Consider the following 144,179-nt stretch of genomic DNA (forward strand, 5'->3'; position numbering starts at 1 on the left):
AATGTTAAAGTGTCTGCACATGCTTCAAGTTTAGGTATCATTTTAAAATCTTGGTTCTTACTTTTATGGCCTTACAAGGTGAGGCACCCATTTATCACTTACTCCACTCCTGCTCTCCAAGCCTGATCCTTAGTTCCACAGATAGAGGCCTTCTTGTGATTCCACGTACCCGTCTAAAAACTAAGAGGGATTGTCCATTCCAGACCTTAGCTCCAAATCTGTGAAAGTGTTTGCTGCTCTCTCTTTGCATCATGTAAAAAACAGCTTACAGCACATCTATTCAGACGGGCATTTGGGTAATGTTCTTTGCTTTGTTGTTTTACTTGTCATGTGCGTAATAAGTGAAGTACATTCATAATATGATGTGATACAGTATGGGGCAGCAACAAAGGCATCCTCTTTTACCCCTGCAGCCCCTCCCTTTCAATACCTCCTCCTGCAGAAAACACATTTGTTCTTCTGCTAGTTTATAGTTTAGCTGTTATTGACATAGCTGCTAATGTTTCTTAAAGTCTTGTGTATTTGTCAAAGTGAGGAAGGTGTAGTCACCTACAGTGAGTGGAAACGTGTCCTTGGTCTCTTGTTGTGTTGCTTGGTATGACTTGTGGTAACAAAATGTTATCAGTTGCTAACAGTGGCTACACGTGAACTACTTTTAAGAGTCCTGACTTTAAAGGATATTTTTTTTTGTTTTTCTTTTATTCCAATTATTAATTGGTGAGTCTTCCACAGTGTGTGTTGTGCCCTGTCTCCTTCCTATCACACCCAGCAGATGGCTGCCTTTGCTTGAGCCCGGTTTTATGGACGTTTCTTCCTATTAAAAGGGAGTTTTTCCTTCCCACTGTCACCAAAGCGCTAGCTCATAAGGGGTCATTTGATTGTTGGGGTTTCCTCTTTATTATTGGGGGGTCTTTACCATACACTATACAGCACTGTGAGGTGAGTGTTGTTGTGATTTGTCACTATATGATGAAAATTATAATGAGTATGATGAAATTGAATTGAAAGTGAAATGAACCGAATTGAACTCAGTTCATTTCAGCAGAAAAGCATTTGTCTGCATGACTCTGCCTCCAACACAGAAAAGAACACAGAACTAACAAAGTGCAGGTAAATGGGGACATCTGAAACGAAGCTGCATACTCCAGCAAACATTGACATGCATGTCACATTTGTTTTTGCTCGCTTGCTTTCAAATTACTTTTGCTCATTCTGATGGTCTTTCCATTTTCTTGCCCATATCTGCTTCTTCTTCTTCATTGTCAGAGATCCCTCCAAATCGACTTATCAAAAGTGGGCATGACAAAAGGGGTGTGGCAAATGAGAGGAAGTGGGAACGAAAGGGTTTTGTTAAATGCATTATGGATCTAGGACACAGACAGATGGATAAATGGGAGGAAATAGAGAGTGGAACAGATGGGAACCAGACAGCATAAACTGACAACATAGGAAGAGCTGTATGGTCACAGAGGGCCATCTGGAATCTGTCTGTTTTTGTCTATGTATTGTGTTTTCTGTTGTTTGCTTATTAATGACTTTTTCTGTGTTTCACGTGGGAGAAAGGAAATATCTAACACATTAATAACAAACCTCTGATTAATGTTTGCAAAGTAAACTGATGAATGCAGAATGCAGCCGTCATACTGGCTCTTTGGGATAGCACATCCATCATATGTGCAACACTCCAGTGACTCATCAGATGGAAATACAGGGTCACACTTCACGGTAATGGTCATACACCCTGACTCAGAGTCTGTCTGCGAACTGTGGTCCACCAGCCACGTAGGCATCCGGCGTGATTCATGAGCCATATCTGGTATTTATTACCAAATTGGATAGTTGGATTCTTTGTAGACTAGAAAAAGTTTTTGTTTCAATAGGACAAAATATTAGTTTGATACAGTCCATCAAAATGAAGGTGAAGCAAAACTACTACAAAACTGGTTCTCTTCAGTATTACTTTAAAACACACCAGTCATTTGCATTCCTTGCATTAAATCTTTCCAGTTTGTCTGAGGCTCAGAGGAAGTACAGACTCAGTTAAGAGCAGCCAAGGAAGGCAGCTGTGCCTAAAATTTGGCTGGGGATTTGGTAGGCTCGAATCCCAGTGATATCAGAGTGTGCCAAAGCTTTATAACTCACTAGTTGTGCTTTGCTACAGCCACATATGCAACCTGCAGTGATGAGCAAATTTATAATGCATTGTATGTGCTAAGACTTCAGTTACTGAATAAAATATAAGCACATTTTTGCTTATATTAAAGTCACGTAAGATTTTAAATTCAATTATTCATAAGCAAACAAAGCACTGAGAAGCCAATGTTCAGCTTTTTATTTTATTTATGTTTAATTTATTTATGTTTTCCACATTACGGTTAATTCAGTCTGCCTGAAAAGCAGAACTATGACAGATGGTAAATGGACTGGTTCATATCTAAAAGCACTCAAAGTGCTTTACACAACTTGTCTCATTCACCCATTCACACAAGTACTTCCTATTTACCATTCACACACATTAATACTTCAGTTGATGCATCAGGGCGCAACTTGGGGTTAGTATCTCGCCCAAGGACGCAGGATGCATGCAGAGAGACGCAGGCAACCATTAACATTTATGGTTAACTTAGGATAGCAAATTAACCTTTGAACTGTGGGACGAAGTTGAAGAACAGGGAAAACACACAAACTGAGATAGCTATACAGAGAAAACTTGTTTTCTTTAAACATGTTTATTTCTGCTCTAAATTTGGGAATTTTAACCTGTTTTTTGTGCACAGTCTCAAGTGGCCACTTGAAGAACTGCAGTTGAATAGAAAGCTGTAACTGCCCTGGCATGTAAAATTAATAAGTTAACAAACATATTTCTATGAGAATGACTAGGGTTTGTGTGTGTGTGTGTGTGTGTGTGAGTGAGTGAGTGAGTGAGAGAGAAAACTCTAGTCTGAAGGCAAATGGCCAATTCTTTGCACCACTTAAATTGCAGCCACCCAAAATTTACTGTCCAGTGGACACCGATTCATCAAAAAAAAGAAACATGATTCAGCTTCTCACAGAGCTCAATGAGAGAACATTCAAACCCAGATTAGAAAAAAGTAGACGTCCCACAACGATTACATAACTGACTTTAGTCTGTTGTCATAATACTTTGTGTTATGGGTTTAGTCAGATTTGAAATGTTAACTCTTTTTCCATTCAACATTGTTTCTTAGTAACTAAACAAGCCAAAACGTCACGTCTCATTCTTCCTTAATATGTGAGTCTCTAGAAAACCGTCTGCTGCTTAGCTTTCGACAGCAGTAAATTTACTCATCTGTCAGCACCAACACACCCACATATTGTTCCGATTTCCAAGCAGGCAGTGCCTCTGTTCTGTATGTGTGAAATATCTGCCTTCTTACCAGAGAGTGACCCATAATTCCCACGGTGGTGATAAGACTCCATCTTCATGGATAGGCCATTCAAAGTAATTTTAGTCATACAGTCCTGTGAAAAACTAAAGCCAAGTTCAGTAGCTCGTAGAACCAGCTTTAGCAGTAACCGTTTTCTGTGTGACTTTATCAGTCACTCACATCATTGTGGAGAAATTTTGGGACACTTTTCTATATAACTGTGATGGCTGCAGTTACAGCTCCACAGTGGTAATATCCACCAAATATTAGTGTAGAGGCTTATACATAACACTACACTAACATTTTTCTTTCTTTAAATATAGGGTTTAATTTACGGGATAATAACTGGTTTTGGTTTAGAATTAATTCACATATCCACATAACACTGCATTCTAAAATAAGTGCGCACATTTTAGTTTACACTGTTATGTATGATTTAATCTCTTTGTTTTCTGAGTTAACTGAGTTGCAGCTGCTTCAGTCCCTTGATTGATGAGCCAAGAGGTAGAAAAGGGGCGGAGCCAGCCTATATGGAGGACAGCAAATTGGCTCATACCATAACTCTTGATCATGGGGTGGGATGGGAGGGGGGGAATTGGGATTTGTTATGTTAGTTTCAGTTAGGTTTTGTGTGTTCTACCCCTTTTTGTGTTTTTGTGGGCTGATCAGCCACTATTTAAGTTTCCCCTTTGTCTCGTTTAGAGAGGTCAGTTTGTTTGAGTTATTGTATTATTTGTTAACTATGAGTAGTGTTCTGTTATTTTGACCTCTCTTATGGGCCCAAGATTTTGATTTTTTTTGTATGATTTAACCAACTATGTTTTTGGGTTCAATAAAAAAAAACATTTTTGGATTTTAACCTGTGCCTGACTTTCTTTCGCTGCTCAGTTCATCACAATGACACTGGTTCAGTTCATTATAGTTTTGTAGTCTCTTAAGGTCCTACTACAGCACAGGTGCCTCGAGGGCCGGTGTCCTGCATGTTTTAGATGTGTCCTTGATCCAACATAGCTGATTTAAATGGCTAAATTATCACCTCAACATGTCTTGAAGTTCTCCAGAAGCCTGTTAATGAACTAATAATTTGATTCAGGTGTGTTGAAACAGGGTGATATCTAAAACCTGCGGGACACCGGCCCTCGAGGCCTGGAATTCGACACCCCTGTACTACAGCATTTCAATTAGGCTGGGGTCTGCGAATTTGAGTGGGCCATTGCAACACCTTCATTCTTCTGTTAGCTGTGATTGGGACCTTTGTCGTATTACATGACCCAATTTTGGCCAAGCTTGAGAGATTCAACATTAGAATACTTTGATAAACAGAGGAGCTTTTGGTCAACTCATTGACTGCAAAGCCAAATTTTTCCTACTCCAATATGGTGATCAACAGTTGCTATTTATCCTGATATGTTGGCTTGTTTTTCACCGATAGCGACTTTGTGCTTTTTGGCCAAACATCTCCGCTTTCATCTCATCCGCCCTAAGGACATTGTTCCAGAAGCTATGTAGGGGTTTGTTCTTGGGCGTTTTTTAGCTTTTGAGTTTTTTGCGTTTTCTCTCTTTAGACATCCAGCTGGGACATCCAGTCATGAGAAAAATAAAAACTATCTTGAATGTTCTCCATCTGTGAAAAATCTTTCTCACTGTTGACTGCAGTCAAAGGACACTGTCATTCAGGTCATAGATGAGTCAGTGTAATAGTGGTGATGATCATAATGAATGTGCAATTTAGGGGACATGATAAGGTCAGAGAGACGCAATCATAATTACCCAAATGACAGCTAAACCTAGTTGTTCATCTTCATTTGAGGAAGTCTGAACTTGCTCATGATTTTGAAAGCTTGTCATTGGAGGGGAGGTCTTTAGTGCATGCCTCTGTCATATGAAGTTCATCACATTGTTTTCAAAACATCACCAAATTTGGGGAACATCTCTTAATGACTGATATCCCTTTAATATCTCGAACATGTCATATCTAAAAAAAAAAAGTAAATTGGGACATTTACAGTAATTTTTGGGAGGATCTTTTAACCACTTCACATGACTGAAAAAAATTCTAACCAAGGGAGATTGTATTACTTGTATTATAGGCTAGGACTTATCCAGACATGTGGGAAATTAAATCTCATTCACTTGACTTTCCTTAGTTTCGATGGAAAGCAGAATACAAAAAAGAATCTGTGACCAACACTCAGAAAAAGCTGACTCAAACCTTTCTTTTATGAGGCAACAGTGCAAACAGGATGGGTAGATTAAAGATAGAGACATCTGAACATATCAGTTAATGTTTCCCTCTTCTTGCAGTGTTAGCAGTGACATCTGGACACCAGTAATGTGAAGACTCGGTAGAAAGCTGAATCTGATATTTGGATTCGTGTATTTCTGTCTCTTTGTGATGTGGATGCACATCTGTGGGTCTCTGCCCAGCCTATTCATAGACCAACCACTTGAGCAGGCTCGAGGGGCCTCCCATGGGAATCCGTGTGAATGTATAGATGTCATATGGAAGGATTTAGTTTGTTTGATATGATGCTGCCCATCTTGCTCCCATTGTCTATGCACCTCTTTATTCATCTTAATTTTCTGTTTTGGAAGCCTCTTAATCCTTTCACCTTGCTACGTTGCCTTATCTTGTTCTAGCCCCTTTTCCACAGCTGTGTTCTCCTTGCTCCTGACTCCCTGACTTTCCCACACTTCCAGGCCTGTGAACATGACTGCTGTCCACACTGCCAAGGCCAACATTTCTACAGGATTGACCCATGTGGCCAAAAAGATGCTCGCTGCTGCCAAGGAGGGGAGGTTGTTTTATGTGTTATGTCAACAAGGACTGCCAGATCAGTGCCAGCTGTCTTCCAAACACCATCCAGTGGCAGTGGCACTGTACCCACAGCTTCCCTGTGGCAACTTCCCAGTGCCAACTGTACTGAAAAAACAACATGGACGGGTGTCGCAGTGCCAGCTTCCTGCCATCACATTAATACAGACTGGCGTGGACTGACAGTAGTCTGGCCACATCCGCACACTTATTTGAAGGTGGGGGTGGGAGTGTGGGCATAGGCGTATCTCTTTACATTTAGCTACAGCCTGCGTGTGTGCGCATGGACTTCTGTGCTGAACTTTTAGCTACTTAAGATGTTTAGATTCTTATCCGTGATAACATACCATGAGTGAAAGATGGTCCTAGTCAGACTGATAAGTGGATTTGATAACCAAGACTGATAACCCAGAGTTCAGAAGAACTCTGTTGTCTTACACTAAATGCTGACTTTCTGAGAATTTTTCTCTTTACTTCACTTTGTATTAGAAAAATAAATGAAATCTTTTAATGACTTTACTTTGAAAAGTCTTTTTAATTTAGACTTTGTAGCTGTGCAACATGTTCCAGATGGGTCATTAGAGGTAAAGTTAAGCCTCATATTGTTGTGTAATCCTGTTCTCAAGTCACAGAAAGGATCTTGATGTTGCAGTAATGCAAGCAGGATTTCCTTGGCTCAGGAGGTAACAATTTATAACAGAAACCTTGTATCAAAAACTCGCTAGCAATAAAGACTAGTTAGATTATAGGAAATGTGAGATCAGAATAGAAAAAAATAATATCATCTCAATGGCAAAGACAGAGAGGGGGAGAGGCTGGACTCGAGGAATCCTGAATAGACATCTTTTGGTGAATTCTGTTATCCTCCCCGTCCCCTTAAAGAGCCAATAACTGTGTAGTAGCAGCCATATTATAGAAAGAAAATGAAGTGCTTTAGTCTTGGTTTCCTATATTCATACCATGAATTAGCACAGCATTTGTTCAGTGCTCTGGTGGTCTGTTGATTATGGCGCTCTGAACTGACCCATAAATACAGCCATAATGTGTAACCTAATCATATAATCTTGTGTATAACTTGATGGGAAAATCTTTTTAAACATTTTCTTGGGCAAAGAATTTTTATGCCCGTTTGACCACTGAAGTCATTTAGTTGGGGACTCCAATTTTAAACAAAAAACCTGCCCAATTAACTGCCCAGAGGTGGAACCGAGATGCCTAGTAAGTGTAAAGACTTGCTTCTGTGTACACCTGCTGCACTATCAGTAAGGAGGCATATCTACTCGTAGTTATTGACCTTTGACCTCTACTGGTCAGCAGACATCAGATTCCTTTAGTCACAGCTGCCACTGAGCCTGAAAGGGGTCACGCCCTCCCATCTCCTTCCACCTCTGGAAATAGACACAGTGTTGCTTAAGAAGTTATATAAGTCCAGCTTTGCCGAGTGGTTGATTCATGCGCACAGAAGTCAAGAGACTTGTAACACATCTTTCACTGTGCCTGCAGTTTTGCATGTAGGTATTACATTCTTAGAAGGAAGTGAAGGCTCTTCCTGCCCTTCTTTATGTAGTCTATGTTTGTGATTCACTTTGATGGATCACATTAAGAGAACTATGTCGATGTTCCAAGAAACATTTGACACTCAGTGTAGATCTTGTTTGTTTTGCCTACAATGGCTTTAATTTCAGAGATAAACAGTGAGTGATCAGGTCACTGAAACACACAGGGCCATTTGTGCATGTAGTGTTGGTGGTCTTCCATTGACAGATCGACACTGCTTTACCAGTAGAGTTTGCAAGACAGCAGGTACACCTAGTGTGGTTGCCTACCTCTGGAAACACCTCCCTGCAGGGGAGTTTCCAGGATTTTTAAAATCCAAAAGCAGATTAATTTCAGATGTGAACTGAAGCTCAGAATAAAAAAAAAAGAAAGACAAGACACGTGCTAATAAAAGAACAATTTTTAATCGTTTTATGTTATCGCAGGCAGGTAGTAGCTGTATAACTACACACATTATTTTCCATTTTTTTTCAGAGTGGCTTACGGCTTTAGTTCACATTTGATCAACTTTATTCCAGTCAACTTGTCAAATCTTAATCTGACTGTCCTGTCAAAACCAAGGTAAATAGAATTTGAAGCAGTTATTATTTACATATGATACAAAAATAGATTTCACAATAAAAGAGAGATATATTTACAATAAGAAGCTCTATAAAATACAAATATCTTTCTGTTATAAAAAGCCATTTTTAAAATAACTCTTCCAGCTCAAGTTTTGCACGAGGGAGTGTAATCTGGTCTGTGGCAGGATGAATTGTAATTCAAACAACGAATGCACCTTTAATGGGAATCCATTACTTCATGGCTGCGCAGTATTCTTGTCCTACAAAGCTAATCTTAACCCTGACTGCAGTCTTTACAGCCATGTGGTCTGAAGTTAGTGCTGGGTTAACTTTGGGAGCGCTGAGCGGCTGGAACTGATGCTGTGGTCAAGCTACTTGGCAGCTGCTCCGCCATCCAGCTGCATCCTGTTGGATGGTTTTCTGTGAGGGGGGGGGCAGGTGCATGTTAACTGTTCACGGGGGGTCCTCCAGACTTACACTCCCTCCTTCCCTCATGGCCAGGCTCCAAGCTGACTGTGGCCCTCTGTGTCACATGCCTAGACCAGACAGAGACGGACATGGTTAGAGCAGGACTCCCTGGCTCCTGGTTCTATTCTCAGAATGGTGGACGCTCAACTTTACAGGCTGCTCATCGTAAACACTGGTGGCCCCAATAAACACACCACACTCCGTTGCTAACAGAGGAGCTGGCTGACTGCCTGAATGGCAAATTGAATGTCCAACTTTACAGACAGACGGGATGTCTGTGAAAGACGGATGTGCAGTAGCTAAAACAGAGTAGGGAGCCCAAGGAACAGACATGGAAATAAGAAAAGTTCCTCACTCCCACCCCTGTCTCTTTCCAATACTGACATTTAAAGTTGAAATTTCCGACAGGGTTTACCCGGCACACATTCCTTATTCTCTGATGCAAGTTCCAACTCTGACAAGGCCTGAGCAAAGATGAGGCGCAGCACAAACCAGCTGTCTATTAGCCTGACATTGTGTAAGCTACCAAATTGCCTTCTCAGGTTACAGATTTGTGCATTCCAAGTCAACTCAGGTCAAATATTATTATTATAGCCCAGTAGGCTAGAGATGACAAATTTGCATACACCACGAAACATTCCCTACCTCTGGGTTGCCAAATATACAGCAGAGGTTCCAGATTCAGCCCACTGAATGGCTTTGCAGAGTGCAAAGACTGCAACAAGGAGGGCATAAATTTTGGAATTTTCACTGCATTTTACATTTGGAAGAACTGCGCTGCTAGTTGATAAGAATGAATGGTGTGATGACAGCTGTTATTTAGGTCACTGCTGGGTTTGCAGAGTTTATCCTGACATCACTCATGGCTACACGAGAGTAAGGTGGGGGTTTCTTTGCTTCACTACCACCACATATTGTTCAAACTGACTTGTTTTTCTAAAGACATCTCATCATTATCATTACAAATAGATGTTTTATTACCTGTAGATATTTTCACATTGGCGTTACACTTTACATGAAAAGAAAAGAAAGTAATAGGAATGATTTGGAGGGTTGAACTGGGCTGTATGTGACCCACAAACTAAAATAAGTTTGACACCCTTGCTCTACACTAAGAGGATCAATTTGGATAAAGAACAAAAGCCCAGAGGAAAATGCCTCCATACAGGGTATATGTACCATACACTGTATACACGGAAAGAGATAGGGGAAGAATAGACCAGGATGAAATTTATAAAGCAGCGTTCCACTGTGTATGATCTGCACTTCAAAGCTGAGTGACAAGGTGAAAAGGGATACGCAGCCTTTCTCTCCAGTGTGGCCCTGGAGGCCTGGAGGTCCATATAGCAAGCCTCAGCCACTTCATAATCCTGACACATCATTGTTTCATAGAAACCTGTGGGGTGGCTCTCATGGCATTTTATGAGCAGTTGTTAACACAGCCGACACAGGGAACAAACGCTCCGGTTAATCCCGAGTAGCGGGCGGCGCCAGCATGCAGGCTAATTTATCATGGGGCTCTGACAGCCAGATTGCATTAGTGCTTACTCTCTAGTGTCTTGTCCAGGTCAGCGATGAAGTCCTCCAGCTCTTTAGTGTCGCCCAGTTTGGCTGCAATGGAGACACGCAGAAAGAATCACGATTTTGAAGCAGTTTAAATATAAGCTTCTTCAATCACTCATTACTACATATACAGTACAATACATAGCTTGTTTATGTCCATGAGTTTTCAAGGGCTTTTACTCACGTTTTGGTGACATTAGGGGAGGTGAGGTGGTGGTGGTGGGGGAGAGCATGGTGGGCGAGTTCAGTCTCTCGTCGCTGAAGCTGAAGCTGTTTCTGTTGAGAGACTCTGCACCTGTCAGAAAGAGACAGAAGAGAAAATGCAGGCACATAAGATCAAGCGAGTACTCACTTTTCTCTACATCTGTGTCAGTGGAACAAGCTTCAGTGTGTAATCATCGCATTCTCCTCTAATGACACCCTTTCTCTCTGGGCTGTCGCGTGCATGCCTCACAAACACGTGCGGGTACAGCACAAAAACAAAAGTGTTAAAATGAATCTCTACGGAAGTCTTTGTTTTTCTAGCAGCAAAAATTTCTGGATGACTTTCAAAGCTAAAAAGAAAAAGTCTTGATAATCATAAATCATGGATTAAAGCACCACTGAGGCTGTTAGTGACAGTAATATCAAAAGTTTTTCTGGGCAAAGAGGTCTCTAAAGGCAGCCAACTCTTCTCCTGCTCTTTAGTAAGATTTATCTTTGACATGTTCAAAACAGCAGAGCACGCTCTTATTTGGGATACTGTTTGTGTTTCTTATGCACCACCCAAATCTCTACACAGAGTCTTACATAAATGATCTAATAGTCACCTTTATTTTGCCGCACAGTACTTCAAACCACCACTCTTGCTTCACAGCAAGGAAGGTTCTGGGTTTGAATCCACCATCTGTGTGGCTGCTCCGGCTTCCTCGCACAGCCCAAAGACTTGCAGTTAGTGGGGTTAGATTAACTAGTGATTCTAAATTGCCCGTAGGTGTGAATGTGAGTGAGAATCTTTGCTTGCAGCAGACAAGTGACCTGTCGGGGTGTAGCTTGGATAGGGATAAATGTTTATCTGACAGCATGAGAGACTTTTTAAATCATTCTTTGTAGAAGTGCAAACCACACTGATAATAATGAATGTGTAGCTCTGAAGTGTGTGTGCTCAAACTAAGATTAGGCTACACTTAAAGATGCCGATGTGTATCTTGCATCATGTCTGAGATGTCAAGCACCCACTTGTTCCCGCCTCTCTGACAAATGCCTCTCCCACAACTCTGGATTGTGGGAAATTGCACATGGGATAGAAGACAACACGCGGGAAGGGCAAGTGGAACACATGCAAACACACACACACTGATGAGCCCTTAATGTCTGCACTTGACTTGAACCTGAACCCCTCTCATTTCTCAGCTTCCTCTGCTGCTCTATATTCATGTCTGTCTGTCCTTCTTATTCACTCCTACATTCTTCATACCACTTTCTGTGGCTCTCTGTCGCCTCTCTCACTCACACTGACACTCCAGGGTGCAGCTCCAAGACTTTTTTGTCATCTATCTACGCCTTCAACAGTCAATACATCCATCAGACTTTGAGACAATAGATGACCCCTGTGGGAGACAGCTCGTTCGTCATTACTTCACTACCATGGAGAGGACAGGGTTCAAGCAGGAATCCGATCCACTGATCAAATCAGCAAGCTCATTAGTGCCATAGACATGTGTTCAAACACCTTCCCTGTGTTTGTATCACTGATGTTGCTCCCTGCGAGAACATTAGTGATAATGGCCCCTGTTATTGTGCAATTATCTAGTTTTAAACATCTGATTCTCTTTCTAGTATATATCATACATTCGACTGTGTGGCCATCAAACCTGTACACCCTCTTTCCTCCCTTAGACGGCCCAACCCACTGGCATGTGTTTGGAAAAGTATATTTGCACATGGGGACATGAAGCATATTTTTCTCTGTGTGTCAGCATATCCCACTTGCCCGCCTGAAGTCGGCTCTACAGCTGGGGGAAGCTAGACTTTTAAGACAATGTATGGTAGAGTGATATGGTAACATATGACAGTAAACCCTTAGAGACGCAGCCACAAAATAGGGGCAGGTGTGCCAAAATATGCAGCTCAATGTGACGCCAACATCTCTGAAGCATGAGAAAGGGATTTTCTCTCACTGCTACTCTCCCTGCGTGCGAGCATACATGAAGGCGTATGCAACAGTTTGACGCTCGACTCGGGTGCCCTCTGGATGCAGCACTGTAAATGCAAACAATACCCTAATCAATTCAAAATAGTCTGTATGCTTATCTGTACCTCATACACCTGTGAGAATGTTAATGTTTAACTTTCAGTAAGTTTAGCAGTGTGGTGATCCCGATTCCAGTTATGTCGTGTTTGCACTTCTTGTGGATGTGGAATGTGGTCTCTAGCATTTCCTCCTGTTGAGAATAATGATTCCTGCTCAGTTTTCTTGTTTAGTTGATGGTCAAATGTTTGCTAGCGTTTATGTAACTGTGTGGTATTTGGGCCACTGTGACATTAATCAGAAATTGAATTTAGACACTTGTTTAATTGCAATACTAAATTAAAATTAAATAACACTCTCTTATGTTTATGTGTACTATATTACATTGATGTGACATATCCTCCTCAAGCCAAGTACACTCAAAATAAACAAGCTTGTGAACCTGGTTTCCTTACTTAGAGAGTTTGCATGTTTTTTACATAAAGCCAACTTTACAGTGTACCTGATAAGACACTACACACCCAAGGCATACAGTGCGCTATAGGAGGAGTGGTACTGTAGAGATAACAAACCCTGTGTCTTCAGTCTGCAGAGAAGTACAACGTGTCATCATTTTGTGACACTTTGTAACTCTTGTCTGACTGTCTGGGGTCCAATTTAATTGCTCCATGATAAGGATGACAACAAAGTCGCGCCACTGAACCTTTCCACTGGTTAGATAATCATGGTAAAACTGAGGAGCAGGTGAGCCGAGAGTAAATAACAATCCTTGCCCACTTACTTTCTGTGTCGCTGATGCCGCTGTCGCTGACGCTGGCGCTGCTCCTCCTCTTTACGGTCTTCAGGTGTTCGTCGTACCTGAAGTGTCGCTTCTCCACCGGCGATGTGAAGTCTTCGATCACCGCGTCGAACTCGCACAGCACATCGTTCAGATCCTCCTCATTGACGAACTTGGCTGCAAAGGGGGGGAAATAATTCACAAAATTGAAATAAAATGTTACGCAAACTGTTGATGTTATGATTCAGGTCTGAAAATCATTCACGTAGCACATTATTCTATTCTTATATAAAACACAACTGCAATTCAGTTATCGTACTCATATATAAGATAATATTTATATACATATATATTTAAAACAAACGACATTACCTTGAGGCTTCAGCTTTGGGGACTTCATGATTCCACTAGTTCGCTTAGAAATGATCCAGAAACGTCGTGAAAACTTCTAAATAAATAAATGTGCCCCTGAGCGTAAAGTCCCACCTCGTCGTAGGGTGCTTCAGGTCTTTATCTAACCTCCAGGTCCAGGGCTGGCGCTTTTTAACGAGCCCTGAGGAGTGGGGGCGGAGACGCAGGGAAGGGAGGGGAAGCATATGTGTGTGCGCAATCTTTTACGCGCTCGCCATTACCAATAAAGCTTCCCCCGGTTAAAGTTACGGTCCCCTGACGTCTCCTTCTTAAAAGTATGTTTGTAAACAACTTCTGTGTCACTTGCCAGGCAGAAGTGTAATGCAGGGATATTTATAATCACGAGTCAGTGCTTTTCATATTTTATCACCGGGCAGATCATCACAGTAGGGTGAGTAAGTATACTTACTCACCCTACTGTGATGATCTATAGCCTCATCTTTGATGAATGACCAAGTTTCTATAATCAAACTGCGTTTCCTCTCTTTGCATTTAGAAGAAATGAAATGAGAGTATGATCAGTGTGGGGCATCTTTAGATCAATGATTAACTCGGTACATCTCAGCCTTACTGTGAGTGATTGATTTTCATTCACACAGTGGGAAACTGCGTGTTTGCTGCTAGAGTTATTCACAAAGAGACAAAACACTGACAGATCCCATAAAAAATCAAGTTATTGAATAATTTCTCTAAAAAAAGGGAATTTATTCTGGTTTTATAGATAGAACACTATTCAGGTTACATAATCCTGCACTGTACTCAGATAGGAGTAGTGATGTGTCAATCGCGAACGAAACGGCTCTTAGAGCCGGGTCTTTGACGTGAACGACGCGAGCCGGCTCCTTATCGCGAGCCGTGGGTTTTTTTCCTCTTTCTCTCACCATCTCACTCCGCATGCGAGCCTTGTGCTTTGCACTGGGAAGAGGGGGAAGGGGCGGTAGTTACACTTGCAGTAGCACAGGAACAGAGCGGGAGGGAGAGACAGAGAAAGAGAGCCAGGGACAACAACTTCACATTAGAAAGGTATAGTAATCATCCACAACTATTTTCAGTTGAGGATGATAAAGGATTCAGAAAGTTTATTCATGCAGGCCCATATGACAGAGAATATGCATCTTCTTTTTGTTTTCATATTTTAATTTATATTTAATTGTGTTGTGGTTTGCAGTGTTTTGTGTTGTTTCACTTTAAATTTGTTTAAAAGGAAAAAGCTGAAAATGTAAATAGTTAAAAGCTGAAATGTGAATAGTTGGTTTTTGTATTATATGATTTATTTATTACATTTTATGTGGAGTGAATAAATAAAAGTATATTTACGGTGGCCCCTAGAGACAAAGCACGTACAAACTTCAAAACACGTACAAACCCTGAAGCACGTACAAACTCCAAAACACGTAAAAAGTCCATAGCACGTACAAACGCCAAAGCACGTAAAAACTCAGAAGAACGTAAAAACTCCAAAACACGTACAAAAGACAAAAGAAGTGCTCCAGAATGCTACACGCAGTGTTGAGCTTTTGTTACTTAGTGGCTACACAAGCCAGCAAGTACCAACAACCGGATTTGGTGTGTGGTAGTAACAGGTAAATGAACAATTTTTTTTAAATTATTTGAATATATATGTGTGCTTGTGTTTTTCTGGGCAAAGAGGTCTCTAAAGGCAGCCAACTCTTCCCCTGCTCTTTAGTAAGATTGTTGTTCAAAACTTGTGTCCTTTTGTGCATAATTTTATATTATTGTTAATAATAAATTAATTAAAGCAACGAAACAACCTGAAGAGCCGGTTCGGAGCCGAAAGAGCTGGAAATCCCATCACCAGTGTGTGGTAGTAACAGGTAAATGAACATTTCTTTTTAAATTATTTGAATATATATGTGTGCTTGTGTATAAATACACAAGCAATACACATATGCTTTCAATTGTGTAATTTAAGTGATCTAGGTAGCTCTGTTTTGGAAGTTCAGTTAACGCTAGAAATGTGTTTTGGAGTTTGTACGTGCTTTGTCTCTAGGGGCCACCGCACATATTTATATATAAACATATATAAATAAAACCACTTTTTTTTTTACATTAGTAATTCCTTTTGTGCATAATTTTATATTATTGTTAATAATAAATTAATTAAAGCAACAAAACAGCCTGAAGAGCCGGTTCGGAGCCGAAAGAGCCGGTTCTTTTTAGTGAGCCGAGCCGAAAGAGCCGGTTCTCTAAAAAGAGACGGAAATCCCATCACCAGATAGGACCTCCATAATCCAACGAGACAGCTCGTTTTGCACTGTATGATCACCAGGATCTCAGGGGCTCTTATTTTGTCTAGGTCTGATTTTCAGCCATCGTGAAACTGCAGTGACATCTGGTGGTGGGATCTCACAGTTGCGGCTGATCTTTGCTCAGCAATACAACAGTCCCAAAACAATATCGCACCTCAGTTCCCTGTATTTTGAACTGAACTGTAATCTACATCAGCAAGTACAATTTAAGGAGGGCGCTCTCAATATATCGCCTTTGCTTTCATTTCCAGAGTACCCAGAGGGAACCCACGCAAAGACGGGGAGAACATACAAACTCCACACAGAAAGACCCCGGCTGGGTGGTGGAATTGAACTCAGGACCTTATTGCTGCATCATCATCATCAGTAGTAGTATTAGTAGGTTCAAGGTTCTTTATTTGTCACATGCATAGTTATACAAGTATAACACACAGTGTAACCTGACACGCTCCTCGCCTTGTGCAAAAAGGGGGGGTGGGGGGGGGAATAGAGGAAGAACATTATATATATAATATATACATTAGTTGAATGTGCGGTAGTAGCATGCATGCAGTATTATTATTTCCAAATCACACAGTTAAGCAGCTGCTCCCAGGCAGACTGCAGGTGTCCAATAAGGCTATCTGTGAGTTGATTTGCCTCCATAGATCAGTAGCAAAGTAATCCAAACATGCTGAGACGTTCACACCTCTGGTGCCCCGTTTAACATGATCAGCAAATGGATAAACATAACATGTGTGTGCAGCTGCACGTGTCTGTTGACTCTTGTGCTGCTAACAAAGGCTTGGCCCCAGCAGAGGTGTTAAAAGTGACACCTTCAGGACACCATGAGAAGATATCAGTGTTCCCACACTCATGCTTGGGATACCAAGGCTCACCATTTGTACAGCGTATTCAGTCATGCAAACCGTCCATCCATCACTGAACATGACACCGAATAAAAACAATGCATATTGTATTTATTAGAAATAAATTACATGTTCGTTCTCTGCTTACATATTTACATGAATCAGTATTTATTCCTGATAAAATACTGCATATAAACTTGAAAATACAACTAGTATTTCAAAAACACACAAATCCTACTTACTCATTACATTTTTACTACTTTTTACTACTTTGATTGCAACTTCCAAAAAATAAAAAATCATAGTGACAAGTGACAATTCACTGAGTTACTCAAGCTACAAGACAAATTTGGCAAATAGTCTGAAACAAACATGTGTGAGTTTTTTCATGTTAGCTGTGATTTGTTATGTTACCTTTTTAGCTTCATGTCCATTTATTTGCATATTCATGAGCATGCTTGAGCTGACCTGTATGATCTATTATCTATTATCACTCAAAGTCACATCCAAGCAGTTCAATTCTCATGGTGATGGAGGTCGTCCAGCTTTTGGGGATGACTCGGATAAAGCGGGAGAAAATGGGAGGGTAGATGTAGTTCCTGGCGTGGCCGTTGTTATTTGTATTTCCCACAAAAACCTGGATTTGATGTGAGCAGAGAGACAGGAATTGTTTACAATCACTTCTTTACTTCACTCAGTGAAAACACAAGTTTACTTGCTCAACATGTTGGACGGCTCACCCTGGCAGGCTCATCCTCACTATCCGTGTACTCTTTCCACTCTATCCCATTGTCACTGTACTGCAAAATGTAGGACATGACATACATCTCCTTCCCCAGAGACTTGGCTCCCTGGGTTATGACACCTGTGATCTTTTTAATCTGAGGCAGTTCTACCTGAAGCCACTGGTCCATGTTGTTATACTGAGAAGGAGAAGAAACAAGAGAGGCAATCAGGAAAAACCTGTATGCTAATGAACTGGCAAATTCTCAAGGGTTTTTAAGTGTTGTAAGTGTACTGGTTTTTACGCGATGCTCACATTAATACTGAATGCACTTCTGTTTTATCTATCATGGCAATATTAGGACATTTACCATAGCCCGCCATGCGTTGACGGCACCTTGTCTGTTGAGGCGTGCGAGTGATGGTTTCCAGGGTCCATGGTACCAGCTAGTGGCTGTAGAGCTGGCTGTGATGTAAATGTCCCCTATAGCTTCACTTTCCATCCCAAGAGGCACTGAGCAGCCTGAGGCAGGAGATCAGAAATGTTCAGGACCTTTCACTTGATCATAACATACACTTTTAAAATTTTCACAGCATCCCTTACAGCCAGTTTAAAGTCTTATGCATTTAGTCTGGGGTTTACAATGCACAGTGTCCAAACCTTTTTTTTTTTTTTTTACTAAAATGGTTGTTACTGTACCGTCTTACCATCAAGCTCACAGCCAAAGTACTCCATGCGGACTGTTGCCATGTTGTACCATTCAATGGGGTGAAGCCTAATGAATCGTCCAATCACGGGAGGGAAGAAAATATTTGTCTTTGTCTCATAGGCTTCCTGGTTACCAGTGAATACCTGGTAAGAGAGGAAAAGACACAAAGTGAGAGAATTAGATAGCTGCTCCCAAGCTTGTCCAGCTTGTAGGTCTTTGCATTAAAGAAAGGAAGTGATCAAACTTCCCCCCACCTTTCTAAAGCCTTTGCTGTCGCCTTTATAAAAGATCCACTTCCGGCGGTCGTTGCTGTAGGAGATCAAATATTTGACCACATACTGGGAGTAGAACATTTGCTTGGCTCCCTGAGTTGCCACCTGGCTGATCACAACTGGCCGCTGGAAGTCTACCTGTGTAGGGGAAAGTAGGTATTAAGGCACAGTGTCAAACATAAGGCCTGCTAAAGCCTCCAGTCCGTCCCACTGGATGTCTTCAGAAAAGAAATTTTGGACTTTTAATTGTATTTTCAGAAGTTTCACAGCTTTTCCTGCTGATAAAGATGTCCCCCATGGTCATCCCTACTTAAACAAAGTTATTCAGTTATAGATTTCTGTAATTTTACACATTTACTAAAATTTAAGACTTGTGATGACAGATTTCTTTCTGTTAAAATAGTTTGTATATGAGATATATAAGGAATTAAATGTGCAGTTAAACTTCTGTTCAATGGCAGAAAGGGCAGTTTTGCTGGTCTGTCCCACATAAGATCAAAGTGGATCAAAAATGAGTTTTGATCCATGTATTAAGGCCTTTGACACTTCTACACACTGGACAGGTAAAATTTGTGCAAATATTTTGTGCGGTAAAAATATTTTTAAGACCCAAATTTTCTTAATGCAGTTGTTCACACCAACTGAGTCATTTCGCTTGATGAAACTTGCAGCATTTATTTTTCAGATAAAGGTAGATTTTTCAATTTTTTTCTATATGAACAATAAATGTGACAAATCAAACCGCTGCATTTGGTGACAGGTGCGCTCATAGCTCATAGCGCACCGATATCGAATATACAATGATAATAGTTAAATAATAGCAGAGATGCCAAAAGTACAGACTTTACTTAAGTAGAAGTATGGATACCTGGGTTAAAAAAATACTCCAGTAGAAGTACTGAAGCAACTTCTTTACTCAAGTAAAAGTGAAAATACACAGGCTGTGAAATGCACTCAAAGTAAGAAAACAAACTGTAGGTCTTTGATTCTACTAACCATTTTTGTCCAAAGGTAACTGAGGCTTGTGCTATATTAATATAATAATAAAATAATGTTAGTACATGAGAATTTAATTTTAAATGCTAATTCTGATGAATATACTCAGCTTGAGCATGTTATGTAGGACACATGAAGTGAAAGAGAATTAAAAAAACCAAACACACTATTTTCTGTTGCCTACATTGTCGAGGGTGCCTCCACAGATAAACAATAAAAAGAGCGCAGTCAAGGGTTACAGTCGGATTCAGTGGGATACATCAAGGAAACTCTAAGATCTGTGCAGTGTCTAAGCGTTGGGAAAAGAATCACAACTTACATTAATTTCTAATGTGAGCTCCAGTAGGTTTTCTTTGTGTACATCCTGTAATCAGCTGACCAGCTGCTCTTTGTGGATTCACACAACTGAACATGATGTAAGCAGTTTCACAAGCTATCTTGGCTGATGTCTATCCCCTACACTGACACTACACTTTTTATACTGTGTTTATAATAGACAGTATAAAGCTGGAATTCAGTTAATTAATATAAGCATCATTGACTTAAATGCAAATTCATCTCTGCTGCACTTGTAACCTAACACTGACCATGAGCAGCACAGCCACTATGCACCAGACGCACACAGTGTTTTAATAAAGAATTCGCCACAGTACTAAAACTAACCTGTTTACCCAGTATTTACATGCAACATTTGAAGAACATAAAGTTTGTGTAGGTTTGTTTGTTTTGCAGGACATTTCACAATATGATAATACATAATTTATCAAAACACACCATATACAAATCAAATATGTGATTAGAATTATGACATTGAATACAAGCTTTAAAGTTGCAGTTTATCAAGCGTCACTGAGCAGCCTTTATCTTTAAATCTAACCTCTCTTTTTCTTACCCACTCCTGTTTGTGTTCCTACATCTTTCTCCATCTCTGAGTGAACTTATGTCACACAATTTTCTCTCCCTGTAAAATACAGCAGCTGGACCTTTAGCTAGCAGGAGCACTGTTGTGCCAAGGTAGTTATACTTGGCGTTGGGAGTGCACAACACCATTCCACTTTAACCCCAGATGATAAACGCTACAGATGACACAGCTGAACCTAATGTAACCTATCCCAAACCTAAGCTGTTTTGAAAATGGAAGTACAGCTAGTCATTTAAAGATCTAGGGAGTAAAAGTAAGAAGTTGTCAGAAAAAGAAATTCTCAAGTACAGATACATGAAAATTCTACTTAAGTGCAGTAACAAAGTATTTGTACTTCATTACTTCCAACCTCTGACTATTTTACCTAAGACATAATTTCTCTGCCTCTTCAGGTGTGGTCCCAACTTTGCCAACAAGAGCTCAAACCGCCTCACTCACATCCTGAAACATGTACAAGCAGTCGTAAAACAGCTTCAATTCCTGGATTTCAAACCATGAAGTTCTCCCTGCTGCTGCCTTCTTGTGAGAAGTGGATGAACCCAGAATCTCTCTGTCTTCCCTTTCTGGTTTAGAAACATCAGGACCAGCTACTTTTTTCAGTCCAGTGTTGGAGGAAAATTATTTTTTTTGAGAACAAACGCTTTCAGTGTGTATATATGTTAAACAACAAGTTTGCATCTGAAAAATGTGGAATTTCGTGTCTTTTTTTTGCATCGCATCTGGTATGTAACAACTGCATTTGCATGGTAAGCATGGGAGTGTAGGTTATCACATCTACACCACATTACCTGAATAAAGCTGTTGTTCTTGTCTGTGCTCCATGCATTGTATTTACCCTGATTGTTCAATCTGGCAAGATGGGGCTCCCAGTATCCTTAAAAGACAGAAAAAATTACAGACCTTTACCATGCAATAATTTCCCAGGTCCTCTGACAAGATACCGAACTCCCGATTGCCTCCGATGTATCCATCAGAGTGTGATTGGTCAAAGTGCAGAAAATAACGCGGGACAGGGGTGAATGCACCTTGTGGTATAAGAAGTGCATTGAGTCCACAGTAAAAGTCCTTTTTATGAGAATTATAGAAAAGTTGTCAGATATGGTGGCGGATTTGGAGACACAACTGGTGAAAAGAAGGATTTCTGTGATAGTTGGTGCTAGAGCATCTGTTCAAGACTGTTCCACCTGTACATATAATGTAGAAGTTGGACTTCTAGCTTGGCTTTAGTTTTTATTATTATTTTTAAATGCCCTGGGCTTGTTTTATTGTAAATAAATCATGTTATTTGCTACTCTTGAGTTTTGTACTCCTTGGCTATCACTGCCCTTTTAGTTTTTTAGTTGATCTCCACCCAATGGAAAAGGTCCTCCCTCTTCCTTCTCCTTTTCCCTCATTACATAAAGGCAATGACCTTGATTACCCTTCTAGTTTTAGTCCAGGTAACAACAACATCAGTAGATCAGTAGTGATTCGTGATGTACTGTGAGTTAAGTAGTACCGAAGTGTATTTGTTGCTAAAATAAATTATTGCAGACAAGAGGTAGTATAGCTACCTCTAGTTTTGATTGCTGTGATCTCTCCATCCTTCACACTGCCCGATTCTAGACCCAGTGGACGATAGCAGTCTTGGGGACACACAAGAAATATTTCAGTATTAAAATGTAAGACATATAAAACATGTCAAAATAGGTAGAAAATCATGTTGTAAATGCAGCAGAGTGATAGTTTTATATTTGCACCATTATCCAGAACCAAAAAGAGTGTCTGCATGCCCTTCTGTTGGCTAAGGCCAACTTCTGTCTCCAGCTGCCAGAGACCAGGTTTGGATGGATACATCTCCAGGGTAGCAAAACCCCCTGCGAACACAGTTCATCACACTGATTCACTTGAAACTTTTCTCTCTGCTGCTACAGCTGACAATCCAAATCCTGTAGACTGTGAATTCTAATGTTTAAAATGTGGTGAAGAAGTTGTTACTCTAAGTTTACATATCATTCTCACCAGGCAGCAGTGGGTAGACAGCCTGTCTGTAGCTGGTGCTCTTCTTGTGTATAAATGTCTGCCCATGAAAGTGGACACTATGAAAATCATTGGGAGAACCCATGTTGATGAGATGCCAGGTCACAAGCTGGTTGGTGTACATCCTCAGGCCCTTCAGGCTGTGTATAATTCCATTGATTGCTAAAAAAACCAAGACATTTTTATATAATTCTGTTTTTGTCTCTAATAGGTGCATGGTATAGAAGGCACTAAAAGTAATGCATTACAATGGAACTTTAGGTTCTCCTTCAAGGTGTGATCCATGATTCTCCTTCGCCTTTTTCTTTGTATTATCTCAGAGTTCTTCTCATAGTACCAGCTCCGTGACTCATCAAAAGTCATGAAGAGTAGTGTGAATTCTCTCCTATCTGTTAATTTCGTGTCCAAGGTTCCCTCTCGACACACCAGCAAAGGCCCAATCAAGCCTGAGTGGATATCCCTTTCCTAAGAGACAGTGCACATGTGAGGTTCAATATTATTTTAAATAAATCATTACTTTGTTTTTGTTTTATTGAAGATATAACTTAAACCACAGAAAATTCTCTGCATCTCTCTTTTTTATAACAAGTATTAATTATTATACTCACAGGATTTACGCCTGAATAGTAGGCCCAGGTTCGGCAGTCAGACTCTTCTGGTTTTGGCCCAACTGTATGCCCGACTTTCCACAAATAAGTAAAGGTGCTATTGGGTTTAACCTCATTGTCATATCTGAACCAGTAATGGGATTCATCCTCATAGGAGAGGCCTTCTGTCCGCTTGGTATAGGACACCCCATTGGGGTGTATTGAATATGGACGGTTGGCATTGTTCCTGAACACCACCTACGAGACAGTGACACACATTCTGCATTTTGGAAAGATGGAGTGTTAGGGTTGGGGTTATAAACTTTTTTGGAAAACGCTCTTTTTGATTATCTTGCTGAGAGTTAGATTAGGAGCTCTGACCTTTAAACCAGGATAAAGGATACATAGTGAGTCTATTAGCTTAGTGAAGGTAATTGGTTAGATGGATCTTGGTTGCTTTAGACAGAATATATAAATATTGAGAAAGTAAAGGCAGCTGGCTTATGTCGGGTTAGTCTTACCATGATGCTTTGTCCAACCTCCGCTTTGATGACCGGCCCCAGGATGCCGAGATGCTCGTCTATCTCCCCACGGATGTCGGGTGTGGTGAAGCTACTATCCAAGTAACCTCGAAAGACTACCTTGGTGAACTTAGTTTCTTGGCCGAGTAGTTCATGCTTTTCTTGCCTCCTGTTTAAATAACAGGATGATGCTTTAGCTGACATGTTCTTGATTTCCTGTAAATCAGCATTCAGGTGTTATATTAGTCTTTTAAATTTTCACAACTCTGAGCTTACCTGTGTCCATACCCTGCATAATCCCATTCGACCTCCTCTGCAGCAATGAAATAAGTCTTGACATTGGGGCCTGACATTTTTAAGTAATATTTTGTGGTCTCGTCAAGGTCAAGGTTCTTGATATCATCAGCGACGCTGTAAGGGTCTTTGTACATCACGTACTCGTATTCATCAGCTTTGAAATCCTGTTCTTCTAGCGCTAGGTGATCTGGTTCTCCCCCAGGAATATAAAGCTCATAGTCACTGAAATCAGGCCGAGGCACACCAATAACAACGGGCATGTCAATGACGTGGTCCTCAGTCAAGACGGGCTTTGGTGAGTGAGGCCGTGACCCACGAGGAGTCATTCCTGGATTAAATCCACGAGGAGAGAATGGTGAACCACTCCGGGCCTGAGGCTTGTATTCCTTTCTTTTCCTTGTTTTCATGCCATGTCCCTTCTCTGGTCTCTGTCGACGGTTCACAACCCTGACTTTCTTTTTTGGAGGCAGTGTTGTTTGAGGGGTTTCCTTCTCAAAGTGTTTCTTCAACTGGTCTGGAAGTTCCTCAGGTATCATTTGGTAAGTTCCTTCGTAGGTCCAGTTGTGACCTTGTATTTTGACCAAACTGGTTTTAATAGCCTCTGTATTGTTTTCCTTAAGGAAGATGATCACTTCTTCACTGCTCTCTGAGAAACCTAGCTCTTCAGAACTGAGGGACTGGTTACCTGAAACTGTAGTCTGATTAGAAAGACTTTCCAAAGATGTGTTGGTCAACTTGTCAAAGAGACTTGAGATATTCTCCTCACGCCCCATACTGCTCATCACTGATAGAGCTGATCTGGATGCATCCCCTGTGACATTTTGCTCATTCTCAAGCAAAATCTGGGTTACATTTTTATAGCTGGAATTAGTTGGAGTAGTCACAACTTCAAGATTAATTTGAAGTCCATACTCTAGCTCTCCTGAGCTCAAAAAAGTGTCATTGTCACTGGTTTTATTTTCTGTGCTTTTAGTCAACTCCAAGATGGTTAAGTTGTTCCTTTTAATGTTGCTGCTGACTTCTTCAACATCTACCTCTAGAACTGACAATGAATGGTTTGTTCTCTCTGCTGACGTGTTGCCATACTTTACTGGAGTGTTAGTCTCGTCTTCCCGTTTTGTATTTTCCAGCAGAGTGTCAGCTGATAAATTGCTGTTTAGGCTACTGTTGAAATTGTTAATGCTTGGCTTTGACAGAGGCACAGAGTAAGAGAACACATCCCCTCTAGTGTATTTCTTCTCAGAGTCCTGTACAACCTCTTCAATAGAAGTGTGGTTATCAGTGGTCAGTGTTACATTTATTCTTTCCCTTTCTAAACTGTTACTTGAATTTCCTGATGGTGCTGCAGTGAGATTGGTTGGCTCTTGCAATGCTACGTTAGGTCTGGTAGTCTCTGATGACAAACTGCCATTTCTAGTTGTACTGGAATCCTTTTGTGACACATTGGGGCTATTCAAACCAGTTAGGTTCTCTGTTTGATACAGAGTGGAACTGTCTAAAACTGACTGTGTCAATGGTGTACTGCTGTTCAGTATATGTGTTGTATTCTCACTTGTGCTTTGTTTCTGCAAATTACCTATTGTAATATTCAGGACTTTCAAAATAAGAAACCACATTTCAGTTAATGCATCTGGGTTTATAGTGGAGGTCTCGGGTTTACTCTTTATCTCTGTGAAATTAAGGGTGCTGTTCATATCTTTTTCAAGGACATCAACAACATCGTAATCCAGGAAAGAGAGGTCCAAGTTCTCCATATCTGAGTCAGCAGACTGGTTCTTGAGAGACCTGAGATTCAATTCTTCTGCGAACATTTGTGTGTAGATATCTGGCTCCAGTGATGGGTTTTTAACTGGATCTACCTTCTCTTTCTCTTCTCTTTCTTTGATTTCCTCCAAGCTTGGGGGCTTCCACACAGTAAACTCACTTTTTTGCAATGAATCTTCGTACTCATACTGGTAGTCACGGAAGCACTCAACATCCCGAAACTTAACACGCATTCCGTTAGTTGTCTCATGGGAATTCAGGGAAGCAAGAAGCCAGACACCTGGTTTAAAAGAGAGACAAAAAACATCAGTGATAAAACTATGGAGTCACTTCTCATGTGCATCTGTTTCAGATGGTGGCAGTGACTGGTTAATTACATGGACTATATAGGATGGATATGGGAAATGTTACGTTACACTTATGAAGTTTCGTGAAGTCATGAAACATTTTTGTTCTCACCATCAACCCACCAGCCTGGGGTGCCTCTAAACATGAAACCAAAGGACACTATCTTTGATAAATCGTGAGCATATCCTGACCTTTACAACTTTGTACAAAATGAACTTCTTGTATATTAACTATGATCTGTAATGTAACAATTAGGGCCATAAACTTATCAGAAAAGCATTTCTTTAGGGCACAAAAAAGAGAGCTGAGGGTTCTGTTTCCATAGACTTCTGTGCAACTGCACTGGCTTTAATGTTCACACCAGAGAGCTATTGCATCTATGAATCTACACTTAATATCATGCAGTTCAATAAAGTGTTACTTTCAATGTCTTTCTGAAGGTAAAAAAATATCCTGGCAAATAATTATCTGGATGTTAAGAATCTGACATAATATGAGCACTGTCAGTCCTTACTGACCAGTGTTGAGCATGTTCATAGTGATGGTCTCGCCAGTCATGGGGTAGAGGCTTAGGAAGTCCTCTGTTCTGTCATTCAGCTCAAATGTGTGGCCGTAGAAAGTAGCTGTCTGGATGTAGTCCTGTGCGCCAATGCTGGACACGTGCCATGTTGCAACCTCACCACTGCAGAAGCCTAAGGGTGGGTCGTACTTAAAGATGTAACCGTTGACAGCTGTAAGGTAATTCATGACAGTTAGTTGACTGCAGCCAGGTAAATGCAAGGCCGATATGTTATATGAACCTTAATTAGCTCAAGGAAAAACTCACTGTGCTTGATATTGGACTTATAAAATTCTGGGTCTTCCCTGTTGACTTTAGATTGATTACAATATTGGCGAATGTTATCCTCTAGATACCAACTCTTGTTCTCATCAAAGACAGCAAACATTGCATGCTGCTCTTTGTCTGCTTTCAGCTGTAGACAAAAAGAAAGACATGTACTCCTCTTCACACCATCAGTTTCTATATCAACAGCAAATACATCTCAGTCTTCTAGTTTTTGGGCTTGCAGGTATTTTGGTCATCATCAAATTATTCGACAAATTAAAACAACATTCATTAAAATCTTTTTCAATAGTTGTTAACTAAACATAAACTAAAAAATGATAACTAACTGAACAAGATTGTGTGCTCACAAACTAAGTTTAGTTTTACTCTTTGCCTGGTTCTGGTGGAGGTTTCTTCTTCCTCTGCACTGGCGCCAAAGTGCTTGCTCGGAGGACATCTGATTGTTGGGCCTTTCTCTGTAGGTTCTTACCTTACAATATAACTCGCCTTGAGACAACTGTTGTTGTGATTTGGTACTATATGAATAAAACTGGACTGAATTCAACTTAAATAAGTGAACTTGGAAAACTATATGAAACCAAACTTAATTCAAAATACCACTTAAATATGAAGACTGAGGCCTTTCTGTGTGGAGTCTGGACACAAACGAAATAACACTGAAAGCAGCATTTATTATTTATTTTTTATTTTTGCTGCCCAGTGTCTAGCAGCTGTTTTTCTTACCTGCACATTCCTGACATTGAGGGACTGACTCTTGCAGATGAGCATTGGTCCGATCAGTCCAGAGGCGATGTCCCGTGGTGTGTTCACCGCACTGTGATAAAGTCGTGTCAGACATCTGGAATCTCCCTCCAAAGGCTCATCCTCTTCGACCACTTTCCACACATAGGTGTGTGTCTCACCTGGCTGGACACCATGAGAATGGTTTCCTGGAAACCATAATACAAAAACTCCATCAAATATATGTCGACTTTTAATATAAGCAAACTAAAGTGGGCTGTTCAGCCTTAAAACGTTTGCTTTAAATGGGATGAGAAATGAGTACCTCCTTTTGGGTAGTTGACTCCTTCTTGGGACTTCTCTATTGTCAGTCCATGCGGGTAGATACTGTAGGGTCTGGAGGCCATGTTCTTAAAAACAATCTGTAACAGCAGTAAGGGTACATGAGGACAAACAGTCTGTAATCACTGTGAAATAATTACACAATCCCTGCAGTCCACTTTAGTGAGACACACACAAGATACTTGTCTTAGCTCTGTGTTTATTGATTTGAAATACCACTGACTGTCTGGATAAAGTGCTGACTTTCAACTCAAAAGTACATCTATTTCCTGTCTTTGAGAGATAGGTTTTGAATTTTTGAACGTAGTTAAATAATATTCTGTTTTAAATCATTTAGTGAAGACTGTTGATGCCTAAATAATTTTCATTTTATTGCCTGTCAGTGCACGTTGGTGACCCTCCAAACCAGGTTCCCTCAGCCAGAACTAAGAGTGAGACTGCTTTGAAAGTAAAGCATTTGCAGCATGGTGCTTTTAAGCTGTTTTTTCTAAATATGTTTTGAGTTATGTGGCTCGTGTGATCATGTGGAGTGATATGAATAATAATTTAACTCATAATATGCTAAGTGACTATAATTTGGCTTCAATACATGTTCTCTCACCGTGATAATGTCTCTGATTTGCGCTCTGATCACTGGGCCCAAAATACCCAGCTCATTTTTCCTCTGCTTGTTCTCTGATTTTTCAGTGAACGTCTCATCTTTGTACTGAGTGTACACTGCCTTCTTGTACTTCCCACCTATGCGTGTTGGTGACTGACTCAGGTACTGGCGCTTGAAGTCCCTACACAAAAAAATGAGAAATTTTCTATATCAGTTCATGTCGGCACATTTGCAGTTTTAATCTTTCATAAACCAAAAAAAATACCTAAAATGTTTTAAAATATAGTCTGCTTACTCATCAATACGGTCTTGCTTGGTAGGCGCATAGTCCCAGAAAATTTCCTCAGCAGCGATGTAGTATTTCCACTCCCTGCTTTGTCGTTGTTGTGCATAGCTCACCCTCCGCAGTGGTTTTTCAAATCCTTTACAATTTATCACATCCACAAAAGCGTGCATGCTAGCTGCAATGATAGGAATGCATTTTTACTGTCAGTTTAACTACACAGGTGAATACTTTTCTACTCTGGTTAATGTAGAAAAACACTTACCTTCTATGTGCTTGACGGTGTGTGAGGAGAGCAGCCAGCGTCCTGTGTGGACAGCCACCATGCTGGCAGTGATGGAGGAACCAGTGATGAGCCCGACTGATGACACTTTATGCCCAGCATGTTCCAGTACTTGCCCGTTCATATGCACTGAGAATACCTCTGGCTCTGAGCTCATACCCATCAGATGTACACTCACAGGGGCATAGGTGCACATGCTGACATCTGGAAGGAAAAGAGGAAACTCTGAGTCTCTTTATGGTTTTTACATTTATTCTTACAGTCAATATTTTTCCTTTACACCGACATACACACCCTAGCATTTACCACTCAATTCCATCAGCAATGTCACTGTTCCTGAAAATACAGTTGTGGCCAAAAGTTCTGGCAATGGCACAAAGGTCTTTTGGTACACTTTGCAACTCGCAGCTTTTGAATGATTAAATCTTTGTGATTGTTCTTCAGTTTATCATAGAAACCTGTCAATAATAATTTCATTAAAAACAAAAGCAGCATGAAGTGAATGAAAAACTTTGTGCCAATGTCAAAACTTTTTGTACAACTCACTGTATAAACCCCAGCTGTCAGAGAAATGGAGTGAACTGTAGCTAAAGATTAACGAATCTCATGGAAATGTGAATCAGAGATGCCAGTGTAAATAATTGTTTAGTATACATCAGAGGAGAACAGAAAAAAACAACTGTGAAATTCTGGGCTGCTTCTGGGGTCTGTATTTAACGTAACAATTTAGTCCATAGCTTTTGTTAATACTAATATATATATATATATATATATATATATATATATATATATATATATATATATATATATATATATATATATATATATATATATATATATATATATATATATATATATATATGTGTGTGTGTGTGTGTGTGTGTGTGTGTGTGTGTGTGTGTAAAATAGTCAGATGTTTCAGACAAATGTAAAAAAACTGTTTTAAAGTGTTTTCATTGTTTTGCTATTGAATACTTCATTATTGTATTGTGTTATTGTAGAATCCATATATTAAAAAGGCTAGCTTTTAGATCCCTTAGTGACAAATAACTGAGTGTTATACAGACTTACCTGGCAGAGATCCGTTTGTATATCCATTGATAGTATATTTCACATGGTTGTCTGAGGTATAGCCGCTAGGCTCGTATTTGCTCTTGCTCTCATCAAAAACCCCGAAAAGAAATACATACTCGTGGTGGATGCCAGCCTGCTGCCCTGATTCATCTAGACTGCCTGCCCAGAGAGAAAGAAAAATAGAGAGCGATCAAAATTCTAAAAGCAGTGTAAAAAACACAAAAAGCACCAACACATTTTCATAGTTACCTTGCTTGCAGATGAGCAAAGTGCCAATGAGGCCAGAGTTGTAGTCTTTGACCACATTTTGATGGGAGATGTAGGTGTAGGTAAGACAGGTGGGGTCATTTTTCTGAGGAGCAACATCTGACGTCACCTCCCAGTAGTAAACGTGCTCACTGTTTGGAAGTACTTTGTCGTCCTCTTTCTCTTTTTGTGATGTGTTGTCAAAGTAGTAGGCTCCTGTGAAGAAAGGAGATAACTACCCCGAATTACAGATAAATAATATCATGATGGCAAAATTAACAAAATGCCACTGGTGTGCAGCAACTACAACTAAAAAATAAACTAAAACTAGATGTGAAAAAAAACAAACATTTTAGTTAACTAAAATAAAATAAAAACCAGCCTTTTGAAAAAGAAATTCAAAATAATTTAAATGATCTTGTAAACTTGGAAAACTAACTAAAATGAAATTAAAATATATAGAGAAAATCTCCTTAGTTGCACTGATGTCATGTTCACAAGACTTTCAAAAGTTTCTGTTTTGTTATTGTCATGGTCCTGGGTCAGTGAACCAGTGTTTTATATTTTGTGTTATTATCATGATTTACCACAGTTAGCGTTTTGGTTTCTGTTTTGTATTTCTAGCTCCTTAAGTTTTCGAGTATTTCTTGATTTCTAGTTCTTGGGTTTTGTTCCTGTGCCCCTCATGTTTAGTGTAGATTTTGTTCTGTCTTCATGTTTATTTTCTTGTTCCCCAGTCAGTCGTGTCTCATGTCGCTCCTGTCCCTGTGCTCCGTGTTCCCTCTGTTCAGTATCAAATCCATGCCTCTGTGCATCTCGTGTGTTTCCTGTTTTATTTTGATAGTCCCTGTCTTGTGTTCAGTGTTTTGAGTTTTTACATCTGATGAGTTCCAGCTGTGCTTCCACCTTTGTCCCCATCCTCTCGTTTCCTACTTGTGTATTTTAGTTCTCAGTCTTCCCCTGCTTGTTATTGCGTTGTACTCTCACAATACTGTGTGTTTTCCTCCGTTCCCGAGTTTACTCTTCCTGGTTCGTTTTCTTGTGTTCTAGTTGAAGTTTGTAGTTTCCAGTTTCTAGTTTAGTTTTGTGTTTAATGTTAGTTTTTACACCCTAAATAAAGCTGCCTCCTTTAGTTCGCTCTTTCGTTATCTGTGGTATGTGGAAGTCTGAGAAGATTTTGAGCTTTTTTTATAACCAGCTTTGAACAGTTTACAAAGATAATAGAGACTCTCCTGCATGGTTTTCTTAAATTTTTGTGTTTCCTGTGTACTCTGACTTTTGTATTAAGAGCAAATTAAGGAACACTTTGCCTCAATTTCCTAAGTTCACTTTAATTCCCGTAAGTCTCAGAGAGTGATTTCCTAAGGCTTAGCAGTTCTTCCTGTTGGACTTCAGAACTGTCTGCTTTGATAATCTGCCTGCCTGGTTAATATTTTAGAAGAAGACAAACAGGTTTGTTTGTTGTATTGGCTAATGTTGTGTAATTATTACAATAAGGGACATCACAAGCACTCGCAGTAACATTATGAGGCAGACTATGTTATGAAGTAGTGGTACTGTTGTTTTAAGGATAGCAGCATCTTTTGCATTCATCTGTTAGCAGCTGGGTTAATACGCACTCACCCTCAGACTGTTTCCCATAAGCCACACCGTGTGGGCTGATGCTATACGGGCTGGTGGCCATGTTTCTGAAAGTTACAACAATCGTCTCCCCTTCTTCTGCCCTCAGTGTGGGACCAAGGAGACCTGCAGAGAAGTTTATTTATGTGGAATCATGTCATTTCAAAGGCTTTAGTTCATCGCAGGGACACACTCGGATAAACACAGACTGACTCATCACTCTTTCTCTTTAACTGTTGACTTGCACAGCAACTTGACCGTAAACATTTGCAATAAAATGAAAGTAACCTTCTTTTTTGTAAATACAGCTTTATATTTTTTTCTTGCTTTCTGGGAAAGGAATTATTCTGTGACTGTTATTTCACTATCCTGCAAATGAATATATGCTTTGGCACCACATAAGAGGTGGAAGGGAGAAAGTCCAACCTTTTAATTCAGTTCCTTCAGAGAAAAATTAGCAAAAGTGGTAGCTGCTTATCCATTAATATGCACTCGGAGTGATACATTAAATGAATAATAATAACCTAATGTGTCCTGAAGATAAAAGAGTGCATTTGATAGCGACTGTCTGTGTTTTTTTCCCACTGTGAGACACCAGGGCACCTTAAAAGCTCCTCAACACTGGTTCATTAAGTCTCTAATATACATGCATGTACATGGTGACTACTTTCTGGGAACGTTATTGGTAAATACACCCCTCTATCTCACAGGTTAGTTAATGTGCAGACAGCGCAAGTGTTACTTAAAAATTTAAACCAGACATACGGTGTGTTCATGTAAACCGCATGAAGCATTTACCTAACCACGATGGATGAGTCTTAGCCTGTCTGAAGCCTTTCTCATATTCCCGAAAGACCACTTTCTTATAGGTGGGACCAGACCTAAGGAAGGGTGGAAAAACACAAAACATTACTCATTGTGCACACATAAGAAAATCCCCACATTACATACACAATGGTGCATAGAGTCTAAGATGTGAAATTTACTGATTTAACAAGGTGTGACTACTGATTTCATAATAAAAAACAGATTTTTAAAAATACAATAATAAAGTTACCAGATGCAAAAAAAACAAAAAACAAAAAAGCATTCCAGTTACTCTTTATCAAAGTTTGAAGTGCTGTCCTACCCGTCTGTGTCGTTGCCAGAGTATTTCCAATCTATCTCCACAGCAGCAATGTAGTAATGTCTCTCCTTAGGCTGAGGCTGGTTTGCTTTGACCTGGTGGGCAGTCAGAAGAACCAGGACAGGTAGGAGCCAGCGAGCTCCAGTCCGGACACGGAGCCTCATACTTATGATCAGAGAGTGTGCTCTCTTCTACAACTCAAGAACTTGGGAGCTGACAGACAGTCTGCTGTGTGCTTTATCTGCCACTGACACACGTACACATACCCACACTTGCTAGTTCAAACATTATGTCCCAGGGCAATGAACTGCGCCTCTGCATATTTTTTTTTCCCTTTGCAACCGGAAACATATGTGCGTTGCTGTGAGTCATGCCCGAAGGGTGTTGATGGTGGGAATGAGTGTTGAAATTCTGATCATAAATTTCTCTGGCCTAAGAATGTTCCAGAAAATCACTCTTAAAAACATGCCATAATTTCAGGGAAGCATTACTGTATGTGTAATAGGTGTGGGCACACGTCATTTTGGTTTACCCCAATTTCACGCAGTTGAAATACTGTTAAATGTAGCCTAAACCTATATCTGGACATTCACTTAGTGTTTACCAGTTTATTATTATTTTTAAGTAAGGTGTGACTTAAAGTATCACATTTACATAAAACAAAGACAAAAAAATCTATTCTCAGGCTACGTCCACACGTACACGGGTATTTTTGAAAACGGAGATTTTCCGTTTTCGTTTTAAAAAATAATCCCGTCCACACGTAAACACAGAAATGAAGGAAAACGCTGCTAAGCATGCCATAGCAACAGGTGGCGATATATTCCTAACCGTGCAGAAATGTTGGCCAATCAGAAGTCTAGAAGCCTCGGTGGGAAAAAGTAAACAAAGCTGGGGCATAGAAGCAGAACCGAGTCGTATGTGTGGAGGGACAGTAACTGTGTGTGTATATGTAAGCATTTAAACACTGCAGAGAGTACAATTAACAGTAATAGTATTGTAGAAATTCATTTCACCGAAACAATAACGTGGCGCACAGTGTGACGTCAAAAAATGCGCACACCTTTGACGCTGCATTTTCTCCGTTTTTCTCGTCCACACGTAAATGCAAAAACGGAGTTTTCGAAAATATCCACCCTGACAGGCGTTTTTAAAAATCTCGAAAATGCCGTTTGCGTGTGGACGAAAGGTGCAAACGCATAGAAAAATCTGCGTTTTCAAAAATACCCGGGTACGTAGCCTCATACTCAGCTTTTATTCGTGTATCATTTTTCTCTTGTCTCTTATTTCCCCTTGTCTCGATTGTACTTGAACATAGAGTTTCCGCTTCACTACCTTATTTCATACGGGTCCAAATTACCGATGCACGCTATTTTTTCCAAGTACGGCCGTCTCTTGGCGTCTGGGCGCAATCGGTCGCGATACAGCCCTTTGTCTTTTGCGCTGATTTTAACCTCCTAAGACCCGAACTCTTCCACGACATGCATTTTTAATTTCTCTTTGATATTTGGGCATATTGGGGCCCGATGAATGTAAAAACAAAGAATTACCAGTTTTTTGTTTTTTTTTTACCTTATTTTTGTTTTTAAGAAAAATGAGAGCCACAAATGAGGATATTCATTTAAAATTTTGATAGAACAGTAGCAGTATAATGTCCTCGTAAGTGGATATCAGGCCCGTGTAGAGCAAAATTGAGTATTTTTGTCTAAATAACCCAAAATGTGATGTCCACATATGTGGACGGCAGGTCCTAGGAGGTTAAGCATGGTTCTGATAGTCCTGCTTCCAACACAGTAGTGTGTTTGTTTTGATTTGTGGCCTTCTGTCATGGCGCCGCGATCCCACAATGCAATGCGGCGTGACGTCAACTCCAAAGCCCAAAACGGAATGACGTCGTAACCTGTGTTTTAACGCCTGCGCAGATCAACCAGGAAGCGGTAGTGTTGGCGAAACGCAATCCCTCGGTTATGTTTTGTACTAAAGAAGACTAGCAGGCAGGTATTTATAACACTGCCCTGTTTTCTCATGTTATGGACAGTGGCCTCAAAAAATAATTTCCGAATATTTAAAAGAACAAGCGTATTTTATCGGCGTTTATTGGCACAAAGGTGACGATTTAAAGGCTAGTGATGCAAGGCCACCTCTGTGCTTATAGAGCTGTGTGTTGAATTTTGTGTGTTTGAACAGTCTAACTTACCGTCCTGCTAATTTTCGGGTGATTTTTATAAGTTTTATGAGTATTATTGGACATGGCAATGGAGTTTAAATTATCTCAAAAGCTGGAAGTTGATTTAAAAACTGTCGACTAATTTGCCGTTAGTTTGTTTTGTTAGTTCTTAAGTCAGTAAGTCTATGTAAAAGTGAAATACAACTACGCATTTTAGCAAAGTGTCGGTGTTTAAATTCTGTGTATTTAGGTCTGTGTAGGTTCTCAGACGCCAAGATCATGGTAATGTAAGTCGCGTTTTTCCCCAAACGCCTTAGATTGCAAGAGTACAAAACACGTATTTTCTCTTGTGAGTAGGTAAAGGAGAGGAAGCACTGTATCAAATAAGCTTAAATTAAAGCAAGAGTACTTTTAAAACATCATTCAGTAGTTATTATAGCTATCTAGTGTAATCCTTATTATTATTATTATTATTATTTTTTTTTGTTAAATTAGTGAACAGAAAACCCCCCAGCACCAATACTTATTGCACTTAGCAGGGAGTGTTTTTTTTTTTGTCTTGGTGAAATTGTGGATATACAGTACTGTGCTAAAATATTGAGGCTTCCCTCATTTGTGGCTATTGGTGGCTTTTTTAAAGAAAAAAAACAAAAACAACAAATTTTCAGTCCAGTCATTGTACCTGATTATTTTCAGAGGAACTTTTATTTATTTTTGTTTGTTTGATAAGCCACTTAACACTGACCTGTGAATTATCCAAGAATAGGAGAGCACAACTCAGTGTTGTGTCTGCACATAACAGAGCAAAGAGCCAATTTTAAAATATATTTCTAGCCACTTTATTACTTGCTGCCTCTCACAAAAACACAGAATTTGTGCCTATTTACTTATTTGAATATACAACAAATGCCCAGGATAATGCTGTTTGACAGGGACAAAATTTTATTTTTTGCACCAAAGAAGTGTTAGCTGAAAACTTGGCATATCTCAGCGTGGTGTGCAGCGTGTCTTTAAAAGCAAAAGGAAGGTAGACAAGTGGAGGACAAAAGAAGAAGTGGCAGGCTTAAAAACCTGCCCACAGCTGATTAACAGTATCTCAAAGTCACGTTCTTTAGAATCAGGGTGAAAAAATGCAGCAAAGACCTGACACAGGACCTGAGAGATGCATCTGGGCTTGCAGTTGATCCATATACTGCTTACTGAAGCTGCATCAGAAATGGTGTCAGTGTGAGGGTGGCTGTCAAAAAATTACTCTTAAGGAAGGGAAATTGGAAGAAAATGTTATGGTATGCCAAATGACACAATAACCAGACTGAAAATCCCTGTGAGCCCTGTTGCAACAGTGCTTATTGAGTCATAGTTTGACAGAGAATAAAGAAAAACAGCCAACATCCACATAAAACTCTTGGATTACTTAAAGAATTTACCTGAAAGCTTGTCTGATACATAGATTTCTTGGAATATAAAGGTCATCTTACTGAATATTGAAGTTTAAAAAAATTCTTTGGCAGTATAATAATCATAATGTAAAGGGAAGTCTGATAAACATGTGTGCGTGCATGGTTGTATGTATTCCAGCAGGTTTGGCTGGATCCATTTCCAGTCGCAGCCATGGCATGCTGCCCCTTGTGCCCCAGGCTGTGCTCCCGCTCATCAGCCTACACTCTTGCTCTCGGGCTAGGCTTTGTAACACTGGGGACCAGCCGCATCCTACTTCTGAAAATGTCTGCCAATGCCGGTGATTACCTGACAGTAAACACATGCACACAACTTTTTTTTTTTCACAGCTGGATAAAAAGATTTAAAAAACAGTGTTAATTTTTCTTGCGTGCATTACAGTGATGTGTTGGCAGCTTGCTCAGCACGTGTCTTCACATTTTGTTCTGTTTGCAGAAAACAAGTATGACTTCCTCCCTGCATCTGTAAATCTGCTTGCCGAGGCTCTTAAACTGCTCTTCTGTCTGGTCATGTCAGTCAGGGTCATAGTCCGAGGTAAACTTTGATGCCTGCGTGTGTGTCCTAGTTGGGATCAGCTTATGATCTGGTTTCATATCACATCTCGAAGTGTTTTCACACCTGCAGTGTTTTGTCTGTTTAAATCAAACTCTAGTTCGTTTTCCCCCCTTGGTGTAGTTCGTTCGTGCAGGTGTGACTGCACTCAGGAGCGGATGAAAAGAACAGCACCGAGACCCTTTGGAGGAAGTGGTCTCAGTACAGTTCCAAATTGACTCCAGAGCGGTTCGTTTATGGTGTGAAGGTGTAGTTTGAGCTATAAAAACCCCCATCCCATAGCAATGTATGCTTTGTAATCTCAGCATCGAAAGGTACTATAGATGTGCAAAGGTCTGTACGAGCTAGCAGCTAACCATGAAATAAATGTAAATTCTCTGTGTTCTCAAATACCCCAGAACACAGCACCTTCTTCCTGCGTTTACTTTTGATGCTCCCAGCCCGACACATCTGGCTGCTGAGCAAACTGAACATTGTCATATTGTTTGTAGTGACGCAGTTTGGTTTGTGTGGAGTTCACTTGAATTCTTCTCTGTGTGGAAACAAACCCAATCACAGGGAAAAGCTAAAAGTTTACAAACTCATCAAGTGGTTAGGACCAGAGTAAATGAACTATAGATGTGAAAACACCCTCAGTTTCAGATATCTGGGCAAACTGCTTGAATGTGGAAGAAGTTACAAAGAAACTAAGATAATGTTGGAAGTGTGATTACAAATTCTACAAGTTTGCCTATGAAAATAAAGAAAACATAGCAGTTAAATATGACTGATCTGTTTTTAAGGTTAAAAGCCCCATTTTTGTTGTTTCATTTGTGTAAATTTTCATCTCAAACTTACAAAGAGAGAATCTTTCTGTCAGACTGGCCCAATTTCCTGTAGAGGACCATTATTAATGAATTATTACTTATGTATTATTTATTATAAAGTCCTGTGTCTCCAAAATTTTGGGATTGTACCTATTAGTTTATCATACATAGGTGTGACTGCCTGTTGAAATTATTTTTAGATTTCAATACACCTGCTAGCTTAGATCGTAGAAGACACTAAAAATCTAAACTAATGAAGTCTATAGGAGACAGGTTAGTGAATGATGGCCAGTCAAAATAAGGTCAACCCTCCAATTAAAGGTCAGTGGCAACAGGAATGTTGAATTAACCATTACAAAATAGAAGGGATCAATAACCTGGGTATTAGTATTTATCATGTCTCGAATATGACAAAAACCACGACAAGTCTTACAACTAATATTTGTGTTCATAAGTTCATCTGACCTCATTCTGTGTTCCATGAGTGAAGGATGTTCGTTGACTCTTTCTTTCTGTTACTACAGAGGGCCGATCATGCAGAGATTTGGGTTGTGCCTCCAGCTCTTCCTTCCTCAGCTCCCTGAAGTGGGCCGTCCCTGCTTTCCTTTACTTTCTTGACAACCTCATCATCTTCTATGTTATGAGCTACCTGCAGCCCGTCAGTACAGATAAGATATTTAAGATGTTTGCTAAATGATAGCTGCTAGAGGGAAATGTGGTTGCCTGGACTGCAATTTTTTTTAACCCTTTGTTAACATCCAAATCTCATTTTCCAGTTTGTAGATTTGAGCTTTTCATATCAGACTGGCATTAACAAAATGTCCTGCATGAGTATTTGATGCTTTAAATGTGCTGAGCTGCTGCTGTTCTTTTTGTTCCCAGGCTATGGCGGTGTTGTTCTCCAACTTTGTCATCCTGACCACAGCTGTGCTCTTTAGAATTGTTTTGAAGTAAGTTTCACTTTTAACTCAACTGTTCTTCAGAAACATGTTGTGTGTGTTTGATTGTGGAATGAGAGGTGATATTTTAAGATTTTTTTTGGTTGGTCTCTTGAGGAAAAAATACTTTTTTTTTTCATGTTTTCCAATTGTAAGCGGACCAAAGTGTGCATGTGAGTGAGAATGGTCTCCTATACTATGGAACACTGTTACTGAATGTGTTTTGCTTGTCCCAGTGCACTAAAGCACTCACAGGTAATTTGATCTTCAGGCTGTTATTTTTATTACTGTATATCATAAGCTAATAGATTAAGCGTCATTTGTTTTTTGTTTTTTACTTGGCCTTTTCCTACAGGAGGCGCCTGTCTTGGGTTCAGTGGGCAGCGTTGGTTATTCTCTTCCTGTCCATCGTTTCCTTGACAACAGGATCAGGAGGCAAGCAAAACTCAATAGCTGTTCCCAGTCTTCACTCAAACCCACTTTCTAGCCCCTCCAACTCTTGCCTACTCTACACCCAGCTTCTGGAGGAGATGAAGAACAGCAGGTAAAAGTGAAGCATGCAGGATTATTTAACCTTTACTTAACTAGGAAGTATATCTTCGGAGATTTAAAATGTTTTTGCAGCAGAACAATTTTCCAGAACAAGATGAGCAGCAGCACAAAATAGAACAATACACACCCAGTGAGCATATTTATACACATGAGATAAAGAATAAAGTGTAGAAACTTAAGTAAAATATTTCAAAACTATGAAAACATCATGACAGGTCAAATGTAGTGAGGCTGCAAAACATTTATCACTGTATTCGAATAATTTCTAATCACCTTGAATTCATTTAGTGAGATCAGTCCCCTCAAATATAGTTGATTTTGCAGCTCATGCTGGGAAGCTGAATATTAAACTGCCCACAGCTGTAGGGAGAGATGGAAAGATTATATGTATCAGTTCCAACTATTTTAGCAGGTCTTTTATGCAAAGGGAGAAGAAAAGGTTTGGTAATCTAATAAATGACACATATCTGTCATATTTGTAATATTAGATTTAAATGATGGTGTTTTTGACTGCTGCATCGAGAAAGTATTCTGTAAGTAAAATGGCGCAGAGAGCTTTGGGAAATTCTGAGCACTTCTTTTGCAACTTGATAACATTTTTGTATTATTTATTAATCTACAGTGAAATACTGTAATGTACACGTTACATTAAATACGCTTTTTCACATCTTTGTTCCTTTACACTGCCAGTATATCATGGGCATCAGCCCTGCCCGGCCAGGCCTGGAGGGACAAAGTAGTATCGAAGCTTCAATCTCTGGGTGTGGGTCACATCCTGCTCATCCTCCAGTGCTTCATCTCTGCCATGGCCAACATTTACAATGAGAAGATTCTCAAAGAAGGAGAGCAGCTTACTGAAAGCATCTTCATACAGAACAGTAAACTGTGAGAAGCTGCTTGTGAAGAAAATGGGAAAGCAGAGCACACGTGGACGACTTTGGTGCTAACATCAGTCGTTTTTACTGCGTCTTTTTTAGGTATGCCTTTGGTGTGGTGTTTAATGGTCTGACTCTTGGGCTCAACAGCGAGGCACGAGGTCTCACCATGCACTGTGGCCTCCTACATGGACATAACATTTATTCCCTGGGCTTGGTGCTGGTCACTGGTGAGTAATGGTGGATTAATGACTCTCACTGTCATCACAAATTTGTATTTTTTTTTCCCCATTAGTCAGATTTGTCAGTTTCTTCCAAAATGTCAGTGTTAAACAAAAGTGGACCAAAACAGCTTCAACATTTATTCTACTTTTGGACATCATGCATCATACAGTTGAGGTACTCGGGGCATCTAACCAGGATTCCTCCTGGATTCCTAGGTAGGTGAGGTGTTTTTGGCCATGTCCTACTGGGAGGAGGTCTCAGCGGGCTTGGGGAATACTGTGTCCTCCAGGATGAGCTGGAAGGGATGGCTGGGTTGAAGGAAGTCTGTCAAATTGATAAGCAGAGGAAGTGGTGCAGCACCTGGTTCTGTTTGTAGAAGCTCAGATGTAGGGGCAGCCAATCAGATGAAAGCTGGCGTAAATAGAGGAGGGGTCGGGGTGGGGGCTCCAAAAGACTGTAGCATGCAAAACCACTACTTTGTACAATTTCTGTCATCTACAGACAAAATCATCTTAACTTGTGATCTTGTAAGCTGCTGGTACTTGAGTTGTTTTATGCCTCTGAACAGAACCTGGTGGGTATTTGGTCCTGCTTCTGGCATCAGTGCTAAGCTACAGTAATCCAGCTGCTGGATGTAATTTGTTATTAACTGGACTAGTTCATTTATCTATCTCTAGTATGCATTTTAAGAAGTCATAATCTTCTGTGTTCTCCCTAGCTGCCCTGGGCTTATCCGTGGCCTTCATCTTAAAATTCAGAGACAACATGTTCCATGTGCTGACTGGCCAGATCACTACTGTTCTGGTCACAGGCCTCTCCCTCTTCCTCTTTGACTTCCACCCTTCGCTGGACTTCTTCTTCCAGGCACCCACGGTCCTGCTGACCATCTTTATCTACAATGCCAGCTGGCCCAAGGACCTGGAATATAGCCTGCAGCGAGAGAAACTACGGGTCATCAACGGGGAGGTGTTTGAGAGGTCAAGAGGGGTAGGAGACAAACCACAAATCCTCAGTAGTCACGCACACAAGCCCACACACTCCTTTTCCTCACACAACTTCGCTCACCTAACCCCGATGTATATCCACTTCCTCTACTCCCGCCCACATACCAAGTGCTCTGCAGGAAACTTGGCTCTTGTTTCTCTGTAATGTCATTTCTTGAGTGCAGGAGGAAACCTGATTCCCAGCTATGAAAATAGCATTCAGGCTCATGCTGGAGCCTTACTTCATATAATTCCTTTAGTAGTCAAGTGTTTTTTGATGGAAGAAGCTATTTAACAATACAGTAGTCTGTGGGGATACTACCCTGGAATTCTTTTCATCCCCAGCGTCCTGTTCTGTATTGAAGAAACCCTGTAATTCATGTGAAATGCCAGGTTTCAGGTGTTTGTTTCTTTGCTAGAGCACTAACAAAAATACCCTCTCCATTGGCAGCCGTGGCTTTAAAATGCACGGTACTTCCCCGGTGTTTTTCGGGGAGCAAATACTGCCCTCCACTTTCTGAAGACAGAAAAAAGATGTGCACAGTACCTCAATGTCTGCGGATTTGTCCACTGGATTTGACCACTTGTGCATTCATTCTGATGCCTTGTCTCTTTTTTGTGTTGCAGGACGGTGAGGAGCTCGAGCTCCTGACAAAGGCAAATGCAGACAGTGAATCTGATGAAGAGTCCTTGTAGTAATGATAGAGCTAGTAGTATCCAGAGGATACTCTGCATCTTTCCTGCTGCTGATGTCGAACTGCACAATTGACTGGATGGAACATGGTCACAGATTGTCTGTGAAAGCATTTATTTGAACAGTTATAAGCAGGTAAACGGTGAAAGATACTGTTGCTAGATTATATGATAGACTCCTAGAATTAAAAACAAACAAGGTGTTTAATAACAGAATTAGCAAAATCTGTATATTTTGGAAACGTGCCTGTCTGTGGATGACTGCTGTCATTCATATGGGGGAAAGTACCAGCAACGCTGTTTGTTGGAAAATAAGTGATACTTTTGGATTCATTATGGATTTCTTTTATGGACAGTGTATTTCTTTACATGATTCCTGTTGTACATGCTGCTATTTGACTGCTTGCTGGTGCTGGACATCTAAGGACCAGAAACTGCAGTTTCAGGATTGTTTTGATAATAGATTTGTTTGAAATTGTAGTGATTTTGAATCTTTATCCACACTATGATGAATTCGGTTTGTATTGTACTGTGGAAGAGGCAGTCCAACGCAAATCCCCCCCCTAAATTTCAGTCTTCATGAAACTCCACTCTTGTCCATCAGCCTTGTTTCCACTCCATTCTGCAGTCATGAATGGATGTAGGAGCTCCTTTAACTGTCTGGACATTTGCAGCTCAAATAATTTCACATGGTGATGAATAGAACCACAAAGAAGATGCAGAGTTTTCATCAAGGTAGATAAAAGAAACTGTCTTTTATTTGGTGATCTCAATCACAAAATCACAAAAGAAGAAACTCAACCAAAGGGAAAAAAGGAACACAGGCAACTATTAAGTCCAAAGTAAAAGAGGAAAGAAAGAAAATACCACTCACATTACTACGAGAGGCAAAAAAAAGTTGTTTTTCATTGTTGACAAAAGGAAAGCAGAGCTGCAGCTTTTTATAGGACCTCAAATTTCCCCCAAAATAATAGGAGGCTTGCTAAAATTTAGTACACCCGACATTAGGTGGAAACAGAAAAAATATAAATGAATGTTTTATACATCTGGCACCTGGACTATTATTTTCATTGGACTATTGGTGTTTATTTTCTGAGCCAGAATAAGTGGTATTGACATAATTGCCACTAATGCCTGACTTTTTGTCAGCACCACAAACTCCCTGCTTCTCTTACTTGGGGCTTGAATATTTTCTTGTTAAACTGTAAAATAACATTGTCTAAAGATTGTTGTTTGTGCCATTAAAATCCTCACGTGTGAATGCATTTTCTTGTAAAATAAATGGCAAGTTGTTTTACTTCTGTACAAGTAATGCAATTTAATACAATCGCTGATGTCTTGTCATAAATTTATGTGCATTTATTTAAATACTGAGGTTTTCTGGAGGAAGACCTAAAGGGTACTAGCTGCTCTAACTCCATGTTTTTATTCTATTACTTTGCACATGCTTGATAGCTGTTTTAGCTCAATATCAGTTCCTTTAAGCCAACTCTTAGATATTTTACCCACCTGCTGAATAACAGTGTTCCACACACACTAACATTATACAGATCCAAGAGAAAATAGACTGTAACGCAGTCTGACGTCTAAGCTTTAAATGAACAAGACTTACTTGTACATACACTTTGGCCATGTTTAATGCAAACTCTGTCTCTTGCTCTATGGCAGCTGAGAGATGCTCCAGCCTCCCCATGCCCTTAATTGGATAAGTGGAAGAAAATGGGTAGGTGGATTCCAGCCCTTCTTACTCACAAAGTGTGTTTGCAAATGTGATTGCATTGAGGGGACAGTACGTTGAGAAGGTCTGAAACTACTGTAGATATTACAAGTACGGCAGGTTGTTTCAATCAAACATGACCACTAAAATATACTTGGAAATATTCTTCCAGTTTTGCCACTAGGGGGAGGTGTTGCTCAAAAGATTATTGCAGCACATTGGCACTGAAAGTGAGACAAATAATTTAAAGGACCTGGTAGTAAACAAATGTTTATTTTCATATAGCCATATAGAAACAGAGTATAAATAGAAACAATGTATAGCAACAGAAACTTTACAAAAGAGAAATAATGTGATGCTTTTAATAATATTGGTAACTGCACTTCAAATGCAACAGATGTCCAATAAATATGTTCTATTATCTACAAAATCAACGTGTGTGCTGAAACTATGTAAGTCTGACCTAAAAAAAGCCAGCTAGAGATGACAGACGATGCAATAATGTTTTAAGTTGAAACAAACAAAAAAAAAACCCCGGCAAAAACTAAAGTACGCAATCCATCTCTGAACCTTCAGGTTCATCCATAAATTTACTGACTAACCAAGTATAAAGCAGCGTACTATGCTATATAGGGAATGTTAAAGAACTGGATATGTGAAAGCATTTTTCTTCCCTTCACTAAGTGCTACAAAATACTCGTCTGTGCCAACTGCCCGGTGGGAGATGGGAAAGACACAAAAAGGTTTTGGGCCAAAGGAAGGTAGCACCAAGGACCAGCTGAAGGCCAGTGTGCATCATTGGAAAGCACACACCTGTTAGTAACCATACCCCTGGTGATAGCCATCCTGATAACCGTGTTCGTATCCATGTTGATGGTAACCATAGCCACCATATTCATCTTCAGGGCAGCGCATGCCAAGTGACTGCTGGATGGCCATCTCCTGTCTGCGGAGCTGCATAGAGTCTACCAGGTCATAGATAATGGCCATGGACCACATGGGTGAGGGGTACCAGGACTTGACATTGCCATCCTTCCCCACCAGCAGCATGGAGAAGTATTCTGGGCTGATTTGGAAGTAGTTTCTCATGTCCTTCACGAGGGTAGCTGAGAGCCCTTCACGCTCCACGGTAGCACTCCCTGGATGGACCAGAGGATCAGGTTAGGAACAACGTATTAAAGAGTGAATTTCACAATAGATGTAGCACATCGACATTTTCCTCTTCCTCTAAACTTATCACACTGAACTCAGATACCAAAAAAGTAGAGACCTTAGCTTTCAGAAAATATATCTGTTCACTATTTTGTATTAAATATTCTTACCATTGATAGGATAGAGCTCCAAGACTCCGCCCATATCTGGCGACTCTGTGCCAACCAGCTTCAGAATGGCGATGTGCCTCAGGCCTGTGTAACCATGGCAACCATTTTTTGAAAAGACATCAGAATGAGGAAAACAATTTTTAGACAACAGCATGACTTCAAATGAGAACAGCAGTATGCTGACCAACTGTTCCTTATCAGTCTGCTTATTTGGGCTGATTGTTACTTATTTGTTATTGGAACTGTCCTAAGCACTGGTCTCTAGGTAAAGGGAGGAGAATGTGATGGTGGTCCGGAAAGCCCTGCCAAAAAAGCTGTTTCCTCTGAAGCGAGAAAGCCCACATTAAACATAGGAGAACGCTGGCTTCACTTGGTGAGCGCCAAGTGCTGAATACCAGGATCAAACCTCTCAGGCCTTCAGCCCAGTCAGCAGGACAGGCTTTTGTGTGGGATGAGGGAGCGAGGGGGCAGCCCTGGGTGCTAAACCAGCCAAGAGCAACACATGAAGGGAAAAAAGTCCCAGTAGAACCTAAACTGGATCTAGTGATAAAGCAAGAAAAGCTGATTTTTTCAATCATCTGACTTGACTTAAATAAAAACAGTGTACACTCAAACAGATAAATGGTAGCACTTTCTAGGAAGTTATATTTCATGAGAGCTTTATAAGCTAGGACAAATGATAAATAATCTGTTAATGCTTCACAGATCAACAGTAAGCTAAAAATATTTTTTATCATTGCAAGGTTGTAAAAATTTGCTTTGGCTTAAATATAAACCCCTATTTAATGGCTCTGTGTACACACAGTGTAATAAAACATCTGACTCAAGGTCAAGGTCATACACGTGAAAGACCATTTAGTGTTTTTACAGACTATGTTAACCTGTATGAATATGCAGAAGCAACAAAAGTCTGAAGGGAGCCAGGAAGAAATGTCCAAAATCTTCAGCTTGTGCAAACAAAACAAGAGCGTGAGGTTCATCTTGGGCAGAAAGTCCTGCTGACAGCAGTTATTTGGTTTCACAGAGAAGGAAAGTTCACCGTGGGCTATTTAAAGTTTACATGTATCTTCCACAAACCTGTCAAACATGTCAGGTTGTTGAGATTTGCAAAGTTGAGACAAATGCCTCTTTTTGAGATGTGCGGTAATAACTTTCAAGTTGCTGTGGAAAAGTTGACTAACTGGCCAGCTGAAAAGTCTCCTGCCAGGGGAGGAAAAGAAAAACAGTTCAGTTTTTTGCCAGTTCCGTCATCTGGGATCCTTCTCCACATCCGCTGGTGAACATGCATTAACACACACATAGTGCTCATGTGCATAAACACAGGCTGATAATGTCTGGAAAGTTGCAGTAAACAAAAAAACATAACTTGTTCATTTGATTTCATTGCTTCTTCATTTGATTAACATATTCGTGAATATTCTGACTAACATTTTGGCAAGCAGGGACATGACACAGGCCCGTGTGAAGTGAAGGTCACCTTGGAATAAACATGTCATCAAAGGGAAGTTTCATAAAGAGTTCTGGTCTTTTAGGTATCTCTTCCCAGGAAATGAATCTTTGTACTTTCGGACTTGCAGGAACAGAAGATTGTTATGGGCGGCTTCCACTAATCGGAAGGTCAGTTGTTCAATCTCTTACAACATTTCTTATAGGGTACAGAGTACAGTGAACAGGCACATCGTGACCGTTTACGATGAATTAGACTAAGGAGTGTTAATCACACTAACAATCGGTTCATTGAGCCTGCAACTGTGTTTCTTATAGATTTGTTTTTTGGTTGCAGCAGGCAGCAGATTTTGGAGAAAAAAACCTACACCACCTAAACAGCACCAAGCAGCAGAGACTCAATTAGAGCTTGGGTGGCGAGCATATTTGAGCTTTTAGCAACTGAAGTGACCTCTGAAAAGTGAAACTGGTTGACTTCTGGTGACTCACCCAGATTGCAGGCTTGGCTGTTGAGGGCGTAGAGCTGCTGCTGATAGGCCCACTCCTCATCGTTGGGAGCGGAGATAATGAACAGGCGACGTCTCCATCGGAACCTGCAATCACAGAAAATTTGAGTCCGGATTTAAGTGGCACTTTGGTCCCGCAGTGAGAGCTCTGTACCAAGACAAGGAGTTTGTGCTTGTGTGCTACATATTCCCCCTATTAGTGCCAGAGGGTGACAACCCGGAATTATGGTCAAAAACCTGCCAGATCTCTACACTGTGTTCTGGGGATTCAGGTCTCTATGGCAACAAAAGACAGCCTGTCTTTAGACATCTCCAGGAGAAAATGTGACAGAAATGATTCAGCCTTGAGGAATGGCAGGGTTTTTGTTACTTTTGATTTTCATGGAACACACACATGCAGGCTGCTGCAGTCTGCCAAGTGCTGCTCAGAATTATTTAATTGTGGTCCGGCTGACTGCAACAGATATTTGACTGATGTGGACACAGCATGATGGGACCACCCAGTAATTCCAACTACACAGACTATATCGATCCTTGGGGGAACAACCTGTATATGGCATCAATCTCAATAAAATGTTGTAATAGAAACTGTACTGAATACCTCAATTTGTCATGCAAATCTTGCACCTATGGAATGGTTTGTGCATGTTATTTTTAAGCTAGAAGTTAATGCTACATCAGCATGGGTGCTCTTATCCAGTGTTAATTTCACTGACCAATTATTTTTGTCATAATTTTTGTCAGTTACCTTTGTTTTCATGATGAAAGGGAGACAATAACTAACTAAAAACTAGAGCACGAGACAAAAAAGTGCGATGGAATATATTGATACTTTGGTCTAAAAAAAATAAAAAATGTGAGATCCAATCAGAAATATTTAAGCTGTGTACAAAGGCGGGACGAGTTTGGAAGAGACCCAATCAGATGTAATCGCCCTGTGCATAAAATGTGACAAAACCTGTGACAAAATCGAAACCTGGGAGGAAGAGGAGAGTGAGCATATGCACACATTTCACATTTGATATCAAGGAAAATAAGATGGAAACAAACCTTTACACTTTCAATGATATTTAACAGACTAAAAATAGAAATAGACTGAAACTACAATATTTCAGATGCCTAAAACTAAATATTCAAAAGACTATGACTAAAATAATCAAAATTAAAAATGTAAAACAATCACAGCAGTATTCTTGTACACAAATCCATTCTTGTGTGATCCCCGAACAGTTTAGGATTGCAGCTTATTAACCAAGCTTGCTAGTGTTAGCTAATAACTTTCTCAACCTCAACCTGAATTGTGTCTCCAAAAACACCACACCATAATGCTAAAATGTAAGGTTTTCAAAACAAGTGGATCAGTGAATCAGTGGCTCTGTCCATCTTTTGTCTACAGGCTTTATTAACTGATCTCACTCATGGGTGAATATCAGCAAATCCCTGCTGATAGTTCTTAAGATGTCTTTGTCAGAAAAAAAGGTTTTAATGTTTGTACATCCACAGTGTTTTGGTCATGCCCTATATTTCCACAGAAATCCTCACCTGGAGAGAAAGTTTTCCAAAGATCTGGGCTTGTCTTCCTTCTTACAGACCACTCCATCTCTCTTCTGCTGCTCCATCTCTCGGATTCGGGAGGAGAAGGTGTCGATGTAGTTAAATACAGCCTTCATGGCAATGGGAACCTCATAGGATTGCTGACAAACAAGATTGACAAGAACCAGTGAACCAGGTGAAACCACAGAATAAATAAATCAAAATCCCTGTCGACAAAAAATAAAAGAATAAGTAACACTACAGTACAGCGGGCATTAAAATAGAAATCCACTGCATGAAAATGGTGAAACTCCTTCCAGTAATGTGATTATATGAAGTTATGCATGTTAGTAAATGTGGTGTGGCCTTTACCACATCCCAGCAAATCTTTATAACAACTTCTGGGAAGCAGCAAAACCAAGTATCTCATTTCATCCTAACTGGACACAACACGAACATCTGAAACGCGCACAAAAATGTAACACACTTGTACATCTTCCTCAGGACATGCTGAAGTTGCCATTCTGATTCTTTCACACCTTTCCTTGCACTGCGCTCTCTGTCCTTTTTCTGTCTAATACACACACCCACATCCGTGTACATTCACAGACTCCTCTGTCTCTGCTGCTGACAGCAGAGGATGTGAACACTGGCCTCTTTGATGAATCTGTCCGAAAAACAGGCTGGTGATTTATCCTGGCACATGCACACACACTCTTATACACAGATGTTGAGCAAATGTCATGTTGTGTAAATTTAAACAGTGTTTTAGTAAAAGCACCATGTTGGCAGTATTAGGGCAGAGAAAAAGAGAAAGATTTAATGGAAGTGTAAGCAGATAAGTTGTGAATCAGTGAACACTGGAAGAGGACCAACCGACCAACAGCAGTGCTGTTAATCAAGGCTGTTTAAAAGTATTAGTCAGGACTATGTGAAAGGGCAAGTAAAAAAGTACGATTAAAATCCTCCCTGCTAAAATACCATAGTATATTTAGAGGTCTTTCACAATTCAGTGACTGAATCCCTTAAGGCTATGTTCCAGGAAGGCAGGACTTTTGACACAGCTGATCATGCAGTCTTGGTGAATATGCTACGTGCCAACAGTCTTGTCCAATAACGCTGTAACTTAGTTTTGAAACAACCATGACGTGTCTGCTTTCCTGGGTCTTCTTCTGTGTTTTTTCCTGTTTCCTGCAGGTTTTAGATCTCACCCTGGGTCAACACACCTGAATCAAACGATTGGTTCATTACCAGGCCTCTGGAGAACTTCAAGACATGCTGAGGAGGTTATTTAGCCATTTAAATCAGCTGTGCTAGATCAAGGACAAGGGTACACACATGTATATTTATATGGCTCTTTGAGAGGATATTGATTGACAGTAATGCATTCCCAAGTCCCTCCAACAGGACTTGAAATTGGTGTGAAATATAAGAGCTGCCCAAAAACATGTAACTTTTAAGAATTTCATCACAGCGTGAAACTACAGTTCTCAAAAAAGCTCACCACACCACCGTCACATTCAGTGAGTATATGTTTATAACTCTCTTCTTTTCAAAACAAAAATGTGAGTGTGTGTGAATCTCCAATCATCTCCTGGATGATTGAGAATGCATCAAGAAGTGAGTGTGTGTGGTTCATTTAGGGGACATCTTTATATTTTTAGAGTGAAAAAACTGCTTGACTTACATGCTTTCCAAATTCACACCGCATTAATTTAAGTATTCAACAAGCTAATTGATCTACACAGCACGGCCATTCTGTTATGGGGCTGCCCATCACATACTAGCTACTTTTGGCTGCCCCTTTATTATCAATATAACATGCCTTGATGTGACTGTGGTCTGGCACTATTTACCTAAACCTGAATTAAATTATTCACAAGTCACTACAACAGGTATACTTGTACGTTTAATTTGGCATATTTGATGCTCTTCCCGACACAGCTGTCAAGGGATTTTTTTTCCTCCTCCTGGTACTTAAATAGGGATCTTTCACTGTTAGGCAAATGTGCAAACCACTACACTATAGAGCCACAGCCTTCACATAATCCTCCTATACTGCTTAGAAAGAGTAAGTCTCTACCTTGACTCTCATGTCAGTGTCTGTGAGGACCATGTAGAACTCCTCGTAGGTCATGCCAAACTCTTTCCTCAGCTCTGTGATCAGATCCTGGTTCACCAGGTCTTCCTGACGAAGGCCCTTCATAGGCTTGTCATTCTCTGGAGAAATAAAGGCACATTAGACAGATTCAATATCTACTTTCCTACTTTAAAGGGGGTACTAATTTCCCCTTTAAAGAAAATCAATTAACTGTTAAAATCAAAGGAACATAACATTTATTATATTTGGAATCTTAGTGAAATGGTCCAAAAGTCAAATGTAAATCGAATATATTGCCCGGAATATCAGATTGGAAAAATTGGGGAAAGAAGGAAAACTGCACACTATTGGTTAATCTGTCTTCTGTCATGTCTCCCTCCCCTCACTGCCAGTCGGTTGCGGCAGATGGCTGCCTCTCACTGAACCTGAGGTTTCTTCCTGTTCAAAAGGAGTTTTTTTTTTTCTTCTTCTCACTGTCACCAAGTGATTGCTCATCTGCGTCTTCTGAATGTTGTTTTTTTTCCCCCTGACAATTATTCAAATGGTTATGGCTTCAAAAGGCTAGAAAAGTACAGGGCAGATACAAAAACAGCTTAAGACATGTTACAGTCGTATTTCTTAACATAAAATGAAGAGCAATTGTTTCCCAGTTAACATGCTTACTCCTCTTGTAGTTTAGTTATCTATGCTGATTTCAAAAAACTGCTCCTTTAACAAATTTGTCTGGGAAGTTTAAGAATTAGACTCTTGAGTGAAGAGCAGAACTGAAGCATGCAGAATGAATCGGGGACAAACTGGACAAACAGCAGCTGAGATCTAAAAGGGTTGGATGTCTCAGAAGTCTAATGGAGCTGGTGTTTATGCAGACCAAAGCCTTTAATCATAGCTCCTTCCGTGTGTGTGTATGACATACAGACCACGGAACAGTGTGTTCTTGGTGGCTGGTTTGCCCACTCTCTGCTGTGTAATGTGTATGAGCAATCACGTCAGGAAACCCCCAGTACATGTAGGTGGCAGAGGACAGACTGTACACACAGATATGTACAGCAAACACTCTTTAATATGGTCTATATGCAAAACATACACGTGGCCAACCAGGCTACAACCCAAAGATGAAGTCACTGTAACCAGAGGAGGGGCAATGCTGAAAGGACCAGCTGTTTGTACATGATCACACACAGTGCTTTTCTCTCACTTCCAAAGACTCTTATGTTGACTTCCATTTACTTTCTTGAGATTCATTTACATACTGTTGCTTAGCTTAACCTAAACTTAAATCAAGCCTTCATAATTAAAATGAATGAAGACCTACCAACAGAGGTGGGTCACAACAATGTGACTACATAAAAACATTATGTCTGGATAAAACCTCATCTGCACATTGAGTGACACACTTAAAAAGCTTAACAAAGAGCAGTTAACACACATCAACCGCAGCCTCTGGTTTGAGACGGCTATAAAATGTCTCAAAATAGAAGCCAAGCACAAATGACGCAGTGTGTCTCACAAAAACAGCAGTTTTGTTGCATTTGAACAAGTAGGTTTTCAAGCACTGTTATAACTGCTCTCTGTGTGCATGTGGGTGTGATGAATTAAATGTCTCCAGCTTACACATCAACTCCGCAGGAGATGATGCACAGGAAAGGTATGCACTCTGGTTTGCTCTCCTGGTACATGTTATACAGACTCCTGTACTTCATAGCTGCTGAACTCATCACATTTTGGATTGGAAGCTGAAGGCATTCCTACCTCTAGCTACAAATAAAGTATAATTACTAAAATAAGCAACTGTATTATGGTAAATGAGCTGAATCTAACATCACTGAATTCAGAGGTCAACACTGTTTAGTATCACTTGCACAGAGAAGCACAAAACACTGTGGCTTTGGCAGAGTCGGTGCGCATTCTGGATGTCACTGTGGGAGCAGAGATCTCTGCTGAACACATCTAGTTTGACATAATGTGAGGAAGGTAAAACAAGGATAGGACAGCAGACGTGGCAGGAGACACTTTTCCTTGCCACAGTCTCAGTATGGACAGCACTCACACAACATTTCCCTGAAAAATGGTATTTTAAGGCAAATCACGTCTACTGTATTCCTAAAAACATGCAAACTTACTTACATTTATGACAGAATGCCTGAGTCTGTTTATTTCAGTGCTAAGTAGAGAGAAAATGCTTTCCTTTTTGGTGATAGCCGCAATTGTTATCAACAACCCTCCAGTGTAAGAGAAAGAGTTTCACTGTGAAGGAGATTAGTGGTGAGGTCAGTGAGAACATGTGGCTGGACACTGATTCCCATCATTGTTTTGTTACAATAGTATACTAATACACAAAATGGGTTGATGTTTCAGAAACACAGTGCCTAACCCACTAACTTCATCTAAGATGACATTACCTTTGCCTCCCAAAGCCTTCTGCTGATTTGAAATACAGGACTAGAAAGACAGATCCTATTTCTTACATTCTTTCATATTGCTTCCAGTCAGGGCTAGATCGGGAAACCCTGAATCATCCCTCAGTCATGCTGCTGTGGGCTCAGGCTGATGGGGGACTTTGCAAAACACTCTGAGCATCGCACTGAACAACTCTGAGCTTCTCTGCTCACTTATTTGTCTTCTCTTTCCAGCAGGTTGTGCCTTGTTCTCCTCTCTTTCTCCTCACTTGCCCAACTGTCTCACCCTGAAGTGGTTCTGTCAGAAATCTTCTTGTTAAAAAGTTCTTCCTTCCCACTTTCACCAAATGTTTACTTGCAGGGTATCTGATCATTGGGGTTCTCTCTTGTATTGCAGGGTCTTTAGTATATAAAACAACTTGGGATGGCTGTTGTTGTAGATCGGGGCAATAAAAATAAACCTGGACTAACTGCTTTGTTGTTCTGTGTTTCTAGTTAACATGTTTGTTTGTTTGTTTGTTTTTGTGTGGTGCACAGAAGTTCCCACTGTTGTGTTACTGGTTTAATATTGTTTTCCTCATACTACACGTGAGTATTCTGTCTTCACAAAGTAGAACAGGAAAGCGGCAGCTCTTAAAATGACAGGAAAAGCATTTAGCTGGATCTACGATGACTCTGTCATCCTAAGGAAGATTTACTGACAGCGGAAACATGACTTTGATTTAGAATTACAGCCTTTTGCCGGTTAACTGCAGTGTTTTGCTGCATGGAAGGGCTGTTTGGGAAATCCATCTTCAGTGCTGGAAACTTCAAAAATGTTTCATTGTTTCAAAATGTTGCAGTTGAGAAATGCTGCACGTCCGGAAAACATCTGCTCCAAATTGAGAGCCACATGAGCTATTCAAAAAAGGTGCCTGGCTGAGCAACTGAAAGACTTGCTACAGTTAATAGCGATTGTGGCATATACCATGTCAAAACAAGGAGCAAAAAAACAAAAACGTATTGAACCCTCTCATACTGCATATGGAACTACTTACCTATCTGATAGTGGTCGATTTTCATGGTGGAGTTGGTCAAAGAGCCAAAAATAGTTATGATAGAAACTTTCCTGATGGCCATCTCACACACAGACTCCAGGTACTCATCCCTCTGCTGAACATACATACTGATCTCCTCACTGGGGGATGTAATCAGCTGGAGGAAGGGAGGGAGTGGAAACAGGGAGGTTAGAGTATCCTGTGTATGCTGTGACACGCGCGCGTGCAAATACAGTGTGCTGCAGAGGTGATGTTTACATTAACCTGCAGGCGGACGATGGGGCATATTTTCCCAGCCTGTTCACAGCACCACTGTGATAAGAATCTATACTGGCTGCAAAACAGAGCCGCACAGTCTGTTAGCTCACAGCTGTGCAGTCTTTCAAATACCTGGATGATGGTTGTGCTACCTACCCTACCACTTCACTATAAAGAAGTGACACTGTACAATAAATGGTACAGAGGTGCTTACCTGTTTGTTGACTAGTGAAAAATCAATCAACAATAAATTATTTGTCCTGATGTGAGTCTTTAGAACATTTCGGTACTCTGTCTTGGAAGACAAAGTCTTTCGTTATTGGAGCCGCACCAACTGTAGGTCACTTCCTTCTGCTCCACACTGCCAGCTGCTCAGTGATTCAGAATGGTGTAATGCTCAACTTCCCAACTCAAAACCTATCAAGTCGATCAAAATTTGAAGTCCAGAAAAAAAGCACTAATTTCATGTTTGACTAATGAGTTTGGCTGATGGCTGTGTCTTTTAATTTCTCTTATAGCTGCATTCATTACTGTAGTGCTGATGTGTTTCTTTAAAGAAACTGTTTGAGATTTTAGGGAATTTTGCTTATTTGCTTCCTTGCTGCAAGTTGGATGAAGAGATTGATCCCATTCTCGAGTTTGTTTGGGAAATATATTAATTTACAGCTATTGGCCAGTTAGCTTAGCATAAAGCTGACTGATAGTTGTATTTGACAGAAAACTCAGTTAATTACTGAGGAGATATTTAGATTATTACAGAAAGGAGGCAACATCAATTAATTACTGAGGTAATGCTAAATCAGAAATTAAATCACATATCATGCTGTTTGAAATATAATAGACTAATAAGCAACTGTTCCAGATGCCCATAGTCTGATATTTGTATTCATCTGTATTTTGGCAGGAAATCAAATAAGCACTTTGGCCAAAATGTTAAACCTGTCCTCACACTTAGCGATGGTGCTCTGAGTACTGACATTTCCCTCTGGCCAAAGCTTGAAACCTGGAGTTTTGCCAGGTGAAAGAGCCTCTTATGAACTGTTAGTATTATGTCGTGCTCTCACCAGCAGCCGCCTCCTGTTTTCAAAGTAATCCAGAAAGGAGGCAAGGGCACCCTTTGGTGGTGGCGTTGGCTTTTTAGTGGGCTTTGGATAGTCCACTTTCTCCGGGTACTTTGACGCCTTCTTTCCATTTTTCTTTCCCCCGATCTTTCCCTCCTTCCCTGGCTTTCCTCTTCTGTCGGCTTTCTTGGCACCCTTGTCATTCTTTTTCTTCTTCTTGTCATGCTTATCGTGCTTTCCCTTCCTGGTAGGAGTGATAACAGTGATGACTTCTGGCTCCTCTGGATTGCTTGCTGTTGGCTTGCTAGGCTCATACTTGTCTTCATACTCGTTAGTCAACACCTGCGCACAAAAGCAGATATTATTTTTCATTTTCTTCACTGATTCAAACACTGTGAGAATGATTTGGTCTTGAGCTGGTGTCGTGGTAAACTTTTCTTTGTACACACAAAAAATGATGGTGAAATGAGTTATGTTGGCTGCTAAACAGCTATTTCATTTGAAAAGCTCCAATGAAAAGCAATTAAAGTAATCAGCAAGAAGTGTGCTGCATATGTACTCATGGATATTATTTATAAATTTATGTAATGTATGGTTTTAGCACTAATATATACCCAGGTGTTTTGTATTCTATAAATAGCATGAATCTGAAACCCATTAAAATACAAAGTCAATCTATTAAATCTATCTTTAAAATGAATGTTACAGATTACCTTGTCTCCACCGTTCTTCTTCTTGGTGGGTTTGGTCTTTGGGAGTCTATGTGTGATGGGTAGCTTGCGGCTGTGTGGATCTCTGTTGAGTTTGTCAGTGCGGTTATCTCCAGCTGGGGTGGTTTTCGGTGGGTACCGTTCCCTCTCTCTGCGGTTGTAGTAGTATGGATCAGCGGTAGTTCTTGGCAGTGGGAGCCACAGGGCTGTGGTAGGAGCTCTGGTCGTTTTCTGAGTGGTGGTAGTAGTGGGCCTTTTTGTGGTGGTTGGTTTTCTGGTTGTCGTTGTAGTTGTTGTTGCTCTGGTTGTTGTAGTAGTCGTAGTGGTGGTCGTGGGCTGGGTTGCTGTTGTTGTTGTTGTAGTGGTAGTAGTTGTGGTTGGTTGTGTAGTTGTTGTTCTGGTGGTGGTTGTAGTAGGTCGGGTTGTTTTGCTATTTGAGTTTAGCTTTATTGTAGGTGTGTCAGGAACTGGCAAGATGGAGACAGAGATCACAGGTAAACATTTCATTTTGCATACACTCAAAAAAAAGATTATTCACCCTAATAAACATGAAGCAATAATTTTGAATAAAACACAACTGAAATAAATTTAAGAACAATTTAAGATTAATTTAAATTCAAATTCAAACTTTTAATTGAAATAGTAAATTCCTAAGGAAAATGTGCTTTGTATAAACTGAATGTATACTATTTAAGCAAATTTAATTTGAGCAGATTCCATTAAATGTAACATTACATTGTACTTATGTAACAATTTAATGGACGATTTATGCATTGGTATGCGTCATCAGTGTATACTGTTAAAAAAAAAAACTTTGTAAAACTACAGGAATTTTAGTACAGTAATATACTGTACTCAACTTTGTTTCTGAGTACAGCTGCATACTGTAAACGATATTATAAAAAATATGAAAAAATATGAACACCAAGATACAACATAATTTTACAAAGAGGAAATTTTTTTTTTTTTCTTCTTTGGTTTAAATCCTGGATTTAACGGTGTTGTGAGAGTTTTTCAGTTATTTGGTGTTTAGAATTTGTTTGTTGTTTCTGTATGAGGTGTTTTTAAGAGACTGCGTGACTAAGAGTAGGGTTAAGGTTCAGCTGGCAATGCATTATAATGGCACAGAATCTTTTAGGAAGTAATCTGAGATAGTAATAAACTATAATGAACTACTGACAGTGTTGCTTAGTAAAAGCTATATTCTACATTACCAGTACCATAAAGGTTTTTACAGTGAGGAAGTTGTTGTAGTTTATAGAAGGGCACTGAACACTGTAACAGCTGACAAATCTAGCTGCCAGCCCCCTGAAAACCCAGAGTGCCATTATTCACATTATTCAAACTGGTCTAGATTACTTACATGAAGACTGGGCAAGTGAAAACCAACCTGAGGAAAGGTTGAGTGTCAACTTGATCTCATGGCTGCCCTTCCTTGTGTAACCATCCAGTTTATCCAGGCTGCAGACTGACACTAAGATCGTACAAGTCTGTTTGCAGCTTCTCCCAGTCTCAAACCAAAGATCTTTTGTTTATAGGGCACATGTGGTAATCACTGCACCATGGATATATTCTAGAAAGGTTCAATGTTAATTAAGAAGTTTTAAAACTAAAAAGTGTGGATTTCCCTGCTGTGAAAACAAACATGTTGAAAAAATGTTTATCATGGTCATTCTCACCTGCAAGTGTGCCTTCTTCCACTTGTCCCTCCACACCTGCTCCTTTACACTTCTGGATGAAGCCTTTCTGGCGGAGCTTCTCGAGCTTCCTCATGGGTGACTGGTCAATGACCTCATACATGGCCTCCAGCCTCACAGGGTAGGGATATCTCTCTTCCACCTGCAGGGTTTTCTTCAGAAGCACCATTCCAAACTTGCCTGCAGTTCAACACATAAATAGATTAAGCATATGATATGGTTAATATCAGCACCTGCAAAGACGTTTTGACCCATGCACAAGTTGAGACAGAGGCTTATGCTGTCTACCTTCTTACCTTTCTCTAGTTTTAGGAAGCTCATTAATCTGGGGATGAGTGCAGTATCTAGTGGCTCCTCCATCACTTTCCCCTCTGTTGTGATTCTCCGGACCTTGCCTCCCATCTCTCCTACTTGATGAAACATGACTATCTGGTGGACGTGTCTTTCTGCCAGCTCGCAGTAGACATCTGGCTTCAGAAGTGACATCATCAGTCGGTAGTAGCCGTCTGAGTCATGGGGCGCCGAGATAACGAGGACTCGGTTTTTTCCTGCAAAGCTGGCCAGCAGATTTGGTGACCCGGCGCTGCTGGGCATGCGGGTAACTCTGGCTCTAGCTCCTGGAGTACCTTCATCTGTCAGTTGACGGGACAAGCCAATCTGTCCATTCGTCCCTATCCTTCGCAACCGGCCTCCTGCTCTCTTGGCTCCCTCCAGGTTCCCCGACCTGGCGGTAAGCGGAATCGCCTCGTCTGCCTGCACATTTTGTGCGTTCTTGTTGCTGTGCACCGAGATTGCCGAAGCATATCCAGGGCGCAAACGTCCCTGAAAGCGTCGGCGCAGTTGCACCCGCTTGAGGTGAGTCTGTTTGTCGGCTTGGGTCCAGGTAAGCAGATATATCAAAGCTAAACTGAGAACAAAACCCCTCATTGTTGTGTGAAATGAAAGTAGGCTAAACACTCACTGCCGTAAATGCAAAGATCCAGTGGTGGATCCTTGAACCTGTGCGTCTTTAGCGCATCTGAGGGTGACAATCAATTAATTCCAGATGAAGAGTGCAGCGCGCGCGCGGGATCGGCACATAATCTGCCAATGACCACTTTCAGAGCATGACTTCTACTGAGGAAATCCACGTTGCTGTCTGCCTTTAATCTGGCAAACAATACGAACACGAGAAGAGTTCAGAGCACAGATCTACAACTTCATCTCAGCAGCACTTTCGTTTCCAACTCACAGAACAGAAGATCAGAAGCGTCGATCATTGCAGTTATAATCTGCAAACATCCACAAGTGGCGCAGAAAAAAAATCTATCACCGCGGGATACACTCTAGAGTGAAAAGTTAAGGACCACGTCACATCTCCAAAATGCAAAATTTGTTTACGCCCTAATAACTTCTTAACTAGTCAAAGTTCTTTTGGGCTCTGTTTATTTCCCACAACAATAAGTCTTCTGGCTGCAGAAATAGTGAAGATCCCTCAAAATGCAAGACAGTTAGTCTGAACTGGAAACCTGCGCTTAGACTGTGCAGAGGAAAAGCGAATCTGCCTCTTCTCAGGTCTCCCCTTTGGCAAATCGGAGCTCTAGAGGTTTTCCCAGAAACGTCCACACAAACCTCAGCCTCCGGACTCTTGGCGACGCAATGTCAGGACCTGCCCCGGGACGTTCGGTTGCCAGTTCACTCTGCAACACTCCTTTCACTAGAAGGTTCTTTACAGGAAACTGGTCAGAATGAGGTGGGTTGCACTCAAAAACACATTAAGTAGCTGAGGAAGATTTAAGAAAGAAAAAAGTAAAGGAAAAAGTTTACTCCCCTGCTGGCCAGATCTCCGGGAAGAGAAATTCCCATAATCTGACACAGTGTCAAGTTCCCCCTTTTAAGGCGAAAGAGGAACGCCCCCAAATTCGATTTCTTTCTACCAGCATATTCCACCTCCTCATTTTCATTCGATTTAAATTCACAGCATGACCGTCTCTTTAATCTTATTCTAAATGTTACTGCGAAAAAAGGAGAAAAAAAACGTCAAAAGATTAATATAGCAATATGTTTATTTCCAAAATAACGCAACTGCAATGATCGCCCTTGCTCTTTTATGATGTTTCTTGAACCCAAATCAGTGTTTCTCAATTTCTTCTATGAAAGTTTCCTAGGTTGGCTTGTAATTAAGGCCTAAGTAAAGAAAAGAAAGCCACCAAGTCTAAACCACATCCACTCTCACCCCAAAGGCAAAATACTACCTCAGCATAAACAAAAAGGAATAGCTGCCACATTTCTATACACACAGAAAATATATCATGTCATGCAACAACCATCTTCATCTTTCTTCGAGTGATGTTAGTGTTTAGATGCAGCATTAGATTAGATTTCACTTTTGGTCCTTTTCGTCCACAATTACAGCAACGTGGCATTTTTGATGTTTCGTAGATGACATTGCCACTTGTTATGACACTTTTCTTGATCCTGCAAATGCTGAAAATCTGATTACAAATACACACAATCAAATCAACAAAAGACTTTGTGAGCTTATTCCACTTTACTATTCCTCTCACACGTATAAAAATTGAAACAACTTGTGAAGGGAAAGAAATGCAAGCTTTCTGCAGCTTACTGCAAGTAAACTCTAAAACAACAGTTGTTATTAACACTGTATGGCATTTCATAACTTGCAAAAACTCTCTTTATGATCTTTATACAATTCTGTGTATGTGCCACTGCAAATGTATTGGATTGGTGTTATTTTTATTAAAGGATTCCTAGGGTAATTTTAGGATATTTAGTGAGTTAGGTTGGTAGAATAATGTTTTTAGGGAATTATATCTTATATACCTGTTATTTGGCCCCCTACCCATAAACCTTATGAATAAAGATACATTCTAAGCACAGCACAACTGAAAAGATCATCATAACACTGGTAGTTTCAGGATTTGTGGTTCAGTATGGATGTATCCTATGAGTATTTGTGCTTACCATTACAGAAGTCTTATCTCTTATAAACAAGTAAAAACATTATGTAGGGACATTGTTTGCATTCACAGTGGACAGAATCAAACAGAGCACTGATTACTGCATTCAGTGCACAAACTCCACAGACTTCTCCACGATTTGCTCTGTAATTACACTCAGTATCCAAAATCACCAAAGTCCTCTGGCCGCTCCACTCTGAGTGAGCCAAGGTGAAACTCATTCCCAGGACTGCCGGCCTCAAACCATGTATTTTGCTTCCATCCAGATGGTTCTGTACAACAGATCTTTAATACATTCAGAGAACCAGAATAAGCAGCAGTGGATGGCCATATGGAAGGATGCCAACATCGAGGAGGAGGGATTCAGATGCATAAGTCACAGTGGAGGAATCACATTTGGACCTGATACTGAACCAAACATTTATCATCCAGACAATCTGATAAATTATCTGATATTTACAACATGGTTTAGTTAACAAGTCAGAGGGCATGTTGATTGTTGTACACCAGAGCTGTGTTTCTTATACCAGACATCCTTTTTAAAAGTTCTTTAATGCTGTAACAAAGAAAAATATCCAAAATTGTTGGTGTTTGGCTTAACAGAAACTGAAAATATAACATTTCATTTTATGGAAAAGATATGGAGAAAGCCAGTTCTTGGTGACAGCTTGATGTCATTTTTTTTTTTGTTTCAATGGTGTGTGCACCAGTCTCCTTTCCTCAATTTTGAACTGTGTTTGAAATATTGTAATTGTGATTGTAATTATATGGCAGTGCTTTAATAAAAGGCATTCTCCATTAGGACTTCATACATAGATTGAAGGAAAAATTGCAATTGATTAAACCACAAAGGTCAATTCATTTCAGGGTTATGAAGAGACATTCTGATGTTGTGATATGTTGAGAAACAAATTGTACATCCTCGATGAAATACTGCCTTCTATTGTATCTTTTCAGATTTGTTAAATAAATAAAATAAATCTGGACAAGGACACTGCTGAGAGTTATGTAGGAACAGGATATTTCCTGTTTCTACGTAACTCTTGTGCTGCCCATTTAAAAATAAAAGATGTCCAAAATGTAATGTTGTGTTTTCCATTTCTGAATGTTTGGTTTCATGAAAGAGTGGAATGGTTTACAGCTGGAAACCAGGCTGGTTATAGCTCTGGACTGACTGAGCTCATGCAAACATAGTATCCTGTCTACCCAGTCAAAAGATAAGAAAAATGATTTTGGATTTTGTTTAGCTAGTAGAAAAAGCAGCACAGAAAACACAAATGCCAGGTCTGATTTCTGATTAAGTGAATAGCCGAGAGTAGACCTCCAAAGCCTTCCACTGGCAAACAATCTTGACATCATCAGAGATTTGATTCGATTCAATTCAATTTATATACTGCTAATTCATATATTGTATGGTAAAGACCCCAACAGGCAGACAACCCCTATAAGCAAGCACTTGGCGACAGCAGGAAGGAAAAAAATCCCTTTTAACAGGAAGGAAGACAGGAAGGAATGACAGGGGAGGGCAACCATCTGCCATGACTGGTTGGTGGTGAGGGAAAAGAGAAACACCAAGGTCAGAAGAAGCGCACCACTGCCATCTCTCTGAGCTCTGAATATTCTTGATTAGTTTGTTAATTGATTAGCAATTAGTTTAGTAGTTTATTGTTGTTGTTTTTTTAGAGATCATCTGCAGAGTCATTTCAGATATGCCAGCAGCTGAACAGTGATTCAATAAATCGTAGGTTATTAGCAGTTTTTTCCTTTTTCTTTTTTTCATCCAAATTACCCACATCTCATTTTCAACTGCCCACACATAAGAGGCTAGATCTGGCCCTGGCTGAAAAAGAAATTACAATTATAATAAGTGTGGGAGACAGGATCAAAAAGAGCAACAAAATAGTAAGTCCACAGAGAGGTACTTCATGTTCCATGTTTATACAGTATAGTATTGAATTTTCTAAGGCAGTATCTATTTGAATGACTATCAAACAATCAGGAAACTGTGTTTAAGAAAGAACATTTTGGCTCCCCTGCACCGCCTTCTCCTGCTAAAATTAACCTCTTCCCACAGTCTGCCATTCCACCCAAAGATTACAGCCATCTGTGTCTCACATGTTCTGTTCAAAGGCTTGCTTGAGGAGTATAACATGTCTGAAACGTCACAGGCATCCTGAGCTCTTCCTGAGATTTAGCTCTAAGGGGTCCTGATAGTTCTCACGTGTCCTATAAAGCGGCCTGTGGTGCGCGGGTGAACGGTGGCCTGCTGCACCTGTAATTTTAAGATGCTCAGGGAAAGGTGGATTTGGTCACTTCATGGTGTTCAATTCCTCTCTATTCTAAACAGGGGAGGCTGAAACAATTAGACAGACATATTTTAAAATAGGAACAAGATGTCAGCCATGTGTTTACCAGAAACCTGCACATATCTTGAACATCATCTCTGCAGACCAAGCATGGAAATAAACAGTACTGTTTATTTCATCCAGCAGAGCTACACCCATAAACAATAATGACCTTTGACCTTGCTCACTGGCATTTGGTATACTTTTCTTTTTTGACCCCGCTGGTGGGTTAGTGAGAAGGAAACCTGTTGCACACATCTATATGACACATGATTGGAGACAGAAAAATCAAGCAGCATCTTCACAGGAGGAATTATTTATTGAAGCAAAGTAAAAACAGAAAAAAGTTAAGAAAATAAAATGTTTTTTATTTTCTCTCCCAGCACGCTTTTGAGGCAAATCCTTGACCGACTCCAACCACAAAGTTTCCAGCTCAGGGGAAGAGAGGAACTGTAAAAGAAATGAGAAGCTAGTGTTTACATGTGACTAAAATAACCTAATGTTTCTCATATATTATCATTTAGTGAAGCAGAGCACAAGGGAAGGAAAAACTATGTGAAATAGGACAGTGAATGTAAGAGTGAATGGTTCCTTATCTCATTGTGTTAGCCCTGTGACAGTCACGTGGCTTGTCCAAAGTGTACCCTGCTTCTCACCTTAAGGCAGCTGGGATAGGCTTCCCCTGTGACCCAGATAAGGATAAATAGATAGATGGATGTAGCTGATGCTGATTATCTGACCTGAAGTCCAGTGCAGAAAGTTAAAATTGGGACAAAAAGAAGACTTCAACTATTTTTATTATATTATATATTAGAGTGATCCTTAAATCCATCTCAGACTCTGCATCACAGCACAGGCATCCTCACCATTCTGAAAAGCCCTTATATTACCACATATCCACTGACTCATGTGAATAGATTCTTCTATCAAGTTTGCTCAGCTACGCTGCCTCTAAGTGTTTTAACCTTCTCAGGCACATGGGTGTATTTCTAAATATACATATGGATGGTTATGTTCAAAAAGCAAGCTTGGGCTGATGACCTCCTGGCCATGACTCAGTTTCCCTCAGTGCCCCAGTATGAGGCTAAGACCATTCATCATGTCAATAGGGAGCCTTTCATAGGGGTGAAAAATCAGAGGCCCTGCGGTGGAGGAGGACAGACTATGAGTCAATTCCCGCTTGGTGCTGCCCAGGCCAGGGCTTTCCAGCTAATGACCCTAACATGTGGGCTTTTCAAAACAAACTTGTTTTAAGATCTCTTCACGGCATAGCAGACATATTGTAAGAATTTATTTAAAGCTAAATCTGAGACTTAAATGTCAGTGGGGGGGGATTTATCTTCATGGATAAGAGCTGTAAACTTGAAACCCAGTCAAGATACAAAAATAAGGACTTGAGACAAGAAAGAAATAAACCTTGAAATGTCAGAATTTGATTTCCACAGAGCCACAGATTTTGAATATTTTGTTGATTTTTGCTTCTTTTCTTGGATGAGTGGACAGATGCACACCAGGACTTAATGCTATAACTGTGTGGTTACTAACAAGTGTCAGTATACATATAAAATAAACCCAAAGGGACTTCACAAATAATGAAAACTACACTGGAACTTGAGGAATTAAGTTGCTGTTGCTGTATTTTATTGTTGTTCTATTAAAAATTCTTTAGATTGTACAGTCTGAGAAACAACATGTAGAAACATCACCAAAACAAATACAAATCATAAATTGAAATAAACAAATGCACTCATATTCAGGGGCTCTGGCTCAGGAGATGGAGCAGGTCATCTGCCCTGTTGTCTTCACTGCAGTGTAGCTGTTGGAGAAAAAGCTTAGGCACTGAAAAAGTGTTTGTTTGTATGAATGTGTGTGTGAATGAGGCATATTGTAAAGAGTGCATAAGTGGAAAGGAAAAGTGCTATATAAGAGTCAGTCTGTTTATTCTGTAAAGCAGCTGAAACTAAACTGATTTTCAAACAGAAGTTTCAACCTACAAAACTAATGGAAAATGGAGCTATAGTATCTCTAGTGAAAACACCAAAAAGACTAACTGCTGTTAAAAACTGAAATAACTGCAAGCTTACAAACATGAGAAAACTAGAGGATTTCTGCATGAAAGGCAAATTGAGCAGGTTTGTTGACAAAGGCAAACAGTGCAAAAAACATTTTGTCACGTGGGCAGAGAATCTATTAAAAAAAACAACAACATTCAAAACAGTCAGTTTTGTCCTTATCCACAATTATCCAGCTAAAATTTAGGGCTGCAGGACTTTTGAGAGTGAAGATACATTTCTCCCATATTTGCTTCTCTTGATTAAATAAATAATTAATTAAATAAATAAAATGAACTAAAAATGAGGTGGTCAGGGGTTAGGGTTGGATTCATTGCCAATGATGACTTAGACCTCGGGGTTTAAGAAAAGGAGCTCATCAAATACATGATATTTATCATATTTGACAACACAATGCTGTTACGATGCAATCAGTAGGAAACTGGCGCTGATGCCGCTTGCAATGCAGATAAATTAAAGAGCCAGTTGCAATGAGCCCCAAACCCAAACTCAGCGGGTCAAAGCACATTCCTGCATCGCATTAGTTTTATATGAAGACGAGGGAAAGAATGTTGCCTGATTCATCCTGGGTGCGGGAGCAATACGCCGAGACCACACTGTATCCCAAATTATTTCCATGTGAAGTTTCTGTTATTGCTATGCTAATGGCTTCAGTGCAGTGATACACTGGGAATGTGTGAAGAGAGCTAGGGCTCACTGACAAGGGGATCCCAGAAGAAAGAGGAAGGCATTTGCATCATATTCAGTTGCTTTTGTTCGATCTGCCATTTGTGTTACAAACTGAAATTTCCCTTTGTCATTCACTGCTGAAGTAGTTTTTTATTCTCATGTTGAAATATGTTGGAATTTTAAGCATTTCTGTGTGGAAATGAAATCATCGTGGCCAAGGATAGAACCAGGAAGGAGCAAAGAAAGAAGAATATAAACATGGAACAAACAAACAAAAAATAGAGGTTCATTTCCACAAAACAAGCTAAACTGCATCTGTAGGTGATGATGATATTAACTATACTAATGTACTGTATGAAATATGTGGAAATGAGCTATATGAGTTATATCTGCACTCAGGAGTCTTGTTAGTTATATTGCCACACAGACTGGATAATGACTTACAGACCTCACTCTTGGAGGAGTAATGGGGCTGCTAACCTTGAATACAAGCCACTAAGCCATAGACACATGCATACACACAACATGTCTAAATCCAAACACATATCAAAATAGATGTCCCATGCCTTGTGGAAGGAAATAGCAGCTATAATAGACCACAGATGAGAATGATTATGAAAATCTGTCTATGTTGCACAGTAAAGAGATCCGGGCTGGACACCGGATGTTTTTCTTGGATTGTAAGGTCAATCATGGTTTATAGGCATTTTTAATGAGACTGCAAATGTGTTAAGCCTCAAAGATTGTTCAGACTTGGATCATTCTTACTCAGGAGGAAATGTCTTTCTCCCCAAGTTTCATCTAATAATTCCACATTGTTTGGATAAATTACAGTATGAGCCTCTTTAAAACATAAAGAACTTTTTTATTGGTTTCCTCATTTAATTGTGTTTACTTTATTCAGTATGGCCAACAATTTTCATTTTCAACATCACACTTTGTTCCCACTAACTAATATCAGTAAAGGTAACCTGGAATCAGTCACGTGCCTGACTTGTGACTGCAGAGATTACAGAGTGCAAAACTGTGTTATCATGTTGCTATTTCAAGGTCTAGAAAACGTACGTTAAAACTGTAAGCATTTAAATCTTTACATTTAAATTTTTATTGTTCCATAACAAGATTACTGCAAGCAGCCTATTACGTTCCATAGTTGTGTGCAACCTTCAGTGGCAACAGAAAGCACACTCAATGGAAAGGATGGAGGATGTCTGGTTATATTGTTATGGACCCATAAAAATCAGTATATAGAGAGGTTGGGGTTCTTGGTTGATGAAATGTTGGACTTGAGAGGCAGCAATTTTCACACACCTAGAATAATTTCTCCTCATATAAAAACCTTAACTTCATGTTTATTATTGTAAATATGACTACAAGGTCACATGTTGTAACACAAAAGACAATCTTTGCAATTGTCAAAGTCACCAAATTAATTCAATTTTACATAGTTGCAAATCACAGCAATAGATGCATTAAGGCAAACAAAATACAGTAATACAAAGACTGGCAACAGTGGGGAGGAAAAACTCTGCTTTAACAGGAAGAAACTTCCATACACTCATTTCTGACTGTTCACATGTTACACAGCTCCTAATTATGAGAACCAGGGTAAGGGTGGAGCAACCATCTGCTGCTACCAGATGGGGGGTGAGCAGTGGGAGAATCAGAATTAAATCATTGATGTCCACAACAACAACTAGCTAAAAAAAGAAGCATACTTTGTCAGAGAATACAACAGTAGATCACAGATTTACTGTACAATTTATAAGGAGGAAGCTCTCAGCCTCTCTCTCCCTGTCCAAACCAGGACCGAAACCAAGAATGCGTCAATTTGAATGACAGATTTTTTTTTTTCTCTTAGTCAGAGCAGAGATATTAAAACTACAGGTCATGGTCAGCCTGGCAGGGGAAAAAGCCTCCCTGAGCTGACGTGGCTGAGGGCACAGCTATCGGCCTGAGAAACGCCAAGCTAACAGTTTAAGCCGCATGTCAAACGCACTATAAGCTTCTTGTGAGATGAAGAAAAAAATGAAGGAGTAAGCCATGTGTTGGAAGCAGTAACTGGCTTTTACTCTGAGAACTTTTTGGCAAGCTCCATGTTGTGACTGTAAAAGCAGAAAAGAAACCCACGTACTTTAAAAGTCCAATAATACCTCCTTTTTCCTCAACAATGCCCACTATCAGTAAGCATACTTTAATTTCCTCTAACTCCTCCACATACCTCTAAACTCATTGTGGCCTGAGGCTGAAGGATTTTGGATTATATACACTTTTTTTCTTAGATGCATGTCAGGCAGCTGTTAATTTGGCAGCAATTATAGTACATTAGACTTGCTTTAGAATCTTTTAATGACTTGAAACCAACTTCCTAAAAGGACACTGATATAGCCTCAAATTTATAGGATGTATACTGACAGCAATGTTGAAAAATACTAGATTCTCAATTCTGAACACATTTAGTTAAAAAACAATCAAAGTCCTAATGAATTCAAGAGTTCAACTAGGCTAACAACACAGACAGTCTGAAAGAGAAAATATGTAAACCACTTTTTTAGAAGTAACTCACTAAATGAATACACCAAAAACTACTTTGAAGGAACGTACAATACAATAACACTTCTTTGACATATGCTGTTTGACTGCTCCACTTGTCCTACTCCCTGGACAGAGTAGTTGTACACTACAAATCACAAGTTTATTAGCTCCAGAGCTGAGCAATGCTCGAATTCACAAACAAAAACTTAGCAGAAGCAGCCCTATTCTTCCCTAACAGCAGGGAAAATCCAAACAGATTCTGAATTAAAAACTTGCTACCTACACAGATTTCTAAAGACAATACACAGAGCTAGGCTCAGTCCCACCGGAAGCCAAAGAGGTGATGAGATGGAACATTTCAAAGAATTTTACAACAAATCTCAGCAGCTCCCTTATGTTGAGGTGGATAACTGGTAGACATGTCTTTGGCAGTAATATTACAGTGCACAAAAATGTATGGTCATGCACATTTGTGAAATGCGTTATATAGATAAAATTATTGGGCTACACTTCTTAATCTCTGAATTCAGGTTTTTTTTTTTTCAGTCCCTTTGCCACAGATGTATAAAATCAAGCACCTAGTCATGCTGTCTCACTTTACAAATCTTTGCAAGTGATTTAGAGAAGTTGCTGAATTTCATTGTGGGGATGTAATGCCACCATTGCAACAAACTGGTTGGTGAGATTTCTTCCCTCCTAGATATTACAAAGTGAACTGTAATTAACATGTTAGGGAATCACAGCAACTCAGCCACAAAGTGTCAGACCATGTAAAGTTAGACCAGGATAACCGAGTGCATACAAGTCAACAACACTCTGCTAACTCAATAAGTACAGATTTCCAAACCTCTGCTGGCTTGATCATCAGTAAAAAAAACTGTTCACTGAGAGCTTCATGACATGGTTTTACATGGCTGTGAGGCTCCTGTAGTAAACTAGTACTTTTCTCTGTATAGTGTGCCTGTAGATAAACCCGATCTGGCACTCTTTCTGCTTTAAAATACTGTACAGGGTAGAGCAAGCAATATATTTGAACATGAATAGAGAATATTATGTTTACTACTGAGGTGGTACCTCAATGATTTTAATCTGCATGCGAAGGGAACATAGTCCTCTGTGTGGGTAAGTCTATAATGTTTGAATAGTGCATTCCACAGTCAGGCTTTAGAATAACATTGCCTTCATGCACAGCTACTGCTACAAATATTTCCAAATGCCTCATCAGCTACATTTAAGCTTTCATGCACAAACTGTACCTGTACAATCACATATAGGACATGCAAGAGTTCACAATCATGTACAATCATATTTGCAGCTTATATGGAATACACACACATGCACACTTTATTCATGTTTAAGTAATTTGTATTTTCTTAGATGATCTCTAGATTATTGGTAATAAAGCATTTATGGTCATGTTTTAATGATGACAGGACAGGATAGAATGCTAGAGAGTTTATTTCCATAATTCACAGTTTTAAAGTAGTCCCTATTTATTTTATTGTGGGCCTTTGTGCAAAACATCAGTTTATCTATTGTCTGAAACAAGACCCTTTCACTCCTCTGCTTTAAGGCCAGGGTTCGTCTGATTGGCTGCCCCTCATAAACAAAACACCTGGACAGCAGATGGGGCTGTGGTGCTCACAACCAGAACTTTGTATCTGAGATGACCATATAAGTATATATTTCTTTTCATATCTTATACCTTGTAATATAAGGTAATATATAATCAAACCCAAAAGCATAAAAAACAGTCTGAAATTAAGCCTTTGTGCTCACAGAGATTATTTGTACATTTTTGCATACTTGTACATCTAATGTAAAAAAAAAAGAGAGAAAGAAAACTATGTCTCATTTTCCATTTCTGATCTTCTCTGACAGCTTGGTACAAGACTCACTAACATGAAAAGTCAAATCTCTTCTCTTTATCTCCATCTGCGGTATGTGGAGAACTTGATCCCTGGTTATAGCAATGGTTATAGACCATTCTGCACATCAGAGATCCAGATTGTAAAAACCTGAGCTGAAACAAACTATTGCTATTGTAGGTGAATCTGTTTTCCATTACAAGTACCCCAAGTACCCCTACATATCCCTTCAAAGACCGTATGAAACAGTTAGAATGGAAATGCAAACTCTTTATACCTGCATTCAATACAGGGGGAATTACGAGCCATCAACTTCTGCTAAAATAAGTTCTAAATTTATTTTGAAAAACATATCCAGTTAGAACTCATTGTCTGAGGAACTAGAGAGCGGTATTAACATCATGTCTGGATGACAGTGTCCTGGGGCCTTGGCAAATCTGGTGGTCAAGTTTACTTTTGGGAGGATTAAGGACGAAAATGTTTGCTCAAGCCAAAATTTCTTTAGCGTCTTCGCCCGCCCCAGTCGGTGTCTCCTTGTGCCAGTTCCCCCTGAGGCTAGCAGCTTAGATGACCACTGGGCACCAAAACATCGCTCATGTCTGGAGTTGGATGAATAGAACGCTAATACTAGGTTGAGGATCCCATAAAAGATCAGATCACAGGCAGACCTAAACTAACTGGGGCCCTATCATTAGCTCGAAACAGAGAAATGCAGACGCACCTGTACAAACATGCACACTTTTGAACACACACCCACATCATGGCCTTAAAGAGGTCAACATCCAAAATGAAATGTTTAGCAAGTACCACACTGTAGCTGTACTGTGGATCCTGGTATTTTTTCTTAACTTTGACACTGGCAGCAATGAGCAAAAGGAACATGGTGTGTATCACTATGGTTCTATTTTATTTAGTGTGCTCATAATCATTTCAACTATTTTAATGCTGAAGAAAAAAAAAATGCTATAATAACCTTGCTGGGTAGTAATGTTATACAGCCAGGGCAGGTAAAATAGATTATAAAGGGGACAAATGGCAGATATTTTGTTGGCTTCTTTTTTCTGGGTGTGTTTGATGCTGCTGTACTGAATGTGTGTATTAATGAAACTTGTAATAAAAGTGCCTTGAGTGCTCAGATTGATTAAAAAGCAAGTATAAGTACTGTTTACTATTTACTTGGAAAGGTGATGAAACCTTCTGAGTAGTGGCCAGCCTATCAAAATTTCTCCAAGACCACATCAAGGACTCATCCAGGAGGTCACCAAAGGTCCCAGAACAACATCTTAAGAACTGCAGGCCTCACTTTCCTCATTTAAGGTCAGTGTTCATGTTTCAAGAACACAAAGGCTCATCTCACATTTACCAAAAAACATTTTGATATTCCCCAATACTTTTGGGAAAACACTCTGTGGAATGACAAAATAAAAATGTGAACTTTTTAGATGATTTGAGTACTGTTACATTTGGTAAAAACATAACAGAGCTTTTCATAAACATAACAACAACAGTCAAACATGGTGGTGATAGTGTGATGGTCTGGACATGGAGGATTTGGCGTGATTAATGGAGCCATGAATTCTTTTCTCTACCAGAAGATCCTGAAGGAGAATGTCTGACCATCATTTCGCTGCGGATGCAGCGGGTACCTATCACACCTGGTGCATCCGCAAAGCCACTAGCATTGTGGAAGACCCCACGCAGCCCTCACACAGGCTCTTCATCCTGCTGCCTTCTGGCAAGAGGTGCCGAAGCATTCGGGCCCTCACTGCCAGACCGTAAAACAGTTTTTTTACCCAAGCCGTCAGACTCCTGAACACTCAGTGACTGGACACACACACACGCACGCACGCACACACACACACACACACACACACACACACACACACACACACACACACACACACACACACACACACACACACACACACAGTGTTCAGTCTCTGCACATTTCTCTTGCACTGTTGCGTCTGCACTGTCTCGTGTCTGTGTCATTCTGTTCTGTCTGGTGTTGCACTGTCTTCGTTTTTGTTTGGGTTTTTTTGCAATTTCTGCACTTTATGTAGTCCTGTGTTGATTACCTGTTATGTTATATGTAGCACCATGGTCTTGGGGGAACGTTGTCTCGCCTCACTGTGTACTACACCACTGCACATGGTTGGAATGACAATAAAGCCACTTAACTTGATTTGACTTGAAGCACACTTAGTTTATGCAGTTGGACAATGATCTGAAACACACCAGCCAGTCCTCCTATGAATGGCTAAAATAAATAAATAAATAAATAAATGAAAGTTTTGTGGTGGCCTGGTCAAAGTCCGGACTGTCATCTAGTTGAGTTGCTTTGATGAGATCCTAAACAGGCAAGTTTATGCTTGAAAACCCTCCAACATATATCACTCTCCAATTATATCAATTCTGCCAAGAAGAGTGGACCAAATTCCTTCACAACAATGTGAGAGGCTGATAAAGACATATCTATTACTTGGTGCTAAAGCTGGTTCTACAGGCTACTGAATCATGGAGTGTACTTAGTTTTTCACAGGACTTCATAGGATAAATAAAGGATGGATGCTGCCAACAACGCTAACTGGTTGCATGGAAAAAATAAAAAACTAATCTGAAAACATTTTTATCTTGGCCTTTGATCATTTCATTCAAGTCTGTTAAGTGTTAGAGACCACACTAGATGCTTCTGCATGGGCCCATTAACAAGCTTTCAAAGGATAATATTAGATCCTTATGCAAGATCTGAGTATGAGAAAACAAAAAGAAGAGGGACAGATGAAAAGTGTGTATAATAGAATAATCATTGTCAGTTGCATATTTCCAAGCTAAGGGCTTAAAACATTATTTCACACTGGTCTCATGTGTCTCTCTTTGCAAGCACATTTTGAACATGATCACAGACAAACTGGGTGTAATTATAACATGATAAATAAATATGCAGTCTGGTTTATATTAGATGCTGCATTAAGAGTTCAGAACAAAGCTTCAAATAGTCTGCAAAAAACACAAAAATTCCAAAACAGAGCCGAGCTAAGCTTTCCCAAGTGTCCCATACTTTGAACGCTTTGTCATGTATCCAACAGCCCCATTGTGGAGTAGAGAGGCAGACAGTCTGTGCTGTAATAATGTTGACATTTCACAGAGACAACAGGGGTGCAAGTGCTACAGTCGCTGTTCCATTGAGCACCAAGTCTCTTCAACACAGACTGCATAACTTTCTCAAACAATTACACAAATGACTGCATGAAGCAGTTTCATTTTCACATCATCTGGGACTGAAACCGAGCAAGACCTGATATAGATGTGCAAGCACTCAAGTATTATGTACCAATCTACGCAATACATTTAATAGTAGGCATAGCCAGCTCTTGTACACCCTTGGGACTGACAATACACACGATGGGAAAGTAATTTTGTTCCACATTTATCTAAACAGCTCATCATGAAAGTTGAAGTTGCTAAAGAACGATTCTAATTGATGTGTGGTGGATCCAGTTTAGCTGTTCCCACAGGACCTTTGTTTGTGATCAAGCTTAAATGGCAGGATTTTTGAACAATGCTTGGTAGAACACATCACAAAGTAGTGCACTGCTTACTACATCCTGTAATGCAATTCCTTCATTTTCAAGAATTTAGTAAGTTAGTTATTCTTAACAGAATCTGAAGCTAGCGATGCTAGTTCAAAGCAGCAAAACTCAAGATATAATTGCTGATGATAATTACTTCCTTTCGTGGAAAGGGACTCAAATCCCATTGAAACACCAGTCACAGGTCACTTCCATGTTCTTCCCCAACTCTCTCCACCTTCCTCTTCCTTTTTATTTCCTTGCATATCTCTGAGCCAATGCATCTCTTATGGGCCATGTTTTTTTTCTTTTTTTTCAAAAATGAACTTTATTGGCCAAACAATGAGTATACAACATACAGACAGATGAAGTATACAAAAGAACAGAACATGAACACACAAAACCAGGGGTGAAAAAAATGATTAAATTAATACACGCAAAAATTCACACATATATATATTGTTTGAGAGCCTTTTTGTTGGTGGAGTCTGATATTGATTGTATGCACAATTCCACATCCTTAAAAAAATGACAGAAATATGGCGTTTTATTAGTAAATTTACATTTCTGGATAAAAAATGTAGCTAAAAGTATTAACAAATTTATTATAAAAACATTTATCATTCTTTTTTGAGAACTTAAAGAAACAAAATAAAACATTTTCCCATTGTAAAGAAAACTACCTTAAAATATGGACAATAACAAACCTGCTAAATTCCTTCCAGAATCTCTGTGTAGAAGAACAGTACCAAAAAAGATGTGTCACAGTTTCTGGATGATCCCCACAGAGAGTGCAATTAGTATTTATGTCTCTTTTAAATTTTACCATGTAGTGACTGGCAGGGTAACATTTATGAAGAATTTTAAATGAAACTTCCTTCACCTTATTTACAATCAGATGTTTATGGGGGATCATCCAGACTGTCTTCCAGTTGATATCTGGAACATAATGGTTCCAGTAAGATGTTATATATGGGAGAGAGACGATATCTTCTTGGAATAAATTACGTATTCTCTTATTGCTGTTACCAAGTTCCTGTGAAAAGCAGATTTTTCCCACTGCTGACTCAGCTGGATCAGAGAGAGTGACTGAGGTATATATTGAGCTGTCAGTGTTTTTATATAACATCAAAGTACCTGAGGGTATGGCACCACGCACCATTGAGAATTCCCAAACACTGACAGGAAAATTATATAGTGCAAGAAATTCACTGTAAGTTAGTAGTTGTCCCTCTTTACTAACCAGCTGAGCCACCAATAGGATCCCATTTTGGACCCAAGTTTCCAGGAAAAGTGACTTATTTTTAAATAAAATGTCTCTATTGTTCCAGATGAGGCTTATGAGCCATGTTAACGCCCGTAGTTTTCAAACAGGTTTGGATAGCTTTTTGCAGGATAACATGGCTGACATGGTTCTGGTCCCAGGAAACCCAGAACGGGCTGCATAGAGTTTCTGTTCTCTAAGGGCTGCAGAGGAGATTGAGCAAGTTTTTCAGTGGTGCAACCCACATTTTCAACTCTGTTGTTCAACCCATAAATGCATTTTCCTTACAAATGTGGCACAATTTAAGGGGAAATGAGCATGCTTTCCAAATGTATGAGATTTATTGCCAAGAAACATTGTTACAACACAGAAATTATTGGCCAAACAAAAATTTCTGTACTTTACCGGACACACCTTCCCAATTTTGTACTCTATTTGAGCTCCAAAATTTCTCAGTCATATGCCAGTGCTGCCCTGGATCACTGTCATGTTTACAATTGTACTAGAACACAGGAAAGCAGTGAAGGCAAAGGCAGTGAAGGAACCACCGAATACCACATTAAGAGGAAAGAAGACAGTCTACCCTGGATCAGACAATTACAGCATGCTATAGCCATTCCTCCACCATCCAGGAGATAACAGAAGAACCTTTGTAACGCAAGTAACAACATATTTGTAACTGTAATGTAATTACTGAATATATTATTGAAAATGTAACCGCAATGACAGGAACACGTTACTTTGGAATGTGCTCCACTCAGCAGTGTCGGAGAGTAATCAGGGCAGAGCCTAGACACCAAACCTTAGTTGTACCTGCTGCTGTAAAAAAAAATTTTTTTAATGTAGTGTGAAGATTTTCAGTGTTTCTGCTGCCCTACATCCTATATAGTCAAATGCATCCAATTCTACTGTCGCCATTGAGCATGCAAGGTCAGCAAGGAAGATGTCAGAGGTGAAGGCTTTTGGATTGGGTAAGTAATTGCATTTTTTAAAATATATTTTCAAAGAAGAATGTGCAAGTCTGATGGCATGGAGTTGGTGAAGCAAGATAATACTAAGCAGGAGAATGATGCCAGTGCTGCAACAAATAGCTTTGTCCTAAAACTGTGAGAGAAATGAGCCATTGTGTTGTTTCTCCAAAGATTCTAACAATGTAGCTCACTGTGCAGTGAGGTAAAGTCAGCATAGTTAAATGTAAATATACAGTAAGCTGCAAATCTGCCTGCAACTCCTAGCTTTTAGCTAAAGCCAAGAAAAATTAACCAGCGTAGTACTGTTTATGTAAGGGAGGATCTGTAATACACTGAAGCGTTTTAAAAGTAGTGCATTCAGAGGTAAATGAACAGTATAATGAATAATTGCTGCTCAGTTACAATGGATGCTTATTGTTGGTAATGGAAAAATGCTGCAACAAATCATTTCTTGGTCAGTGATGTTATAACATTAACGAATAATATAATGTTCCCATAAATGTGACTTATAAAAGAATGTTTCTTTTAAAAAAGAAACTCAACAGAGTTCCTGAGGCTGGATTTCATGGAGTAACACCAGTGAGTGGGTTATTTCCATTCACTGGCATGTCCACTTTTCAACCCCCTCTCACAGGTATTGTTCACTGAAAGAATGCAGACAGGAATTGTCTCAGTCTTCATATAAAGCTGGGCATACACTGTGCGATTTTTTCAGTCGTGTTAAGCTGGGCTTACAATGAGAGGCAATCAAGAGCTTTAATATTCTAGACGATCATTGCACCAAGAACATAAGGGCTACGTTCACACTGCAGGCGAAAGCGCATCAAATCCGATTTTTTTTTTACCCATATCCGATCATGGTGTGACAGTGTGAACGGCACAAATCCGATATTTTCAAATTCGATCTGTGTCACTTTCGTATGTGGTACTGAATCCGATACATATCCGATGTTTTAGAAAGCGACTGCTGTTTGAACGGTCATGTCGCATTAAATCCGTCTTTTAGGTCACTGACATAAGACAGACGCCAATTATCAGCTCCGGAGAAGACATCGCGAACGCTTCCTGGCCATCCAGTGTAGATGTCAATGAAACTGTTGGGAAGACAACGTTGGAGAAACGTGAAAATTTTATTTGTACTGTATAATCTGCAGATTCTGACAGGAATCTGCAACTATCCTTTGAAGCACCGCTCCTCTCTAAAACAGCAATAAGGATAATTATTAGGTTATTTATTATGTAAATAACAAAATAACTTAAAGCAAAAATTGGGAAACGTAAAGTCCGAAGTCTTTATATTAAGGGCCATCAGTCAAATATTGTTTTCTCTGGGTCTAAACAGAGCCCCTTCTGTGTGATGTCTTCTTTTGCGCATGCGGGCCGCTTTGAGAGTTCACACTAGAGCGCGTTTGCTGTCGCATTTTATTTGTAGTGTGAACAAGCAGACAAAAAAAATCGGATTTGATAAAAAAAAATCGGAATTGAGCATTAAGACCAGCAGTGTGAACGTAGCCTGAGTGTATTCAGACATATGAACTTAAACAGTGTCTCAGAAAAATAATGTTTTGATGATGGGAAGAAATATTTAGAAAATGTGTTTCACCACATTAAAAGACTAAAAAAAAAGTCACTGCTTTTAAATCATTTCAATGAACTGAAAAGTAGAGTTTGTGCACGCAGCTCTGTCTCTTTGGGGGACACGTGTTTGACTCCAATCCTCCTGAAGTCACACACCAGCTCCACAGCTGGTTTGACAAATGAGAGCCATGAGTACTGTTCACTGATGGGAGAGCACGTTTGCTGACTGACAGATTGAGGAGAGGCGGAGACAGGCTCTGGCTGAATTTGCTGCTTTTTGCTCCATAAATGGCACAGATGGGCTGGACTACATGCTGAAACTGAAGCAACAAGCGACAAAGATAATCTCAAAATAGCTCTGCAGGAATTTAATAAGTAATAATGCCTTAATACCCATCTGGTTTCCTTTTATCAACCTTTACAAGTGTGATGACATAACTTTTGGACTGTAAAAGCTATTATAGGAAGTTGTTGTTTTTTTGTTTTGTTTTGGGTTTTTTTGCCTTGCTAGCCATGCAGTTTGGGGAAATGCCAAAAGTCTCTGTGTCAGCTGGCCCACCACTTTGATCCAGATGGAAAAGACTGGAAGGGTCTCCATCAAATTTAGTACAAACACTCATGGTAATTGATGTATCCAGTGAATAATTAATGTACCCATCACATTGCAAAGGATGAATTTAAAGCAAAACCATGTTCTTTTCCAGTCTTAACCATGTAGTTTCAGTGGTTTACTCTAACCAAACATAAATGTGGCCCCAGAAAATACCTGAAATGCAGTCCATTGCTCAACAGTTACCCACCAATCTGCTTATAGAATAGAACAGAATAATGCTTTAATTGTCCCACAAGGGGAAATTTGGTTGTAACAGCAGCAAAAAACCACATATACAAACAGAACAGGACACATGACATAGAACAGAAACACACACAATTTTTACATATTTACATCATGGAAAATAATTACCAAGACAGAGTACTGTACAGTTATTAAAATTAAAGGACAGATAAGTGGCAAACCCAGGTTGTAGTGTGACACGTGTAGACATGTATGTAGACACGTAACTTCCAATAAGTTAGACTATATATAAACTGAGAAAAGTAATACGCAAGTTATAACATTAGAAGTTGTTCTGTTGATTAGTGTACTTTACACTAGTTTAAAGTCAAAACACTCATAGGTTGCAACAAACAAACACACAACATAATCGTTTAGTTAGAGGAAACCATGAGGTTTCACATTGGTGGTTTTAGTGAAATTTCTCAACTCAACTGACCTTAGCGTTTCATTGTGATGAAATGTGGACAAGTGATAAATGACTTTTTGCCTTCAATCGAACACATTCTTATTCTGGGGATGTTTTGCCAGATGTTCTGCAAAGTGCAGTCTGCTGTAGGAGGTCAGAGTCAAGATCATGATGATGCCATTCATTGTTTCCGCTGGGGGATGAAAAAACGGCAAGAATATGAGGAAATTAATTGCTTCGTGAACAGTCTTACCCACTACTTGCAATGCCCGCACTCCTTCTGCTCTACTCGTCGGGGGAGGAAGCAGCGAGGCTTTGGTTGATCACAGAGAGCATTGGTTCACGTCTTGAGAAAGCAAACAGTGTGAGAATTTGTAGCTTCTTTGTTTCTAAGTGATCGTTTTACTTGTAAATATAGTCGAAACTGCATCACAGCCATTATGTTTAACTTCTGTGCACGGTGATAATGTCAGATGACGAATATGGCAAATACTCGAAAAATTGTGAGTCAGCTTCAAGCTGTTCTTTGTGTTGAGAGCTAATTACCAAACGAAAGCACAGTAGCAGGCAAAACTAATAAGGTGAACATCTTAAACATCATGCCTGCAAGACATCCAAATGTTTGCATTGTTCCTGTGAACGTTTAACATTTAAAGCAGTCACTGGCATGGCTGACTGAAAACAGAAGGTTGCACTCTTTACACCATGCAGTTTGTAACAGCTTGTGTTGCTTTTCTATTTGAGTGCAGGTTTTGCAACAGCCAGGTCTATAGAGAGCATGGGCTAAATGTGTCTGTCCAGAATAAAAAGAAGCTGGATTCATGTGTTAAACCTGCAAAAACAAACCTATACAAGGACTACATCATGTTCACACACATACTTTATGTGTTTAAAACAAACTCACAGCTAAATAAAGTGCAAAGCTTTCTCTCCCTATTGTGAGTTCAAGCAGGCCTGTGTCCAAAGACCTCTCAGTAATTTTCCAAAACATCCTCTTCGTTTGTAACGGGCCTGAGTAATACGGGTGTTTTTTTGGTTTTGTTTATTTACCCTAAACGCAGTTCTGCAGAGTATTCAAATATTTTTACTCTGGAGAAAAATTCGGTGTTAATGAACAAAAAAAGCAAACACGCACAAAAAAATACACCTAATCATAGCCATTCTTCTAAAACATTTCAAGCAAACCGAGCATTCATAGTTTTTCATAGTATTTCTTGCCAAGTGATGTCATTGGGAAAGTTTATGGTTAATATGAGCAACAGGTTTCCTGCTTCCTATGTTAGAGCAGACATCCTGGAACCTGAGGAATCCCAGCCTCAGTCCCATGAGACGAGCCTTTGACCCCTAGCAGAGGTTGAGTCAGTTGGCAGCCACTTCCCACCAAAACTTTCCACTGATGTCATAAACAACCTCTACCCAGATTCGGGGGAGTGAGGTTGACAATCCTAGAGTTGGCTGCCTGCTTATGACTGCAGCCATTTTTTTCTTGAATCCTAACCATCAGGAGTTACAGACCTCATGCTGCTGAAATACTCTTTACTCGAACTGGCCTGGCCAGCAGTGTTTAGTTTAGAACTCAGAGATTACTGACAATCTCAAAACTCACACAAAATACTTTTTGTGTGAAATCTGACAAAATTGTGCACACATTTACAAATCATTTTAAACATTTAAAAATCAGACACCTTAAAAAAAAAACATGATCTGTTTCAGTCAGGACTGAAACAGATCTTCATCTGTTTCAACAACAACAACAACAAAAAAAACATTCTCGCGCCCTCAGGCAGTGGAAAAGGCCCCCATACCTGTCCTGCTAGATGTCAGCACAGCATTTGACACCTCTGATAACAATGTGGTTACATTACTGAGATTGGAACATATTATTGTACTAGGGTGGTTAAAGTTATAATCTTACTTGTTCATGTAAACAGTGATTTACCAAAAATATCGTCATGGAGTTCCACAGGGTGCTGTGCTTGGACCACTACTCGTACTTTTGTACATTTTTAATACCTTATGATCACTTCTCTTAGGCATTATAAAACATGTTGGTCAGAACCACTATAGTCCAAAGAAGACTGATTTACCCGTCTGTAGTAAATTATATTTGGCTTCATGCTTTCGTGGGATCACCATAACCTTCAATGGCCAACAGTGATAACAGTTATGACATCACAAGTCAGATATCCCATGAGATTCGCCAGCTGGATGTGTAGAAAGTATCAGCTCAGCCATCAACTGTCATGTGGGCTGAAATCAGGTGATCTGCTGGAAATATGGCTGAGCCTGATTTTTGTGGCCTTCCTCAACTAATGGCATGATCAGTTTATTTTATAACCATAAAAAATAAAAATCTGCATTTCATGTTAGGGATTGCTTTTTCAATAAGCAGGTAGAAGTTGGTCAGGTTAAAGCACTCTTATTTGTGTCCATTAGGGGAAAATGGTATTGCTAGAGTGGTTCGCTCACACATAAAAAGCATGGAATATGCATAATAAAGGTTATCAATGTTAAAGTAACATGGATGTTAGTTCAACATTGATTTGAGGTTGCATGAAGGTTGCCTGGATTTCCTTGTTAGATTTTGTAGGAAGAGAAATTTGTGTTGATTGATTGATTAGAAGACGACAAAATAAAACATTATCAATAGAAAGAAAGAAGAAATAAATCAAACACAGTCTTTTTGAATGAATTTTAAACCCACATGTTTTCCAGCTGATTTAACCAATGCAGTATTCAGGTAGCTGCAACCCTGGGTTTATGATGCTAACACTGGAGACAGAGAAAAATGGCTGTATCAGTCTGAGGCACCACGTTTACCATGCAACAGATGAGACAGATTTAAATGTAGATAAATTTAACTGTCTTAAAAGGGTCATTGACCAGGGAAACAATGTCAGAGTGTTTTGGAATTTGTACGTGCTTTGTCTCTAGGGGCCACCGCATATATTTATATCTAAACATATATAAATATAAGGTTAAGGTTTATACCTTGTGTGTTTTTTTTTTTTTTGCGGGGGGGTTGTGTGTGTTTCTGTCTTGTTTATGGACATGAAGTCTGCCAATAAAGATTGATTGATTGATTGATTGAAATAAAACCACTTTTTTTTTTTTTTACATTAGTAATTCCTTTTGTGCACATTTTTATATTATTGTTGATAATAAATTAATTAAAGCAACAAAACAACCTGAAGAGCCGGTTCGGAGCTTTTTAGTGAGCCGAGCTGAAAGAGCCGGTTCTCTAAAAAGAGCCGGAAATCCCATCACTACTTCCCTGATTACCTTATGTCAACTTAAGCCCTTAGTTTTCTTTTGTTCTTTGTCGTGCTGTACTATTTGTTTGCTTGGACAATTTCTCTGTGTATGACCTGCCTTTGCTTAGTTTTGAACCCTGATTTTTCTTTTTTTCCCCTTTTTTTGCTACCTTACCTGAATAAAGGTTCATTTCTATTTATTCAAACCTGTCTTCGAGTCTGCATTTTGGGTTCAAGTTCCCCATAAACCACAACAGTATCTTAAGTTAATATCCCCATATTTGGGTATATGTCAATGTCCTGGGGGATCCAAGTAACAAACCTGACTTGGATGAAGCAAAGAACTTATTTGGAATTTGATGGTTAAAGGTCTCAGTCTATACAGAATGCATAAGTCTGGATAGACATGTATGTAGACTGTAATCTGACAAGCCACAAAAGGCATAAATCCACATAGTGGCATTCTATGTTTACTGTGGGTTAGACTGGAGACACACTCATGCTAGTTTTTGTGATGTAAACCACTTACACATTGTTTTGTCCATTGTCTCAGGTTCCAAGTCTGCATAATGGATGTGGAGTACAAAGTTAGCCACAACTTGTGGCTAACTTTGCACTCCACATCACATCACTACACTCAACATCAACATCAACATGGGAACCATTCCTTAAATTATCCTTTAAATGTGTCCAAAAACATAAACAGTTGCAGATTGCAAACAGTGTTTGTTTTTCCACTTTTTTTTGTTGTTGCACTTTTAAAAGTCAAAATTTTTCATTTTGTTTTTTTTGGTAGGATAATTTTATGTATGCGAACTCATCAGTACTGTTGGCTACATTAAGAAAAACACACTGTGAAAATGTGGTACTTTCAAAGCTTAAGTAAATTTTTAAAATCCCTTCATTAACTTCAGGAAACCAGACTGTGCAGTTCAGGGGTTCCATCTCTAAAGAGTACTTGCATACTGGCTTTTTTTCTGGCTAAGTGTTACATTTGTTACAAAGACCAATAGCAGTTTAATTTCTGTACGTTTCAATGTTTGTCCAAAGTGCTTCTGTGTATTATGGACAAACATCTCCACTTTTGTCTTGTCTGTCCAACAGATGTTGTTACAGAAGTCATGTGGTTTGTTCAGATGCAAACCTAAACCATACTGCCATTTTCTTTTTAGAGAGAAGACACTTTCTCCTGGCAAATCTCCTAAACACGCCATACTTGTTCAGTCTTTTTTAATTATTTAATATACTAACTGAGGCCTGAACATTGCACAGTCTAACCTTGGGGTGAATTTGATGGGATGACCACTCCAGGGAAGAGTTTGGCATCAACAGACACCTGAATGCTCCAGTCCATCAAACTACCAAGACTTGTGGTCACACTCTCTGATGATCAGTGAATGAAATGCATTTGATCAGGAGCAACCTGGCTGCCCTTAAACCTTTATACATGTGGTGAGGGTCCTTATTTTTTCACACAATGTGTCTACATTTTTACTTTTTTTGTTAAATAAATAAAGGCACTGTTTGTTTGTTTTTTTAGTTCATATGAGATTGCAATTTTGACACCTCTGCTAAGGACCAGGTGTTTTTTTATTACATCCTTAATCTTAGAACTGACAGAGGATGTATTTTCTTTTTGCCATGACTGTAAGAGAGAGAAAAAAAACTTCTCATCAAACTCTTCAGCAGGCACTCCTTCAGCCAGTTTTACATTGCCCTATAACACAGTGCATAATAGAACCCTTTCATGGTTGCCTATCTGCCCAGCTGTTTGTTTTCTTGAAATAGTTAAGCAAGCATAACACCCACACACCTGAACTTCTGCTGAAATGTCAGAGTTTCAGCTCTGGCAAAGACAGGGAGCACCAGGTTTTTGAAGATTGTTTTCTTTTCACAGACACAATCACCACAGGAATGCACTGCTGAGACGCATAGGTCAGAATGTGTTGGAAAAAAAGCTGTGAAGAGCCGCAGAGAAAGGACTTGCTTCAGTAGTGTGTATGTGTGTGTGTGTATACACAGAAATGCACACATATAAACACATATTTAAAAAAAACAAAACACATATACATGCACGTATACACATGTATATCATATACCTGCTTCTCTTTAAATATTCACTTCAAGGTTACTGTGAATGGGCACAGCACTGCACTTATACTTGTTTGATTTATAAACTGTTTATAAACAGTTTTTTCCAGTCTTAAAAAGAGGCTGGACTCTATGCCGCAGTTTAAAAGCTGTTTCAGTTTGCACAGCTGGTTTAATTAGAACTTACCTGTTTGTATTTATACAGTGTTTGGAAGCAGAGGTGTGTATTATTGTAAATGATGCAACACTTCCATCTGTGGGTCAAAATTTGCAAGCACATTGTCCAGTGAGGCTCTTAACTTGGCATTACATCATTATTCTGATTAAAACTTCAGTTTGTTTCAGGCCAGACAAACTCCTCATGTGCATTTGTAAATGTCCTGTGAGCAGCCTGCCGCCTTTTGGCGATTTCAAAAACAAGTCCCGGGGAAACCTTCAATAATGTGCACACAAGAGGGAGCTGTTAGTCCAGTATTTCTCCTTGACCTGGAGTGACCCATTAAGAAGCTGCAAGGTAGGAAGACCTCCCCGAACCCTCACCTGGGTCATTTCTAACACAAACCGTATCTTGTGAAGATTATTTACAGGTTCTCTTTCAGCTTGAAACTCACTCAGTTAGATTCCAATTTGCTTAACTGATGCCGTCTTCTAACTGTTTTTTGACTGATCGCTTTCCACAGATCACCTTTCCTTGTTACGGTGTTCATTGTTGAATGTCTGCTTTAAGAAGAAGTAGGCAGGTTTTAGTGTGCAATCACCTCCCTTTTTTTTTATAAGGTACAGGTCTGTGGGACCATGTGCAGAGGAAAAAAAAATTGAACATGCTTCAAAGATCTGTTATTAAGTTGTTCCACAATTCAGCCATGTCTGGTTCAAAATTTTTCATTTCCTTGAAAGAGCAAAAAATAAATATACCTGCAGTAAGAAAATGGATGAGACTTGTTGTAGTCAGGGGCATTTCCAGGATTTTTTTTTCCACAGTGCACGAGTAAAAGTTTGTTCTTAATCCTGCTTATTATACAAATGTTTTTATCATCCAAACATACATATGTAAATGTGGTAATTATGCAGTGGTAATTATTATTGATTCATTAATGTGTGTATCACTGTGATGGTGTACGCTTATATTTTAAAATCTGCAAAATAACGTGTAGCAAAGCTTTTTTCTTTAAAAACAAAAAAAATGTATGGAGTGTAAGTACAATGTTCGCATCCATATTGCAGTTGAGTAGAAAGAGAATGCAAAAATGGGGGTCTGATTTATTATATAATTCTGTCCTGCAGTATCATACATAAATAATACAGTATGCATTTAGAGTCTCTGGGTGGTCCCAGTCTATTGATTGAGACCTACTGCCCTCTAACAACCTGTGGCACAGTTCAGGAGTGTTTGGCTCCATCTATAATTACAGATAAAAACACATTCTATTTTATAGAAACGCAATTTCTGGTGTGTTTTGGTTAAAAGACTTTTTTGTGGCGCTTTAAAGAAAATGAAAATCAGTTTTAACTTTAACAAATAAAAGCATACGCAGACACAGTGAGTCGGTCGGGTATTTAAATGATGAGTGGCAGTGAAGTCAACACTGTTGTGTCTGTTTAGGATTTCTTTGATTCGGTCAGTGTCTTTGTTCCCCCTGTACCCCCGCGTTCCCCCGCTCTCCATTTTCCTGAGGGGCCTGCAGTCAACTTTGACCTCCATGAAGAGTTTGTTAAATACCTGCGTAATCCCCACGTCTGTGTTTGCGAGTGTTTTTATTCACTGTTTTTGCGCAAATGCCATGTCCATGTGTGCGTGTGCGTAATCCTTTGGTCAGCCACTCAGGAGACATCTTGTCTCTGTCCATCAGATCAACCTGACTGATGACACGGCATAATCCTTTAAATCATTCGCCAACAAGCTTTTCCTAAAGCCCTGGGGCAGCTTCCCCCAGCCAGATCAATACTCCCAACAAATCAACCACTGAGCCAATGTTTTGTTTCTTCTTTTTTTCTTGGTTGAAATACAGCCCCCTGGAGGGTTTACAGGAAGAAGAAAAATTTGGGAAAAACCTGAATCTATTCCAAGCTGCTAGCAGTGCCAACTCTGGCGGCCCCCTTTGAATAAAGACAGATGATCAGAATGGTCTGACAGTGAGTCACCGACATCCACAGACATGCCTGTCTCTTCCTCTCAACCCTGGTTTTCACCTCAGCATGGAATGTGAAGGAATGCTCTTCAGTTCTTATGGCGAACAAACCAGGATAGGAATCAACTCGCCTCCCTTATATTTGCACTTACGAGGATGTGTGCAGTCTGGTGAACAGATATGAGAAAATTCTTGGGGTGAGAGTCATGGTTTGAATAAGGACAGTGTTTATAGTATAGCAGAAATATGTGGTGGAACAGTTAAAATAAGCTTGTTTGTGCAGGCAGTGCATGCATACTGTGCACATTAGGTAAATACAACTAGAAGAGGGTTTTTGAAACTGAGATGCAGCTGCACATCTTGAGAATCAAGAGGATGATGGAGGTGGTGTCACTGATTGCAATTGTAATTCAATTACTGCACCTTGTGTGTGTGTGTGTGTGTGTGTTTTCAAAAATCTCCTGCCAGCCTTATAGTGTTCAACTTGGAAAGTGTCATGAGCAATAATTCAGAATTTTCTGTTTCATTTAATGATTTCAAAAAATTATGTTTAACACCATCTTAATAACTCTGCCTGGATTTTGACAGAAAACACATTTAAAAGACGTTTTGGAAACAACAGCATTAAAAAAACCAAAATGAAACAAAAACTGAACAACGTCAGGCGACACATTCTTTAATTTTATTTTTAATCTTTCGTCAACAAACATTGCAAAAGTGAAGTTGAACCATGGACTCCCCTTGGACAGAGTGCTTTGTGACCCACCCAGAGCTGTGTTGATGGGAGTGGGTGGTCCATTTTGACAAGATTCTCATGGTTCCCATAGGATTTAATGGCCTGACAGACAGAAACTGACAACCTCTAGTTAGTTTACAACAAGATCTCTGTGTGTTTTGCACTTACCCTAAGGCCACATACCAAGGTGTGTTGTGTGTATGTGTCTGTGTATATGTGTATGCCTGTATGCCTGTGAGCTGTGGGGGTTTCTATTAGACTAATGTTATCTAAACTACCCCAAAAGGCATTTTATTTTGAACAGGCAGCTGCTAGATAAGATCGCCTTGGTGAATACATTAGCACCCATCGGCAACCATTCCATCCTTGTAGTCAGTGAATAAGGCAGGAATGCAGGGCGGTGGTGTGGGTAAGCTGCCTCAGAAGCTTCTTCGAGCCAAAGGGGATGATCAGTCATTTCTCTGACACCAGGCTACAGATCTACGTATCTCCTCAGGCAGTTTCTACAGGTTACTGTGGGAGCTTTTATTTTGACAGATACCTGTTATGTGCAGATTGTTTTTTAGGTAGAGTGGGCTGCTTAGCATTAAATCAAAATGGGGCTCAGACATGCACATCTGCACGTATATGCCCTGGCACACATGTAGGGGTGTAAGATGAAGCCTTCATGAACTGTGACCAAGCACCCTGAGTCAAAGGTCAAGCTACTGATTTGCCCCACCCAGCCCCCTCCTCTTGCCATGCTTCAGAGGGAGGGTGCTGAACACATCATGACCTGACAAGGTGCTCGAGACATGACCCCCCCAAATCCTCCCCCTCAATATTTCCTACTGCTTCTTTAATGCCCTCATTTCTTTGAACAAGTTTAGCATAAATCTTCCTCACCTCTTGTTCCTTCATTCTCACCCTCATGTTGCTTCTCTTTGCTCCTTCTTCTCCCTTCTCTTTACTCTCTTTTTTGTCCTTCTCGCTCTCTTCCCTCTATAACTGGTGGAATCCCAGCCCATCCACCTAAGTGCCATCGTTTAAACAGGGTAGAATGCTCCGCTAATATATAACCAATTACACTGGTCACATTTCCTGTGTCTCCTTTGAGCTCTCTGCAGGCTCAAAGTGCCAATCAGGCCTGGAATGCCAGAACATGGCTCTTATTTGCCAGGGGTCAGCGCACCAGTAACCTCACATTCTAAAGAGCCATTGTTCCCATGGCTAGAAAACTCGGGAGAGGCACACACACACACACACACACACACACACACACACACACACACACACACACACACACACACATACACACACACACACACACACACACACCCTGGCCCCTAGAGGCCCCACATCAAGGGCCTGTTCTGTTTAAACAGCATCTGCCTGCATAGCCACCCGCCATGAAAAGGATTAAGCAAGGTGTGTGAGCATGTGTGTGTGTGCATATAGGTTTATACACTGCAAAAAAATGTCTGTGATAATGACTGATTTAATACAGTATTTGGTCAAAGTATTCGATCCATGTGTATAAATATTTAATTTTGTTTTTATTTAATAATAAATTGCACTTTGTATGCATTTGGGCGTCTGTGCAAGAGTAGGAGAACATAGCAGATACTCGGCATGTCTTGCTGATCTAAAGTGCCCAAACTGTCCTTGCACAAGGCATGGTGACAGAGCAAGGATGCTTTATAACGCACAGTGCCTTTCAGAGCTTCGACATTCTGTCGACAGGATATGAAAACACAAACAAGATATGACTCAGTGTGGATGAACACTTGTCACTAAAGTGAGTGTGTTAAAATTGAAAAAAAAAAGAAAAAACTCTTTGGCTCATTCTTGTCTACAGTAGAGATATTACTGTTGCTGGTTATTCAACCATGCCCATATGGACACTGAAGTATTATATCGACAATAATATTCTTCTCTATTCCTTTTGTTACATTATTTTCATACTCATGTAGAAGATGAGGCCTGATTTGCAGTTCAAATACCAGTTCATCGTAAACATGGGGAGGTGATGGGGCTAGGATCAGGGCTCAGTCAAGTTCTTCTTCAAGAAATAACTATTTCTTTGTGAACTTCATTTTGTGCATAATCATGTTTTTGCACCACAATGAAAGTTTAATATTGTCTTAATTAAATCCATCCTTCTATCGGTCTATATTTCTATTCATTTACTTGCGCTTATTCAATCAAGGGTCTAGTATAGTTAGAGAAACTCTAGTAGACTGCCCTGATAGAGCTCCTTGAATTCTATTAGACTTCAGTGCACAAACCCCTCCATGAATTAACACCTTATGATTGAGATGTAGTTGGGCTTGCCTCAACACACAGATTGGACTCTGGGACCAGTTCCTTGAAAAGGGCTGCCATGGGTGAGAGGCAGCAGGCAGGGGTAAGTACATTTTTACCTCACTGGTCACTTGCACAGTGAGCACTTCAAACCCTATGTCGGCAATGATAGTGTGACCTGGAGGGATGTGACTGGGAGCAATGGCCTACCCAGTCCGAATCCCAGTGACTTATGAGTTAACCACACAACATTAAGGGTGTTTATAACTGAATGTAGCACCAGAACAGAAAGTAGCAGGTTGATAATAGATTTTGTAATTATATTATCAGATCTGCGGCCTTAAGTCTTGGACAAGTCTTGGGTGAAGATAAGGGCAGAGTGGTAAACGATCATCACCTAGTGGTGAGCTGGATCAGGTAGTGGTGGGAGATGCTGGACAGGCAAACGACTCGGGAGTGGCGCTTTACTATGTTCAAAGTGTAAATCGTTAATAAATCCGGTGTTAATAAATCTATTAACTCTGGCTGGGTAATGGATGTTTACTGTAGAAACAAAGAAACACAAAACGAAGAATCACAAGTGTCTCAATGTGAACATAGGCAGCATTAACCTAGCATATCTTTGTGTGGCAAACGTGCCTGAAGAAAACTCACACTGCCCTTTCCCACATAGTTTACTTTTGTTTTCTTAATCTAGCTCTTTAATTAGGTTTAGGCACCAAAACCTATTGCTTTAGGACAAGATCATGGTTTTGATTGAAATACAATAGGATAGAGACCGCTCTCGCTCATGCCGTGACAAGTGTGAGTGGGAGTGAGAATGAGCTCCAGCCTAAGACACGATAAGTAACAAAAATGCACAAAAGTATGAGCACTAGTATGTTTGTTACCTCGTTTTTCTGCAACGACAAAGAACTTAGGTTAATTCGTGGTGTGCCAGACACCTGTGGCATCCTATATGGTTTTAACTCATGTCACTGGAGCAAATCCAGAAATCTGATTGGCTATAATGTTTGCTGTCTTTGGATTTCAAACAATTATTGGATTCCAGACCTCTTTTTGTGTGTTTCAGTAGAAACATGCAAATACATGCACGCGCATGCATACACACACAAACACACAGTTTCACACCGGTATGCAGTTATGTTAAGAGAAACCTGACATACCTGATGGATCGAAACTACTCCTACGCTACTCTTTTAACCCCTCAGTGTTCAGCGTGGGAAACAATGCTTTAGCTATGCCAGCTAATTCCTGCTCAAATACTTAAGATGGATGGATGGATAACGGAAACACTGATAAATGCTGACACGGCCTCGAAAAGAGAAGGAGCGTAGAGGGATAGAGGCTCCATAATGGGAAGAAAAGGTGAGGTGTGGAAAAAAAGGAGAGAGAAGGTTGTCAATGTGCTGTTTCTCATTTGTTCCCTCCTTTTCCCCTTCCCCTGCTTGCCTATAAGAGATATCTGAGGCCAAAGGGCAGACAGCCCTTTCAGAGAAACATGATTGCAGCCTTGTTGCGAAAGGCCTTTCATTTAGAAATATATGACTTCTGTTAAAGGAGAAAGCTGAAGCATTCCCTCTTCCATCACTGCTTTTCTCTACCACACAAAACCCTGGCAGAGAGAGACCTTGTGCCTCTGAAAAAGGCCTTTCAAGACACTTGTGTTTTCAAGGTCCTGCTTTGAAAGGCTGTGGGTTTACAGACATAAAAATCACCACCCAGATCAAGCTGAAGTTACATTTTTTCCTCTCTCTGTAACATACTGTAATTCCTCTTTTCACTGTCTTTATTACACACACACACACACACACACATATATATATATATATATATATATATATATATATATACATATATATATGATTAATGAATGCAGATGTATACACGGAAGTAAGCTCAAAAAATCATTTCCCTTCTTTAGTTTCACACCAAAATGCCGCGTCATGCTTTGGCCTTAAACTTGCTTTGCAAGCTACTCTGTTATTTTGGCCTCAAGCGCTTGGAGGTTATGTAGCTTAGGTCAATACCATTTGCGTGTTACCGGCATGCCACAGGGTGATGTCACATGTCCTCACTGATGTCAGCAATTAGATGGTTGAACTTTTAGATAGCCTCAAATCCTCAGCCTACTGTTCCCGGCTCATAGGTTGCTAAGTTACCCCATGAAAAACATTTGATATCTTGATCCTTATCAGTGATAGGGGCGCCATACAGCGAATAGACGCTGCTTGCGTTTATGTCACTTAAAAGTGCCTTGTAACATGATATTCTTCATAAATGCAGAGGCTAGATGTGAGGGATGTGAAAGGTTTTAGATGTGGATGGTATGATGAGTTATATTGAGTGTAAGTGCAGCAGGAGCCACATATTTTATTTTTCAGACCAAAGACTCAGTAGTTCTATTTTTTATAGAGTGATTTTACCAACACATAAACATCAAGTCCAAGGACATTCTACAAAGCTGAGGGCTTTCAAATGGTGTCCTGGGCTTATTCACTCCCTACAGTAGGCTGATTTTTAAAACACCCCCCACACGTGGGCTTGTCCATTCAGCACATGAGCTGAATGTTGCGTGATGTAGGCCACACTGATAAGGGGAAGACAAGAAGGAACATTACAGTGCACTTGCTTTATCAGCGGCATGTCCTTTGATATAGTTTCACTACTGGCAGATTAAAGGCGCCTGCCGACTTGCAGGGACTGCACTGTGGCGGCAGTAGGCTGATTGTGGACTTGAGCCGGCAGCTCGCACTTCTGCCCTTTCACAAATTTGGAATGACTTGTTAACGGTTGTGTAATGATGACTGTACAGGGCAAAAACTGGAGGTGGAGAGAGTGGTGTGAATGCTCGGGTAAAATTTCATTATTCACCTTAGCTTCTGAATTTCTTTCTCGCACAGGTGTCCATTTATCATATTTGGGATTTCCCTCACTTTCACCTTGGTTTAAAAAACCAGGTCACAGTCTGTCCTCTGACAGATGAACTCCTCTAAACATTATAGTTGTTGGTTGGGACTAAAGTTAGAAACTGAATCGTTTTCTGTTCTCGTTCAGTGTCCCGTATTTTGGATTTCACTGGAAACCCCCTGCAAACAGAACATAAGCTGTTTTCTTGCAAATTAGTGGATTCGTTTATCCTGTCACAGGTTTAACATTCCTCCTTTTTTAAAGGTCCACTTCCCATGCCTGCAAGGCTGGTTTCTATGACAGTTTAAGTTATAGAGATAGAAATAGGTTCCGGTAGGGGATAATCACGGTTTTCTTTCCTTCGACAGCCAGGAAAATCTATCCTACACCTCAGGGTCATTGTTCTTTGTCTGGCAGTAATATCTGCATGCTTTGCACAGCAGGCTCTTAGCAAAATTACGCACACTTGAGTGTCTGCACTCATATATGTATGATTTACAACAGCATATACTATTTGCTTCGTGAGACACAGTTATGAAAACCACAAATTAGGGCTAAAAAAAACTAACTTTAATGTTCCTAAACATCAGTACAGTCTATAGGTTTATGTTAAAGAATAAACAATGTTAAATTTTAAACAATGAAATTGTTGCTTTTCATCCCTCTGGTGAACATTTCCGACAAGCAAATCCTCAGTATGGCATCAGCTGTGGTGCCATTTGTTTGAACATTTGTTTAGAAAGAATGAAAAAGTTAGAAGTTTTCTGAGCAAAGACAGATAGATGGATGGATGGATAGATAGATCTGCTCAGCCATAATAGAAATAATGATAGAGGAAGACATAGAAAACCCTGCAATAAGATTCTTTTTTCTTCAGCAATCAGACTTTTTATTTCCAGAATATGACTATAAGTTCACACAGTCGCCAGATCTTTTGTGGTAAATTTAGTTGTTTCTGACATACACGGCAGTGTCTTACTTAGTAGCAGCCAAGTGGCTCATTCTCTTCTCTGGCGCCAAGGCTGATAAGGAAAGCAAAAGCAGGATGAAGTCACAAGGATTTTCTTTTCCAAATACCTTATTTGAGACCAAGTTATTGTCAAGTTTTTAAATGTTGCTGCTAGTTTAGTAAGTAATCAAATGTTGCCTGACCTTGTGTTTCCAAGTGAGAATCAGTAATACAGTTAAGATGATCGTGGTTCTTTAAAATCACAGATATACACAACATGTTCGGAATATGCAGGAAGTTTTGAGCGTGGGCAGAAAATCTTGCTAAAACACATGTTTTATTGAAGTCAGCAGGTGGATGATTAAAAATAAACTGATTTATTATTCCTAAAAATAATATATCAGTCAGAAAATGGTACAGTACTGCCTCTGGGTTTGGGGGGGTGGGGTGTTGTCAAGCAAAAGAATTTTAATATTTTTTGGGATCTTTTTTATGAGCGATGGGAAGGTGAGCGTGAGGTGGATCATCAGACTGGTGCAGAGCTAGCAGTGAGTCAAAACGTTCGATTAAGTCTATCTATGTTCAAACAACCACCTGACTGAAAGGCTAAGGCCATGTGAATACAAGTAGGCAAAATAAGTTGCTGCCGTAGGGTGGTTGGGCTCAGCCTTAGAGACAGCTTGAGGAGCACGTAAACCTGGAGGAGGGGTGTTGAAAGGACACATGGGTGGCTCCCCTTGGAGGTTTTCTAGGCACGCCCAACTGGGAGCACACCCTGGAGTAGACCCAGAACTGCTGGAGAGATATTTATGTCATCTGACCTGGAAACGCCTCTTCCCCCGGGAAGAATTAAAAAGGCTGTCTTGAATATCCTGCTCAGCCTGCTGCCACTGCAACTCGTTTTTAGGCAGAGGATATTGGATAGATCAATGGACTGATAGTTTATTACTGATCGCACATACATCCGGGGTAAGTTCCCAAACAAAATACAGAAAACTAGCGTGATATCAGACCAAATCTTTTAGTCTTTGATATTATATACCAGTAACTGTTGTTATTTAAAGACATTTTAAGCATTTGACGCAGAAATTGGTGCATTAAGAGTAATCTAAACAGAAAAATGAATTATCAACGTTTCATGGGTGAAGACTCCCCTGACCATATTGCTTAACAAAACTTAGAGTTACAACAACACATTTTTATTTCATGGCACATCTTTTTGGTAATTTTATTTGTAAAATAAAGCAATTAAGATGTGATTCAAGTGCAGACTTTCAGCTTTAGTTCAAGGGTTTTCCACAAACTGTTGTACTGTTATACGTTTAGGAACTGCTGCTGTTTTTATACATAGTCTTATTGGTCTTACTTCACTGGATAAATGGACAGAATTTTAAATATATGGACTCTTGCTCTGCTTGCTGCTTGTTTGTGGATCTCTCTTCCTCCAGGTTGTTCTTCAGTAACTGAAAAGCATGCTCTGCTGGTTAGAGCCCTGGTGACTGAGTTGGCCATTAAACAATATCTCATTTCATTACCTTGAGTAACTCTTGGCTTGCCTTTGCAATATGGTTTGGATCAATGTTCCCTCTAATTTTTCATGTGTCTGAGCGAACACACAAACTCCCTGAGAGGTCCCTTGGACCACTGTGAGCAACAGCAGACGTGTGCACTGTGGTCACGCCAGCATCGAATCCATCCAAGTTACATGGTTTATTAAAATAATCAAATTACAGTGTTTACATTTATGTTAGACTACTTTTAATTAACTGCTTTAGCCCACTTACAATGAAAATTAAAAAGAAAAATCTTGTTAATGACCTGTGTAGTGTGTTAACACTATTGGAAGTACAAATAACTTGAACTCCAATTTTGAAAACACAACTTTCTTTCTTTTTTTCTTTTTTTTAAAATATAAAGCTCTGACTTGTATTATGAGTATGAATCTGTGGTCTGGGAGAGAGTCCTGTAACTCTCTGTCTGCAAAATACAGTATATAATGACCAATGTTGGGCAATTAATTATATAGTTACTTCTTCAAAAAAGTAACTGAGTAATGCAAACAACAAAGTTTTTTGCAGCTGTTTACCTAAAAATGCAGCCAAGGCAGTTTTAAATAAACATTTCAAACTATTTACAGAACAATCAGCTGTTCTGCATCAAATTTGATGCCACACAAATTATTTGTGCCACTCCAAAAAATAATTTCTGTCCACTATGAGATAAAGGAGAACAACAGCCTGATACCTGCAGGCCTGACAACAGGAGATGTGTCACTCCTGTAACACCTGTAACATTCAGTAGTCACCTCATTGTTCTGACACACACAACAAAACTATTGACTACACTACACACTAACTACACAAGATTTGCGCTAAACATCGCAAATCTCTCACATCCCAAAACACCGCGTCACTCCTAAAACTTCCCCCTTTCCTAAACACCTAAATGCCATGTTGCCATATCATCTTTTGATTGGTCGACATGGTACATTTTTCGACGAATAGGAAAGGGTGGCTTTTTTTGGTTTTGGTTTTGCTCACTCATGGCGGAGAGTGCTTTCGAGCGTTTTCCTTATAAAACGCCATTTTTACCGTAAGAAAACCAAACATTGCATATTTTTATCATAACTCTGGTTTACGTGGCCTAGCAACACAATTTACAAACTGGTATAAAGTCCACACTTTTTCCGTCAATTGTTCCGTCTGTCCTGCTCACAGCTCCAATGGTTGTACATGTTGTCATTGACGTGGCTTCACTCCACATCAGCCACGCCGCTTTGCTAGCTAAAACACCGGTGTCGGCACATAAGGACGCTGTCATAGCCTGTCAACGACGTTGATTAGCTGCGTATATACGAATGTGAATCGCATTATTGGCTGGACTATGGGATAAGGTGGCATCGTTCTAATCCCATACAGGAGCAGCCAGTCACTCACTGACTAACACTGCAAAACAGAATTGTTAAAGTTTTAATTTCAATTCAGGTTAGATTTTCTGTGCGCAGAGACCGTGCCAGCAGTGCGCAATTGCGCACGCGCGCAGCTTAGAAGGAACATTGGTTTGGGTTGTTGTCCATTGGCACTCTTCAGTGCTCTCCAAGCAGCTCTAGAACATTTGAGTGAATCTGAGCAGAATATAGCCAACACACTTCATAATCCATCCTGCTGCTTCAATCAAAAGTCCCATTATCAATAAACACTATTGGTCCAGTTCCTCTGGTGGCCATAGCTGCCTCCACCAAACTTGAAAGATAATGTAGTATGCTTCAGGTATTTCCTTCTCCATACTTTTGTTCTTGAGTGTAACCATTGGTTTTCACCTTGATTTTAGACTTTGACAATGATATGCCCGCTTCGTCAGGAGTGTTCTTGACTTTGCCAGATGTTGCAGATGGGTTTTTCTCTGTTGTCTTTCAGGCCTTTTGCATTCATTTGTTTTAAAAATGTAACAGGTTGTCGATATGGCTGCTTCTAAAGTTTTGCTCTTAAAGCATGTGCACTAGTTTTGTTCTCTTTGATAGAATTATTATTTTTTTTTAACCTAATGATGGCCTTCTTCACTTTGACCAATATTTGTTTGGACCTTATATTAAGAGTCCCACTGAAAACTTACCAAATTAAATGGTTGGAATCAACTCTAAATATTTTATTAGCTTATTTTGTCATGGAATAACTAGGGAACAGGCCACACCTGGCATTGAGATGTCCACTGTTAAGGCAGTTGTTAGGCCAGTGCTAGTCATAAAAAATCTGCTACTAGACTTCCCCACTGATGCAGGACACCCTCTTCTCTGATGGATGACCATGACATACTGTGGTGACTCACAACATGTGTCTCTGTTTTTGTTCTTTTAAGATGAAGGAAAAAAAGAACCACAAAAGTCCTCCTAACCATTTTTTTTCTTGGAAAACACCAGCTGTCAAGTAGAAGTGCTGCATTTGAGAACATGTGCAGGTTTGTGCATGTGTGTGTGCGTGTGTGTAGCCAGGACACTGTCTTCATCCAGACCACAGTAAATGAAACAGTAGCTTCTGGTCAGAGATGAGGCAGGACTCGAGGCTGGTTATGGTAAATACAATATGACTCATGTACAGTTGGCCATGTGGACTGAACAGATTTGACGTGTTGTGCCAAATGTTGGTTTTCAGATCTTTGGTGCTTGAGTTCTAGCATCAGTCGATATGGAGCACCAAAAAAATAATAGATAACGTCTCACAGTTAATAATATAGAGCACATACTGTACTTACAGCAAGTGATGAAAATGATTTTCTTGTAACCTCAAGGGAAATAACAGAATACAGTGTTATAAATTAGAGGGTAAGGATTTTTGCAGCAGGCAGATACTGTTTGCACCTGCTCAGCTGACATAGTTTCATAGTCTCATCTCACATATATATCTCACCTCATGTCCTCCTGAGACCCAGCCTATTCATTTATGTCCTTGTAATGGACATTTGTTTTTGGTCTATATTTTTTGCTTATGCTCAATAGAAGACATCCTGGACTTTCCATTGATATCTCATGTGCTTGGGTGGGAAATCACAAAAAAAGTAAAACTGAAAGGTACTTTTTCCCTTGGTTCTCAGGAGGACATATACATACATACGTATATATATATATATATATATATATATATATATACTGTACAAAGAAGCAACGAACTTTAATATTAATATTGATTCTTAAAAATGTGGAAAATGGTGGGCTGTGATGATAGTTTGATCCCACAATCATCTTCCTGGATTTTATGATTTCAAATGATCTTAGGAGGGGTGAGGCTAACTAGACTCCAATCGGCTCCAGCTGCCTGCTACAGGACACCTGTCACCAGTTAAAGCGGCAACTCCAGTATCCATGACTTAATAAAAAAGGTATCAAGGAATGAAGATGATGTGGCCTCTCACAACATCTTTTATAAACATCTTTTTAATGCTTGGAAGTCCGGCATTTTAACATGCCAGTCTATGGAGATCGACGCATGTTTGGAGCAAGCCTCAAGTGGCCACTACTGTAACTGCAGATTTTGGCATTTCCATGCTGACTTGATGGACTGTCATGTGTGATACATGACATTTGTTTGAGTAACAGCGCAACACTGCTTGGCACACCTCTGAAATCTCTTTATGAAGGTGGTTTACATGCTATATATACGGATTCTTGGGGATGGCTGCTAAAGCTAATAAACTTGAATATTGAAATTCAAAATGAAATGGGGTAGGTGTGTTTTTCCAATGATTTCATGACTTAATAATGAGAGAAACACATTGTTTAGTCCATATTTCAAAAATTCTGTTGGACAGATATATAAACTCGATAAAACAGTCCATATCAAACAAAAGATGTTGTTATGGAAAGACAGTTGAAAAGTCCACAAAGAGGAAAATCTTTTAGGCATTTATCAGCTGAAAAAAAAAAAAAAAACAGACATATAAAAGTCCCCAAAATGTCTATTTTTAATGGGGTTTTCCATCTTTTTGTAGTTGCTTTTTGTTATGTCCTGGTGCATTCACTTATCAGTTATATGCGTCATCCTGTTTTGCATCAGTTTTGTGGTGGTTTTTGCCAGTTTTTGTAGTCAATTTGCCCTCTTATGATCATTGCACATCTCTGTATGGTTCATTTGGTGTCTTTGTAGTCACTATGTAGCTGTTGTAATAATGCTGTGCAGGAGACCCTAGGCCAGTGTCTACTAGTATGGGTCAGGAATTCTTCCTGGAGTACAACTGTTTATGTTACCACATCAGCCGTTTCCAGCCACCAGGACAGCAGTTTACTGCTGCTGAGCTGTTATCTATTTTTGGAATGTGCTGCTTCACAATACAAGAGTGAAAACATTACACAATCGCTTTCTGATTAAACATGCATTACAGTTTTCACGCTGACTTTCATGAAAATCATAAATCTAGGTTACAAGTTGTTACTTTACATGAGCCTTTTTTAAAAAAAAACTTTTTTAAAACATTTTTTTTTTTTTTTTTTGCTTTATACCTGAATCACTAAACAACTTATTTAATTAATTATCTGATGATCAGAAGATTTTAGGATGCTAAAAGTCAAATCCTTACCTGATTTGGCCAACCTCCCATTCAAGATCATTTCCTCATACTAATGTCCAAGGTTGTTAAACCAAAGTTATTTAAATAACACAAAACCAAGTAAAACATTTAGGTATTCTAAAGTATCTTAGCTAACTGAAATAAAAATAATAACTATATTTCTGAAAAAATGAAAATCAAAAAGATCTTTTTAAACTTAGAAAGCTTAACGTCTCTCTGCAGATAGTTTGCTCACATCTATATAGGGAACAAGTGCACAATCAGTATTACCCTCTCTGATTTCTCAAGTGCTTATGTCATGAACCAGCCACTGCTATTGAGAGAGAAGCTACAGGAAACGTCAGTAAACATGCGCAGTCTCTCATGGATTACTGACTACCTAACAGGCAGACTGCAGTATATGAGATTAGACAGTGCTCTGATTTGGCAAACAAGGAACTGTCCTGTCTCCATTCCTGTTCAACTGGTACACCTCTGACTTACAAGTACATATAAGTACTGGTCACTGAATGTACAAAAATTAAAAAACAAAATAAGGTGTTGCCTTATTGACACAAAATTTGGAATTTTTTGGACTTGAACTTGTAATGTAAAGTACAGACCTGCCAAAAGTGTTTCGTCATCAAAGGATACAATGTGAAAAAACTTAAGTCAATATCAAGCGATAATAAGCTAATCCTGAAATTTCTAAACAATAAAAAGAAGAAATGGGTTTGATCCAGAAGTTGAAGCTGTATCTGTATTTTCGTACATACTTCATGATGTCAGTGAGGTAGTTTGAACTCTTGTTGGCAGAGCTGGGGCCACATCTTAGGAGGCAGAGTGGTAAAAAAAAAAAAAAAAAGTCTGTAAAATAGTGACCAGCATGAGGAGAAAAAGTCTGAAAAATAGTAGTATTATTTTACTATTTCAGTATCATTGTACGTTCAGCAACAGTAAGCATTTTGAGCGACAGGCGTAGTTGTTTCCAACTTCTGTAGTTTGACTGGTCAGATCTGTTGTTCACAATTGAAAAATTTGGTTTGAAAAAAGGAATGCCGCAAATGTAAATGGCTGTTTTAACAATAGGTGAGTCTGAAAAATATTTTCAATTCACAAAAGACAGATTTTAGGTGTCCAGTGTGTAAAGGTTTTAAAACTCATTAGTGAAGCAGGTTCTGTGATAGGCTGCGAACTGGACACTGTGATGTAGAAATCACTGAACCAATCACATGGATAATCCTGACCACAATCTGCATCACTTACTGGACAGGCAGCATAGTTTAATCTCTATCACACTGATTCAACTCAGCTACAGTAAATCTTTTATATCATGTCCAATTACTGTACAGGGCAATGTGTCTAATAGAAAATCTTTTCTTTTAATAATTCAATTCGGTTTTGCTTTGATTTTTGATTGATTTTTAAATTAACAATAATAATAATAACAGTAATAACTAGTATACTAGTTATTACTGTTATTATGATTACTATATTAGTAATCGAAAAGTAATATAGCAATTATATTACTATATTAACTGCTGTAAGAAGTATTTCTTAGTTTTAATTGAACCTAAACAATATCTAAATTACAAAATAATACAAAATAAAATAAAGACTAATTAAAGACAAATTCAAAAATGCAGAACTGTAATAACTCCTCCAGAATGTTTTTATATTGCTGCTAATTTTAGATCGCCTCATGTATGTTCATTCCACAGACACTGTGATGCATGACAGATCTTATCTATTGTGTCAAACAGCAATCCTTACATTTCAATTTGAATTACAATTTTGGTAAGCGGATGGAACATCTATCTGTAAGCAAAGATTTTAATTATGTAGCCAAGAAGCACATGTACTATGTGCTGCCACTACCACAGTGGAAAGTACAGAGCCACGTCTCACAGCGAAAAAAGGGAAAGCAAATTTTTTTCCATGTTTATTTAAATTACAATTGAAAAATTGTAATTTCTTTTTTCTAAACATACTCTAAACGTTTTGAATGCCTTTTGATTTTGTGTATGTGGACACAAATCAGTACTTATGAGAGTGAAAGCTGTGCTCATTTTTACAAAATAGTGTAGGGAAATTTGTGCTGAGGAACAGCAGCACACGTAAATAGACTAAAGGTCATGTCTATTTCACGAACTGCCGTGAGACTGAGTTGAATCACCACACTTTGAGTTATTTCCAATAAATGTGTTCCTTTGTACCAACCAGGTCACCATGGTACCAACAGGCAGCTGTGCTGGAGGCAGTCCAGAGGTGCATGAGAGGAGGCTCTTTAAGGGAAGTCTGAGTTCATTTAAATGAGATAAGGATTTTCATTTGATCACATCTTCTATTTTAGGACTGTTGTGCCATGTTTAGTGAACATTTATTGCACCTTGTTTCTTTTTACTACGATACAATGGGTGGAAACCATGCTAATCCTACCACTGCATGTAGGATTAAGTGTGGGATTTGTTAAGGCCTGACTGAAGACCCTCTGACATATCATGTTTCAAGTTAGGAATGAGAGGAAACAAAAATTACAAAATAGGAATTACAAAAATAGGAATTTCTAGAATCCCTTTCTGTTTTTATTTGTTTGTGATGGGACTGTGTTTTAAACCTGTCTACAGAAAGGGAAGAAAAGTATTTATCACCCTGCAAATTGCATATGTAGCGTGTCATTTTTTTTTTTTTACCTGCTCTGTCTGTTAACTCCTTTCACTAATTGTCTTAAGATGGACAGAACCCAGGCAGGTATTGCCACATGAAGTTCATCCACGGACTTAACTGAACCCACCCACTGTGCTGTGATTAAAGGCGGTCATTTCTGTGATGGGTCACATCAACATCTGCCTGCTTTTCCTTGCTTGCCTCTACCCCTCCTGCTCTCTTTATCCTTCACCATGTATGGCTTAAATTACAAAGATTTCAGCCAGTAGTGACTCATGTCAAGAAAATGCACTTCTGTCTCTCATTTTTTTTCTTTTGTTTGTTTTGGGTTTTTTGTTTTTTGTTTTTTTCAAATGTATTAATGCCTTTCAATCACACTCACTCTCCATTTGTCTCAGTGTACTCTTTTCATTTCAGGACATTTCTGCTTCTTTCTTAAAACACCCTTTTGTCATGGATTTGGAGTGCCACATCATATGCTACAGCAAGTACGACAGAGTGTGGCAGCACAAATCCTCTTCCCATTTGCTAGACCCTCACCCCCCAAAGACCACTGCAAGCCTCAGATCCAAGCCCAGAAAGAGAGAGTTGGGAGACACTTGGGGTTGTAGAGAGGCAAGGATCGGAAGAAAATGGAGCTGAGGGAGATGGATGGACATGAGTTGCGTGGATGAGGAGGGAGAGAAAAACGGGAGCACAATTAGTCATCGATTTCAAAGACAGCGTATAATAAAACATTTCCCCCTTAGGTAAACCGCCCACGCTTTGCTCAGTGAATAAGGCGAAAAGAATGCACGAAAGCCCACTCACCGCCGAGCGGCTCGCCCCCCCTCACTTATTCTGGCGCTCTCTCGCTCTCGCTCTCTCTCTCTCTCCGCCGACACATCTTATAATGGGTTTCACCTCCACCACTCAAACGCGGGCTTTGGCAAATAATAAAATAAAATAAATAAATAATTTGAAAGTAAAACTGAAACATTGTTTAAAAGAGATCCACGCTCGAGAAGTGACTGTCAGTTTTTAAGTTTTTTTTTTTTTTTTTTTGCAGCCGTGGGATTTGTCAACAGAAAGCAGCACAATGACGAGGGCGTGCCAACCTGGTGAAAAGGACTGTCGGTTTTGAATCCAATGAAAAGCATCATATTTAATGGAGGATGCACTAACGGTTGGGTGACTGGGGGGGGGAATACACAATCCAAAGAAAGCCCCCCGAATACAGCGAACATGTGCCGGCAATAAAGGCTAATAAAGGCCACTGATGTCACACCGCCTTTGATGAATTATGGTGAAAATAAAAGTTGAGCAGGGGCGACATACATTAGCAAGGGCAAACCTCTGTTAAATTAATGAAAGGAGCGAGCCTACTCAGGTGGTGAAAGGAGCAGCAGAATGGTGTGCAGAAACAAATCTAAGCGAGCAGCGCGGTGATTTAACTGACAGCGCTGATGATTGAGACCTGTTTTGTCCGGCTGTTAAAGCGAAATTCACTGTGCTCGAAGAGAAACACAAAAGACAAACGCATACACAGTTTGCGTGTACTTTTTCCTTTTTTTTATACTCACCTGAATGTATCCTTGCTGTTACCCGAGCAACAGGCAAAATTTCAAGGGCTCTTGTACTGCACTGGTAGCCCAGACCTCTCTCTCTCCCCGTCTCTCTCTCTCTCTAAAACACAGGCTCTTTAATACACAATCAAAGTCACTGATAAAGTCATTGTAGTCCTTGCACAAGCTGACAATCAGAAAATAGTCACTGTTGTTTGGGGGTGGTTGTGGTGGAGAGACAGAACAAAAGAGCAAGAAGTTGAAAAGCAGAATTTCCCAAAACCAGATGGGCGTTTCACAGTGTGTCAAAAACATCAAATCTCTGACAGAGGTTAAATGAATGAGAGCTTTTGTACAATGTGTTATTTAATGTGTGTGTGTGTGTGTGTGTGTGTGTGTGTGTGTGTGTGTGTGTGTGTGTGTGTGTGTGTGGGCACAAAAAAAGAAGAAAAAAAAACACCCTAAAAAAATTCTAAGAAGTACAATGAAAGATACAGAGTGGTGATCTCTGTGGTGTCAAGGTTGACCTGGTGTCCTAACATTTGCCCTGACGTTCACGACTGCGGCAGTCAACTGCAACATATGTGAGTCACATCTTTCAGCATTTTTCAACGTTGTTCATGCTCACACAAACACACACACACATACATGTGCACACTGCGATCAAGATAAAGGAAACCACGATGAGTCAGGGACAAGCTACAAATCCGCTTTCAACCCTTTAACTAAAGGGAAAACACGGTGACATCAGACGTGACCTTAAACATGCTGATGAGCGAGCTCTGCATGCAAGCGCACGCACGCACACGCGCGCGCACACACACACACACACACACACACACACACACACACACACACACACACACACACACACACACACACACACACACACATGCATGACAGTATTATTATTATTGTACATGCAAATACGCAGCCAGGCATCTGTGAAAACCCCAGTTTAATTTACTGCATCTTAGCCTTCACCTTTTCAAATAAGTGCAATAGCGGTCAAAGATCTACTGGAAATGTTTCACCATGTGAAACTGCCCACTCTTTGTTTGACTACAATATTACTCGAAAATATTCCCCTTTTCCTCCAGAGTGAAATACTTAATTGGAGAGTTTTCAGTGTACTCAAACTATGAACTCACTTTCCATTTCTCTCTAAACTCTCAGACTGTTTTCAAGTAAGCTAATCAGCATCTCCTGCATTAGTCACCTCTTTACCCTCTCCATCCCTCTTTCTTCATCCCCACTGTCTGCCTTCTGTTAGTGCTGGCAGTGTTTGGCTGTGTAAGTGTCCTTTTGACTGTCATCTTGTCTGGGGCCGCAATACATTTCTCCCTCCTCCACATTTTCTTCCTTAATGTGTATGAGTCAGGGTCTTAAGCACAGGTTGTACAGTGGTAAGTGTTGAGGAGGGCTTTGTGTGTGATGCGTACGTGTGCATATTTGTGTGTCTTTATTTGCATGTAGCCGTGTGTGTATGTGCATGTCTGCTAATGCCAGTAGGCACCATTATCTTTCCCGGTTCTTCATTAGAATTAAATGTCAGAGCAATTACCTGCATTTGTGACTCACCCCTCAGCCAGGTGCTCTTTCTCTGCTCCCACATGCAACCTACAAACCTGGAATTCAAGGATGCAGATATATGCAAGACACACACAACACAACGCTCCATACACACTTAAACTTCTAACACACGGTGAGAAAAATGTGGGACCCTATGGCCAAACTGCTCGCCCACAGATATACCCAACATACCACAAATGAATATCATCACTTGGCATTCTGAACGACAGCAAGCACACCAAAGCTTTGCTGCGTCAAGCCCAGACTCATTCCCGTAGCTCTGGCTTCCTTTTTTTGTGATACTTTCTGCTTGATCTGTCCTGTAAAATTTTCCCAGGTTCTATTTTTTCCAATTAGTCCACCTCTGAAATATTTAATTGACTACTTTGTGTCACTAATTGTTGGAGGGGATGGAAAGGATGCCACGACTCCAGGGATGCTGATGTTTTAGAAGCCTTAACTTGTGTTTAGTCTTTAAAGACATTAAGTCTACATTTGTTAACTGATTGTCCTCAATAGCAGTAAGAGAGCTACAGAGAGGGAAAATAACGTAAAATGAAAACAACATTAACATTAAAATGCACCTTTACTTACCAGCATTATTCGAGGTGTTTGCAAGTATACATTTTTAAACACTTTTTCACTATCAGTTAACTCAGCTTCACAGGACATTGAAATGAAACAAATCTAATCTGACAAAACCTTGTTCCCAGTCCAACTAGGGGCCTAAATATTAAATCATAAAGGCCCTATATTGCAAAGTACCATTAAAGCCAGGATAGCAATTCCACTTCCATATACTTTAGTTTAAAATATGTTGCAATTCAGCCAGAGGCACAGGAGGGGTGCTTACAATCCAATCCGCAATGAGCAGTAGTGAATGGAGCTAAACAGCTAAAATAAACATTTATACATGCTTCTGGGAAGAAAAAAAACCCATATAATTTATTTTGCAGATAATGTAACCGAACTGAAGGAAAATGGCTCAAGTCTTTTAGGTTTTCTTACTGGGAGGCCACTTCTGGAGTACTGCCCTTCTGTTATTCCATGCCGATTGGTTTATTATGGATTTAAGACAAGAGGATGGATTGTCTGTTGATGGCACAGCTTTACAAATGATAACTGAAGTTAGAAGCACAACCCACAACAGAGACAACTGTGTGTATAAGAAGCAGCTGGTTATGATGGCTGAAGGTGACTGTCATCAAGAGGCTGCTGCAGCAGATTCTGAAAAGTGGTTTCTGATGCTGGTATGTCTGTGATATTTACAGAGAGGCATTTTACTCCAATTGACTAAATCTCGTTTCAACACACTTCCAGGCGTAAAACATGACGGAAATTGTCAGAAGAGAAATGGTCACCCCACAAAATTCAAATTCTTAAATTTTGTAAATAATTATTATTATTTAAATATTTCAATAAGATTGGGCATACTTTGTTATATGGTTGTTGAGTTTAACTTCAATCTGGAATAAATAAATAGCATTAATAAGTTGAATGGTGTAAAGCTTGATAAAATAGACTACATTATCACTGAATAGGAATCAGAAGGTAAACGCTAATCAGAAAGGTAAAATAACTACAAATATGAATGTTATGTAATAATATATTACAGAGATGCATTGACTGCAGTTTTCCAGACTGATTTCTGATTGTGACCCACCGATACTTTTTTTTTTTCGCTTTGAAGAAACAAAACTAATTTAAGTGTCTTATAAAACCGCTCCAATCTCTGGTTGATTGAGTGGTGCGTCTCCAGTCTATATCAAAGTTAAATATACCACAATTAACAAAGCAAAAACAGAGCATGAAATGGCTTCATAACTGTAGAAAAAAGACAGTCTAGCAAATACAACTCCAATTCTAATGTAATAAACCCAATGTAAACGGGAAGGACCTAGGACACACAGTTTTGGGCAGTGGAGCCTGTTTATTTGTGACTTGTTTGCTGGCTCTCCCGGCTGCGTCTGCTACTGGTTACACACACACACACCAGCTCTAGGCCCTTACGTCACTGAAATAAGGAGAGCGTGATTAGTCTATTAGGCTCAGTTGCCCTGTAAGCCTGCCACTGCACCACCCCTCCTCTGCAGCAGAACCCATCACATACCTCCCCTGCCCAACTGAGGCAGAGGAGCCGTCCGGCCAAGCCGACTCCCCCCCACGTGAGCAGCCAAAGTCAGCCATAACCATGTGCGTCCCCTATTGGACCACCATGAACTTAAATGGCTGTAAGACCAGATATCACCAGGTTGGCATCTTTCATGCGGTGGAGCCATTGCAGCGGGCCGTGGTCTGAGTAGAGGATGAATGAGTGTCGCAGGAGGTAATAGAAGAAGAGGCAACCGCCCACTGGATTGCCAGACACTCCCATGCTGTACCTGGGCTCCCTCTCTGACAGGTTCTGCCCCCAGCCCTCTGTTTGAGGCATCCAACTGCAGAGCAAAAGGGAGGGAGAAGTTAGGCATGTGGAACAGGGGATCCCCACAGAAAGAACTGCCTCACTTCTTTCTTGGTCTTGGGACATGGGCAGGATGTAATGGCCAATGTTTTGTCCATCTGAGGGCACCCATGCCCCAGTACTCCAAATACTGTACCTCCTTCCATCCAAATGCACACTTCTTCGGATTGTCTGTGAGCCCTGTATGTCTCAGGGACTCCAGGACCGGGCCACCCGCTGCACATGCTTTGTCCAGGTGTCACTATGGATGTTACTATGGATGATGACTTCACCCAATTAGGCAGCCGCATATACAGGGTCACCAGAGAAGCAGTTTCAGGCTCTCGCCATGCTTTGAGGAGGTTGAGGTGATATATCTGTTGGCTCCTCCGCTGTCAAAATTGTGGAAACACTCCAGAATAAGCATAAAAACATTGAAGACATTGAAAAACCTTTTTATCTACAATACATAATATCATCAAAAGATTCCAGAAACAGTGCAGCAGTCCATTCACTAAAGCTCATTTAAAATGGACTGAGACAAAGTGGAAAACTATTCTGTGAAAGACAAATCTAAATTTGAAATTCTTTTAAGTTGATTTATATATCACTAGTTGAGATAAGTCATCCCTTTAGTGCTCTGTATGCAAGTGTGAAAATTTTAAAACAAATTCAACCGGGAGCCAATTTAGAGAGAATAAAATAGGGGTAGTGCATGCTTTTTGGAAAACATGGACACGCCACACTTCAGACTACAGAGAAGAGGGAACATCTGGCTTGTTATTAGCTCTCATTTCAAAAGCCTACATCTCTGGTGGTATGGAGGTGTATTAGTGCTTATGGAACTGGCAGCTTGAACATGTACAGTTTTTAGACTAACATATGCTTCCAACCAGAAGACAGCTTTTTCAAGGAAAGCCTTGCACATTTCAACAAGTCAGTGTAAAAGTGCATGCTGCATCTATTACAACAACATGGTTTCACAGTGGAAACCAAACTGTCAAACCAAGTTTCAAAATGGTCAACAAGAATTTCTAAATTCTGTTTAACTTTGGGAGGAAAGAATTCCCAAACTTCCTGTTTCATAGGTGGTGCTGATAAAATAACAAGGATAAAAAATGTAGACCTGTTTAACGATATCCCCAAAATGTAACATTTATGGGCTAAACTAAATTACATTTATTATGACATATATTATTTTATTAGGTGTACAGACTCTCTGTACACTCGTTCTGACTTTAGACCAGCATGTGTGGCACAACAATGTCCACCTTATATACAGTCTATGGTCTTGATGTCACATTTGAAAAACTTTGCTTTGGAGGCAATCACAATGTTACAGTGTGAGGTTGCAACACATGAGAAGTGAGTAACTGTGTGAATAAGAAAAGAGAGCTCGACAGGTGACATGACAGCTGACCAGTTGGACCATTCACTGCATTTCTATCTGTTTCCCCATATTTCCTGTCTGTCTCTACTTCTCCTGTCTAATAAAGGCAAAATGCCAAAAGAAGCCTGAGAGAAAAACTCCTACTTTCACACTTCCACTGATCAGCTTACCTTGTCGTGTCGCATCTTCAAGTGGGCATGCTTCGCAGAGTTTCACTTACATAATCTGTCAGAGACAAAGTGGTTCTAGGGTGCTACTAGACAATTTTGCCAATATTTTGCCTGGAATATACTAACGCCCTTATCATGGTCGGTGTTGTTCTAGCCCATGGATGACCAGAAGGCAAAGGGACCTTGTCAAGTCTGTAGAATTATTATATAGATGGACATTCGGCAAAAGGCTCTGTGGGGCCAGCTGAATAACCTGCTGCGAACACGGGTTATTTAGACACACAATTTGAACATGCTTTTCCTTACCTCACTTTGTCCAAGCTACTGTTGGAATACCTGAAACGGTTGCAGTCAGTATCACAGATAAGCTTCTTTTCATCTCATCTTGTTATCATTTGACTCTGTGTGCATCTCTCTGACGAATCCTAGGAGAGCACTTCAATCATTGAGTCAAATGCTCTTGGTGCAACCTAGGTCCCAGCTGAAAACCAGAGGTGATCGTGCCTTTGCCATTGCTGCACCTAATCGCTGGAACAGTCTTCCAGCTGATATTCGCGCGTCGGAATCAATTCAATCTTTTAAAACACGATTGAAAATTTATTTATTTGATCTTGCATATTAGATTAGTTAGTGATTCAGATCAGATGTGCACTTTGTACTTTTATTGCATTTGTATGTAATTTTAACCTATTGTGTTACTGGGTTTTTCCAGTTGATATTTCTGTGTTGATTTTATCTAACTTTTACACTAGGAGTGAAACATAGTTTTAACATAGTACTCACAGGTTAATTAGTGTTTTGCTTTGTCTGGAAATGTATTTGTACTTTACTATCGTACCCATATGTAATTAATTTTATTTCATATTTTATTATTGAGAAGCACTTTGGTGTAGCTCTGGTCTTGCTATATAAATAAAGTATTGATTGATTGAATCACCCTGTGTGGTCATTACTCAGCTCGCCCTGCTCGGAGACAAAGGCAGGTGACAGTGTGATGCTCCGAATAAGCATCTCTCTTTGCTTGTGTGGCGCACCCAATATATGATGCCCTCCCCCCATCTCCCCATCTTCTGACCCATGGAGAAAATTATTATGGGGATGTGTGGGGGAGGAGAGCTAGGTGACAGAGCTAGGTGAAATTAACTCAGTGGACCTTTGACTAAGCACCGCAGAAAGAACTGTCACTGCAAAAATCCTGGTAATTGATGACTTACAGCTCTCCCACTGTTAATATATCTCTCCCCGGCCTACCAATGCAGTGCTGCTGCTCTGCCCAGCCACCTACGCAGTCAGAAGGCCTCTCTGTATTGAAGGCCTTGAGCTCACTGCTCGCTGCACTGTTCTCTGGCTTTAAAAGAGCATGTTTCCACAGTATCTCCGAGGCGTCAGTTTTCTTTTCCCTGAACATCCTTTGTCAAGGGCTGCATATTTCTCTGACCTCCTCAGTGTTCTTCTCCATCCTCAGCGTCATCAGCGATACATAGAACAGGCCTTATAGGCAAAAGCAGGACTAGATACACACACACACACATACACACATGTGCCTGTATGTGATTGTCTTGGTGTTAGGTAGCGTGAGTGCTTTACAGTGCGGTGCAGATCACATGTATTCGGCACGGAAGCTGAGAGATCCTTAGGAGTTTTGGCAGCACAAATGAGGCAGAAATACGCTTCCATTATTGCACGACACATCATTGACTTCTCATCTCTCTTCATGAGGCAATGCATGTGTCTCTCCTTGTCTCTCTGATCTTGCTGGCATTCATAAACCGCTCTCAGTAGTATTCGCTGTCGCTCACGCAGGCACACATTTGTATGATTAATTATGTGTTCATGTAATGTATTTCTCCCCGCAACCACTGCAAAAACAGAGACATCAAGGTGCTGCAGTGTAAACATGCAGACAGCTAAATGTACACCCTTTTTTATGAGCATGACATGGGACTTCACCTAGGCGCACCTTATAGCAACTTAATTCTTTTAAATGTAAATAATTTTATGATGCTGCTTTTTCAGCTGAATGCGTGAATCCAGCTGAGAGGTTATGTTGGATGCAAGGCTGACTCTGGAAGATTTGACCTGATCTTACTTGTAAATCCACAAACCTTAATGGAAGAAAATATACATTTGTGTTACAGAATGTATTTCTTTTATGTGAATTTGGTTTCACAGATGCCAGTCTTCTATCAGATGCTTCATGCTGTTCCTGCTCTAAATTTCCTGCCAGTTATCAAGGGATTTGTCAACGCACACAGACAAACATGATGATGATAGACCTGCCTTTTACGCACTATTAAAGGAAGACACGCTGTTGCTGGCAGATTGCAATGTTTAAAAAAAAAAGGAAAAAAGAATAGTAATGTGGGTACCCATCACATACTGCAGCTGTCCTTGTGTCCTTTTTTTCATAGAAATGGATAATGGCAGGCCACCACAGTTATTCAAAATAAAGGAAATGTGAACTTGGTATTGATGATAAACATTGGGTAGTAATATTAAGTTTAAACTATATTTATCCTGAGAAGCATTGCAGGCTTTTGGATGATTTATAAAAACATGCAGGTAATCTGTGAATTACAAAAAAGACAGGCATTTGAGAACATGGGGCCATCCAACAAACAGTTGTAATTTTTACTTGAGAAGTCTCTGTTGCTCATCTAAACAGGATTGCCAATTAAACTTGTTAATTCGCAGTGCATGTCATAATGTCAGATCCTATTCAGGCTGATATTTCAGGAGTAGGAGCCAATTTTCAGCCTCTGAATTTTATGCTCAAGACCAGACTACTGTTCACTTTCACTATCTTTTTATTATTGACAAGTTTATGAATCGGGTGGAAGAGTGGTGCGGCAGTTAGCACCATTACCTCACAGCAAGATGGTCCTGGGTTTTAATCCACCAGGCAGCTGGAACTTTTTTTTGTGTGGAGTTTGCAATTTCTCTTTAGTATGCATGGGGTTAGCTTAAGTGTGATTCTGAATTGATCGTAGGTATGAATGCGAGTATGAATAGCTGCTTGTCTTTCTGTGCTAGCTCTGTAATAGACTGACAACCTGTCCAGAATGTACCATGCACACTGCAGCTGGGACGGGCTCCAAGTCCCCCAAGACCCTGAATTGGATAAGATGCAGCTAAAAGATGGATGTGTGGATGGAAGTCTGACACTGTAGTTCTCAGCCAGAAAAGGGCTGGAGTGCCCACTCCACGGGGAGGAGTCAATGCCCCGAGCGGAGGAGTTTCAGTATCGGGGGTCTTATTCAGTGAGGGAATTAAGGAGTAGGAGATTGACAGATGGATTGATTTGGCACTGGCAGTGATGCAGATGCTACGATGAAGAGAGAGCCAAGTGTGAAAGTGAAGCTGTTGATTTAGCAGTCGATCTTCGTTCTTATATCCATTAGTTATGGTAGTGACCGAAGCATGAAAACATTGGAAATGAGCTTCCTTTGAAGTGTGGCTTTGAAGTGTGGCGATCGTGGCTCAAGAGTTGGGAGTTCACCTTGTAATCGGAAGGCTGCCGGTTCGAGCCCCGGCTTGGACAGTCTCGTTCGTTGTGTCCTTGGGCAAGACACTTCACCCGTTGTCTACTGGTGGTGGTCAGAGGGCCCGGTGGCGCCAGTGTCCGGCAGCCTCGCCTCTGTCAGTGCGCCCCAGGGTGGCTGTGGCTACAATGTAGCTTGCCATCACCTGTGTGTGAATGGGTGGATGACTGGATGTGTAAAGCGCTTTGGGGTCCTTAGGGACTAGTAAAGCGCTATACAAATACAGGCCGTTTACCATTTAATTATACTGTAATGAATATATGTCGAGCCTATGATGTAGCTTACAGTGCCAGCGTTGCATGTCACCAGTTGCTATGTCCCCATTTTGCCCTCTTAAAATATGTCAATCTGAGGTATTTGGGCTGAACCAGCTTTACCATCTTAACATCTACCAGGTTTCAGTAGGTTTCCAGTAACTTGTTAGTGGGGCTAGTGGGAGAGCTTAGCTTAGGTTCGAACTACCTCTTTATATGGAATTTCTACATATTTCACACACAAATATAGGAGTCTTATAAAAGCAAAGCTATGAAGCCAAAATGCATGTAATATCTTCTAGTGTCCCAAGCTATACATGTTTAATATGCAACTACGCCGCTATCTCTAAGAGTTTAACGATTTGGGAGTGGTGGCTCACTCGTGTGGGGACACGAGTGAAGCCAATGTTTTTCTATTCAGAAGTTCAAAGATGTAGAAAGTAGAACATGTAGCATCTTGATGCATGGTGAGTAATCCAGGTAAGTAAATCCCAAAGAGTTTATTCTATTCATCTGGACGTAGCATTTTTAGTGGGAAAAACATTTCGTCACTCATCCAAGTGACTGGAGCACAAACTGTGTGTCATCAGGACGCTACAACACAGAGCGAACACCATCCCCACAGAAAAAGCGACCAGGGAAGCAGAAGAACATCACATCAAGAAGGCCCTGAGCAAATGTGGTTATCCCAGCTGAACATTTGTCAAAGCCGAGAAGGCACCTAAAGAAAGCTGCAGGCGATCCAGGAGAGAAGGTCAACTGCTGACTAGGCAAAAACCCTTAGTGATCATTTATGTGTCAGGAGTATCGGAACAGTTGAGACACATTTTTTCTAAACAATGTCTCTGTGGCTTTTAAACCCCAAAACACCCTGTGCCAAAAATTGGTCCACCCAAGGATTGGGTCCCCTGACATAAACAGAGTAATATAGTGTACATTGTTAAGTGCCAGGAGGATTGCCATGATTTATACATTGGGGAAACCAAACAACCTCTGTCGAAGTGGATCGCACAACACAGAAGAGCTACCTCGTCAGGCCAGGACTCTGTAGTCTATTTACACCTACAGGCCAGTGGACACTCTCTCAATGACAATCGCGCACACATCCTGGACAAGGAGGAATACTGTTTTGATTTACATGAAAAAGAAAAGACCATCTCTAAATCGATCAATGATCAGTGATCTTTGATCTTCGATCAATGGTGATGACAATTTGCATATTAATAATCAAGAAACTGACCTCCCAGCCCACTGTTCATTCAGTGGGCTGGTTTCAGTCATTGTGCAATGTACTGTTTATAAGGTTGGGGAAACCTGCAGTCAGCTGAGACCGAAGAAGTCACTTGGATGAGTGACGTAATGTTTCTCCCACTGAAAACGCTTCGTCCAGCTCTTTGGGATAGAACATGTAGCCTACCTTTGGAGGAGATAAGTAATGTAATCACTGTCAAATTAAACTTGGCTATTTGATGTCTGACCAGAACAACTTCACCAGGTTGCAGCTTAGGGTAAATCATAGAGTTAGTGTCTTGTTCAGACCTACCTGTTTATGTAGAATTTCACCTATTTGGCATGCCCAAATGGAATTTTGTAGAGAAAAATCCATAAGGCCAAAATGCATAAAGGTTTTAAAGTATGTGACTAAATGCATTCCAACCCTAGCTTTTTTTAAATTTAAAATTTTACCACAAGCTTGTATGTCCATTGCAAGCTTGTGGTAAAATATAGTTTTTAAAATTTGATGATTCGTTCTGGTACATCCTGTATATTTTCTAATATTCTTTTTGGTCATAATATACTCCTTTAATATACATAATAAAGGAGGATTACTCAGGGTAAGCTAACTGGCTACTGACCAGTCAAGTGTAACTCAGAATGTGACATTCATTGGCTTGTCAGTCACTGAACACACAGCTTTAGACAAAAACACTATTCTGTGGCATCAGTGGGTGATGGCACAATAGGTACTGCTGATAGTTAAGTATAGTTCAAACTGGACCTTAAGCAGTACTTATTTTGCACTATCAAAGACCCAACAGACTGATGTACTGATTTGAGGAATGTAAAACATAGTAACTGATAACAAAACACTAATGAACTAAAATGTCCAAACAAAGTGATTTTAAATCATATCTCATTTATACGTCACGTCTTCATGCTTTATTGTCTCATTTTCTTTTGGTTCTCAAAATAAAAGATTTGTATTTCTGTGCTTCTGTTCTATTTTTGCAATGAAACCTTTGGAGGCACATTTTAGAGGCTCATCTAGCACGTTCATCAAGCATTCAAGAATCCCAGCAAGGAGCCCATTTAGAAGAGGGACAAAAAAATGTGTTCTAAAAGCGAGAAAACTCCAGTTAAGGACATGAAAGGCATGCATGGCAGCATTTGTGCTGTTAAGTGTTGTGTGTAAGTCATCTATTCCATGAGAGATCATCAGTTAATGCAGGGGAACGCAGATTTCCTAACATTTAGTGATAAGACAAATGTAGTACCTGTGAAATGGAATGGAGTCAAGTGGCGAGTTTAGAACACTAGACCTCAGTTTCTATTTGAATTGTAGATCATATTTTTTTTTTTTACAAAGTATGAGACTAAATGCCAAAATCAACTTGTGTGTTCATAATAAACTGAAATTTCAAATAAGACAAAGCTCTGTACATCTTGTCTCTCTCTTTGTCTTTCCCATAAACACTCGGCTACACTTTGTTTTGTCTGAATCCCCCTTGTCACTTGTCTAGCTGATAGTCAAAATATGGTACAATTTGGCCCTGAATGTCTCAATCCCCCACCCACATCTCTTTCCTATTCAGCCAGAATATGAGCCACCCCAGTGACAGCACTGCTGATATTTAAAGAAAAAAAAAATGATCCAAAACACATTTAACCTTTGCATCAGCTTAGGGAAGCAGTGACTGTGAAATTCTGGGCTGATATCAATGTAAAAAATAACTATTTGTGTGAGACTCATATTGTTGTTGTTTTTTTGTTCACTTTACTGTAATTTATTTCTGTCTTAAGTGTCAGGAAAATTTTTTAAAAAGGAAACTCTTTACTTAAAAAGTAACTTTTTAGAGTTATCTGTAATCATAGAATATATTGGAGGGGGCTTTACAATCCTGTTACACTAACTCAGAGGTTTTTAATGCCTATCTTTAACCAGCTTAAACAGTTAATTAATACAATTATATAAATGATCTCTGGCATAAAGAGACATGTTTTAATTTGCATTAAGCATCACAAATCAGTAGATTCAAGGCTGGGACTATTTCAAAAAGTGCCACAAGTTTGGATCCTGTAACTCTCACATCAGTTGTTGGTGGGACATTTGCTACTGTAACAAAATAGCAAGTATAATGGTTCAATATAGACATATTGTGTGAAAACGTAACCTTGATGTCAAGATATAACCAGAAAAAGTTGCATTTTCTGCAAAAATGCCGGGTGAATGCTGTGTAGCGGAAATCATGTGCCGAAAACAGCTTAAGCTGAACTGTCTGCTGAAGACGACTTTATTTGAAAGGGTACACTGAAGCGTGTCAAGAAAGCAGAGGGAGCTTGAGTGGGGAAGACATACAGCAACAGCCCAGCCACAGGTAAGATTCAAACATGCACCGCTCACTCTCAGGGCGCCTGCTCATCTCAGCGAGCCAAACCAGCACTCATCCCAGAAAGAGATATGACGAGAGAAAAAAAGGGCTTCATTTCCAGAGTCTGGAATCCGAGAGAAGGATAGATTTTGTACCCTGAAACAAACATAATTCATGGGAAAAGGTAAACGGTATAAAAAAAAAAATTCTTTCAATGTGAGCGTTAGGAGTGTCTGAAGATATGGCACAAGGCTCATGTCTCTTGCAGTTAGAGTTTAGGAGCTATGACGAGTTTAAAAGTTAAAAAACGTAATATTTTAAAAAGTATAAAAGTTATGAGCACCAAAAGATATAACTGGCATTAGCAGAAATAGCAAAACAGTTTTAAATTTGAATGGTGAAAATAGCACAAAAATTGTAGGAGTAGTTAAGCAGCAAAGAATAAAGAAACAGGAGCTCAGTAGGTTGAATGCCTACAGCATTCACCCAATTTTGCTGGAATTGCAGTGAAGGTTCAGTACTTACTAAGCTGCGACATCAGAAACTGCAGTTCCTTTAGAGGCCTGTTGAGGCTCACTCCAAAACCTTGTCGATCCTATGTTAAAAAGTCTGTTTATAGTCACAAAAACCATTATTGGCACTACTGTCCCATTCACATCAATAGTGTACTGCATTCTTTTTTTTTTACACTCATTTAAATGGATACAGTTAAAACTTACAATTAGGGGTGTGGCCACTTTGATCAACATGACCAATTCGACTTACTGAACTGGACTTTTTCAATGTTCAGCATTTGTGCTGTTGGTGAACTGTCTGGTCTTTTTAAATGGAATTATCTAACAAATATGATGAAGAAGTTTGTACTTTGGTTTTGTTGGGGAAATCTAATATTTTGAAGACCACAAAACCTGTGACACTGAGACGCTGATGACTTCCCACTCACACACCCCCAATTAACAGGCATCATCTGGAGTTTTTAGCTAGAGTAGGACTGATGTAGCATAATCGAAAACATCATCCATTAATATTAATGAACGTTATCCTATTTGCTGATATACCGACGTCAGTAAACAAGGTAGATACCAATGTTTGGCCATATGTCAGCACATCCCTACTTTTAAGCGATATTGATTAATGGATGCTAATTAGTTATCTTTTAGCACTGAGTGAGGCCGGTGAAAACAAGTCTTTAAGGAGCCCTTTGTGTTTGACTTCATTCAAGGGCAGCAGCACTTGAGCAGCATTGCTAGGTGTGATTGCTGCAGAGCTGAATAGGAGATGGAGAATAAAACAAAAGATTCACAAATACATGCTACTGGAGGCTCTGTCAAAAAGCTACTGAACACTCCTACACAGTGCCGCCCACACACACGCACACACAGCCACTACACAATAATGCTATGCACGCATTTAGATGGTGGCACACAAAGAAAGACAGTTAGATACGCACATGCACAAACAATTTCACACACGCACACTTGGAACACACAAACCGGCACATGCACACAGACAAACACAATGGCCCAGAGGCTTCTTTTGAAAATCTGAGCTGATTTTTTTCTTTAGCCTTCTCTTCAGTAGAACCATATGGGGAATGGGAAAAGAAAAAGTGCAGCAGAGGTGCAGGTTATCTTCATATTTATTCATCAGGGTTCATCTCTCTCCCTGCAGACAGCACTGCATGAGAACATCAGATGGTGGGTAGAATCTGCCTGCTATTCTCAGGTACAGGCTTCTCACAGCCTGAGGTATTGAGGTCCGGAAGGCTGTTTGCAGGTCCGTGATGAAATAACCCTTTCCTTGAGACCGGAAAAATACATCTAAAAAGACATGGGACTTGAGGGATTTGTAGAATGGACTGCTCATAAGCTGAAGCATTTAACACTGTAGGTGTTTGTCGGCTAACGTTTGGGAGGATACAGATGAGTGATCTGATTTTAGATCTTTCCTTTTTTCCAAACTTTGACTCCTCTCCACCATTCATGTCCCTGCTTTATATTCGCCATCACAAGCTGTTAAATCCAATTTCGAAAATATTTTCGTGTCTTATTTTCTTTTTTGGACAATGGAAATATGCATCTTGTGAATGCACAAAGGAATCTTTTTACACTTACAAATGCATATGCAAAGTATACATACCGTGGATGTGTGTGTCTGTGTGGGACCGAGGAGCAGAGGCTAAGGTGAATTCTGCGTTAGCCAGGCTTAGTGGATGGATGGAGAGCATCCGCATTAGTCGTGACTGCTCAGGCATCTGTAGGAGGATCTGACTAGCACTTGCTGCTCCCTTATATAACGCACTGGAGCACACTGAGCACTGATTATAAGGCCACAGGTCAGCTCTCTCAACACCTCTGCAATAATCTGTGTGCATGTGCATGGGTTTACAAGATTTACAATTGGTAAATCTAGCCGATGGTAAGGAAACAACTATCGCGCATGCATACTGACCTACAAACAAAACAAAACACCGGAAAATATAAAAACATTTGTTCACCATGTTGGTTTTTTTTTTCCATCATTTCATCTTTTTTCATCTTTATTTTAATTTTCAAAACTGTAAAATGTATTCACCTTTATTACCTCAGCATTTTTACAGAATCCTAATATGCTATTGATCAAATGTGCTTCTTTATTGTGCATTCATCTTCAGTTCAAAATTTAGCTATGTGACTATCCCCTGAAGCAAAAATACTATGTCCATTTCTCTTAGTAAGGCTATCATAATAGCTTTGGGAAAACTCAAAAAACAAATAAATAGAAGAAAGAAAACTTTTTAAAAGACAGAAAGTTTCCTTCATGCTCTTGTCACCTGCTTTGACCATAATAATCATAATACAGTGATATTACCATGATACTGTTCTTGTAAATACTTTTGCTGACAAATTATTCATTATTTGTGTTTTTGTTTGCTTTTGAAGGCACTGTTGGGTTTTTAGTACAGTCATCCAATTTGTTCTATAATGGAATCTACAACAATTCAAGGAAATGCCACTTACTGTTGGAATTCATGATTCATGCTCAGAGTTTGACTCGAGCACTGTTACTTTGACATTTCTGCTTTTGAGTCTCTACAACCAATGTTGGAGTCATTGCTTTATTTACTTTACCCATTTACTGCCTGAAAAAACTTTTCATCACATTATTTGTCTGAAAGAGTCACCATTTAAAAATATAACACTAAAGTCTTTATTTGCCCGCATATCTGCACAAATTTATATCCTGATAAGGGCATACACAGATTTTTTTCTTTTAGCAGGCCGTTTAAGTATTACCACAAAGTCGTCAAAAAAGTTAGTGAAAAATTGAGCAATTCACAAGTTTCTGCTGATTTCTGCAGTTGAAACAGGTACAAGCCTTTGTTAGCTGTTGTAAATGAAGCTTTAGCTGCTTGGTTGGGCTTCGTTTGCTAGGATACACTCATATTTAGTATTATATGGGCCTTAGGGTTGTTGCTTGCTTTATTTTAGCATTACAGATTGTTTGTAGCTACTTGTTTGGCTTTGATGTCTTGGTAGCAGCGATGGATTTTTTTTCTAGATTGAACACAATTTTCTCTTTACAAACACATTTTTGTCATTCTCAAAAGTTAGATTGCTTCACTATTTTTGTCCCGTTTCCCTTAAACTGAGTTCAAGTGATTTTTGTGCATGGGTACATGAGACAATATGCTGGATAATTTCACCCATCATTCAGATACTTTACTGTAGTTGTGCATTATGACAAAAACATTACAGACAAAAACATGTTTTTTTAATATTTCTTTTTCCAAATTAACTTTCGTTTTCATCTTAAATAGAACACCAAAACATCCCCTCCACTGTCAATAAGGCCACTGATCATGCCTTTAAAAAATAATAAATTAATAATGTTTTTTATTACTGTAAATAGCAATGTCTATATTAAATTACATTTTAGTGTGAGCATCTTTTACCTTTCAAATATTGCAAATCTGGAGAGAAATTTTGCATGAATTTTCAAGGCACATACCAGGTATACTGAAGTTGCCTGAGCTCTGTTCTCCTTTATGCTGTCGTACTGTGTTCTGTCTGTTATGTAAGGCAGATTTAAAACGAGCAGGTACCGTTACAAAAAGGAATTAGAAGCTGAATATATATAGGATTGAGTTTAAAAACCAGTATAAAAATTGTACCAACAGTGGTTCATTCTAGGTAAAAGCCTCAAAGATGTCTGATATACAAACTATGTTTCAGTCTACAAAAATGTATTTTGGGTTGTATTACAGGCAAAATTCATTAAAAAATATTTTTTTCCAATTCACTTTTTTTTAAATAAAATAGTAGATTATCTTCTATAAATCATATATGATGTTTACATCATAATCATCTAATTGATATATTTATATAAATGTTACAGGTTTTAAATTCAAGATTATAATCTCCCCTTCTCTCTCTCTCTGTCTGTCTTTCTGTGTATCTCTTTATTCTTGTTTCACACTCTTTTTCACAGTGAATGTGCGTCCAGATGGAGTGTGTGCCTTGCTCTCAGATGGTCTTCTGTCTGATCGTCCCCCATACACCTCCATGTTTCACCCCACTGCAGGCAGGCACAAGCAAAAGCACACTATCTCTCTTTTTTTACTCTGATGCACACAAATACACAACAACTTCATAAGAAGCAAATTAGTAACTGGATATGACCCTCTTTATTTCCAGACAACCTTGCTTCTCAGTGGCACTGATTCCATAAGGTGTTGGAAACCTTTCTTTAAAATTCAGTCTCATGACAACATGAATGCTTCACATCACTTCTGCGGAGTCATCAGCTAGCCATAAATGCTGTCAATCTCTTACTATACTGAATCAAAGGGGTTGTCTCAGGGTACACTTACAGATATGGTTAGAAGTTCATATATGACCATCATGGGCTTACAATATCTTGTACTCCAACAACACCAACTTCTTGTTAGTGAAGACTGTCTGCAACTGGTAGGCATTTTAGAAAAGCCAAATGCCTTCTGGAGAAGGGTTTTATGGTAAGAAAAAAAAGCTATATGGCTACAATGACTAGAAGTATGACTGGAGGAATAAAGGTTTTCAAACCTAAGAACACCACACCAACTGTCAAGCATGGTGGTGGTAGTATCATGCTCTGCTCTGTTTTGCTGCCAGTGGTACTGGTACATTGCACAAAGTGGGTGAAATAATGAATAAGGAGGACTACCACCAAATTCTTCAACTTTACCTCAAATCAACAGCTAGAAATTTTAAATTTGGACACATTTGGGACAAGGTTGACAAACAAACATCGAACGGGTTGTGAAATGAATAAAGCTTCTGGAATAACTTCCATAAAGCACTGACCGGAACCCTATTGAAAATTTGTGGATTATGTTTAAAAGCTCGGTCCGTGCCATGAAAACAACCAATTTAAATGAACACTACCAATTCTGACAGGTCAAATATCCAGCCAGAAGCTTGTTGATGGCTACCAAAAGCATATGGTTGAGGTCGACGTACAACCTGCCAAGGGACATTTAACCAAATATTAGTGGAAGCATATGTATGTATGTATGAATTAATAAAAATCCAAAATAAATTCTACTCGTGCACCCAATCATTCCACATTAGAAAATTAACATTTTGACACCCCAGATTACCATGACATCCATGCCCACAATGATTCTTTGTAAACTCGCCACAACTGTAAGTCCACTGAACAGCGCTGTTTATGAAACCAGTCACTTCCAACTGAAAAAGCAACGTTGTCACAACACAAAAGTCAACTTTAACAATTAGAAGGAGTTAAACTCAGACAGTCTGTGGCATTCAAACTATTGATTGGTGAAAAAGTGTGCAGTTGGCCAAGAAACCCATTACACCAACATTGCTGTTGACACATTGCTGGTTGGGTCCATGGATTCATGTTGTTAATGTGAAATTATGGCTCAAATTAAGCTTCTCCAGCTTTAGCAAGAATTAAACAAGCCTCCAGCTGTCCAACTTTGGTAATCATGTGCCCACAGTTGTAAGAAGAGTAACAATAACCTTTCTGTGAGCTTGTAGGAGGCTGAAGGCTGTCCTTGCTACTGTACAGTGCAATTCTATCTGCATAACTGAATCTCTGCTTTCATTTTTCACACCCTTCTAAGGATGCATTCATACATTTTCATTTTTAAAACTGTGTTTCCTTGCTAATGCGCCTAAGAATGCCTATTGCATGGGTATTTACATACCCTAAGTAAGCTTCCTGTGCTTGAAATGTATGTGCAAAGCAATGCACATGCTATATAGCACTTTCCTGAAAAAGTTGCAAAGTGGTTTGCATTAAGATTTAAACAAGAATGAAAAACTGTGAAAATACCAAAAGAAAGACATAATTAAAACAAAGAATGTAGGCGTAGTAGCATGACTAAAATGCAAAATTTAGCTGCAGAACAGCTGCTAGCATAAACAACAAGGTCAGCAACACCTCTAATTCATTATGTCCATGTTGGATTAACCACTGCTAGTCAAGGCAGATGTCTTTATTTTCTTTTTGAAAAGGGTCATGTTAAAGAGCCATGACAGATTGTCAGGGAAGAGCTATTAGGCCACAAAACCAAACAATGGGGTCTACTTTCTACTCTAAAAGCAAAGCTGTCAAACTTAAGCAGAAACGTTTCCCCTAAGTTTTTTAGGTGTTGTAAACAGTATAATGTGGATGTTAGGTGTACAGGGAGTGCAGAATTATTAGGCAAGTTGTATTTTTGAGGAATAATTTTATTATTGAACAACAACCATGTTCTCAATGAACCCAAAAAACTCATTAATATCAAAGCTGAATGTTTTTGGAAGTAGTTTTTAGTTTGTTTTTAGTTTTAGCTATTTTAGGGGGATATCTGTGTGTGCAGGTGACTATTACTGTGCATAATTATTAGGCAACTTAACAAAAAACAAATATATACCCATTTCAATTATTTATTTTTACCAGTGACACCAATATAACATCTCCACATTCACAAATATACATTTCTGACATTCAAAAACAAAACAAAAACAAATCAGTGACCAATATAGCCACCTTTCTTTGCAAGGACACTCAAAAGCCTGCCATCCATGGATTCTGTCAGTGTTTTGATCTGTTCACCATCAACATTGCGTGCAGCAGCAACCACAGCCTCCCAGACACTGTTCAGAGAGGTGTACTGTTTTCCCTCCTTGTAAATCTCACATTTGATGATGGACCACAGGTTCTCAATGGGGTTCAGATCAGGTGAACAAGGAGGCCATGTCATTAGTTTTTCTTCTTTTATACCCTTTCTTGCCAGCCACGCTGTGGAGTACTTGGACGCGTGTGATGGAGCATTGTCCTGCATGAAAATCATGTTTTTCTTGAAGGATGCAGACTTCTTCCTGTACCACTGCGTGAAGAAGGTGTCTTCCAGAAACTGGCAGTAGGACTGGGAGTTGAGCTTGACTCCATCCTCAACCTGAAAAGGCCCCACAAGCTCATCTTTGATGATACCAGCCCAAACCAGTACTCCACCTCCACCTTGCTGGCGTCTGAGTCGGACTGGAGCTCTCTGCCCTTTACCAATCCAGCCACGGGCCCATCCATCTGGCCCATCAAGACTCACTCTCATTTCATCAGTCCATAAAACCTTAGAAAAATCAGTCTTGAGATATTTCTTGGCCCAGTCTTGACGTTTCAGCTTGTGTGTCTTGTTCAGTGGTGGTCGTCTTTCAGCCTTTCTTACCTTGGCCATGTCTCTGAGTATTGCACACCTTGTGCTTTTGACACTCCAGTGATGTTGCAGCTCTGAAATATGGCCAAACTGGTGGCAAGTGGCATCTTGGCAGCTACACGCTTGACTTTTCTCAGTTCATGGGCAGTTATTTTGCGCCTTGGTTTTTCCACACGCTTCTTGCGACCCTGTTGACTATTTTGAATGAAACGCTTGATTGTTCGATGATCACGCTTCAGAAGCTTTGCAATTTTGAGACTGCTGCATCCCTCTGCAAGATATCTCACTATTTTTGACTTTTCTGAGCCTGTCAAGTCCTTCTTTTGACCCATTTTGCCAAAGGAAAGGACGTTGCCTAATAATTATGCACACCTGATATAGGGTGTTGATGTCATTAGACCACACCCCTTCTCATTACAGAGTTGCACATCACCTAATATGCTTAATTGGTAGTAGGCTTTCGAGCCTATACAGCTTGGAGTAAGACAACATGCATGAAGAGGATGATGTGGACAAAATACTCATTTGCCTAATAATTCTGCACTCCCTGTAAAAAGAAAACATAGTTTGAACATGACCTGGCTAGACTAGGCTTTCTGCTGTGCATGAAGTCCCCAAGTCTTGAGAAAACTTTTCTCTCTTGTGATGTTTGATTTGAACGTCAGTGAAGGCTCCTGACCTTTAGTTATGTTTCACACTTATACTGATTATGCATGAATTGGCAAGTGTACAGGTGTTTCTAATGAGGGGCTTCTTGAGTGAGCCTTCCTTTCCATCAGTCACTGAGCATCACCTTGGACAGCATGTTGTTAAAGTCTGAACGATTCCACATTACAAGAGTATACTTAACAATTAGCAATTTTCAACACCATATTGAAGGTTTTTCTTGTCCCGCTGAGTGCAATCTGTGACTGATAATTAGCATTTCCAGTTGTCAGGAGTACAACAACTTTGTCTTAAAATTAGCATTATGTTCTGATGAATCTCCTCCTGCTTTTTGTCATGTGATTATAGTTCTCTGCATATCCTCAGTAGAGCTTTTCTTAATTATTATTTCTGTTTGTGCACAATGATGGCTTCTTTGTATGTATGCATTGTGACAGACTCATTCCCATTGATCCGTTGACACTGAAGTGAAAATGCAACAGGGTTCCTTAAGTTTGCCTGCAGCAAGTCCCACAGCTTTACATGTAGCAAATGATGCCAGCACACACTGGGAAACACTTGATGCATTTTTTTAATCCAAAAAATGTTAAAAGGAATCTGCATGTGGTCTGCAGTGCACATGGCTTTGTGACTAAAGGTAACATGAAGGGGTGATTAAACAGGGAATTAGATTTTCTCGCATAAAGGTTTTCAATTGCAGTGTGTTATAATTGTGTATCAGAGGGGAAGTAAATCCAGACATATTCAGTGAGGTCAGGCAGGTCAAATTCCTCAGGAAGAGAATGTGGAGACGAAGACAGAAACATGGGAACTCGGGAACCCACCCTGCAGCTCTCGCTGCATCCAGCGTTAACTGTTGCTTAGAAACCAAACAGCGCTCCTTACTTTTTTCCTCTCTTTCTTTCTTTCTGGTTCGTAAACCTACAATTTTCATTATGATTTGCTATTAAGTGAAGCGGCGTGGAACTCTTCAGGCAAATTGGTCTGCTGGTATTCAGGTATGACGGGGAGTTCTCCAACAATTGTGTTCTGATTGTGGCAAACATTCGCTCCGAGTCTAAAATACTGGGTGTGGTTGGCAAAGAACAGAGATGTGTGCATGTAGCAGAAAAGAGGTTAATAAAGATAAGGAGAAAAGGAGATACAGCCAAGAAGCAGAAGGCAGTTGAATAGACATGACAACAGGGGATTCCTGGTCAGAGCATCCTTTATTCTTTTGTGGGAAGCTTCAGTATACAAAAACAGACCTACACTAAAAATCAGAGAACTGTCATCCCGGTTCTTTCTTTTGCCCATTTAACATCCTAAAGGATTTCATCATGGGTTACATTTTCAAGTATCAGGTGCTCTGTTTTCTCCTAACCCCCTTTTCTTCAAAGCTGTCATTATTTTCAACCCAGAGGGCTTTATGCCATCTTTATTGGTGAAATTGTCAAGGGAGCTGAAATTGAAGTTTTGTCAAAGAATACTGTAGCGAGCACAAGGTCAAGCACCCCCCCAAACGCTCTTGCAGTTACACATGCAATTACGTAATGTTACATAATCTAAAAATCGAAAGGGGATTTGAAACTACAACCCTCCTCTAACTCTCTGTTAAATTTGCACCAAATCTAAAAGAAACATACACTGTATTTATGAGTTTTCTCATCTTTGATGTGAAGCAGAGAGGAGGGTGGAAAACTAGGGGGAGGCAGAAGAGAGTAACAGCACTGGGGCGGACAAAGTGGAGGACGATGTAGGTGTAAAAGGAGCTGAGGAGAGGAGGCAGAACTGACACACAAAGGTGGATGTTGTTTCATTTCCAGGGAAATGTTCTCCCATGAGTCCTCTGCCTCCTCCATGTACATCCACAGAACAGCCGAACCCTGCAGCATGTGGCCACTGAGGTAGGGATTTCTCTGGCTGTTATCTTTGTTGACTCTCCGAAAACACACAGGTAAGATACAAGGTTAAGTACATGGGGAGGAGGATAAGGATCCGACATTATACTGCGTAATATGTAACCCTGGGGAAGTGGTGGGAGAAGTGTGAGAGTGGTAAAAGTGATGGTGGTGTGTCAGATGTGAGGTATGCTGAACTTGATAATAAACAATAATGTAGATCTGTCCCTAAAAATCCCACTTGAATCTTATCTGTGCAATTTAAATAGAAAAAAACAAAGAATGTCGTTAGACCCATGTAAGGTTGTGTGCTATGTTCATTTCCATGAAACTGATGCTTTGGGTTAAACCTTTTTTAGTGTTACATTAGTCTTCTAAACGGAATTTGTCCTGCTGAACCACTGAAATGCTCTTCACACTACATATTAATGTCATAACATTGGTGACATTTTTACAGAAAGGCAAGCAAAGACACCCCCCACACCCCCACTTCCTCCAGTGTTTAATAGAACAAAGCGAATCAGATTAGAGCTTTTTCTTTTTTTACTGCTTGCCTTTTTTCCATTTCTTTTATACATGCTGACAGCCTCCTGCAGCTTGCTGTACTCTTCTTGGACATCTTCATCTTTCTGTTCCCCTTCCTGGCTGAAGAATTGTGAAATAGTAATGCTTCTATAGTTAAACAATAAACATTAATAAACAAATATTATTGAGCTCATTTTAAATACTTTATATTCTGTTTAATCTCCAGTAATCCATCACATTCTTTAAAATTATGTTTGTAGCGTCATTGTCCTGTGTGGACTACATAGCTCTACCCCCCCCAACCCCCCGTCCAACTGTTAATAGGTTAAGAAAACAAGGCTACCTCTTTATTTATTATAAATATTAAATATATTACTATCTAATAAAAAAACCCTCAGCTGAATCTACAGATATATATACACAAAAAAATCTGAATAATCAAGCAAATGAAGGTGGTGTATTAGCAAAAGAGCTACTTAAACAGCAACCAATTGATTTACCAGATGCTAATCTGAAAGTGCTTGCTGAAGCTGTACCGGTTCAATTTGCATGTTTTATTGAACCAGAGAGTTTAGGAGCTGACACCTCCTCTCCATCATCAAGGCTTTATTTAGTAACATACTAAACGAGCTAACAAAACCTTCTTCACACTGCACCCTAACTCCTTTACTTCAAACATGCTGGTTAAGGTGGTCAGTAAGAGAAATATTATGATATGATGATAAATGCAGATGCTCGTCCACTTGATCAGCTTGTAACTGATCTCAGAGTAGCAAAAACAGAGTTAGCGGTAGCTTGTTTAGCACACTAATCTCCCATCATTCTCCTGTGAAAGACCTGAGTTTTATCCACAATACACAGACAAACAACCAGAAAAAAACACTGCTGACCTCTCAGCTTGAAAAGTCAAGCCATTGTTAAGAGGACACAGACGTGCCCATGAAATTGAGACACACAGATTTCAGTGCAACCAAAGGCAAGCCTGCTTCCTCCAGCAATAGTCACTTGTGGCCAGAAGATGCCAGAAATTAAAGTAAAAGTTAGTAAAGGAAATATGCAAACAAGTGAGAAGGTTCATGGCAGCACTCAACCTGAGATGAATGGAAAGGGATCACTTTCACTTTAGTTTTATTTGATGTCTGTTTTTTGACTGGCAAGCACTGGTTGCAATGTGTGTCTTGTAAGAACACCACTGACATTAGCTAAAAAAACAAAACAAAGAAGCTTACTCTTTAAAGTGTAATAAGATACCTATAGTTTTAGCATATTAAAACCACAAAACATAATCTACTTGAGTCATGTTTAGCGAATGATTTATTTTTGTTGTTGCTACTATGTTCTCAAAAGTTTATTGTAGAACCTGTGTACGGCATGTCAGTGTTGATTATTGCCCTAAAACACAGAAAAACTGAAAACTGAACTTACAATTAAAAGATAAAATTAAATATTACTTTGATTTTTATCAAGATGCCAAATGACCTCTAAAGAGCTTGTTACATTGAGTCAGTCTGCCCCCAACCGGTCCAAGCAGATGGCTGCCCCTCCCTGTACCTGGTTCTGCTGGAGGTTTCTTCCTGTTAAAAGGGAGTTTTTCCTTTCCCCTGTTGCTCATAGGGGGTCATATAATGTTTTTTTATTATTATTATTATTATTATTATTATTGTAGGGTCTTTATCTTTTATAAAGTACCTGTTGTTGTGATTTGTCAACATAGAAACAAAATTGATTTGAAGTTGCTTCAATTTCTTTTTTGGTCTGCTTACCTATTGATTCAGCTATTCGATCCACTTGCACTTGCGCTACCACCAGCTGGTTACAGTTCTTGTGCCAGAGGAAGAAAATAGCAGTGCAGTCTACAGCGTGGATATGGATATTACTTTTATTTTTATTGCACAAAAGGATGCAAATGCAATGGTAAAGTGCAAATTACGCAGGACAGAGCGACTGTATTATGTTGCAACACAAAATTGGTTCTTTTCAAGCACCTGCACAGACAGCAAGCTAAAGTTAAGCTAGCCAAGAGCCCAGAGTGATAATAAAGCTGAGTGAATGCCAACCAACAGTCACATCCTAAACTTTCTTTTCCTCAACCTTAAAGAGTAACAAACTGATAAACAGTCAGGCTGCAGCCTCCACTTCTACCTGTCCAAGCAGAACCACTGTGGTGTCTTTGTGCTGGTTTTAATCTTTGTGTTCCTACGTATATACTAAGAGAAAGATCATACGTTTATCCTTATTAGAATAGAGATTTGTGTATTTGTGTTGGCGTGTGAGACTGCAGCCTAGGTTTACTGTATACTGTAAACTGGTAATTATCAGGCAATGCGTTTAGGGTCATTTTGTGGAGAAACGTAATGTAAGAAGTAGTTCCATTACTATGACAGAGTTCTGCGCCTTTTTTGGGGGGGCCAAAAGAGCATTTCCAAATACATTAGAACATGCCACATTTGTCAGTTGATTGTAAAGCCCATTCAAGCAATTAAGCCTGCACCTTTGTGTCCTGTTCTAGCAATTTCCACGCCTTTTGAGCATTTGCTTATTGACTGCATGGCCCCATTACCTATGTCAAAAGCAGGAAATGTATTTATGTATGTATGTATGTATTTATTAACTGTGATCTAGTTAAGTACGTATTACCTGGCTGCTTACCTGATAAGCAACATTACCCACTGGTTAAAGCACTGCCTCAGTTTATCTGTTTTTGACAACCTAAAGATTGTTCAGAGTGATCGAGGGACAAATTTCACATCAAAAATGTTTGGACAGATATGGAAGCTGTTTCAGGTGAAAAATGCCCAGTCTACTCCTTACCATTCAAAAAGTCAGGGAGCTATTGAAAGGTTTCATCAAACCCTGAATTTCTTGTTGTGTGCTTATTGTGCAAACCTGGACCATGACTGGGATGAGGGACTGGCTTGGCTCATGCTAACAGCTCAAGAAGTTAACCAGGCCAGTACTGGGTTTAGCCCAAATGAACTAGTTTTTGGTCACATTGTTTGGGGTTCTCTAGCAGTTTTACAGGATGATTGGAAGACACTCCCACCGCCTGTAAACCTTGCAGACTATGTTAATGGCTTTAGGATGAGGTTGTATGAAGCTGAAAGGCAGGCAAAAGTTTATGTGAAAGGATCACAAACACAGGTCAAATAAACTATTGGACTGTGAAGTGGAAAAGTGTGAGTTTACCAGGGCAACAGTCACTTACTTGGGTAAAGTGGTGGGTCAAGGGCATATCTGCCCAGTACAAGTTAAAATTCAAGCAATAGCTATTTTCTGTGTACTAGAAAAGAGCTCATGAGGTTTTTGTAATTGGTTGGCTACTACAGACAGTTCTGACAATTTTTTTCCAGTAGCTGTATCGCTTTTGAACCTTCTCAGCTCTGAGCTCCAGGATGTGTGGATGTCAGCTACTCAGAAAGCATTTGACGAAGTAAAAGATCTGATTTCCCCTGACCCTGTTCTAGCTCCTGCTTGAATGGATGAGCCATTCAAACTACAGGTAGATGCTAGTAAATTGGAAGCAGCTTACTAGCATCTACCTGTAGCTGGAGCTGTTCTTTTGCACAAGGGGGAGTATGGAGTGAACCTTCCTATCAGTTTTTCTTCCCTGGAAGTTTAACAATTACCAAGTGAAGTACTATTAAATAAATCTACTCGATAGTAGTTTAAATTGATGACAATCTCCTCACATTCCTTCATTCTCTTCAGAATCCCAGAGAATCCCAGCAGACCCTGTTTCTCTAGCCTGTTGAGCCCCAGCACCCCAGTACCAGGGACAAAGGGGTGGAGATTCCATTTCATCGGCTGTAACACAAGGTCGTTATGCAAGTACCGGCATGTGTGATATCCACAGAAATGTAAGAATCTTTGCTAAATGTTCATCTAAACCTTTTCTACAACCACCAAACACAACGAAACAACAAACAATTCAAAAAACAGTTATGCCATTTTGCGAAATGTCCATAAACACAAACAGCCGAGCCTCATGTGCATGGAACACTGGCTAACCAATCAAACAATACATTTCCTAAAAGTTGAAATCTCACAGATTCCAAAACTGCAAGTTTTGTCATACTTGGACCAAAATTTACTGAACCAACCACAAAAGAAGACCACAAAAACAATAACATGAAATCAGACTTACCTTTTCCATTGCTTCCAAAACAAAAAGATCCATTTGATACTACAGCTCGTTTCCTGATCAACTTAATCTCTCAATATGCCTTAGAGCCATTTCCCTTGAAAAATCGCCATTTTCTGCCCAGTTACATTTTTTTTTTTTTGCCTGTCCCGTTTGGCTCTTTTGCCATCAGAATTATTGTCTAAAGGCGAAGAAAGATGCCCAACGGATTTACTTTACCAAATGGACCATCCCAGCCTTGCCGTAATGGTCTATTTGATTCACCTTTTATTGTTTATTTTATTTTATTTTCACTTGCTAAATATGAGACAGACTTGACTGGGGAAAAGAAAGGGGAAAGAAAGAGGGAAAGAAAAACAGCAGGGAAGAGGGACGGGGATAAAGGCCAAAAAACAAAAACCAACAAAATAAGCAGACATAAAATACATATATCAATCACCTGGATCACCTGTTGAGAAAGAAAAAAGAGAGAACAAGCAGAAGAAAAAATAGAGCAACATAATAAACAACATCACGATGATCTATGGGAATAAAACAGTAAATACTAAATATTAAACATTATTGTGCAGCACGTAATATCGACAGCGCACAGTGTGCTTTGAGGTAGGAGCCAAAAAGGGTGTAGTTTGTGTGTGTGAGCACCCATGTGTACACCTGTGAGCATGAACGTGCTTGTATTTAAAAGGTTCCTTCATGTAATGATCTGTTAGAGGGTGTGGGGAGCCACAGCCCCGTCCTCCAGGGCATGAAGCAGGTATGGAGGAGATCAAAACTCCAGACATCCAGAGGCCCTCAGAACACAAGAGACCAAGGAAGACCAACAGAGGGGCGACCGCGCCACTATCCTGGAAAGAGCTGAGGAGAGCCCCAGATGAGGGGTCACTCAGCAGCCGCGGAGCAGAAGCCGGGGGGGGTTGCAGTGACGTGCCCGTGAGCTCCGCTGGCAGCCAGCTGTGCCAGAGTGACCGAGCCCCAGGCTGAGAGGCTGAGGGCACCCCACCCCCGAAGTGGCCCGAGCGAGCCCCAGGCTCCAGCCCCGACAAGCAGCCACCAGGAGTGAGCCGGTGTGTACCTGGACGCCCATCCCCGGACACAAAGAACCACCAACACACCGATGTCTGAGGGCGTCTGCCACTGGCAGGGGAAGTGGTGGGGGGAGATAGGCCTCCATACCTTGGAGGGCCTGAGATGTCCCCAGAGAGGTGGCGTCTGATACCCAACCTGACATATAGACACAGACATACAGGCGCACACAGATACAAACATCCATTCCCACCCTCATGCTCTCATATGCAATTACTCAACACTCACCCAACGTGGAGACAGACATAAAGAGACACTACACACAATCACACTCCCCAAGTGTACTCTAAGCCCCAGGTCTAGGTACCCTTGCCCCTGGAGGGGGAAACTGCACCCAGACCCAGGTAGTGTTACCCTTTTCCTTGGGGTGGAGAGAAGCAGACTGCCCCGACTCGACAGCAGCAGGGAGGCCCCACATTCCAGACCCCAATCAGACGGCCAACTTCTCCTCCCAGCCCCCCCGCTCCAATAGGTTGCAGAGAACGGGGGTGTGTGAGGACTCAAAACCTCCCTCCACCCACTCATATGTAATGTTGATGCATGTGTGTTCTAAGGTGCATTTAAAACCCAGGAGGGCATGGAGCTACCTGCCAGAGAGCAGCAGGTAAGCGCATAGCCCCTCCTGATAGCCCTCAATGTTTACGTGTATTTAAAATTGAGAGGTGGGCAACAACGCCAGGGGTGAGGTTGTACACCCTGATGGTCTTTTGGATTCCGTGTAGCGTGCCCACCCCCAAGATCCTATATGTATGTGTTATGAGAGTGTCAGTAATGGGAATGTCTAAGTTGTGGGATAAAATTGAGGCACAGGCAGCCAGAAGGGGACAGAGGGGGGGATGCCTCCACTGCACCCTGGTGACACACCTTTACCCCAAGGCCCTGCATATGTGGGTGATTGTGGTGGAGCGGGAAGAGGGAGGCAGCTGGAGATGGGGAGGGAAGGAAGGGAGGGGCAAGTGACCCCTCCCTGGGGCCAGTAGGCACCCCCATACTCTGCAACCCACCAGGGAAAGGGGGCCCAGGCCCATCTGGACCGGGGATCAGTTCAGCAGCGCCGCCTGGCCACACAGAGCCCGGGACAGCCCACCCGACCCCACCACAGAGAAAACTGCACCCACCCTGTCATCCACTCATCTTCCAGAGTACACAAGACAATAGATGACCAGGCTGAGATCTTCCTCCACCTCTCCTGTATCTCCCCCTCCTGCAGAGTGAGTTCCTGAAGAGAGGAGACCTCCTGCAAGATGTAACAGCCTCCCCCACCAGTTGAAGAGCCCCCCAGGTGGCTCGATGCACTGGCGGCACCCTGCGCCAGGGCTGGGCCCCCATACACCCACCCGCCCACAACCCCGGCAACACAACAACCAGGACCCAAGACCCCAAGACCCAGCCAGGGCCCCAGCCCAGAGACGGAGCACCCCCAGAACCTCACGCCCGTCCCGGACCCACCCAGGGGCAGCCAGGCTACCAGGTCAGTAACCCACGTCCGTCAGCACAGACCCTCCCCTAGCCCCGCTGCACGCAGCCACGAGGAAACCGTCACCTAAGAGCCAACAGAGCCTTAATAGGCCATGACCGCAACCCCGGGTTGAGCCCTCCAAGGAAGATGCTCCTGGGGAATCCCCTGATGCCCCAAGCCTGTCCCTACCCCCACACCAATCACAACTGCGAAGGTGGGACCAAACTATGACCCCCCCACCCCCACTAGGTGATGGAGCTGATCAAAGGAGCCCAGAGCAATTGATCTGATGTGGTGGCAGAGGCTGTATCAAGACTAATGTAATCTAATAGATAATTTCTATATTGGTTAGAATTAAGATTATTTTTATTTTTCCAGTTCATGAGGACTGTTTTCTTGGCTATGCATAGGGCAGTGAAAACCATATGGGCTATATTCTTTTCTGTAGTGACATTATCTAAGCTGCCCAACAAACACACTAAAGGGGAAGTTCGAATGTTACATTTCAGACACTTTGATAAGTCCTCACATATCTCGCGCCAAAACTTCAGAACTGGTGGACAGAACCAAAGAGCATGGATATAATTGTCCGGTGAGTTGGTTTGGCAGTGTGAGCAGTTGTTGGTAGACGTATAACCCATCTTGAACATCCGATGACCTGTATAGTGCACTCTATGTAGTATTTTGTATTGAATTAATTGAAGACTGGGGTTTCTAATTAAATGAAAGGTTTTTAAGCATATCTGAGACCAGACGTTTTGGTCTAAGTTAACTGATAAATCCGCTTCCCATTTTGCAATAGGAAGTGATATTGATTCATCTGTTTTAGAAAGCATTCTGTATATTTTGGAAAGTAATTTGGGGGTTTTAAGAGTAAGAAATTGAACCACACTTGGTGGTGTTTGTAGTTCAACTTGACCCAGTTTAAATTTCTTTTTTACTATGGATTTAATTTGTTGATATTCTAAAAATCTTTTCTTGTTGATCCCATATTGTGTAACTAGTCTGTCAAATGGAATAAATTCTGTTCCTTCTAATATATGTTCTAAGTATTTGATTCCTTTACCACTCCAATCTGAAAAGTTTATCATATTATTGTTTTGTAATATGTCTGGGTTGTTCCAGATAGGTGTACGTTTGCATGGGATTAATGAAGACTCCGTCAATTTTAGAAACTCCCACCATGCTGTCAGAGAAGAGCTGATGTTGATGCTTTTAAAGCATTCATGTCGTTGGATGTTTGAGCTGATAAATGGTAGATCTGAAATCTCTAGATTATTGCAAAGTGCTTGTTCTACATCTAGCCAAGGTTTGTCTAAGAAGGTATGTTTTAGCCATCCTGAGATAAACTGAAGCCTGTTGGCTAAGAAGTAGCACTGAAAGTTAGGTAGTTCTAATCCTCCTTTATCCTTGGTCTTTTGTAGTGTTTTTAAGCTTATACGTGGGGGTTTATTTTTCCAAAGGAATTTGGACATGTATGAATCTAGAGATCTGAACCAATCTTGTGGCGGTTTAGTTGGGATCATTGAGAATAAATAATTTATTTTTGGTAAGACCATCACTTTTATAGCAGCAACCCTTCCCATGAGTGATATGGGTAAGCATTTCCATCTAGCCAGATTGCCTTCCACTTTCTTTAAAAGTGGGATATGGTTTAATTTAGTTAGATCTGCAAGCTTGGGAGAAACATTAATACCTAAATATTTGATATTTATATTTGATATTTTATATTTCCCGATTGCAGTGGTGTAGAAGAAGAATTATGGAAGGAGCAATTAATCGGAAGGACTGTAGATTTTGACCAGTTAATTGAGTAATCTGATATTCTTGCAAAAGAGTTTATCAATTCAATCACCCCAGAGATATTGGTTTGTGAGTTTTGGAGAAAAAGTAACACATCATCTGCATAAAGGCTGATTTTATGTTCCACGTTCTTGCATTTTATGCCCTTAATTACTGAATTCTGTCTAATTGCTGCTGCTCGTGGTTCAATAAAAATTGCAAACAGTGAAGGGGAGAGTGGGCATCCCTGCCTGGTGCCCCTCAGGAGACAGAAGCTGGAGGATGTTTGGCCATTTGTTTTGACACAAGCTGTTGGAGAATTGTATAATATTTTAACCAGTTAATGAAAGAGGTTCCAAAACCAAATTTCTGTAAAGTTGCAAATAGAAATTTCCAGTTAATTCTGTCAAATGCTTTTTCTGCATTTAAAGAAAATATTGTAGTTTCGATGTTTTTACTGTATGAGTAGTCTATCAAATTAAGTAATCTGCGTGTATTTGTTGATGAGTGCCTACCTTTTATGAAACCAGTTTGGTCAGGATGAATTAAGAGGGGGGTTATTTTCTCCAGTCTCTTTGCGAGAGCTTTGCAGATTATTTTAAGGTCTACATTTATAAGGGATATTGGACGATAGCTTGAGGGATATACAGGGTCTTTGCCTGGTTTTAGCAGGAGATTAATGTTTGCAGAATTCATATTTGATGGAAGTCTGCCCTTTTCTTTGATTTCCAACAACGTTCTGTAAAAAAACTGGTGCTAGAATCGTCCAGAATTCTTTGTAGAATTCTGCAGGAAAGCCGTCTGGACCTGGAGCCTTATTATTGGGCATGCTTATCAGGCTTCCTGGAGTTCACCTGGCGTCAGTGGTGAATCCAGTGCCATTGCTTGAGTTTCTAATAATTTTGGAAGAGTTATGTTGTCCAAAAACTGATCAATTTCCTTTTTAGATGGGTTTATTTGTGGTGAATACAACGTTTTATAGAAATCCCTGAAAATGTTGTCTATTTGTTTCGGGTCATATATTGTGTTCCCAGATAAATCTTGAACAGCACATATAGTTGTTTTTTCTTCATTTATTTTTAGCTGGTTTGCTAGAAATTGACCGGATTTATCACCATGTTCATAATTTTGTAAGCATAGTCTTTGTACTAAGAATTTTGTTTGTTTTTTATCAATTATCTCATTTAATTCTAGTTTTGTTTTGCGTATTTTGTTCAGTGTTTCCTGATCTTGGTGTGACGTGTAGGCTTCTTCTAGGGATTTGATGGTTTTTTCTAATTCCTGAATATTTTTGTTTTCTTCTTTCTTTTTATGTGATGAGAAAGAAATTATTTTACCTCTCATCACAGCTTTCCCTGCTTCCCATAGAACAGATGCAAATGTTACAAACATTTGATTGGACAAGGGCGAATGTCATAAATTTAGCATCACATGTATTTCCTGCCTTGCAGATGCTGATTGGTGGAACTGATGTAAACACTGTGACATTACCGTGATTCTATTGGCTCAAATGATTAAAAAGAAGGGTCAATCATGCAAATCGGCCAATAGAAGCCAAAGTTATGGGCCCTCAGAGTTTAAAGGAAAAAGGGATATTTCCAAATGGCCATTACACAAAGGGATAAAAGGTCCAATGTATGTGTGTGGGTAATTTTTAAAAAACTATTCAAAAAACAGGCACTTTTAGGCATTTAAATAAAGTCATATCGCTTATGCTGTTCAATACCTAAGAAATTTCAACTCACAGAAGGTTCCAAAATGTGCCAAATGGCAAAACGCCTGACTATGAGTTTATAAAACCCACTGTGACATTTCTGTTTCACTTCAGCAGCATCAATCTTTTCACAGATAATGTTTATATGTTGGTAACTGTTTTTGTGGAGTTTATTGTCTACTGAAGCATATTCTCAAAGTGGTTATATGCAATAAAATCCAAAAATAATTTAGGCATGGAAAAAAATCGACTTCTATTTTCTAGCTCCAGTAGTTTTGACACAGTAACGCCTCCTGCAATATTTACACCTCTGATAAAATCTTACAAGTGTTAGCTTTATTTTGATACCAAGACTTTTTACAGAGAAATTTTAATTGCAGAGAAATACACTATTCATTTTGGACATGTCATTTCCGAGCAGGAACCTCAGAAAGACCCTTTGGGCTTAAGAGGCTAGCTAGTGTGCTTGGTGAAAGACAGAGATGAGTTGGTGCCTGAGGTACCACATTCAAACATTCCCGCCTCACTCCTTTGTTGTGAAGATCTCACACCAGCCCAAAGAGCAGATATTGATATATTGCAACAGTCGTTTGCAAATGTGTTTTTCATCCTGTCGATTTACACCACCATTATACAGCACCACGCTGAGACTTGCCTGGGCATGATGGTGCCCTCACAGTGCTACAGGTTACATGAACACAAAAGAAAACCACTTCAGAAAGACTAACCTGCTATGCGGGTAATAGGAGTAATTAAGGAGTCTCACAGCAAATGGCGTAGCCCCATAGTTCTTATCATGAAAGATGGCTGGATATGGCATTGTGTAGATTTCATCAAAGGTGAATGACGTTTCAATATTCGATGCTTATTCCATGCCTTAGATTAACAAGGTCTTGGATAAGTTAGGTACTGCTTGTTTTTTCACAACAATGGATTTGACCAAGGGCTACAGTCTCTGGATTCCAAGAAAAAAATGGGGTTCCCCACTTCGTATCAATTTGTTACCAAATTGTGAATACAGCATGGGGTACAACTTGGGGGATAGGCAGGTTTGTCCTCACACCACACCTCGTCCTTCTGGTTTCCGCACACCTGTGAATAGTCATGCACCTGGAACTGATGACTTCCTATTCTTTGCTGGATAGTTCCTGCTACCACAGTTAGGGAAGCCTCCTGCACTCTATTACCTACTAACCCTTGAACAAAACTCACCTGGTGCTATTTGTGCTCAGATCTTTTGGTAATTACCTGAGTGGGGAATCTGGAGTGAAACATCTGGAAACTGCCAGAGAGCTGTGTGTGTCTGGGGAGTCTGGGAGCATCACTACTGCTTGAATTTTTGTTGCTGGACATTCCGCACTGCAAATAAATGGATATAAAGCTTGAAAGTCGAGTCCTGCATTTGAGTCCTGCCTGAGTTGTGTTTATGGCATATAATGTACTACTAGAAACTTGCCAGCATCCAGTGTATAATCAGCTTTAGTGATTTGAATGAACTTTCCCTTTAAATGGAAGAACTACCACTGTGTGTTTTATATGGCTGCCACGATTAAAATCTTCGACGACTAATTTAATAGTCGACATGTCGTTTGAAGCTTTGTAAGAAGATCCCAAAAGATGCAGGAATAAGCAGTAGGATTTAAGAGTATAATAACAGACTGAAACAGAAGGTGCCAGCACTGCATGTACAAGGATGCCAGCTGCCATTAAACCCCAAAGAAGAAGAAGCAGTCTCCGGTATCGTAGCTGTATACAAATTCAGGGGGCGCATCCTTTGGAGGCCGCATTTGTAGGCCGATTACGTTACAGCGACACGACGAAGGCTGTCCAAATTCGAAGACTCCGACAAATGCGGCCAACAAATGCGCCCTTCATTTCCCCAGATTTGAAGGATGGGTCGGGTGTATCCTTCGTGGCCCAACCTATCCCTGAATTCATAGCACGGCCCGGCCAATTCCAGTTTCAAACAATGGCGGCAGCTAGTTACTTTTAAGCTACTTAGTTTGTAGTCATGTTACTCTTTCTGGGTCAGAAAATAAACTTTTAAGATTTTTTCAGGCAAGAACGTAGCTGTGTAAAGTTCAAAGATCTGCTTGGTTTATCAAGACATCACATATTTGCAAAAACGTGGGAGCACTTTTGCCTTTTGTCCCCCCTTGGGTTCAAGGCTCACTAGAGCCGGCGAGAACACCGAACTCCCGGCACATCGGTTTCAGATCCCCTCGGTCTTTCGCTACTCAGGTTAAACATATATAAGTCACTTAGATAACTTAAAAATGTTATTGTTTGGCTTTTTTCAGTGTTTTATTTGTTCCTGAGTAAATCAGTTTGGCTGAGATTAAAGTTATAGTTTTCACACAGCTGAATAAACGTCACACAGAAAACTGATTAAACAGAAGTGTGAGATGGTAGAGAATTTACTTTAGTGTCCTGATATATTTTAGTGAGCAAGGAGCAGACGGCTGAGTTTATTAAACTTCACTGAGACAATCTGCAAATTTCATTAAAAGTTTAATAAACTATCATCTTGTCTTTATTTTTAGTTAGCACATACCATAAACACTTCAAGCTGTAAGCTAATGATAGTTATATAAGAGCAGACACATGCTGATGCAACAAGCTGTACGTTTTATGTCCAATGGATGCATGATCTGATTAGTCGACTAATCGCAAAAATAATTGGTGACTAGTCAACTATCAAAATAATCGTTTGTGGCAGCCCTAGTTTTATAAGCAAGAAATCACACATAACTCCATTAATTAATTAGTACCTGTTAATTGCTACACTACTGTCTGTGTAGGTTCTCACTCATCAAGACCCAAGTGCTTGAGCTGAAGGTGAGCAGCCTTTTTAAAAATAAAAATAAAAATAAAGTAAATAAATCATCTCATTTTAAAAAAAAATCAATACATAATCTGAAAATACATTTTTGCATTCTGCTTAAAAGTTCGAGATAAAAGTTACTTTTAAAAGTCGCTAAAAATGATTTTCCAAATTTGAATAAGCTACTCACTTTCATACCGTGATAAAGAAACAATGCATTGTCATTGTGTTCTGGATATTGATTAGGGAAGATGTTCTCCCAGATGTGTTGTAGCCAATCAGAGTTCAACTTGAAGGAAAGTCCACAAAAGTGATGTGAAAGTTTACGTCTTGAGGAGGACAGTCTATGCAGTCCTTCTCTCTGCCCCCCACACTCACAGAGACAGCCCTGTTCTCTCTTGCCTGCAGATGTCATTACTGAGGCATTTAGACAGAAAATCCATTGACACTGATATGAACAGATAAATACAGATACAGACACAATTACAGATATATACTTTATTAATTCGACACTAGGGAAATTTACTTGTTACAGCAGCACAAGGGTCAGAAAAAAAAAGTGGAGTAGAAATGTATTAGAAAACAATAAAATAGAAAAACATGGAAAGATAAGGTAAAAGAAAAAAATTATATATACATATATATATAATTTTTTAAAAAGTCAAAGAGCAATTGCCTCTGTGGGCCAGCCTCATCTGCCAAGTGTAGATTGTATGTTATAGAGGAGAACTGTACAAACTGATCACTTTACTTTTGTGTTCTCTTTTCTCTGTAGAATTTTGCAGATGTCTAGCTTGTTATTGCTAAGCTATTGTCACTGAGCTGGAATGAATGACACAGAGCTCCTTCAAAACTGGCACAGCTATATAAAATGGTGCCATTTGCATTTGATGTGCTTGTCAGAGCGACACGTCAGAAACACTGACGTTTGAAAAGAATGTAGACTCAAAATATCACCACACTTTCCCAACAAATGTTGTTACTGCTAAGGCAGGTGCATCACTGGTTGACACTACTACTTATTTCTTTTTCTTGTCTCCAAGAAAATTAGTAAACATGAAACATGTTTGTAAGGTATCTGCTCCTATTTACATCTTGTCAGAGTAAATGTTTGTCAAGGCTAAAAAGAATTATAGCTATCATAAGTGTGTTCATGGGAAATATATATGTTTCTTTTCTAGACATTTGCAGTCTTCTGTATACAGAATATCTGTACTTTTTCAGTGTGGACACTAAGCCACCAATCAGGCAAGAAGCACACACTAAAAACTAAAGTTCTTTGCCAGAGACTAAAGGCTGCCCATATATATTTGAACTATGGTGCTGAGAATGTTTGATATGTTTTTCTGTTATGATTAACTATGTTTCATATTTATGTCATTGTTTGTAAGTGGTCCGCAGGTGCGCATTCGCTGTCAAAATAAAAAACGCGCACCAGATAAGAAGTTGCAACGCGCGTTTGCGTACATAAGATTCTCTGGAGGAGGACAGACATTTGTTTAGAACTCTTAAAGATGTCGAAAGAATTAAGCTCCTTTAAGCAATTACTTTGGTGTTCCTCCACCTCCAAAGAAATGTCAGAAGGAGTCCGAACCACAAAAGAAGCGCGTATTCTCGGAAAAGTGGTTGCAGGTGAGCTGGCTTCAAACAAATGATGAACGCACAGAGATGTGGTGCAGAATATGCCGTGAAAATCCCACTCTAGCGGACAAAAACAGTGCCTTTTATATGTACGCAAACATGCGTTGCAACTTCTTATCTGGTGCGCGTCTTTCATTTTGACAGCGAATGCGCACCTGCGGACCACTTATGTGCACTCCTGACTATAGACGTGCAACAACCCTTTAAATAACAAATTTTTTTTAGGATTTTTTTTTTTTCAGGCAGAAAAACTAGAGAGACACAGGTTCCATATGTGTCATGTCATTGTGCTTGGGATTTTTGCACACATTTAATGATGATTGCATTTCTCACAAAATCTAGTCAGCTCCCTGTTTATCTACTAAATCTTTTACACCAACACTGATTTTTGTGGTCTCTTCACTGAAGTTCCTGTATGTCACCTTAACTATGTTACAAAACCAACCCATGAAGTGCTTTTGTTACCTCCACCTAACCACAAAATGGACTCTTTATGTGAACCTTTGGTGTCACAGTTGTAGGATTTCTACACCCAACATGCACATGCTTCCTGATACAGCAAAGAACAATCATACAAGCATTTGAGAGGTTTAAAAGGCTTCTGCTGGAATTAATAATGGAAATGGCATGTGACTATTGTTAAAATAAGTTCTCAGCCCACTCTCAGGTAGTTTTGAAGTAAATTTAAATAATTTAAAAAAGAGGGAAAAAATGGAACTTTAAAGAAAAGTTCAAATAATGCAGTTTTTGAAGTGAATGGGACTTTTTGAATTCCATTTGAATTTCTTTCTGTGGCCAACTCAGAGGATCACCTGGTCAAAATAAAAGACTTCTGTAGGGTGCTGGTTCAGCTCACTTGGAAGAGCAGGCAACCATATGCCACATGGCTGAGAGTGGTTGTCCCAGGTTCAAGTCTGATCTGCTGCCCTTTGTTGCATGTCTTCCTCTGCCTTCCTGTCAGTCTTCACTGTCCCTGTTCATTGAAGGCCAAAAAAGAAGACTTTCAATGATTATAGAACTGATTAACTTCTATCTATGAATCTAACAGATAAACAGTATACTGGAATTTAATTAATGGTAACAATGGATTTTGTAAAGCAACAAAACAAAATTTAAAAAATCATCTTCACAGGATATTTTTGTTGATTTTTATGCTCACTGTGTCAGTGTTTTCATAAATGCTATTTTTAGAAGTCAACACTGACAATATCAGTGGATCAAACTTATGCAAATAAAAAATGGAAGTGCTGTCTTTGTGTCATGGTAATTTCCCAATTAAAGCTAAATAAGTCAGAAAGTTGGGGAGGGGAATTTCTTATGTGTAGGGATGCAAAAATGTTAAATAACTCTGAAGTAGTGATACATTCCTAATTATAACTCATTATTACACACCAAAACAAACGCTGGTAACATTATAAGAAATTAATGACTCGAGTCATTCAATAATTGTAAAAAAGTTTATGAGTCAATCATAATATGTAGATCTTTAATTTTTCAAAACTTACTCATCGTACTGTCATAAATACTAGATACCTATTAGCTAATGAATCATTAGGAATCAGAAATTATGATGGTTGTGAAAAAAATGCAGTATGTCGATTCAGTAATTACAAGTGCAAAAATTAAAAAGCTCTGATATTATAGCTGTAACAAGCAAAACATCCCTAATTTAAATTTATCATTTGGTCTTTAAGCTCTTCTTATTCTGGAGAGCAGTGAGCTGTCAGTTCAGTTTTATCCACATCATCTTAAGGAGCTTAAACAGGACTGCTGTTTACTGTCTTTTGTTGTGGATGGAAACAATGCAGTACAGTGAAGAATCAGCTTGTTCCATTATCCAACTTGTACTGTGAGAACTGAACAAGAGTGGTGCAAACAGGGTCAGTTTGCCTTCAAAATAAACGCTTCACCTTTTG

General features: G+C 39.9%; 4 protein-coding genes across 8 annotated transcripts; 1 reads left to right on the forward strand and 3 right to left on the reverse strand.

Annotated features, from left to right (window-relative positions):
- Nucleotides 1–8,146: 8,146 nt before the first annotated feature.
- Nucleotides 8,147–13,895, reverse strand: rgcc (regulator of cell cycle). The gene is made up of 5 exons (XM_084908653.1): nt 13,736–13,895; nt 13,367–13,540; nt 10,540–10,650; nt 10,341–10,403; nt 8,147–8,860 (listed from the first exon to the last, which is right to left on the reverse strand). The coding sequence occupies exons 1-5, from the start codon at nt 13,761–13,763 to the stop codon at nt 8,853–8,855; spliced, it is 384 nt and encodes a 127-aa protein (XP_084764779.1). The 5' UTR covers nt 13,764–13,895; the 3' UTR covers nt 8,147–8,852.
- A 2,698-nt stretch (nt 13,896–16,593) lies between these two features.
- Nucleotides 16,594–33,496, reverse strand: f5 (coagulation factor V). Its single transcript, XM_084908326.1, has 25 exons — nt 33,197–33,496; nt 32,866–32,948; nt 32,071–32,193; nt 30,451–30,663; nt 30,199–30,360; nt 29,110–29,331; nt 28,857–29,022; nt 28,562–28,742; nt 27,944–28,040; nt 27,622–27,827; nt 26,878–27,025; nt 26,570–26,782; nt 23,919–25,983; nt 23,643–23,811; nt 23,143–23,379; nt 22,783–22,999; nt 22,517–22,696; nt 22,255–22,371; nt 22,069–22,140; nt 21,304–21,389; nt 18,580–18,735; nt 18,324–18,468; nt 17,987–18,138; nt 17,633–17,815; nt 16,594–17,529 (listed from the first exon to the last, which is right to left on the reverse strand). The coding sequence occupies exons 1-25, from the start codon at nt 33,355–33,357 to the stop codon at nt 17,383–17,385; spliced, it is 5,901 nt and encodes a 1,966-aa protein (XP_084764452.1). The 5' UTR covers nt 33,358–33,496; the 3' UTR covers nt 16,594–17,382.
- A 1,596-nt stretch (nt 33,497–35,092) lies between these two features.
- slc35a5 (solute carrier family 35 member A5) lies at nt 35,093–43,790 on the forward strand. Of its 5 annotated transcripts, none has more exons than XM_084907830.1 (10): nt 35,093–35,191; nt 36,939–37,098; nt 37,254–37,352; nt 38,701–38,834; nt 39,059–39,126; nt 39,470–39,658; nt 40,357–40,551; nt 40,644–40,771; nt 41,485–41,753; nt 42,377–43,790. In XM_084907830.1, exons 2-10 carry the CDS (start codon nt 36,972–36,974, stop codon nt 42,443–42,445), a joined length of 1,278 nt encoding a protein of 425 aa, XP_084763956.1. In that variant the 5' UTR covers nt 35,093–35,191; nt 36,939–36,971; the 3' UTR covers nt 42,446–43,790. The 5 variants fall into 5 exon arrangements, with proteins under 5 accessions (XP_084763956.1, XP_084763960.1, XP_084763957.1 ...); XM_084907831.1 differs by having other exon boundaries at nt 35,095–35,191; nt 36,942–37,098; XM_084907833.1 differs by having other exon boundaries at nt 35,097–35,187.
- Nucleotides 43,791–44,416: 626 nt separating this feature from the next.
- ccdc80 (coiled-coil domain containing 80) lies at nt 44,417–60,075 on the reverse strand. The gene is made up of 10 exons (XM_084907829.1): nt 58,523–60,075; nt 58,209–58,406; nt 56,533–56,996; nt 55,823–56,161; nt 54,501–54,657; nt 51,050–51,186; nt 48,976–49,127; nt 47,417–47,520; nt 45,482–45,565; nt 44,417–45,298 (listed from the first exon to the last, which is right to left on the reverse strand). The coding sequence occupies exons 1-10, from the start codon at nt 59,151–59,153 to the stop codon at nt 44,976–44,978; spliced, it is 2,589 nt and encodes an 862-aa protein (XP_084763955.1). The 5' UTR covers nt 59,154–60,075; the 3' UTR covers nt 44,417–44,975.
- Nucleotides 60,076–144,179: the final 84,104 nt, after the last annotated feature.

Source organism: Perissodus microlepis, chromosome 16 (genome assembly GCF_051167445.1).
Source record: "Perissodus microlepis isolate ML-2025 ecotype Zambia chromosome 16, ASM5116744v1, whole genome shotgun sequence".
Classification (NCBI taxonomy): Eukaryota; Metazoa; Chordata; class Actinopteri; order Cichliformes; family Cichlidae; genus Perissodus; species Perissodus microlepis.

Excerpts from the sequence above, each read along its gene's own strand:
- rgcc (XM_084908653.1), bottom strand. The coding sequence starts at position 13,763 with ATGAAGTCCCCAAAGCTGAAGCCTCAAG. Across the intron at positions 13,541-13,735 it reads CCCAAAGCTGAAGCCTCAAG|CCAAGTTCGTCAATGAGGAG; the intron begins GTAATGTCGTTT and ends CCCCCTTTGCAG. Across the intron at positions 10,651-13,366 it reads CGGCATCAGCGACACAGAAA|GTGCAGAGTCTCTCAACAGA; the intron begins GTAAGTGGGCAA and ends TCTTTCTGACAG.
- f5 (XM_084908326.1), bottom strand. The coding sequence starts at position 33,357 with ATGAGGCTCCGTGTCCGGACTGGAGCTCGCTGGCTCCTACCTGTCCTG. Across the intron at positions 22,697-22,782 it reads GGAGAACCTAAAGTTCCATT|CAATCAATGGAATTATACAC; the intron begins GTAATGCATTAC and ends TGGTTTTTTTAG. Across the intron at positions 18,736-21,303 it reads AGAACAACAGCTTTATTCAG|GTAGACTTCCAGCGGCCAGT; the intron begins GTAATGTGGTGT and ends TCCCCTACACAG.
- slc35a5 (XM_084907830.1), top strand. The coding sequence starts at position 36,972 with ATGGCATGCTGCCCCTTGTGCCCCAGGCTGTGCTCCCGCTCATCAGCC. Across the intron at positions 37,099-37,253 it reads GAAAATGTCTGCCAATGCCG|AAAACAAGTATGACTTCCTC; the intron begins GTGATTACCTGA and ends TTCTGTTTGCAG. Across the intron at positions 40,772-41,484 it reads GGGCTTGGTGCTGGTCACTG|CTGCCCTGGGCTTATCCGTG; the intron begins GTGAGTAATGGT and ends TGTTCTCCCTAG.
- ccdc80 (XM_084907829.1), bottom strand. The coding sequence starts at position 59,153 with ATGAGGGGTTTTGTTCTCAGTTTAGCTTTGATATATCTGCTTACCTGG. Across the intron at positions 54,658-55,822 it reads AAAACAGGAGGCGGCTGCTG|CTGATTACATCCCCCAGTGA; the intron begins GTGAGAGCACGA and ends CCCTTCCTCCAG. Across the intron at positions 51,187-54,500 it reads AATCGACCACTATCAGATAG|AGAATGACAAGCCTATGAAG; the intron begins GTAAGTAGTTCC and ends TTATTTCTCCAG.